Here is a 144,179-nt window from a genome sequence, read left to right on the forward strand (position 1 = left end):
TTCCTGGAGATGGTCTATCTGTTACTGTAGATCTACTTACTAAGAAAACACAGAGCAGTCTTGATTCTACCTATTCTATACAGGTTTTGCTAATACTTTATAAATCTTTATCCACAGCTAGTTGTTGAGTATGTGCTGCATGAAGTGTAATTTCTTTAAAGAGGAGAAAAGAGTTTAGCAAAGAGGCATTTGGTGATAACTGGTCTCCCCTTTGGACTGATTGCTGTTTTATGAATTTTTCGTTACTGCGTCATTACTGCTCTTTAAACCTTCTGCTTCATTTGTGTGTTTTTTTACAGCAGTATACTTTATTACTTACAGTATACTTCAACATTTGCTTTGAGTGTGAAGATTTTTGTTAGCTGCCTTGAGGCTAATGCAAAAGGCAGGATATACATTCCTAAAATAAATACATAAATAAAATTTGAAGTGCCATGAAGGTTAAATTCAATGTAAAGTGGATCCCACAATTAGTAACATTACCATACACTAAATGCCCTCTGGTTCACTAAGGGGGGAGGTAACATAACCTGAATGCCCTGTGGTTGCCACTTTTGTTTGCCATCTGGGGAGGTAACATAACCTGATGGCTTCTCTTTTTGAAACAGAGGTCATATTGCTGATTTTGTGTGGTGGGCTGTGCATGTGTGTTCATGTATTGTAGCCGAGTTGATAGTTTTTAGATTAGTATCTTCATGAAAATAGTATGGAATTGAAAGTGCTCAGTGTAGGTTTAAGACTGTAGGGTTGTTGTTTTACAGCCTTTTTCCACAGGAAGACTTAATGGGAAAATTCTAGGGATGTCAGAGAAATTCTCTCGAAAGTGAAATGGGCCCGAAATCAACCACATTTGGTTCGCTGAACCCTATTCTGGGACGGGGCGCCCATTGAGGGGAGGGAACTCATCAACCATTTATCCCGTGGATTCCCGCCTTCAGTTCACATGGGTCGTGCAGCCTCACTTGCTCCAAGCTAGACTCCAGAGTCCAGAGACAGACTAGAACAGGCGCTGCTGCTGCTCCGTCCCAGCTGCTGCAAGGAGGGTGTTTCTTTCTCTGCATCCCCGCATTCTACGGCACTGCAGTTCAACCTTTTTTCTTTTTTCTTTATTACAGTGAAGGTATGTTTACTTTACCTGAATGTGCCCTTATGCTTAGTGATTTTGGGGTGAGATGGAGGAGCAGGGGGAACAGTGTGGGAAGGCAAGGACTCCATCCCCCATCCTCCTGGGCTTTCCAGGATTAATCCATGTGCCTGCCTATGTATTTCTGAGTGGGTTGGGACGGGGGGGGGGGAACTGGCCTGGGGGGGGGGAAGCCATGCTTCAGGCGCCATTGCTATTGCTAGTCTGCAACAAGGCAAGGACTCCATCCCCCATCCTCCTGGGCTTTCCAGGATTCACCCATGTGCCTGCCTATGTATTTCTTTCTGGGGCGGGGGGAGGGGGGGAGCTGGAAGGATTCCATCCCCCATCCTCCTGGGCTTTCCAGGATTCACCCATGTGCCTGCCTATGTATTTCTTTCTGGGGCGGGGGGAGGGGGGGAGCTGGAAGGATTCCATCCCCCATCCTCCTGGGCATTGATGGACCACATCCTCCATCCTGGGCTTTTCAGCCTAGTCTGCTGTACAATATGCCCCTATTTAGTTAGCATTGAATGGCTGGATTGGAGGGTAACTACTTCCACACTGTACTATATCTGCGATTGTAGGCTGTTCACATGATTTCAGCTTTGCCACATGCATTTCTATCTCCTTCTGCCCAGAGACATGAACATGGAGAAAAGAGGAACCCGTGGTCAATCTGGCACTCAAAAGAGACGTGGACGCCCAGCAAGAACATACACCGCTGAGGTTGCATTTCAGCGGTATTTTAATAATGAGATGGAAGTGGAGGAAGCCCAAGGTGTGACCAGCAGCGACAGTGGCCCCAGCCCCAGTCCACCACGCACCCGTAAGCAGCGCACACCACCAATTTCCGCTACAGAAAGTGACACAGGTACAACCGGCCACAACTCCAGAGGAAGAGGAAGAAAGTTCTTGGATGGTGAGCGGAAGGGCAGTGTCTCCAAACTCAAAGCAGATGAAAATGTTCCCAAGGAGACTCTGCCGCGGCGGGATGAAAGTCAAGATATCTACCTCATTCCAAAGGATGAATCTGGTAAGACTCTGTCATCACAGGTGCTTGTGAATATCTGGATACAAATAAATATCTTTGAATATTTGAATAGTCCCTACATTAGCCTTCTGCAACCTGCAGCCTTCCAGATGTTTTGGGCTACAACTCCCAGCATTATTGACCATTGGTCATGCCGGCTGGGCCTGATGGGAGTTGAAGTCCAAAACCTTTGGAGAGGACCATTTGGGGAAGGGATCTTCTTCTTCAACACAACAAAACATACACGACTGTTTTACATTCATTCATATTCATTGCTGTGAACATATTTCATATTAATTAAATGTTACATGGTGCTCCAGTACTAATGAAAACCCCAAGTCTTTAAAAGAACTGCAATACTTTCTCAAACAATACACCTTTTCAGTGGGAAAACACTTCAGTGTTTTGTGCTTGCTTTGTTTCCAAAGCCATTCATCATAGTTTGCTGTCTTGTTTGGGCTTGATCTCTTTTAACTAGAGCTGCAATGTGAATTGATTAAGCAATTACATTTCTGAGGATGATTTTTAAAATGTTGCAGAAATCTGAGTCAGAGACTTATTTAGTCTCTTTACTCTGACCCCCGATATGGCTACTACAAAAAGAGGGCCTGACTAATCAGGCACTGCTCCCGGGGGACCACAAATGCACCCTGGAAAAAGGCAGTGGGATTTGCCAAGTACGTGCTCAGGTCAGGACCAGCCCTATTGTTAGGTAGCAGCGAGGTGTTATGGCACAGAACTGGGGGTGCTCCTCAGACTGCCTTGTAGCTCCTCAGCCAGCTTGTTGTCCTCTGGTGTGGTGGAAGAGGCTCTCCAATTGTCACTGTTCAAGTAAGATTCAGCTATCGCCCTATGTAGGATGGAGGGGTGCCATTTTACCCTTTGCCTCAGGAAGCAAAGCGCTTCGGGCCAGCCCTGTGGGTGATGAGTCCCACACAATGGTATAATAGAGCTGATGAAAGGAGTGGACCTTGCAAGGGAGCCAGATATCTCCTCCGCCATGCTTTTCGGACTTTCACCTGTGAGGACACGTTTAGATAACTCTCGTTGGGTTTCCAAGTCTGTACAGTACATTGTTTTTGCACCTAATGTGTTTTCTCAGTGCTCGCTAGTGCAGGAGTAGCTTACATCTGCACCTTGTGTCATGTTGATCGATTGCTATTCCTCCAAGCTATGTTTCATAGGTTGCTACAACTACACAGTTTTATTCTCTTGGCTATTACTCATGTGTAAAAGTCGCATTTCTCATGAAACTCTGCCTCTATCTATTTTGAATCTTTACAGAGACGCTCACAGCCATCCTCCCTGCATCAGACAGCGGAAGTGGGACAGGTGAACCAGGTCCACAGCTGCCTGCTGATGATCACCTCGTGGGCGGCGGCTCATGTGATTTTGAAAAAAAGGCCGGAGGACTTAGCGTCATCAGTGATCCGGACAGCGAAGATGATGAGGAGCTCTTCTATATCAATGATGTCCCTGCTGAGACTGGGTCGGACTCTGTTCTCCACTTCCAGCCTTCTGGGTTCTGTGGGAGCAATCCCAAACCTCAGGAACAAACGTCCCCTGCTAAGCACTGGTCAGCACCATCAACAACACCATCAACAACACCATCCACAGATGAGTGGAAACATGCAGCTCCAGATGCCACCTCATCTGGAACCGAAACCCCCATTCCCCAAAGAAGAAATGGTGGTGGCAGGGTGAGCTCCTATGTGTGGCGCTTCTTCAAATATGCAGAGAACGACCGCTATGTCGTGATGTGCGATATTTGTAGAAGCCGTGTGTGGCTAGGAAAAGAAGGGGGCTGTCCATGAGTGGGCACGTCTGCCATGAGGCGACACATGGAGGTGCATCATCCACTTCTTGTGCCCAAAGATAGCAACGGGAAGCCACAACCATCCAAAAAGAACAGTACCGCCTGTGCCTCATCTTCCAAAGACCTCACGCAAAGTGGTCTGGGTGGGAAGGGCACAGAAGGCAGCTTCGCTAAGAGGCAGGTCTCACTGGAGAAATGCCTTGCGATGACACAGAAATTACCCTCTGACAGCGCCCAGGCATGACTGTGGACCCACCTCCTGACAGTGGCCATTGCAGCACGTATGCTTCCCTTCTCTCTGATGGAAGATGAAGACTTTTTGACCTTCATTAAGAGCATCTGCCCTCAGTGGGATGTCCCCTCTGGTCACTACATTAGTGGCGTAGCCATTCCAGCCCTGGCTTCTGCAATCAGACGGGTACTCCAACAGGATTTGAAATGTGCAGTTGGAGGAAGTGTACATTTAACGAGTGACACATGGACAAGTAACCAAACAAAGTCTTATCTGTGTGTCACTGCGCAATGGGTATCCATCAGTGCGAGCAGCCGACTGAGTCGTAGAACAGCGACATTGTCCCTCACAATGCTCTCAGGGACACACACAGCGGAAAACATCAGCAGCAGCATCAGTGGTGTTGTTCAGTCCTGGTTGGCCCCCTTAAATCTAACAGTGGTCTGTGTAGCAACAGACAATGCCTCAAACTACCTAAAAGCAGCCCGCATTGCACGGCTAAACCACGTTCTGTGCATTGCGCACTGCTTGAACCTTGTGGTGTGTTCTGGATTGAGCAACGCCTCCCCTAAAATTGGCAAGCTACTTAAGGTGGCCCGATCCATTTGCACCCACTTCAGGCAGTCCTGCTCAGCAATGGAGGCAATCAGCGCCATCCAACGTAGCCGTGGCCTTCCAGAACACAAATTCATTTTGGATGTGTCCACACGCTGGAACAGCACATTGCATATGCTTCAGAGACTCTGTGAGCAGAGACCAGCTATAAATGACTACATCACTGAGAAACAACACCACTCCAAATTTTTTGTCACACCACATCAGTGACTCTGGATGCAAGACCTGGTGGACATTTTAAAAATTTTCGATAAATGCACAGCGGTACTGAGTGCAGACTGTGCCACACTGGGCCAAGTGCTACCTGTGCTGAGGATCATAGAAGGGGTGCTGAGAAAACACCATTCTGAGATTTGTGAGCGCACCAGTGCTGGAGGTAGTCAATTATTCCCCAATCCTGCAGTTAGGCTTGCAGAATTCCTTCTGCAGGAGCTGGGCACCAACAAACACATCACTTCAATCAGGGGGGACATGAAATACATTGCTGCTGCATTCCTTGAACCACGGTTCAGGGATAGCACAACAAGTGCGGAGCCTCCAAACGACAACCCTGACTTCCAAAGTGTAAAAAATTATATGACTGAGAAAGTCATGGAGTGCTTCCAGAGAGATGGGCTGGATGAGAAGGAGCTGGGTGAGGCTAGTAGGACTACTACCTCCCCTGAAGACAATATCTGCAGCAGTAGCACCATCACCAGCAGGAGGGGCAATGATGACGCCACAGCAGCTGCACCACCAACACAACAAACAGAGTCAGACACAGGGGCATCTTATCTCAAGTTCAGCTTTTACTCCTCAATGGCAGTGGAGTTTGGTGTAAGTGGGCACAGGCAGGGGGAATGTGCCAAAGCAGCCAGGAAAGCATCAGCCTATGATGTGGCTGTCTGGGAACTTGAAGGTTATTCAAGAGAGAGTTTCTCGGGAACACAGATCAGCCCAGAGAGTGATCCTCTCCTATACTGGGATACAAAACGTGGCGTTTGGCCACATCTGACCAAAGTCGCCATTTGGCATCTATCTTGCCCTCCCTCGAGTGTGGCCTCTGAAAGGCTTTTCTCCACCACTGGCAACATTGTCACTGCCCACCGAAGCAGACTCACGCCACAACATGTCTCCACCCTCGCCTTCATACGCTCCAACAGGGGATGGATTCCCAAGGAGCACCTCCCCCCACCACAACCAGCTGTCAGCAGCAGAGTAGAGCAGTCATCAAGTGACAAGGAGGACCCCTGGGATGATGACACTGCTGCTAATGTGAGCCAGAGTTCTGAGGGACAATGAGGCAGAATGATACAATTTGTGAGTGGTCACACTGAGGTGTCCCTCAGAACTTTGTTAGGGATGGTGGAGAATTTCTCCCTGAAACTTCGGGGGGCCGAGCGCCAATGTGTTCAGCCCCCCGAACAAAGTTCGGGGAGAAATTCTCCGCACCCCCCGCACCCCGCACCCCCCCGGGACGGGACTTACCTTTGCCGAATGTCCCTCCAGGCGGCGGGTCCGGCCGGCGGTTCGGCGGGTGTTCGTGTGGGGCAGGAGCGGCAGCCGGTCTTTTGACCGGCTGCCACCGCCGCCATTCCAATCAAAGAAAAAAAAAACACGCCCCCGTGATAGGCTACGTGACGATTAACGTAGCCTATCATGGCTCGATTTGCAAAGTCAGCCGTGATAGGCTACATAAATCATCATGTAGCCTATCACGGGTGACTTAAAAAAAAAAAAGCGCGTACGGATAATGGCGGCCCCCATAGGGAGCCGCCATTCCCGTTCCTTATTTGGTCGCTGTAGTCTACGTAAAGATTTACGTAGACTACGGTGAAAATAAGGGCAAAGCTATTTGCTCTATGTGAAAAGATCCCTCTGGTATGCGTCCAGTTTACATGTATGTGATATGCACCTACACGTAAAACAAAGCATACTTCATAGAATCGTAGATCCACAGAATCATAGGGTTGGAAGGGGCCTACAAAGCCATCGAGTCCAACCCCCTGCTCAATGCAGGTATCCAAGTCAGAGCATCCCTGGCAGATGGCTGTCCAGCCTCGTCTTGAATGCATTGATTCATAACATCAGGGATGCGGACTGGCCATCTCCCTATGAGGGAAGCTTACAGCAGCTGTTCTTGTTTGGCTGGGATTCTGGGGAGGCATTCTTGTTGCAGTTAACAGTAAGCAAACACAGAGATCATTGTGTACAATGATCTAGATTTAAGAAATTATATCTGTGGACTTTAACCAAGGAATTGTTACCTATTTTTTAGAAAGAACTTTATATACAAACAGAACAGATCAAAACAAAACACAGAAACAATTCAACAATTCAACAATTCAACAATTCAACAATTCAACAATTCAACAATTCAAAAACAACATTGGGCTGGCTGGCTGTGGCTGCAGGCCTCAGCTTGTAGTAGGAGGATGTCTTTCCCACTCCAGGGCCTCCACCCTTCTTTGAAGGTCGTCACCTGTGTGTAGAAAGAAAGAGAAGAATAAAGCACAATGGTAATATGCATCTTGCAGGCAGAGTTGTTAGCTCAGGTCAGGTGCCATTCTGTAGTACTACTTACAGGTCCTCCTGAGCATCCGGACGTCTCTTATCAGACGCGTCAGGATCACAAGAGGAGGGGCTTCATCTGTGGAAGAAGGGTGGCCTTCCTCCACAGATGCTGCTCCTCTCGCTGCTGGCTCTTCCTCCTCCTCCTCCTCTTCCTCTTCCTCCTCCTCCTCTTCCTCCTCCTCCTCCTCTGTCCTCTCCCTCTCCACGGCCCTCAGTGCCTCCTCCACCAGCAAGGCAAGATGCGCAGCTGTGGGATGTCACAGTAACAGAATGAATGCATTTATATATGTGGTGAGTGAACAAAACCACAGTCACTGATTGATCTGTCTATCACCATCCCCACTACGATAAGAACCACTGATTCTGTCCTCCCACCACAAGGTCTAATGATGAGGGGATAATTAGGGAGGCAGATTATACTGTACTGACAGTTTTGGTGTGATGGAGACTGTTGGACTTCTGTAAACATGCACAGGATTGCACTTCTAGTCACCCCACTTCTACATTTGCAATGCCATGGTATCTGTTCATTCTAGTGATGCATTGCATAAATGCCACCTTTTTTCCTAGCGCAAGGAACCCAAGGCGGCTCACATTAGCCTCTTCCTCTCCATTAATGCTGACAACAACAACACTGAGGTAGTAGGCTGGGGCTTTCTGACTGGGCCAAAGTCACCCAGCGAGCTTCCATGGCTGAGTGGACTATACCCAGATCTCCAAGGTCTCAGATGAACACTTGCTCATGAGTTGACTTGAGTGCCAATGTCTTGGTAGAAAGGTGGGGTGGGTGGGATGCAAAAATTCAGCAATCACTACATGAAGAAGGAAGACGACACCGAGAGGCTGGCCCTGTTGCTGCTGGGCTGGTGCCAGTCCCCCTGTGTGCACTGCAGAGACCGGCAGCAGCAGCATTTCCCTGGAAATGGACAGCGTGTCAGTGTGTAATATGAGTTGTAGTAGCCAGGCCCGCATAGTCCTATGCATGTGGTTGTACAGGGAAAAACAATGCAGTTCCCAGCATCCCTTCTTCAACCAGCCAAAGTGGCCGGAAGATGATGGGACCTTTTTCTGTCCAAGTTCAGCAAGCATAGGATTGCAGGCTAAATGTCAGGATTTGTTTGTTTCTGCATGAGACCACAAAGAGATAGCTTCATTTTCGGTACACATCCTTGTCTTCATATTTAGTTGAGCTTGATGATGGGATAACTATAACTTACCAGGCATATACCTCTGCAAAAATGGGGGCTGGCCTGCTTGGACCCACACTCTGCAGATGCGCCAGTAGTAGGCGGGGGGGTTGGACAGCGGTGCCCTCCGCTCAGCAGCAGTTATCCCCTCTCTGATGAAGGACTGCTTGAGTGCCTTCCATTTGGACCTCAGTTGTCCAACTGTGCGATGGTGGCCCGCTCGCTCCATCCTCCTCTTTATCTGGGCCCAATAAAGTTCATTGCGGCAGGAGGAGCTGCCAAACAGCACTGCCACCGCCTCACTGCGCTTAATGTTGATGAGGAGGGCCTTGGTCTCCTCATGGTCCCACCTCCTGCCACACACTGGTGCAGCCTTTTTGCAATTTGCACACAAACACACACACCAAGACAGCCACGTGCACAACCACCACTTAACTACACACACACAGAGACCAAACCGGACAAAAACACCACAATGCACAACTACACACACACACACACAGACCAGACAAAACCACAACAATGAACAAACAACAGGAAATCCAATAATAAGCAAGCACCACCACTAACACACCACCACACCACAGAACTCCACCCACAAATCCCCACGCAGACGCAAGCGCAAATGCAGACGACATTCAGGAAGTTAGCAGGAAGTTGACGACAGATTTTGCAGAAGCAGAGCTGCAGCCCCATTTTTTTTTATTGTGAGGCGGTTAGGTTAACAAGACCAGTAAACGTGAGGATCATCAAGCACAAATACACAGAAATTAATAAAATCACAGAACTTTTCCACTATTTTCATAATTATTTACGTATTTTTTGTCGTTGCTGCCCGAAATATGTTTCCTGCCTTCTATGTGCTCCCCCGCTGTCTTGTCCCAGAAATTAATAAAATCACAGTCCCAGAAATTAAGAAAATCACAGTCCCTGTCCCTGTCCAAGAAAACAAGACAGCAGGGGAGCGCACAGAAGGCGGGAAAGTGGGAAACATATTTCGGGCAGCAACAACAAAAAATACGTAAATAATTACGAAAATAGTGGAAAAGTTCTGGCCAAGGCAATCCAGAATGGCGAGAGTACAGTGGAAGCAATGGGGGGATTCCCCCCTACGGAGGAAATCCATAAGCAATCACAACGTAATATTTACAATTACGTTGTAATTGTTAATCTTTACGTAGACTACGGTGAAAATAAGGGCAGCGCAAATAGCGTTGTCCTTATTTTGGCCGTAGTCTATGTAAATCTTTACGTAGACTACAGGGGTCAAATAAGGAACGCAAGTGGCGGCGCCCCGTGGGCGCCGCCATTTGCGTACACGCTTTTTTTCCCCCCAAAGTCACCCATGATAGGCTACGTCTACGATTTACGTAGCCTATCATGGCCACGGGGTCTTTCTTTTTTTTTCCAAAGTCACCCGTGATAGGCTATGTAACGATTTACGTAGCCTATCACGGCCATGTGGTCTTTTCTTTCTTTCTTCTTTCTTTCTTTCTTTCTTTCTTTCTCTCTTTCTTTCTTTCTTTCTTTCTTTTTTTCGTAGTTCGTGGCAGGGGAGATGGGGCGCTTCTCCCCGGCCTGAATTTCAGCCGGGCGAGGCAGGAAGCCTCCCCCCCTTCGCCTGAACTTCGGGGGGAAAAGCGAAGTGCCTCCCCCCCACCGCGAAAAAAGCTGCGAGACCAGGTAAGTGACTTTTGTACATCCCTAGAAAATTCCAGCATTTATTTATTTATTTATTACATGTATGTCCTGATTTTTTCCTCTTGGAAAGAACCCAGGACAGCTTACATGGTCCCCTTCCTCTCCATTCTATTCTCACAACAACTCTGTAAGGTAGATTAGGCTGAGAGTCAGTGACTGTCCAAAGTCACCCAGTGTGCTGCATGGCAGAATGGGGACTAGAAGAACCTGGATCTCTTGAGTCCCAAACTGACACTCTGACCACTACACTACAGCAACCATTACTAAAAGGTAATTAGTATTGTTTTGTAGTATTTAGAGCATGTGTGTGCATGTGTGTGTGTGGGGGGGGGATGTGTGAACTCACCCTCGTCCAGGTTTCCCAGACTCCTGCCCAGACCCTGCCCCTGCTCGTCAGTCTCCAGACTGCACTCAAGCCCCTCCTACTCTCAGAAAGCAACCCGCACTCACCCCAGTGGCCTCATTGAGCTCCGAAGTCACCATTTCTAAAAAAAATAAAATGGTGATCACAAAAATGTGCATGTTTTTGTATGCTCAAAAATGCATATTTTTGCAAATGTGCATATTCTCATGTGTCAAATGTGCATTTTTGCAAAGGCACTCATTAGTGTGTGTACAAAAAATGTATTTTTGTAAAATATGCATTTTCATGCACACGCAAATATGCGCACATGCGAAAATTAGCATTAATGCATACACGAATATGCACATTCGCAAAATGCTTGTTTTTGTGTGCGTGCAAATTTGTGCATTTTTGCGATCACCATTTCATTTCTTAGGAAATGGCGACCATGAAAGTAGTTAGTTCTGTAGTAGTAGTAGCAGTAGTTAGTTGCTGTGCCATGTGCACAGGAGTCTGAGTTACGCCACATTGCAACCAGACTGCTCGCAACCAGACTGAGGTAAGTGGTGCCTGTTTGATTGCACAAATGCAAGGTGTTGTCATGAATCCTTTTAGAGGATTTTTGGGACTGGAATATCTGCTCCTGGTTAGTCACAGGAGTGTGCCATATTATTTTCTTCTCTCAGAGCAAAATAGGATTGTGGGGGTAGACTCACACCACGTGCTTTCTCTGCCAAATGCTTGCACAGATAAGCTGTTCCTAGGCTCACATTATTCATCACGCTGGATCAGTGTTCCTGCTAGCAGCCAAAGTGCATGGCCCCATCTCTATGTTGTAAATAGATGGAGGTGCTCCCCAGGGCTCTTCTGACTTTAAGTATACCAGTTTAAGTCCCAGTTTGCCATACAGTGGGCCTGCCTTTCCAGCCCTCGGGTTTCAGGAGGCCTGACTGACCTGTGCAATGTGGGAAGCAATAGGCTCAGGTGCTCCTACACATCTGCAATGTATCCAGTGCTCCCCAGCATCATGGGAGTTGTAGTTCCCATGAGCATCATGGCTCTGGATGGTCCTATGCATGTGTGAGGTTATTTAGTGCCTTTTAGCCTGATTCATGAACCTGCCCACTCCCAGTTGGCTGTCACTGGACAGCAGGGAGGACCTGATCCCTGCCATGCAAGGTGTGCAGAAGACACAAGGCACCTCAGTGCTCTGCATATGCTGGTGAAGTCCATGTTATGCTGTATATGAGAACTGCAACTCCCATAATGAGGCATGACCCTGGATGCATTGCACTATGTATGAGCTACCTGAACCTTTAAAAAAAATAAAAGCATAAACACGATCCCGGATTTGCTGCCATTTAAGCATTCATCTGTTAGAATCTAATGCAGCTATTCAATTTCAACAGATGTGTTTTACCCCCAACTTAATTTGCCATACTTTGTTCCTTGCAACCATACTTTGTTCCTCAATGCCACAAGAAGTAAAGGAGCTTTGTTCCTGAAACTTTTCCCCATCTCCTCTTAGTCCCATCAGAATGCCGTTTGCTTTCTAAATCTCTCATCATCCCTTTGGCAGTGTTCATCATATCGGAAATGAACAGAGATACCGTGGGAGTGATTCTAAATTGTCAGTGACTTGGCATTTGGCTTGTATAAGGTCCCTCCCCCATGCCACCGCTTCACTGCCTGTTTTGTAATTTAAATGTTACCAAAAAAATCCCAGCCATCCAAGTATGATAATGTTGCTTCAGAAGTTCTTAAAGAACTGGAAAAGACAGCTTTAGAAGGACTAGAAAGCCTCTTTTTGAGATGTCAACGTTATTGGGAGGTAAAATAGAATACAGCAGTGTGGCTTATACTTTTTGAAGTGGGACTTACCAATAAATATAGTCAACCTTTCAGGACCCACTTGTAAAGTAACTCCCCTTTGGAGTCTAAGAGAGCAATCCTATGCCCACCAGACGGTGTCTGCATGGGGGCAGGGGGAAGAATAGGATAGGGATGGCGGAGAATTTCTCCCCGAAACTTCGGGGGGCCGAGCGCCAACATGTTCAGCCCCCCGAACAAGTTTCGGGGAGAAATTCTCCACACACCCCTGCCCCCCGCACCGCCCCGGGACGGGACTTACCTTTGCCGAATGTCCCTCCTGGCGGCGGGTCCGGCTGGCGATTCAGCGGTTCAGAGGGTGTTCGTCCTTTTGACCGGCTGCCGCCGCCGCCGCCATTGCAATAAAAGAAAAAATAATGCCCCCGTGATAGGCTACGTGACGATTAACGTAGCCTATCATGGCTAGATTTGCAAAGTCAGCCATGATAGGCTACATCAATCATCACGTAGCCTATCACGGGTGACTTTAAAAAAAAAAAAAAAGAGCGCACATGGATAATGGCGGCCCGTTCCTTATTTGGTTGCTGTAGTCTACGTAAAGATTTACGTAGACTACAGCAACCAAATAAGGAACGCGAATGGCGGCTCCCTATGGGGGCCGCCATTAGCGTACGTGCTTTTTTTTTTTTAAGTCACCCGTGATAGGCTATGTGACGATTGACGTAGCCTATCACGGCTGACTTTGCAGATCTAGCCGTGATAGGCTACGTTAATCGTCACGTAGCCTATCACAGGGGCGTTGTGTTTTTTTTTTTTAAACTTTGGAGTTCGCGGCCGGGCAAGGCGGGAAGCCTCCTTCCCAGCCTGAATTTCGGCCGGGCGAGGCGGGAAGCCTCCCCCCCGGCCTGAACTTCGCAGGGGGAGCAGCGAAGCTCCTCCCCCCCCACCGCAAACAAGCTTCGAGGACAGGTAAGTCACTTTCATCCACCCCTAGAATAGGATAGTTCAGTTTCCTGGCTCTGACCTCAGAACCAGGAAACCACACTCCTTGCCCCCTCTCATCCCCCTCATAGCTGGCATGGAGAGAACTGTGCTGGCTATCTCTCTGCACTTGCCTTTGGCCCCACCCACCATTGGAATGTTCCCCTTGAAAATGTTGGTTCCTGCCAGCAGACCGCAGCTGATGGGAATAAATCACTGTCTGATAACAGGGTCGTAAACCTGTTGAAGGCTGAGAAAGGCGAAAGGAGGCTAGGGTGGGGAGCTTTGCCAGTTCAGTCATATCCAAGGTGATAGGACAACGAGAAGTCAGTTTTCCAGTCCAAAGTCCAAAACCCAGGGGAACACGAGCTGAGGTCCAGGTTCGGGGTCGAGCTGAGGCTGGCAAGATCCGCCGTGTGAAACCAACATTGTTCTCCAGCAGTCTTGTCCCTACCTGCTTCCTGCTTTTAACTGCCATGTCCTGAAGCAGCTGCATCCAGTCAGTCCTCCTGCCTCTGAGAGTCTTTCTGTCTTAAATGGACAGAGGCTTGTCTACATTGTTCTTTTACATGCAGCTGTCTTTGCTCTGCTGGGGTCAGTGGAACTTTGCCCTCTGAATCCTCTGGGGAGGCTGCAGCTGGACATGGAACATCCATAGGAGGGAGGGAGCTCAGGATCCTTCTGCATGAGTCCCTTCCCCTTGGGTCTGGAGCATACCATTCCCCTTTATTCTCAGAGGAGTTCGAGGGAGGCATGGCAGAAAGCTTCTCTTAAATGGTATCCAGCCCTTGGGCCGAAAAAGGTTCAGCACCCCAATGTTTAAAATGTAATAGATAACACGGAACATGTTTATATTTTATTGTCCATATTTCGTGTTAATATAGATGTATATAGGCAGTATGTATTTGGATAGAATTTGAGCATGGTGCACAGCTCCAGATTCAGTGGGTCGCCTTACAAATTTAACAGATCTTATTTCAGATTTGGCAATCCAACACTGTTGAAATGTGACAGATGAACAACATGCTCCATCTAATCTAGCCTGAGCAGCAGTGTTTGCTCAGCCCAGTTTGGCACTGTCCTGTTTCCTGAAAAGCACTTGGAGCTGAACATCATACCAGATAGATTTGGTGAGAGTGGTGGACCAATGGATTTCAGAGTTCAAATTTGTCAGGCTTGGCAGTGCACTGTTCAGATTTGGCAAACTGACACAGTTGAAAAGATGCTGTGTACTGAAGTCAGTAACAAGGATGTGCTTGCCTTAAACTGCACATGGTTTCAGTGGTATAATTCAACAACAGAACAGGAATGGGTGAGAAATTTGCTCTGTCACGTTTTTATTTTTGTATAATTTTACCCAATTCGCATCTCCTGAGCCTTTTAGTGAGCCAAGACAGAGTTGTTGCTCTGAAATCCATGTTTTTGCAACCATTCTGATACAGCTCATCTTGGGGCAAATGCACAAAAAATATGCATATTATGTGCACACAAAACAGCATTCCAGCAACATAAAGTATGGGAGGGTCAGGATGTGCACAAATGCAAACATTAATGTGAACATTATGAAAAATGCACACAAGCAAGTAGGAAGGGTAAAGCAGGGGCTTTGGAGTGAGGCCAGAAAAGTAGACGCTTCATATAGGCAGCAGGGTGAGGTTGAGCGAGTGGTCATATACTTGCAATTTAGGTGGAGTGGAGAGATGGGCGAGATGGGGAATGGTGGAAGTTGATGTGGGAGGTTCTGGGTAGGGATGGCAAAGAATTCTGCCACAGATTCCAGTGAGGCCAGATTCTTTAGAATCCGGGCCCCCGGAATCCGTGGCAGAACAGCCTCCCCCCACCCCCCCTCAGAGTCCCCCCGGGATGGAACTTACCTGGGGCAGATGCAACGGATGCGTCGGCAACAGTTCCGGCAGGGGCTCCGCCGGCTGGTCTCTTGGCCGGCTGTGTCCGGGATGCTGCGGCCGCCATTGGCGTCCTTGCAGCTGTGATAGGCTACATAAGTATTTACGTAGCCTATCATGGCTACCCCCAAAAAAAAACCAGTGTACGCAAATGGCGGTGGCTATGGCGGCTGCCATTTGCATTCCCTATTTTTCGCCATTCTAGCCTACGTAAATATTTACGTAGGCTAGAACAGCGAAAAATAGGGAATGCAAATGCTGTTTTTGCATATGCTGTTTTTTTGCATACCATTTGCATATGCTGTTTTTTTGGTTTTGGGGGGGTTAGCTGTGATAGGCTACGTAAATACTTACGTAGCCTATCATGGCAGCCTAGCTGGATGCAAATGGCGGCCACTACGGCGGCCGCCATTTGCATCTGCACCAGCCCGTCCGCAGCCAGAAATCCGCCTGCGGACGGCTCTGGCCAGCTGCTCCGCGGAGCTTCTGCGGAGCGAAGCTGGCCAGGCAAGATTCTGGGGGGGAGGACCAGATTGCCTCCCCCCCCATCGAGGATTCCGGGGGGAGGGACAGAGTGCGTCCCCCCCCACTGCGAAAAATTCCGCAAAAAGGTGAGTTTCGTACATCCCTAGTTCTGGGAGCTCATCATATAGCTGGGTGGATACAAATCAATAGTCTGCTACTATTGAGTCTGAATACAACTATGCTAAATGTTAAAAAGGAATCAGTGATCCTCTACTACAGGGATGCAGAACCTCAGGTCTGGGGGCCAAATCTGGCCCTCTGGGGTTCTCCAGATAGCCATGCCCCCTTACCCCTAACTCTCCACCCCCTTTCCCCTAACCATAGAATCATAGAACAGTAGGGTTGGAAAGGGCCTACAAAACCATCGAGTCCAATCCCCTGCTCAATGAAGGAATCCAAGTCAGAGCATCCCTGACAAGTGACTGTCCAGTGGTTTCCTGGCCTCCATGCAGTTCCCCCCACCATTATAAAAGGTTGAAAGGGCTCTCCTAAGGCTCAGTTACTGGCAACAAGTGTTTCAAGCTACAATATGCTGGTATTTGGGGTCCACTTACTTTTGCCTTTGGCCTCACCTACCCCTGGAATGTGGCCCCCAAGAGCTTCTCTGAAATTGAATTCCACTCTTGGGCTGAAAGAGGGTCAATGCCCCTGCCCTATCAGGCACATTGGATTCCAGACCAACTAATTTTAGTTATGACATAAGTCCTAATGAAACCAAAGGGGCAATTTAGTTATGATTCCTTTAAATCCCATTGCTTTCAATGGGACACAGTCTTGATTAACTTTAGCTTTTTCATTGCCAGGAAGCTTTTCTACATAAATGAAGAATCAGTTTGTTCATTGCTCAGTTGAAAGATAGGAAGTAACTATCAACTAGCAAGTATACATTTGGGCATTTCATGTCATGATTGAACAGAAGCTGTTCTGTTGAGTAACTACCAGCCATTTAGTTGTTTCTAAACAGAAAGCCATATAATATATGTGCTATGTTGTGAGGGTGGTTTACTTGATTTCATTTTAATATGTGTATGTTTAGAACCTTACTCTATTGTTGTTAAATGGACAAACTAAAGCTGTTACACATTGTTCTGAAAGGCATAATGCACAGCCCAGGCTCTTGTGACCTTCATATCTCTTCAGGTGTGTGTGTGTGTGTGTGTGTGTGTGTGTGTGTGCATGTTGGGGGGGCAGACTGCAGAGAAACAGGCTAGCTAGCAGCCTGGTGTTACAATTAATAGACCTTGCCACTCACAAAGAATTATTTCTCTGCATGCCTTTGTTCCTGTGTTGCTTTAGATTACAGCATTGTTCAATTGCTTATGTCACCTTACTCACTAAAATTCAGTAAGATGCTAAGCATATTTAGCCCTCTTCACTCATTTACATGTAACGGGGTCGTCACATGATTACTGGGGCCATGCCATGCAGTTTCCCTGGCTGTGCCCTGATGTCCGTATGTGAGATGTGGACATCTGCAGAGGGAGGGTTGATGCCGATAGATCTCAACACTCTAGGCTTTCTCCCTGCAGACTCACCCAGTTGTGGGGTGGTTGGAGTGTGGCCAGTGAAATCTGCACAGCCTTGCAGGGAGGGACAGCACAAGGCCACTCCTCAGTAATCATGTGAAGTATGGAGATTCTAGCCCAGGTGTCAGCAACCTGGTGCCCTCAAGATGTTGTTGGACTCCAAATCTCATCAGTCCAAGCCAGCATGGCCAAGGGCCAAGGATTATGGGAGCTGTAGTCCAAAACATCTGGAGGGCTCTGGGTTGCCTACCTCTGTTCTAGTCCTATTCAGAAGTTTCCCTCATCCACTGTACAAATGCATGAGATGTGAGCAGGTGTGCACCCAATAGCCCTACCCCCAATGCTGCAAGCACCAACCAGTCCTGTGCCCTGATGTCTAGGGTGGCCACTTGTCAATTGCCCAAAAAGAGGACATGCATCACCAAAAAAAGAGAAGAGGACAAAAGAGCACGCCGATTTGCACATGCTAATTTATATGTACAGGCGCACATTTAGAAATAATTATAATTTCAGTAGAAATACAGTCCATCCATCTCACCATAGTGGGAAGCCTGTGAGCAGGTGAGCTGCACGCCTCGCTCAGTCTGCTGTCCAGGTGCTGTTGATGGGCAACTTCCAGGCCCAGCTTGACTTGGGCCGGACAGCCTTTCACATAGAGGACAACTTCAAAGTAGAAGACAAGACAGTCTTCTGTTCTGACAGCCCTTCAAGTAGAGGACCGTTCTCTGTTAAAAAAGAAGGAAAAAAGGACACTTAGCCACCCTATCACTGACAGGCTAACAGAGCAAATGGAGCATGGTGCTCAGGCAAAGGGTCAAGTTGATTTGATATACACTGCCTGAAAGTTTACCTGTCTGGGGAAGGTGCTTCCAAACTGCTGTTTTGCTCTGTCTAGTTATTCTTCCATCCAGGCTTGTTGCCTGATCCTTCTTAGGAGGGCATAACCACCACCCTCTTACCACATTGCCTCCAGCATTTTACAAATAAGTTAGCAAAACACTAATAAAATAAAATCCTCAGCTAAGTCATCCCTTGCCCACTCCTGCTCCTTTGTGTCTCATCTGGGGTGTTGGGGCACTTTTAGCAGATGTGAGATCATCAAACCAACAACATTTTATATAACATCAGATAGAAACAAAGTGTTTTTTTAAGTTACTTCTTCCATTCTTTTATGTTGCTTATTGTTTATCCCATCAGTCTAATCCCACACATGCACAAATTAGAAAGAAAACAGTAGAATTAGCAACTTAAAAATAATACTGGCAATTAGTTGTTAATTACAGCATAAATTTCACCTAGTATATGTTCTTCTAACTTCACTGCATTTCAAAATACATTCATTTGTTTGAATAAGTAATAAAAATACTGTTTATCTTGCAGTTTGAAGTCTTGTTGTTTACTCTTGGCTATTTCTCACCACCCTCAGCTTTTTCTGTCTCTCTCTTGCCGCAGAAATGCTGTAAGAGCAAAAATAAATGCACACAATATGTAATCATTCTGATTCAAGTCTATAATCTATTAATTGCTCTCCAATGTTATATATAAAGATGAATATTATTTGTTGTTGTTATTGTTCAGTCGTTAAGTCGTGTCCGACTCTTCGTGACCCCATGGACCATAGCACGCCAGGCCTTCCTGTCCTCCGCTCTCTCCCGGACAGGAGTAATTTTGGCTAAATGAAATTCTGAATGATGGGGCTCTTGCAGCTCCATAGGCTTTGGTCAAAAGTGTTGGACTTCTATTAGCCCCAACCAGGATGATCAATGGTCAGGGATGATGGATTTGTAGTCCACAGGTTCCCCACACCTGCCTTAGAACAATACTGAAATAACTACCAATTGCTCCTATAAGGTGTTGCTGAGACATCAATTCCTTCTAAAATAATAATTCAGAGACCTCATTTCTAATATATTCTTACTTCAGCAAGGTTCTCTAGCTTAAAACTAGATGAAAAATATTTTCATCTTCCTGCCATCACCACCCTCCTCCTCTAGAATAGGAATATGTCTTACATTTCTCTTCCACAGTTCTACAGCCCCTGCTTATAATTATCATTACAGTCTGGACTGCTTTTGTCATCGGTAATAAATGAATGTCTTCATACATCATTTAATTAAAAGACTTTCCCTTGTTTATGGCATGCTTTTGGAGCTATTCTGTAGTGTATTTAGAGAAAACCAAGTGCTGGGTTAAAATTTCTCTTTGGAATAAGGCAGAGTTTCGCTATAGGGTCATATATAGAATTGCCCCTTTGAGTTCCCCTCTTCTCAAATCTTCTTTAAAATTGCTGTACACTAGTTGTTGTTGTTGTTGTTGTTCAGTCGTTCAGTCGTGTCCGACTCTTCGTGACCCCATGGACCATAGCACGCCAGGCCTTCCTGTCCTGCGCTCTCTCCCGGAGGGTGCTCAAGTTCATATTCATTGCATCCGTGATGCTATCTAGCCATCTCATCCTCTGCCGTCCCCTTCTCCTTTTGCCTTCAGTCTTTCCCAGCATCAGGGTCTTTTCCAGGGAGTTTTCTCTTCGCATTAGGTGGCCAAAATATTGGAGCTTCAGCTTCATTATCTGTCCTTCCAAAGAGCAGTCAGGGTTGATTTCCTTTAGGATGGACTGATTTGACCTCCTTGCAGTCCAGGGGACTCGTAAGAGTCTTCTCCAGCACCACAGTTCGAAAGCATCAATTCTTCGGCGCTCAGCCTTCCTTATAGTCCAGCTCTCACAGCCATACATTACTACTGGGAAAACCATAGCTTTGATTAGACGGACCTTTGTCGGCAAGGTGATGTCTCTGCTTCTTACTATGCTGTCTAGGTTTGCCATAGCTTTCCTCCCAAGGAGCAAGCGTCTTTTAATTTCATGGCTACAGTCACCGTCTGCGGTGATCTTGGAGCCCAAGAAAGTAAAATCTGTCACTGCTTCCATTTCTTCCCCTTCTATATGCCAGGAAGTGATAGGGCCAGATGCCATGATCTTAGTTTTTTTAATGTTGAGTTTCAAACCAGCTTTTGCACTCTCCTCTTTCACCCTCAACAAGAGGCTCTTGAGATCCTCTTCGCTTTCTGCCATTAGGGTGGTATCGTCTGCATATCGGAGGTTGTTGATAATTCTCCCGGCAATCTTAATTCCGATCTCTGATTCATCCAACCCGGCATTTCTCATGATGTACTCTGCATATAAGTTAAATAAGCAGGGTGACAATATGCAGCCTTGTCGTACTCCTTTCCCAATTTTGAACCACTCGGTTGTTCCATGTCTGGTTCTTACTGTTGCTTCTTGACCCTCGTACAGGTTTCTCAGGAGACAGGTAAGGTGGTCTGGTACTCCCATCACTTTAAGAATTTGCCACAGTTTGTTGTGATCCACACAATCAAAGGCTTTAGCGTAGTCAATGAAGCAGAAATAGACGTTTTTCTGGAATTCTCTTGCTTTCTCCATGATCCAGCGAATGTTGGCGATTTGATCTCTAGTTCCTCTGCCTCTTCGAAACCCAGCTTGTACTTCCGGTAGTTCTCGGTTCGCATACTGCTGAAGCCTAGCTTGTAGGATTTTGAGCATCACCTTGCTGGCATGTGAAATGAGCGCAATGGTGCGGTAGTTTGAACACTCTTTGGCGTTGCCCTTCTTTGGAATTGGAATGTAAACTGACCTTTTCCAGTCTTGTGGCCACTGTTGAGTGTTCCAGATTTGTTGGCATATTGAATGCAGCACTTTAACAGCATCATCTTTTAGGATTTTAAATAGCTCGGCTGGAATACTGTCATCTCCGCTAGCTTTGTTGTTACTAATGCTTCCTAAGGCCCACTTGACTTCACTCTCGAGGATGTCCGGCTCAAGTTCAGTGACCGCACTATCATGGCTATCAGGGACATTCAAATCTTTCCTGTATAGTTCTTCTGTGTATTCTTGCCACCTCTTCTTAATCTCATCTGCTTCTGTTAGGTCCCTGCCTTCTTTGTTCTTTATCATGCCCGTCTTTGCACAAAACGTTCCCTTGAGATCTCCAATTTTCTTGAAGAGATCTCTAGTCTTTCCCATTCTGTTGTTTTCCTCGATTTCTTTGCATTGTAGATCATCATAATCCATATAAATGCCAGGAGAAAGGCACAGTGAGAGCACAAAAGATGAAATGCTTTTTGAGAGAATAGCACTTAGTACTGAGATACATGGAGAAATGAATTAAAATTAGACTGATCCTAAGTAGTGGCACTGATGTTTGTAATGCTTCGTAATGCTTAGCCGATGTCTGTTCGTAATGCTTAGCCGATGACATCTAAACCAAGCATGCACAGATGTGTGCGCACACATGTGCGCATGCACACACACAGCTGTTATCTGGCTCAGAAGGACTAATGAACTCTTCAGCCCACCAGATGTTCAAAGGCAGCATGCACAGAATGTGCTTGTTAACCCCTTGTTTTGAGCAAAGCTCTCATTGATTGCTGTGAAACTCACATGAACTGTTTGAAATGAGCATGTAATTAACAAAACAAATACCATGTAGTGTGAATTAGGGCTGTGCAGGGACACCCCCCCCCCGATCCAACTCAAAAGCCACTTTGTGGCTTCCAAGGCAGGCCCGATCCAGCTTGGGCAGATTCAGAGGCCCCCCGACCCGCCTCGGCCCCAAACCCGAAGTGGGGTTTGGATGGCAAACCCCGCTTCGGGTCCTCCCATGCCCCCACAACCCCCCCCAGCTCCTTAAATGGGCCACCTCCTGCTCTGCCACCGCCACCATCACCTTCTCCATCGCCACGCCACCGCCTTCTCCATTGCACCACCGCTGCCTTCATCTTCTTCACCTTCACCGTCTTTGTCCTTTACACCGCCACAGCCGTCTGCTGCTGCTGCCGCCTTCACTGCTGCCGCCACCTCCTGAGGTCTGGACACGCGGCGACTGGTCTTCTTCCAGGGAGTCGCCACTTTTAAAGTGGCAAACTCCTGGCAGTTCCAGGAAATTGCCGTTTTAAAAATGGCAACTCCCTGCAAGAAGAGTCACCGTGCGTCCAGGCCTCAGGAGGTGGCGGCGGTGGCGGCGAAGGAGGAGAAGGCAGCGGCGTGGCAGCGAGGAGGTGGTGGCGGCAGCGGAGAAGGCAGCTCAGGTAAGGACCTGGAGGTGCCGAGGGGGCTGGGCCGGCGGGGGCAACGCTCCAAAGTGCACCGAGCGCTTTGGTGAGCCTCCGACCCACTCCAGGCCGCTTCATGCCCCCTCCTCTTTGCCTCGGAAGGGGCACAAAGTGACCCGACGCGGCCTGCTTCAATTTGGGATTCAGGCCTCAGGCTGAAGCGGTGCACAGCCCCAGTGTGAATGAAGGAATGGATATGAATCACATCTGTGAAGCATTCTGTTTGTGGATCTCCTTGGCAGGAACAATGTGCATAGTGTTGCTTACCCCTGGGGAATGCTGGGACTTGTGCTTCCCGTTTTTGGTAGGAAAAGGTGCTCCACATGGGGCTTGGAGTATGTTTGGAGCTTGTAGTGCTGCTGCTGCTAGTGCTCCCTTCACCTGCCAGAGGATGGTGCTTCAGCTTTGGGAAGCACTGGGAGGCAGAAGCAGTGGTTTGAGGGCTTGGTGAGAACAGAGCAGGCCTGAAGTAATTCCAACAGTTCTGATCCTAATCCTACTTTTGTCGATCTTGTTATGCTGTTAAACAGAACAATGTATTTATTTATTTATTTATTTATTTATTATACTAGAAATATGCCATGAAGAAAATAATGTGCTATAAATAATTATGTGCCATAAATAATGTGCATAATATAATGATAGCATCATATGGAAAATGTAAATACATAAAGGAAAGTAAATAAAATGTAAATACTATTGAAATCAAAGAGTAATAAAACAGGTATGATAAAATATAGCAGTAATTAATAGTAGCTGGGGAAATTAGGGGTGTACGAAACCCCGCTTACCTGGCTCCGCCGCGCTTCGCAGGTGGGGGGAGGCGCTCCGTCCCTCCCCGCAGAATCCTTGCTGGGGGGGGAGGCGCTCCCTGCCTCCCCCCCGAAATCCTGGCTGGCTGGCTTCACTCCGCGGCCAAGCCGCAGAGCCGCCAGCCGGCTTCAGCTGCCCGCAGCCAGACATCCGGCTGCTGGGCAGCCCTGCAGGGACGCAAATGGCAGCTGTCATAGCCACCGTCATTTGCGTCCCTGCAGTGAGCTGTGATAGGCTACGTAAATATTTATGTAGCCTATCACGGCAGGGGAAAAAAAAAACCAGCGTACGCAAATGGTGGTAGCTGCTGCCATTTGCGTACGCTGGGGTTCCCCCCCCCATTGTGATAGGCTATGTAAATACTTACGTAGCCTATCATGGCCTCTGCAGGGATGCAAATGGTGTCCCTGCAGTAGCTGTGATAGGCTACATAAGTATTTACGTAGCCTATCACAGCTGAAGAAGGAGGAAGCGAATGGCGGCCACAGGATGGCCGCCATTCACACAGCAGCGCAGACGGGAGCAGGTAAGTGCTCCGTTTTGCGTGCCTTTTGTGGGGTGGGGGCGGCGGGTACTTCATCCCGCGCGCCTTTCATGGGTTGGGGGGACAGGGGCTTCGTTCCTCGACAGGTTTCAGGGGGCTGAATGCACTGGCATTCAGCCTCACCAAGATCCATCATGAAATTCTCTGACATCCCTAGGGGAAATTATAAAAGTATGTAGAAGGATAATTTCCAAAATTGGAAGCATGTCATAGAAGACTTGTATTTATACAGCTGAAAACAGTTCAAACCAAATTCCCTGAACAAAGAGATGAAGGGAAAAAATCGGCAGGCAGGCAGAATCCTGAGAAAATTAGTCATGCTTAATTTCTATTGCTTAATGAAACTTAAGCACAAATAAGACCAGGATTAGCAAATGAAACAAGGTCAACAGTAGTAAACCAACCCTGCTTAAAGGGAACAGGGCATAAGTTAAAGGCATAAATTGTAGACACATGAAGGAAAGATCGTACTCTACTTAGGGATGTCAGAGAAATCAAGATTCAATAGATTCAAACGAGTTTGGATTTCTATGAATCCATGTTGTGGATTCCTCAGCACTCAGCAGACCTTTTTTTCTGTGTCACACAGATTCTGCGGACATGCAGACCCATTTTTCACTTGAGGAGGATTTATGCTAATCCTTATTAATTAATCTGCATTTGCGCATTTGTACAAGTGCACATTAACACTAATGTGAATTAGTCCAAGTACAACAAAAATCTTATATAAAAAAAATCAGATTCCATCAATGAGTGGACGACAGAATGAAAGACACTTGACAATCCATGAAACACAGACAGAATGAATTTTTTTATTTAAAAAAACCCCATGCATTCCTACCTTTATTGCCCTACAACCAATACACATTATTGTGCCATGGCATCCGTGGCTGAAGCAATCCCATTCCAGAATACTACAGTTTCAGTGATTTATTTCTCAACAATACGTGTATGCCACTTTTCAACCATAGCAGTTCTCAAAACAATTGTTTAATAATGAAATGAAATAAATGGTACTAATAGTAATTAGAAACTAAAAAGAAGGAATTTATTGTTATTAAAAATAACATTGGGGCAAGGTGCCATGATGAGAGCCACACATCACTCCTCCACTTCATTTGCCTGTGAGGATGGGAAGTATTGGGGTGGGGCGGGGGGAGCATTCAGCTACTTAATCCATCCACCCAGGCCTTTTAAAAGGGGATCTGAATGGGTGGGCAGGTGCAAGGGAGACAGGGCCAGCAGGTGATACAGGGGCAGCAGGGGGGGCTTCACAGCTCTATTTTGCATATAAGTCTATGGGCACATCCTGCCGATCACCATTTTTTTAAGCAACATGGTGATCGGCGCAGAGGCGAATAGGTCAGGTAAGCAGCCCTCAAGCTGGGCAGCTCCACAGAATCCTTGTGGAGTGGAGTCGCTCTGGAGGATTCCGGGGGGGGGAGGAATGGATCACCTCCCCCCCCCAGGTGGATTCCCCACTGGAATGGACAGTGGGGGATCCGTACATCCCTAGTAGACACCCATGATTGTATGGTGGTGACAGTAAGCTTCCTGATGTTCTGTTTTGTCTGACTGTTGGGAATGTCTACAGATTGCCCATTAAGGGGCTGTGGTGGCTTAGTGGTTAAGATGCTGAACTGCAGACCAGAAGGTCGGCAGGACAGCAGTTCGAGACCCGTGTGCTGTGTGACGGAGTGAGCTTCCTTCTTCAGTCCCAGCTTCTGCCAACCTAGCAGTTCGAAAGCAAGAAATTGCAAGTAGATAAATAGGTACCGCTTCAGCGGGAAAGGTAACAGCATTCCATGCACCTTGGTGTTCAGTCATGCCGGCCGCATGACCACGGAAGCGTCTTCAGACAGCACTGGCTCTTCGGCTTAGAAATGGAGATGAGCACCACACCCTAGAGTCGGACACGACTGGTTGGGGACACCTTTACCTTTACCTTTTTTTACAGATTGCCCATAGTTTGACAGAGCAAAGTAGTGATGTGTGACACACACACACACACACACACATACACATAATATTTGGGCCACTCATGAAAACTGATTTTATTGATTTAAATATTTATAAGCTATGTTACCTTGTCATGGTGCTGGAGCTTGAGCACCTCAATGATGTTGTGAGCTAAACCGTGAAGAGACACCCAAGATGGGAAGGTCATGGCAGAGAGGTCAGACTAAATACAATCCCTGGGGAAGGAAATGGCAACCCACCCCAGTATTCTTGCCATGAAAACTCAATGGATCAGTACAACCAGAGATATGTCAGTATACCATCAGAAGATGGGACTCCCAGGTTGGAAGATGGTCAAAAAGCTACTGGGGAGGAACAGAGGATAAGTTCAACTAGCCCCAGATGTGATGACGCAGCTAGCTCAAAGCTGAAAGGATGGCTAGCAGCCGATGGTGCTGGTGGTGAATGACGACTCCGATGTTTTAAAGATGAACACAACATAGGAACCTGGAATGTAAGATCTATGAGCCAGGGCAAGTTGGATGTGGTTATTGGGGAGATGTCAAGATTCAATATAGACATTTTGGGTGTCAGTGAACTGAAATGGACTGGAATGGGCCACTTCACATCAAATGACCACCAGATCTACTACTGTGGACAAGAGGACCACAGAAGAAATGGAGTAGCCTTCATAATTAATAATAAAGTAGCTAAAGCAGTGCTTGGATACAATCCAAAAAATGACAGAATGATCTCAATTCGAATTCAGGGTAAGCCATTTAACATCACAGTGATCCAAATATACGCCCCAACCACAGATGCTGAAGAAGCAGAAGTAGATCAGTTCTATGAGGATCTACAGCACCTACTGGATAGTACACCAAAAAGAGATGTTATTTTCATTACAGGAGACTGGAATGCTAAGGTGGGTAGTCAAACGACACCTGGAATTACAGGCAAGCATGGTCTGGGAGAACAAAATGAAGCAGGACATAGGCTGATAGAATTTTGCCAAGACAACTCACTCTGCATAACAAACACTCTCTTCCAACAACCTAAGAGATGACTTTATACATGGACTTCACCAGATGGTCGACACCGAAATCAGATTGACCACATCCTTTGTAGCCAAAGGTGGCAGAAATCTATGCAGTCAGTAAAAACAAGACCTGGAGCTGATTGTAGTTCAGATCACGAACTGCTTATTACACAATTTAGAATCAGACTAAAGAGAATAGGGAAGACCCACAGATCAGTGAGATATGAGCTCACGAATATTCCTCATGAATATGCAGTGGAGGTGAAGAATAGATTTAAGGGACTAGATTTAGTAGATAGGGTCCCGGAAGAACTATGGACAGAAGTTCGCAACATTGTTCAGGAGGCAGCAACAAAAAACGTCCCAAAGAAAAAGAAAACCAAGAAGGCAAGATGGCTGTCTGCTGAGACACTGGAAGTAGCCCAAGAAAGAAGGAAAGCAGAAGGCAAAAGTGATAGGGGGGATATGCCCAATTAAATGCAAAATTCCAGAGGTTAGCCAGAAGAGATAAGGAATTATTTTTAAACAAGCAATGCGTGGAAGCAGGAGAAGATAATAGAATAGGAAGGACAAGAGACCTCTTCCAGAAAATTAGAAACATTGGAGGTAAATTCCAGGCAAAAATGGGTATGATCTAAAACAAAGATGGCAAGGACCTAACAGAAGCAGAAGAGATCAAGAAAAGGTGGCAAGAATATACGGAAGATCTGTATAGGAAGGATAATAATATTGGGGATAGATTTGATGGTGTGGTCAGTGAGCTAGAGCCAGACATCCTGAAGAGTGAAGTTGAATGGGCCTTAAGAAGCATTGCTAATAACAAGGCAGCAGGAGATGATGGTATCCCAGCTGAACTGTTTAAAATCTTGTAAGATGATGCTGTCAAGGTGATGCATGCCATATGCCAGCAAATTTGGAAAACACAAGAATGGCCAACAGATTGGAAAAAATCAACCTATATCCCCATACCAAAAAAGGGAAGCACCAAAGAATGTTCAAACTATCGAACAGTGGCACTTATTTCACATGCCAGTAAGGTAATGCTCAAGATCTTGCAAGGTAGACTCCAGCAATTCATGGAACGAGAATTGCCAGATGTACAAGCTGGGTTTAGAAAAGGCAGAGGAACTAGAGACCAAATTGTCAATATCCGCTGGATAATGGAGAAAGCCAGGGAGTTTCAGAAAAAAACATATGTTTCTGTTTTATTGACTATTCTAAAGCCTTTGACTGTGTGGATCATAACAAATTGTGGCAAGTTCTTGGTGGTATGGGGATACCAAGTCATCTTGTCTGCCTCCTGAGGAATCCGTATAACCACCAAGTAGCAACGGTAAGAACAGACCACGGAACAACGGACTGGTTTAAGATTGGGAAAGGAGTACGGCAGGGTTGTATACTCTCACCCTACCTATTCAACCTGTATGCAGAACACATCATGCAATGTGCTGGGCTTGATGAAGCCAAGGCTGGAGTTAAAATCACTGGAAGAAACATTAACAATTTCAGACATGCAGATGATACCACTCTGATGTCTGAAAGTGAGGAGGAGCTGAGGAACCTCATGATGAAGGTGAAAGAAGAAAGTGCAAAAGCTGAGTTGCAGTCAAACCTCAAAAAAACCAAGATTATGGCAACCAGCTTGATTGATAACTGGCAAATAGAGGGAGAAAACTTGGAGGCAGTGACAGACTTTGTCTTTCTAGGCGCAAAGATTACTGCAGATGCTGACTGCAGCCAGGAAATCGGAAGACGTTTACTTCTTAGGAGGAGAGCAATGAAAAATCTTGATAAAAGAGTTAAGAGCAGAGACATCATACTTGCAACAAAGGTCCACATAGTTCAAGCAATGGTATTCCCCATAGTAACCTATGGCTGCGAGAGCGGGACCATAAGGAAGGCTGAGCAAAGGAAGATAGATGCTTTTGAACTGTGGTGCTGGAGGAAAATTCTGAGAGTGCCTTGGACTGCAAGAAGATCAAACCAGTCCATACTCCAGGAAATAAAGCCAGACCGTTCACTTGAGGGAATGATATTAAAGGCAAAACTGAAGTACTTTGGCCACATAGTGAGAAGACAGGATACCCTGGAGAAGATGCTGATGCTAGGGAAAGTGGAAGGCAAAAGGAAGAGGAGCCGACCAAAGGAAGGTGGATGGATGATATTCTGGAGGTGACGGGCTCGACCTTGGGGGAGCTGGGGGTGGTGATGGCCGACAGGAAGCTCTAGCGTGGGCTGGTCCATGAAGTCACAAAGAGTCGGAAGCAACTGACTGAATAAACAACAACAACCTATCTGGCCAAGTCCACCCAAGGTGGTGAACAAAACAGAAGCACAAAAATGCAATAATACAACAAAACTTTGAAATTAACATAAGAATCAAGAACACATTCAAATAGCCTTCAGCCAGCATTAGGGATGTTGGAGGAATCTGTACAGGGGGTGGAGCGTGCCAAACTTTCATCAGCTCAGCCCCCTGGACTTTGGCTCATTTCCCCACAAACTGGCCCAACATGATCTGCATTGAGTTGAGCCAACTCATGGATTTATCTGGGGTTTTTCAATTTACGGAAATAGAAATGTGCATAAATTGCATAATTTCCACAAATTCCATTCTCAATTTGAATAAATTAAATTTGCAGCCAAATTTGCATAAATCATAATTGCGCCCCACCAATTTGCACACATTTCTATTTACATAAATTAAAAAAAAACCTGGAAAACATTCTTGAAGTTCAGGAAAAGCCCCATGGATCAGCCCACAAATGCGAGCTGAGTCAGGTGCTTGCCAGGAGTCTGTCGAGTCCCAAAATGGCTGTATTCCACAGTGATGGACATCACTAACCAACATAAAAAAAAATCCCCAGGGCCACCAGCAATAAAATGGCAGCATGACCACTAAAACACAGATGAGCTTTTGAAAACTTGGGTTTTTTAATTTAAAAATATCCTGCAACTGCAGTGGGGGCAACTACACACCCCCTGGGTGGTAGTTCCATAAGTTAGGGGCCGCTATTGAGAAGCTTCCTTTGTGATTTCCCCCCAAGAGTTCTAAAGTGGCTTACAATGTTCCAGTACAAGTGTGTTCTCGTATGCAATGCAAGAAACAGGCAGCAGCAACAGATTGCCTAAGCTTCTCTTTGTCCTGCTCCATGAGTCCACTGCTACCCTCTGATTCAAAGGAATAGACTCAGATTTCTGCACTGGGCAGGGAAGCTCCATGGAGCATTCCCCAGTCAGCTCCTCACTCCCCAGTTCCTCACCACCCGAAAGAAGCCAGTGTCTATGAGAAAGGACACTGGCCCTTTAAGAAAACCAGGTGCAGTGCTTGGGGAGGTGGAGCTCCCAGGAGGACCCTCCTGGCCTGGCTATAAAACCCTTGCCGCTGCTCTAAGCCAGGGCTGGGGTAACTTGTCAGTACTTCAGCTCTGCTCTCCATGGTGCTGAACTCACTCCAAGACCTAGGCTGGTACCTATGGGGCTAAAACAAAACCTGTTCCAGGTGGGTCTTCCCCATCATTCCTCCTTGCCTGAGCCATCACCCAGGGCAGATGATGGAATCCCAGATGGAGCAGGATACAACCACACAGGGGTGAAAGTAGGAGAGAAGCTCGAAATGCATCCTCATTATGCAAGGGTGCTTGACCTGGAATAAAGATGATGATGATGAGCGGTGAGAATTCATATTACAACCCTGTTTGTGGACTTTGTCAGCTTCACTAGTTGCAAGCCTCGCCGTCCGCTACGCTATTTGCGTTCCCCTTATTTTCGCCATCTTAGTCTACGTAAATATTGACGTAGACTAAGACGTGCCAAAATAAGGAACGAAAATGGCGGCGGCCGTGGCAGCTGCCATTTGCGTAAGCGTGGTTTTTTTTTTAAGTCAGATGTGATAGACTATGTAAACATTTACGTAGCCTATCATGGCTGACTGCAGGGACGCAAACGGCAGTGGCTACGGCCGCCGCCATTTGCATCTCTGCTAGCCAGCGGCCAGATGTCCGGCTGCTGGCGGAGCTGGCGGGCGGCTCCGCAGAATCCATGCGGAGCACAGCCGGCCGGCCAGGATTCTGGGGGGGAGGCGCGGCGCACCTCTCCCCCGGCAAGGATTCCAGGGGGAGGGATGGAGCACCTCCCCCCCACCATCAACATAATCCACGAAAGGTAAGTGTCTTTTGTACATCCCTAATAAATACATAAGTTTTTTTTTTTTTTTTAATGAATTGTGCTCACCACCTTGTTTGTGGGTGTTCTTTTTCAATTGAAATCCTCTGTCTCCATTTACTTTCAGCCAAAACACTTCCTCCTCCTCGGGGCTTCCCAAAACAAGGCTGCCCTAGGTGTGCCTGAGCAATGCACTCTTTGTTTAAAGCAACGCTGTTGAAAGAAAGAAAGAAAGAAAGAAAGAAAGAAAGAAAGAAAGAAAGAACCTTTTAAAATGACCATGCCGGTCTGGAGCCCTGCACAAGTAGTATTCCCCCTGCTAGCTTTCTATCTCCACATCCAGCCTTGTTGGTGACATGGTGAGGCTAAAATGGAGAGGAGAACCAACTCTGTGCATGTTTATTCAGAAGTAGGTCTTACTGAGTTCAATGCAACTTACTCCTACACATGTCAGCACCCCACTTGCCCCCAGCTCAGCTTCATATTTCCACATCCATTAGCAAACCTCCTGTTAGTTATCTCACTGGGTGACTTTGGGCTGGACTCTAACCACGAGATCATACTTCTGTTATGAAACTCATGAAGAAAAAGAGACAGTATAATGAAAAGTTCTTTCTGAAGCAGTCGCACTTCACTTGTACAAATGCAGCATGAAGGGAAAGATCAGCAACCTTCTCTTTGTTTGAATGAAAAGCACACTCTGCACATGCTCAGGGAATGGACAAAATGAGGAATAAACATACCAGGGAATATGAAGAACTATATTCTTGCATTATGTGTGTGAGTTTGTGTGTGGGGAATCTCCCTCAATCCAGCTGTTCCCTGGAACCCCTTTCCCCCATTCACCTAAGTGTCTTCTGAGATAACTAACAGGAGGTCTGATAATGAACTGGATGTGGAAATACAAAGCTGAGCAGAGAGGAGAACCAACTCTGTGCATGTCTACTCAGAAGTAAGTCTTACTGAGTTCAATGCAACTTACTCCTATGCATGTCAGCACCCCACTTGCCCCCACCTCAGTTTTGTGATAATTTTACATGGCATGGTCCATGACCATGGACCATGACATGGTCATTTTAAAAGGTTCTTTCTTTCTTTCTTTCTTTCTTTCTTTCTTTCTTTCTTTCTTTCTTTCTTTCTTAACAGTGTGGCTTTAAACAAAGAGTGCATCGCTCAGGCACACCTAGGGCAGCCTTTGTTTGGGAAGCCCCGAGGAGGAGGAAGTGTTTTGGCTGAAAGTAATTACTGCATGTCTCAGGGCAGGGGAAAAAATACGTAAATATCTACGAAAAATAGCCTTTCTTACGGAAGTTATGGAGAATTATGGCTGTCAGTACGTATTTATCTTCGTAATTTTCAGAGCGGAAAAAAAGAGGAGAATTCCAGGGGCTTGCGAATGACGGTACGGAGCACTGGCCACAAACTGTGGAAGTCAAGCAGCACGGAAGGTACACAATTCATACATCCCTACCAGTTACACCTGAGAGCATGTTTGCGCATGCAGCCTAGTGGCCTTCTGGGTTTGAGCCCTCTGCTGCAGTGCAATGTTTCTTTTGGATTTATTAATAATAATTATTATTATTGTTATTTCTTACTGTTTATATCCTGGCTTTCCTCCAAAAATCTTGAGGTGGCATATATGGCTATCTCCCTGCCCCATTTTCCTCCTAACAGCTATGGATAGGGGAGAAATGTGGCGCTCACATGCAAATGCACCTGACCTTCACATTTGAAACCATACAGGAAAGGAAAATTGGTTATCCAGTGTAATTTGCACTTCTCTGAGTCGTGCAGTGGAGTTCTCCAATCAAAAAATATATGCCAAATATGTATATGAGGGGGAAATGCACACACAAAGGTATATGTCAGTGAAAATAGCATTCAAAAATTCACTGTTAGGAAAATGGGTTGCAAAAAGATGTATATTAGGCAAAATTGGGTACAGAAATGCATGTTTTTGGAGGAATTTGCACAAAAATGCATACTGATTGTAAAAAATTCTCGAAGTTTGGGATGAACTGAGCTTAAGAAACTGAGGAAAAGATAAATTGACAGATTCATCCATCACTATTAACAACTCTGTGAGTTAGGTTAGACGGTACTCCAAAATATTATCAATGAGAAGGGGTAATGAGAGAATTGGCTTTAGTGGTCATTAATCTTTAAATTCATGCCTAGAGGTCTTGAGGTATATGAGGTATACAAGTCAGCAAGTCAAATGAAGGTTCTTACCATTTCTGACTAAAGGATTCATCCCATCAGGGCCACCTAGAAATGTATGAGAATTCCATTTTTGCTCACAAAACATGCAAGCATCCCCTGTTTGAACCTCCAAACGCAAGTGCGATTGGAAGTACATGTCCTCCAAAACTGTCTGCAAATTGTCAGACATGTGCTCACATTTGTTTCATTCCCAGTTAGTTCTTCTGTAGACTGAATCAGCCCCACTTTAGTCCATGGAAGAAATTTGAGCAAATTTGGGGAGTTTTGTGCAAATTTCCCATTTGGTCGGTGCTCAGTTTGCACAAATGCAAATGGGACTCATGCATGAGAGGAGCAGCCAGAGAATCTCGAGTATTGCTCATTTACCCATCCCTTGGGTAGGGATGGGGGAGAATTTCTCCATGAAACTTCGGGGGGCCGAGTGCCAATGCATTTGGTCCTCCGAAGGTTCGGGGAGAAACGCAAATAGCGTTGCCCTTATTTTCGCCGTAGTCTACGTAAATCTTTACATAGACTACAGGGACCAAATAAGGAACGCGAATGGCGGCTCCCTATGGGGGCCGCCATTTGTGTACGCACTTTTTTTTTTTAAAAGTCACCCGTGATAGGCTACGTGACAATTAACATAGCCTATCACGGCTGACTTTGCAGATCTAGCCGTGATAGGCTACGTAAATTGTTACGTAGCCTATCACAGGGCTTTTTTTTTTTTTTTTTTTTTGAAGTTCACGGCCGGGGAGATGGGGCGCTTCTCCCCGGCCTGAATTTCAGCCGGGCGAGGCGGGAAGCCTCCCCCCCAGCCTGAATTTTGGCCAGGTGAGGTGGGAAGCCTCCCCCCCGGCCTGAACTTCGGGGGGAGAAGCGAAGCGCCTCCCCCCCACCGCGAAGCAAGCTGCGACCTGAAGTGACTTTCGTACATCCCTACCCTTGGGTTGTCAAGTAAAATGGGCATCATTATTCTTATGACTGAGCTAATTTCCTCCCACAAGATCTGTTGAACTACATATTTTATGTTAATAGTCCCACTGATTGGACTAAAACTTACAAATGTTTTGTAACTTTCACATTTCTTTGAAAAAAGAATCAGCCACACATTTCCAGACAGAAGTTAAAGCAGTCATCTGAAGTAAACTTTTGGGGCTTAAAGGAACTGGCAACAATCCAGAGCTTCATTGCATTTAAACAAAATGGTCTTGTTGAGATAACACAAGTCAAATGCATATTAGTCTTAATATAGTCTATCAAGCTAATGTGCCATACCTCTGAGAGTTGACATATTTCAGAACCTGGCTTGTATTTCTTGAACTGGTGAATGGGAAATGTAATAAGATTTGCATTTATTTTTAAGTTGCCTAGATACAGGATAATCAGCCATGAATTTATTCCATCACTAACAATTAACTACCATCTAGAGAGATACGGAATTTGTCATTAACTTTCATGTGGATAACACACACGCATGCCTTTTAAGAGCATTAAACTAAGTCAGGGAATAGTAACATTCCCAGTGTTTCATTAAGCAAAATTGGTGACATATATTTCTGTAATGCAGTCATGGGGACATTAGCTAAAGATATTCCTGAAATAATTCTCAAAATTGCAGGAGTGCTGAAGAATTAGACAGGTAGCATGCACAGATTCTCATGGCTTGGCTCCTATTTGCTTTTTTTGCTTGCGTATTTCTTCATATTAATGACAGTGTACTGTTGGGTGGTCTTCCAAGAACACGGCTGGTCCTACCATTAGGCAGAGTGAGGCAGTTGCCTCAAGAGGCAGATGCTGGGAGGTGGCAGCAAGGTGTTGGAGGAGAGAGCTGTGGGCCACACAGCATGACCAGCCCCATCTAAGCTAGCCTGATCCCTCCAGGTGTAGTGGAGGATGTTGTCCTGCTGCCAGTGTTGAAGAAGGATTCAACTGCCAGTCCAGTCGGCTTTTGTACATGGAAGGGGAGGGGGTGCCATCTTGTCCTTTGCCTCAGGTGGCAAAATGTCTAGGGCCAGTCCTGCCCAGGGACCAAGAAGAAGTGCTTAAAAACTATCAGCACAAATGCTTCAGCATGATGGAGAGTCTAGATGAGTCTTTTCTGTCCCTCAATCCCATAGCACCAGCAACACGCTGAAATGTTGGTGATAGGGGAGATCAGAGAGTGTTCTCTCCCAAGGTTTGCAAACTGTTTAGGGAACAAGAGCCAGCCTAGCCTTTTTTTGTTGCTGGTGCTGGTTTTGTCCAGCAAGCAAGACACAAGGTTGGTTCCCCTCCCCGCCTAAGCTTCTGCTGCTGCTGGTGGTGGTTTGAAAGCTGTGTACATTATGTGAAGAAACTGTGTGTGTGTGTGTGTGTGTGTGTGTGTGTGTGCTGGGCTTTGCCCCTACACCCACCAAACACTGCTGGGCACCACCCATTGCCTTTACCCAGAGATCCACCCCTTGGCACCAGAATACTTTATTTCAAGGAATTGGACATAAGCATATACAGTGGTACTTCATCATATTACCCAATCTGCATGGAAGGGAGTCACTTGTGCCTACTCCAGCACCACAAAAAGAGGACAGAGAGCTTGATACATGTATTTATTGGCTCTCTGTCACCCTAACACAGAAGAGTGATATCTTGTAGTAAAGTAGGCATATGTTCAGCAATATTAGGGTGCCATCATGATGATTTGTGAGATTAGGATGATGGAAGAACAGCTGGTCAACTTCCAACAACCCACCCCCACAGCATGTATTTGTTGGTGAGGTATGTCTCACAGCAATGACTCATCCTTGAGTCATCATTGATATTTCCGGGATCCTGTTAAATTCGTGGAGTTGCTTGCTGTCGTCTTGTGCTGATTCATACTAATCTGTTGCATCTCTGTGAGCCCTCAACGCTACTTGGATTGTGTCTTAACTGTGGTCTTCTTGCCCTCATTACAGGCAATGGTCTTCGTTGTGATAAGCTCGCTTAGACTGCTGTTTCAGGCATGCAATGATATGAGGAGGGCTCTGGATAGGGGTGAATGCTTCTTCCTTGTTCTCCTCAACCTCTCAGCGGCTTTCGATACCATTGACCACGGTATCCTCCTGGACTGCCTGGAGGGGTTGGGCATTGGGGACACCGTATTGCGGTGGTTCCGGTCCTTCCTCTCCAGCAGGTACCAGAGGGTAGCACTGGGAGAGGAGGTTTCGGACCCATGGCCACTTACTTGTGGGGTGCAACAGGGTTCCATCCTCTCCCTGATGCTATTTAACATCTATGTGAAGCCACTGGGGGCTATCATCAGGAGGTTTGGGATGCGATGTCATCAATATGCGGATGACACGCAGCTCTACCTCTCCATTAAATCTTCACCAAGGTTGGCCGTAGAATCCCTGTCTGAATGTCTGGAGATGGTGAGTGGCTGGATGGGGAGGAATAGGCTGAAGCTGAACCCTGACAAGACCGAGGTACTTTTGGTGGGAGACAAGAGGAGGCTGGGGGATGTTGACCTGGTGTTGAATGGGGTACGGCTACCCTTGAAAGACCAGGTCCGCAGCCTGGGGGTCATTTTTGACTCCCAGCTGTCCATGGAGGCTCAGGTGGCAGCTGTGAGCCGGACAGCGCTGTATCAACTCCATCTGATATGGTGGCTGCGCCCCTTCCTTCCCGACCATCTGCTCCCATCGGTAGTACATGCCCTGGTCTCCTCTCGGTTAGACTACTGTAATGTGCTCTACGTGGGGTTACCCTTGAAGATAGTTCGGAAACTGCAGCTGGTACAGAATGCGGTGGCTCGCCTGATTAAAGGCAGCCGCCGGCGAGATCACATCACTCCAGTGCTGAAGGAGTTGCACTGGTTACCAGTTGTTTTCCGGGCCAAATTCAAGGTGTTGGTTTTGACCTTTAAAACCCTATATGGTTCCGGCCCAGCCTATCTTAAGGAGCGCCTCCAGCAGCACCAGACAGGCCGCTTAACAAGATAAGCCTCGGATGGCCTTCTCTCTGTCCCATCAGCCAGGACAGCTAGACTGGTGGGGACGAGGGAGAGGGCCTTTTCTGTGGTAGCCCCCACTCTGTGGAACTCCCTCCCTAGGGAACTCCATCATGCCCCCTCTTTAATGAGCTTCCGTCGTGCATTAAAAATGCTGTTGTTCAGGCAGGCATTTGGGGTGGGTTAGGGTATTTTAGAACATGTTTTTATTGTAGAATTTTATTGTTTTAAACTGTTTTTATTGTATGTTGTACATCGCCCAGGGTGGCTGGGTGACCAGCCAGATGGGCGATTAATAAATTTAATAATAAAATTAATAAAAATGAATAAATGCTTTTAACCAGCAGAACACCACCGCTGCTTTGAAGTGGAATGGGGTGAATTTGTGAAATGTACTGCAATGAATTGCATAGTTATCCTAGGGATGGCGGAGAATTCCGCCACTGATTCCAGTGAGAATCCGTCCCCCTGGAATCTGTGGCGGAACGGCCTCCTGCCCCCGCCCCCCTGCGGAATCCCGGGACGGCACTCACCTGGGGCATCTCTGGCAGCGTGGCGGCGGCGGAGGGTGTGGTGGCGGCAGATGTGGCGGCGGCGGGGTGGTGGGGCGGCGGCAACAGGGTGGTGGTAGCAGGTGCGGTGGGGCGGCGGGTGCTGCAGCGGGGCAGCGGGTGCGGTGGGGCGGCAGCAACAGGGGTGGCGGCGGGGGCGGCCGGGCGGTGGCAGGGCGGTGGCAGGATGGTGGGGACGGGGGCGGGTGCTGCAGCGGGGCGGCGGTGGTGGGGTGGCGGCGGCAGGGGCGGTGGAGGTGGCAGCGGGTGCTGTGGCGGGGCGGCAGTGTGGCAGCAGGTGCAGCAGTGGCGGCTGATCTCCCAGCTGGCCACGGCAGGGCGCAGCTTATGCAAATGGCAGTGCCTACAGCAGCCGCCATTTGCGTTCGCTATTTTTTGCCATTCTAGCCTATGTAAATATTTACGTAGGCTAGAATGAGGAAAAATAGTGAATGCAAATGGCAGCCTGTGTAGCAGCCGCCATTTGCGTACGCATTTTTTTTTTTTACTTTGCCATGATAGGCTACGTAAATATTTAAGTACAGGGATCATGTAATCACAGTTAAGTACAGGGATCATGGTAGGGATGTCAGAGAATTTCTCCACGAACCTCGGGGAGGCCGAATGCCAACGCATTCGGCACCCCAAAATTGGTGGGGAAATTCTCCGACACCCCCCCACCCCCCCGGGATGGGACTTACCTCTGTCGAATGTCCCTCTCGGCGGCGGGTCCCAGCGGCGGTGCAGCGGCGGTGCGGCGGCGGCGGCCAGTCTTCAGACCGGCTGCCGCCGCCGCCATTTCCCAGTAAAGTTAAAAAAAACACAACGTGATGTAACAATTTACATAGCCTATCATGGCTAGATTTCCAAAGTCAGCTGTGATAGGCTACATAAATCTTTACATAGCCTATCACGGCTGACTTTAAAAACAAAACAAAAAAAGCACGTACACAAGCTATTTGCGTTACCCTTATTTTCGCTGTAGTCTACGTAAATCTTTACATAGGCTACCCGTGCCCAAATAAGGAACGCAAATGGCGCCGCCATTTGTGTACGCGCTATTTTTTTTTCAAATTCAGCCGTGATAGGCTACGTAAAGATTTACGTAGCCTATCACGGCTGACTTTGGAAATCTAGCCGTGATAGGCTATGTAAATCGTTACGTAGCCTATCACTTTTTTTTCATAACTTTTTTATTTTGCAGCTGGGGAGACGGGGCGCTCCCCCCCGGCCTGAATTTCGGCGGGGAGGGATGGGGCGCCTCCCCCCCACACCGAAAACAGCTGCGGGACCAGGTAAGGGACTTTCGTCCATCCTTAGATCATGGATGTCTGGCTGCGGGCAGAGGCAGCCAGCGGCTCCGCAGAATCCCCGCAGAGCGGAGCTGGCCGGGCAGGACTCCGGGGGGAGGAACGGAGCACCTCCCCCCCTCTACGAAGCAGATCCGCGAAATGGTAAGTGACTTTCATACATCCCTAAGTTATCCTATTATATGTTAGGTGAGAAATGATTACAAAATTAATAATCAATAAGGTTGCAGCTTTTACCAAGCAATCCTATACATGTCTACTCAGACATAAGCCCTATTGAATTATTGGGGCTTATTCCCAAGTACACAGCAGCCCTGTAGACTTCCAGAATTTGGTGGGTTTGAATGCTCTTTTTGTATCTGAGACTGACTAAGGAACCATAAAGAGTGTGGACTTTGCTGATATATTATCTAATAATTACAAATGCAGTTACTGGTGAGAAATGAAGAAAAATGAGTGGTGATTTATCCTTTCAATTCCACTTGTAATCTCAATCTCTCTCTCTCTCTCTCTCTCTCTCTCTCTCTCTCTCTCTCTCAGTTCAAAAGTTATAAGGAACAGAGATTTATGTTATCTAGAAATAATGTGACAGCTTTTTGAGGTCATACAGGTTTCTTTCCATTTTAGTGTGAACAGCTGAGCTGTTGGTCAGGCATAAGCCAGCACTAATCATCTCTGATCTTCAGTGTTCAGCCAATGCATATGTATAACAGATAACAGTGGTGGTCAACACTTTATGACTGCAGGTGTCTTCTGCAAGAAGTCATAATAAATAACAAGTATGAGGCCCAGTCTTCCATGTGTAGCTGAAAGGACTATATTGGAACCAGAATCTGCTTAGGAGAGAGAACTATAGGTGTTTTGTTGCCATGCTGCTTCCAGAGACTGAGGAAATGACACATCATTATCGGATCAGTTTTGATCTTCAGACTACCTGTAACCACGTACAGACTACCTGTACGTGGTGGACCAAGTTTGATAGTCTGCCCCCAGAGGATGATGAATCTGGATGGATTTTTTAGGTCTCTTGGGAATTTTCCTGATTGCTTAGCCCGTGGTCCTGCCGAGGTCATGGTCACTGCTAGGGATATCAGAGAAATCTGCAGTTATATCAAATGAGTTCAGATTTCTACGAATCTGACCCATGGATTCTACAGCAGACTGGCTTTTCCTAAGTTGCATAGATTCTGCAGGCATGTGTACTGTCGTTGTTTTTTTGTTTTGTTTTTACTTTCTGGAATTTTATGCAAATTTAGTCATAGAAAAATATGTATAATGAGAAAACACCAGCTGAAAAGTCACATTTCCCCCATAGGCTAAAGCATGGAAATGTACCAGGGGGAGGGGATTTGCACATGTTAGTAGGGATTTGAACATTTGTGCAAACCCAAATTTGTGCAAATTCAAGGACATTGAAAAAAATTCGCTCCCTGACAATCCGCAAAATGCAGATGGAATTCATTTTACAAAATCTGTACACCCTTAGTCACCGCTTGGAATGAGGAGATGACCTGGGCTATCAATGTGATTGCTCCCAAATGTCCTCAACCTAGTTGGAGAACTGTGTCAGCTCCTTGGTGTTCTGAGGAGCTGAGGACAAGAAACGACTGTGTTGATGGTTAGAGTGCTAATGGCGGAAAACTCATGATGAACACAATTCAACACAGGTAAGACTCCATTTGTGATCTTATTTTGTGGCAGTGATAGTGGCAAAGAAATCTTACTTCTCTGCCACCACTGCATCTGCCCAGTGTTGTCCAGTGGAGCTCTTTTTGGTAGATAAAGGCCTATTGGGTGTGAGCTTTTGGACACAACAACTCAAACCCTCAAAGGCCTACTGTGAGCAATTTGCTAGACTGCTTGGAGAACCGAGGCCTGCTACTTGCCCTTTAGATCCTTGTCCATCCGGGCCTGTGCAATCTGCCAGAAATCTGCTGGGTACTTTGACTTCTGAGGTGATTAATCAATGCCCCTTTGAGGGACAGCAAGGTTCCTGCAGCTTTGAAAGCAACAGTAGTGCAGCCCTTGTTGAAGAAACCAAATCTAGATCCTATTGTTTCAGATAACTACTACCCAGTATATAATTTGCCATTCATAGAATCATAGAATAGCAGGGTTGGAAGGGTCCTACAAGACCATCAAGTCCAACACCCCAACCCCATTCTTGGGCAAGGTGCTGGAGTGCAAAGTGGCCTCACCACTCCGAGCAGTGTTGGATGGTACTGAGTATTTAGATCCATTCCAATCAGGTTTCAGACCCAGTTATGGAACGGAAACAGCCTTGGTCACCCTGACTGATGAGTTATGCCAGGGAATGGATGGGGGGAGTGCAACCTGTTGGTTCTTCTGGACGTCTCAGCAGCTTTTGATACCATCGACCATGGTATCCTTCTAGACTGTTTATCTGGGTTGGGTTTGGGACGCACACTTTTAAAGTGGTTCCAGTCCTTTCTGGAGGAATAGTCTCAGAAGGTGGTGCTGGGGGACTTTTGTTCCACCCCATGGCCATTAGCCTGTGAGGTGCTGCAAGTTTCCATCCTGTCCCCCATACTTTTACACATCCATGTGTGAATCTGCTGGGGGAAATCACCAAGAATGTCATCAGTAGTGTCATCTGTATGTGGATGATACTCAGCTCTATCTCTCATTTCAATCTACACATTCCAGAGAGGCTGTCAAACTCATGAACCAGTGTCTGGAGGCTGTTTTGGGGTGGATGAGGGTAAACAAGCTGAAACTTAATCCAGACAAGATGGAGGTACTGTGGGTTGGGAAACCAACTATTCTGGATGGAGGTTTACAACTGGTCTGTGGTGGAGTAGCACTCCCCCTGAAAGACCAAGTGCATAGTGTGGGAGTCCTCCTGGACTCTACACTAATTGGGGAAGCTCAAGTGGCTGCAGTGTCCAGGAGTGTGTTTTAGCAGCTTAGGCTGGCCCTATCTGGAGAGGACAACCCTCACCTCAGTTATCCATGCACTAGTGAAGTCCTGGCTGGACTACTGTAATGTGTTGTACATGGTGCTTCCTTTGGAAACAGTTCAGAAAGTTCATGTGGTGCAAAATGCAGCCACCTGAGTATAGGTGGCAATGAGGCTATTCTGTAATATAACACCTATACTGTGCCAGCTGCACTGGTTGCTGGTATGTTTCTAAGTCCAGTTTGAAGTGCTGGTTTGGGCTTTTAAAGCCTTAAGTGGTTTGGGACCAAGTTGTTTGAAGGACTGCCCGTATCAGCCTGCCCACACTGTAAGATCAGAAAGACCTTCATTTGCAAACCTGTGAGAACAGTTAACTGGGTGATCACATCAGAGAGAGCCTTTTCCACAGTGGCCCCACACCTCTGGAATAAGTTGCCATCAGGGGTCCACCAGCCCCCATTATTGCAAGCTTTCAAGAAGGCCTTGAAAACACACTATTTTACTTTGGACTCCATAGTCTTATAGGCCCCTTCCAACCCTACTATTCTATGATTCTATAGCCTTCCCCTGATATGTTTGCTGTTGTTGCTGTTTTTATTGCTTTTTAAGACTGTATTTTTTTCCCTCTGTGTTTTATTATTTTACGCTGCCTTGGGAGGGCTTGTTCCCTGAAAGGTGGCCAAGACATATTTTAAATGAATAAATAAAATGCATCTTCTGAAAGACGCTTTCATGATTAATGTATACTTGGAAAGGAATAAAAAAAGAGCCCTGCTGTATCAAACCAAAGGCCTATCCAGTCCAGCATCCTGTTTCCCACAGTGGGCAACCAGCTGTCTTCATGTCCTGCTGGTGTACTTCCCAGAGGCAATAGCCCATTCCTGCTGTTGTTCCAGCAAGTGGTATTCATAGGCAAGTGGTATTCATAGGCAAACTGCTTCTGATAGTATGTAGCCATCATGACCAGCATCCCTGCTGGTAATAGTAGGCCAGTCATGATGCCTTCCTGGCCAGGAAATGGACTTTGGGGTCAATATTAGAGCTGTGCACAAATGGCCTCTCAAAATTCTCCAGCCTATTTGTGGACAGAGAAATTGGGGGGACAATTTCACCAAATTTATCCAAGGGGAGGAGAAATTCTCCAACAGTTTCTCAGAGATAGGGCTCACTCTTGGCAGGGGTGGTAGCACAGGTTCTTTCTTTTTTCCTAAGGGTTTTTTTTTTATTTTTTGCACTGCTTCTGGAGGTGGTAACAGCATCACCTGTGTTGAGGCTTCCACTTTTCTGAGGCAGAATTTTGAACATCTGTTTGGTTTTTGAGCTTACTTAATTACTGTGAGGTGGCCGAGGGTGCTGTGTGTGTTTTCTCCCTCTATTACACATCTTTGCTTTGCTCTGCAGCCTCCCAGGCCACCTGTATTTTCGGAACTGAAAAAAGCCCCATGGGAGGAATTGCCTCATGATGTCTTCCTCCTGATGGCTTTAACTGAAGTGTGGGAAGCTTAGGAGGCTGCCACAGAGATTATTATACAGTGACAGACAGGACACTCATATACACTCCTCAGCCACCTCATAACTAAGGTAAGCACTAGAACCCCAAACCCAACCCATAAGAATTTCTCTGAAATTTCTCCTCCTTTGAATTTGTATTCAAAAGCAATTTCTTTTCAATCAAATTGAATGAGAATGGTCAAAAAAATGTGGGAGAATTTTTCGGCACAGCGCAAGTCAATATACATTATATCCACAAAGGGCATATATCAAATAATGTGTCCATTCTAGTGCAATTTATAAAGTATTGTCAACAGTATCCACTTCATTGGCTGGGCATTTGTTCTGTATTTCAGTCACCATTACATTGTTAAGCATCTACATGCCCAATAGGCCTGTGTCAATTAAGGATTCCTACCCACATCAGATTGTTTATGTACTTTGCAGCCAAAGATGGAGAAGCTCTATACAGTCAGTAAAAACAAGACCTGGAGCTGACTGTGGCTCAGATCTAGGGATGTACGAATCACTTACCTGTTCCAATTGGGGCATCCACTGGGGAGGGAGGCACTCCATCCCTCCCCCCGGAATCCTCGATGGGGGGGAGGCAATCCAGTCCTCCCCCCCGGAATCATCAACGGCTGGCTGCACTCCGTGGCCAGGCCCGGAGCAGCCGGCCATGGCCGTCCACAGCCGGATTTCCGGCTGCGGATGGGCTGCTGCAGACACAAATGGCAGCCGCCATAGAGGCCGCCATTTGCATCCAGCCAGGCAGCTGTGATAGGCTATGTAAGAATTTACATAGGCTATCACGGCTAATCCCCCCCCCATAAATATTTACGTAGGCTAGAATGGTGAAAAATAGAGAACGCAAATGGCAGCTGCCGTGGCTGCCACCATTTCCGTACGCTGGGTTTTTTGGGGGGGTTAGCCGTGATAGGCTACGTAAATTCTTACGTAGCCTATCATGGCTTGAAGGACGGCAATGGCAGCCGCAGCAGCCCAGCCGCGGCCGGCCAGGTGACCAGCCACCGCCGCCACCGCCGCCACACCCACCGCCGCCACACCCACCGAATCCGCCACATCAGCCCCAGGTAAGTGCTGTCCCAGGGGATTCTGGGGGGGGCGGGGGGCAGGAGGCTCTACTGCCACGGATTCCGGGGGGCTGTATTCCTCACTGGAATCCATGGCAGAATTCTCCGCCATCCCTACTCAGATCATGAGCTTCTTGTTGCAAAATTTCAGCTTAAATTGAAGAACGTACGGAAAACCACTAAAGCATACAGGTATGACCTAAATCATATCCCTTATGAATACACAGTGGAGGTAGGGATGGCAGAGAATTTCTCCACGAATCTCCGGGAGGCCAAATGCCAACACATTCGGCCCCCCGATATTGGTGGGGAAATTCTCCGACACCCCCCTGCCCCCCCCGGGATGGGACTTATCTCGTGCGAATGTCCTCTTGGCAGCAGGTCCCGGCGGTGTTTCGGCGGCGTTTCGGCGGGGGCGGGGGCAGCAGCCAGTCTTCCGACCGGCTGCCACCACCACCATTTCCCAGTAAAGTTAAAAAAAAAAAAAACATGATAGGCTACGTAAACATTTACATAGCCTATCATGGCTGGTTTAAAAAAAAACCACACACGACGTGATAGGCTACGTAAATCTTTACATAGCCTACCATGGCTGGGTGGGTTTTAAAAAAAACAACGCATGTGCACATGGCGGTGGCTATGGCCGCTGCCATTTGCGTTCCTTATTTTTGTCCGTCTTAGTCTACGTAAATATTTACGTAGACTATGACGGCGAAAATAAAGGGGAACGCAAATAGCGTAGCGGGCGCTATTTGCGTCCCTTTTTGATTTGCCATTTTAGCCTACGTAAAGATTTACGTAGGCTAAAATGGTGAATCAAAAAGGGACGCAAATAGCGCCCGCTACGCTATTTGCGTTCCCCTTTATTTTCGCCGTAATAGTCTACGTACTTATTTACGTAGATTCAGATGGCCAAAACTAAGGAATGCAAATGGCGGCGGCCATAGTAGCCGCCGCCATTTGCCTACGCGGTTTCCCCCCCCCCCTCCAGAGCCCTCTGCGGCTGGAAATCCGGCTGTGGATGGCTCTGGGCTAGGATGGTCCTGGCTGGCTGCTCCGCGGAGCTGCCACAGAGCACAGCCGGCCATCGAGGATTCCGGGGGGGAGGAACGGATCACCTCCCCCCCGTCAAGGATTCCGGGGGGAGGGACGGAACGCCTCCCCCCTACCGTCAACATAATCTGTGAAAGGTAAGTCACTTTCGTACATCCCTAGAAGCTGGAAACCAGTTCCATGTGATGCTTTTCCCACTGTAATGCAGGCCACTGGTTGTCACGGCTTCTTCCATCTGTCAGGGTGAGTTTCGATGCCCGCAGCTGCACCCACTCCCTGTGGTTAGCTGGCCTTGCTGTGCAAATTTTCTTCATCGGGTGGAATAACCATATGATGACTCAGGGGGTGACGTGAAGAAAAGGAAAAAAAATAATGTGGATGGTAACATGTTGACCAGCCCTGACTCCATTTTTGAGAGACGCACATGTTTGTACCATTTCCTGTAAGGAATTCAGTAGCTGAAGTGAGACTCTCCCATGGGTTGACTGTGGTCCACCTCTAGGATCACCCCTCACCAGCAGGTGCAGGCAATCTTTGTGGGCCTGTGGGCACATCTGGAAAGGTGAGAAAATGTTCTGAGCACTACCATGAAATGGCTGCCATGGGAGGTGCAGCTGGTGACAATGGTTAGTCATGGAGCTGAGAGGCATTAATTGGAAATCAAGATGGCAGCTGCTGGAGGCTCTCACTTAGCTTTGAAGTCATCCCAGCTGCTGGTAAGACAATGTGTTATTAAAAAAAAAAGAAAAAAAAAGTGGGAGGGATAGGACATCTTGCTAGGAGCCAAGAAAGTTGTCCTGGGGTGCATTGGTGCATGCCGGTGCCACGTTGCTGACCCCTGCCCTACAGGTGGTACATAGCAGATATTTTACCCCAAGGTAATACCAGTTGATCCTGGGTTTTAATACCCAGAAAACAAACAAAAAAAAAAGTGTGCAAACACCAAACAGATAAGGCAGTCTCTGTTTATAATAGTGACATAACATTGTTTTACAAATTTATGTGTTTTTCTGTGTGAATGTATGAGCATAAAATATTTCATCTGGTCTATCATCCCTGACTCAACAGCCTTCACACAGTGAAGGACAGGTGCATAGGGATGGACAGACTAAACCCAGTCCTCCTCGTGCCACTCGCCAGACCCCCGCCAACCAGCCACCCCTTTTCACCATGCTGCATGACCCTCTGGATAGTGCCTGGCAAGTGGTGTGTGGCTGCCCATTTCCTCAGCAAGCTGCCATTTTGCATAAAAATGGAGGCCTGTTCTCTTACATAAAGGGCTGTTTACACAAATGGTGGCTGTAAAGCGGCCATTCATGCAAGATTACAGGTGTAAATGGTCCATTTATGCCTGTATTCTTGTGTAAATGGCTGCTTTATGGCCACCATTTGCATAAAAGGCCCTTTACATAAAAGAATAAGCCACCTTTTCTTCTTCTTCTTCTTCTTCTTCTTCTTCTTCTTCTTCTTCTTCTTCTTCTTCTTCTTCTTCTTCTTCTTCATGGTGGCTTGGTGGACCAGAGGGGATCACTGTGCTTGCCCAACTTGGCGCTCACCAGGTCCGGCAAGCTCAGAGGTCAGAGGACTGGAGTCCGGGAGGCAAAGCAGGGTGGAGTCCAAATTCCACCCCCCTCTCGGACTCCCAAGATATCATTATGGGTGCACACCCCTCCCCATCACATGCACAAAGTAGCATGTGACACAACAGCTCCACATGCAAATTTACACATGAGAAAGCCAGATTTGTATAATCTCCCCTCCTTTTTGAGAGGGCAAAATAACCCAACTCATGTGGCCATGTGCAAGAGTCCACATGGGACTAGGGATGTCAGAGAATTCCGCCACAGTCTGAAATGGGATCGAATTCCCTTCAGTCCATGCCACGGAATCCTCTGTGGAACGGCACCACGAGGTCCTGCGGAGCCAGCAGTCATGCAGCTTTTTTCATCATCCACAAAGAGTCGCGGAATTTTTGTAAATAAAAGCGCAGTGTAGTATATTCCGATAATAAATATGTAAGTTTTTTTAAAAAAAAATGAATTGTGCTCACCGCCTTGTTTGTGGGTGTTCTTTTTAAATTGAAATCCTCTATCTCTGTTCACTTTCAGCCAAAACACTTCTTCCCAGGGGCTTCCCAAAAGAAGGCTGTCTTAGGTGTACCTGAGCGATAAACTCTTTGTTTAAAGCAACGCTGTTTTAATGAAAGAAAAAGCCTTTTAAAATGACCATGCCGGACTCCTGGAGCAGCATGGTCATTTTAAAAGGTTTTTTCTTTCTTTATGTGCGAATGAGAAAATTGCACAAACCAAGCAGCGATCAAATGGGAGATTTGTATAAGTTCCCCCAAATTTCAGCAAATATCCACCATAGAGTAAAGCGGGGCTGATTGGAGAAAATTTCTGCAAATTAGGACATTTAAGCAAATTAGGACACTTGTAGGGATGTACGAAAGTCATTTACCTTTCCGCGGATTATGTTGATGGTGGGGGGTGAGGCGTTCCGTCCCTCCTCCCGGAATCCTCGACAGGGGGGGAGGTGATCCGTTCCTCCCCCCCAGAATCCTCCATGGGTGGCTGTGCTCCGTGGCAGCTCCGCGGAGCAGCCGGCCAGGCCCAGCCAAGCCAGAGCCATCCGCAGCCAGATTTCCAGCCGCGGAGGGCTCTGAGGAAAAAAAAAAAAAACACGTCCGCAAATGGCGGCAGCTACAGCCACCGCCATTTGCGTTCCTTATTTTTGGCCATCTTAAACTACATAAATATTTACGTAGACTATGACGACGACAATAAAGGGGAACGCAAATAGCGTAGCGGGCACTATTTGCATCCCTTTTTGATTCACCGTTTCAGCCTATGTAAATATTTACGTAGGCTAAAACGGCGAATCAAAAAGGGACGCAAATAGCGCCCACTACGCTATTTGCATTCCCCTTTATTTTCCCCATCATAGTCTACGTAAATATTTACGTAGTTTAAGATGGCCAAAAATAAGGAACGCAAATGGCGGCAGCCATAGCCACAGCCATTTGCGTATGCGGTTGTTGTTGTTGTTTTTAAACCCAGCCATGATAGGCTATGTAAATCTTTACATAGCCTATCACAGGGTTTTTTTTGTTGTTTTTTTACAAGACTGCAAATGGCGGTGGTGGCAGCCGGTCGGAAGACCAGCTGCCGCAGCCGCCCAGATGATCCGCCCCAGGTAAGTCTCGTCTCGGGGGGGATCCGTGGGGGGGCAGGCCATTCCCCCACAGAGTTCGGGGGGCCGAATGCACTGGCATTCGGCCTCACCGAGTTCCATGGCGGAATTCTCTGACATCCCTAGACACTTGTGCAAATTGTACTGGGATTCAGGAATGAGATAAATGCAAGCATGCGTTTGACAATTTATGAATGTTTTCAGTGGACATGTGCTCATGCTCACATTCAGAGCTTTGAACAGGGCATGCTTTCAGGTTTCGTGAGCAGAAATGAAATTCTCATACATCCCTATGTGTCAATCTTTAAAAAAACTGTAAATAGTGGGTGCTAGGTAGGTGCACCTATCAGGTTCAGAACCATTGGGAGGGTGTTAACCCTTTCCTTTCATGCTCCAACCCTATGAGAAGCATTCATGGCACATGGGTACAGAGTAGGGATGTACAAACCCCCCAATGTCTGGTCCAGGGGGTCCACGGTGGGGCAATTTGGGCCGCTTGGGGCCCTGCAGATTCCTCCAGAGCCCTGCCGCATCTGCCAGAGTTGGCAGAGGGCTCTCCAGCTTTCTAAAAAATGTGTTATGCTAATGGCAGCTGCCATTAGCCTATTGCAGAGAAATTACAGCCATAAATGGCATATTTAACGCCATTTGCAGCTGTAAACCGCTTACTTTTACCTAAATTGCAGCCGTTTATGGCTGTATTTAGATAAGAGCAAGTGCTTTATGGCTGCAAATGTCATACAATATGCCATTTATGGCTGTAACTTTCCTGTGATAAGCTAATGGCAGCTTCCATTAGCCTATCATGTTTTTTAGAAAGCTGGAGAGCTGCCCTGGGGGAACTCTTTTGGATGGCGAAGTGAATGCAGCCAGTCCGCTGCAGATTCCAGAGGTCAGATGCTTTGGAATCTGGTCTCATTTGAGTCCATGGCGGATTTCTCCAGCATCCTTAGTACAGAGTATGTGTGTTTTTGTGTCTCACAACCCTGAGGCTGGATAAAGAGAGGCCCACGCACAGCAATCATGGAACAGCCCTGTGTTTAACAATCACTAGCACTTTAAGTTAGAAGGAGACCCATAAATAGTTATATTCCAACAGTGGGTGTGGGGAGGACTTGTGTAGAGGCACTTTTGAAACTCACAATGGGCAACCAGGACTAGCAATATCAGAGAAATCTGATAGGTAGACCTCAAAAAGCTTTTGTCATCTCAGCCCCCCAGATTCCATTCTGACTTCTGCCAACTGGCCCGACTCAGTGCACAACCAGTCAGATCAGCTGATGGAATCTCCATAATGGGGGGGCATTAAAAAATCACACAAATGTTGGCTGTAAATTGCACAGATTTCATAATTTGCACAAATTTGTGGAATTTACGGCCAAAATATGCATAAATAATGCAGGTTTGCGCAATTTGGGGCCATGTTTTGTGCAAATCTCTATTTGCACAAATTATGGCCAAGGCGCACAGACCCTCAAGTGTAAAAGTCCTCCGAACTCAAGGAAACCATGCAGCTCGGCTCACAAAAGCAAGTCGGGTGCACAGCAGAAATCCGAAGTACCAAAAAACATCCAGATTTTCCAGCAACAGACATCCCTAACCAGGCCAGTGACTAAATCAAAGCCTGATAAAAGGCACAAATTTGATTTTCAAACCAAGAATGGCTTCCAGTCCTTCAAACAAGTTTAGGGAATAACTTGTCCTAAGTTCTAATTATCTGATTAGAAGACCCTTACTTGCACATTTAGGTTGAGGGGGAGGTGGCTTAGATTCAAAGTGGGCAGCAGAAATGTTAATGCTGCTGCCCTGGCTTGCCCTGGCTTATGTTTCTTTATCTTTAAACCAAACTTGGACTAGACAGACCTTCAAATGCGACTCCTTCGAATAGAGGCCCTCTGTGGGCCTACAAAGAAAAGATGGCATTCTGTAAAGTAGGACATATAGCCACCATAGTACAATGCCACTACAAACTTCTTCCAAGAGACACACCAATAAATTAAGTTTTGCATGGGAACTGCACATATTTGTAGGGCAATTGAAGTTTTAATAAGGTCATTAGTTCACATAATTGTTTAAGACAGCATGGTATGAATACCATTAAAAAGGGGACATCATAGTACATATTCCTAATGCTTGAGAGGGGCAAACACAATAAAAACTGAAGTTAAGGAAGTCTCTATGAAACAACAAAACAGCACAAAAATAAAATTAAAGTAATTAATTTTGAGACTTTTAATGGATAGCATGAAAATATCTCTTTGGAGTAAAGTGTATTACAGAAAGTGTCTCATTAAGCTGGATAAATTGCAGCATTATGTGACCATGGTTTAATAATGCGATTTTCTCTCTCTACTTTTTATTAGAGATAATATTTTTGAGCCATATGCCATTAAAGAAAATTAAGTCCATATCTCCAGGAACACTCAATTTAAAATCCAAAAATAACATATATCCTCCTATCAGGATTTCAAGAAATACATAGTTTTTGTTGGTTTCTTGATGTTTTTTAAAGGAGAGAGGGGCAAATATTGCTACATGGACCCTTTTGGAAAACTGATGCATATTGGTGAGTAAGGATCTGGTGCCTTAAGTTGATGTTTTTGTGTGCGTATTTTGTTAAAGCTATTTCACCAGCAAATACTAGGGCCTAGTGCATGAGGGGGAGAAGAGGGGATGCACCCCTTCCCTCCACTACATGTATCATGTGTGAGGCAGATGTTCTCCATAGAGGACCAATTCACACAGAGGGTGGGGTGGATTGCAATAGCCAAGCTTATGTCCACATGGCAGCACCGCATGCAACATACTATGTTCCTGGGAGAGAGAAAGAGTGTGCTTCCCCTTCCTCTATGCACAGGTGATCATCACCAGCCCAATAAAACCAAATTGGTTTGGGGTTTGAGCTTTGAGCTAAGCTTCTTTCTGCTTCTGTTGACAGATGGCGCTTTTGGTGAACTTATTTTGTTCTCAGTTTTAAATTGTGGTCTTTTAATTATTTTGCGGGGATTTAAAATTGCATAAGTGTTTATCTTGATATTATTGTAAGCCTCCAAGGTGGCCAAAAGTCAGGGTACAAATACCTTGATAAAGAAAATACTGATACAAAAATGAGAGTGCAATCCAATGCATGTTTAAACAGAAAAAAGCCCAGAACTCCCAGCATTCCCCAGCCAGCATGTCTGTCTAAACTAGGGATGTACAGATTGCGTAAAATCTATTCCACCTGTGTTTTGCAGATTATAAGGTGCCTTTTGTCCCACGGTCTGCCCATTGTTGGAAGTGGATTTTTTTTCTGTTCCTGGATTTGCACAAATGCACATTTGTGCAAATTTGCCCTTGTGAAAATGCACAAATTCCCCCAAAATGTGCACCCCCCACCCAAAAATGTGCATTTTCACACTTTAGCCTATGACAGTGATTCTCTACTGGTGGTCCATGGGCCACTGGTGGTCCACGGTGACTTTTCCAGTGGTCCACACGAATATATAACTGTATAAAATTAACTATAGATACCATTGTCAGAGAAAGTTTGTGAGTATCTATATACAGTTCAAATAAAAATGTTCTAGACTTGGTGTTTATACAACTCAACCTTCTTTACAGGAGGAAAACAGCACAATAAGACCCATTAATTATATTTGTACACTTTCATATAACAGAAGCGCCGCTTAACGGCTGGGCCACAACTAAAAACTTGTTTTTGGTGGGAAGGTGGCAGTGACCTGTCTAGAAATGTGTGGTTTGCAAGTGTAGATTGCTCTATCATGCTGAGTGGTTATCATGTCATTTGTTCTGTCCTGCTGAACATGCTGTTTTAGTTTATTTATAATTTCTGTTGTAAAATGTAAGTTTGCACATGATTTTCAACTTTATGTTTGTTAGTTTATTACACACTTTTCTATTTCGTTTGTGGGGGTTTTGTATGGGGATTTCACATCTGTTGAATTTATCAGGTTGGTGTGATTTTGCAACCCAAGATGTGTACAAGCAGTCAACCATAGAAAAATTTTGAGCCAGCATGACAAGGAATTATCCAAATCTGTCAGCACACGCAGTCAGATTTCTTTTGTCATTTGCATCAACATATGCGTGTGAGATGGGATTTTTGGGTTGGTCACCTGTTAAGTCCAAACAGAGGAATCAACTCGCAGTGGAAAGTGATATTTGTTGTGCATTAAGGAAGGCTGAGCGCCGAAGAATTGATGCTTTCGAACTGTGGTGCTGGAGAAGACTCTTACGAGTCCCCTGGACTGCAAGGAGGTCAAATCAGTCCATCCTAAAGGAAATCAACCCTGACTGCTCATTGGAAGGACAGATAATGAAGCTGAAGCTCCAATATTTTGGCCACCTAATGCGAAGAGAAAACTCCCTGGAAAAGACCCTGATGCTGGGAAAGACTGAAGGCAAAAGGAGAAGGGGACGGCAGAGGATGAGATGGCTAGATAGCATCACGGATGCAATGAATATGAACTTGAGCACGCTCCGGGAGAGAGCACAGGACAGGAAGACCTGGCGTGCTATGGTCCATGGGGTCACGAAGAGTCGGACACGACTGAACGACTGAACAACAACAAATCAAGTACCACTCCAGACACTCAAAAGCTTGTCAGTGAGAAGAGAACATCTACATCTAATAAATTAATAAATTTCAAACCAAAATGTGTCTACTCTTTTTAATCATGTAACCACCACCACAACAACAACAACTAAAAAGGAGGACCACAAAAATGTTTTGATTGGCCTTGTGCCCATGGACTGAAACAGGTTGAGAACCACTGGCATATAGGGAAATACACATTTTTGGTTGGGTGTGTGCGTGCATGTGTGTGTGTATAAAGACAAAATTTGTGTGACATCAGGAAAGTCAGAAAAACTGTCCACACGTCTGTTGAGCGAGTCTGCCCAACAGGGGAAAAGCCCGTCTGCTGTGGAACCTGCCAGTCAGATTCATCAAAATCCAAACTCATTTGATTCTGTTGTGGATTTTTCTGACATCCCCAGTCTAAACATTCATAGGATTGCACCCTGAATGTATGACCCTGGACTTATAATTCTATGTGTGGTGAGGCACCATAGCGTAGTGATGCTTCAGGATCTTGTTTGCTCCATATTTCAAAGTGAACCACTCTGATCTGCACTTCCTGGATGAGCATTCAGTTTTCCTTCAGATTTTGCACTTTTCCATTTTGCAATGCAGTTCTCAGATCAAAAACCATATACCAAAATGCACAGAAACATACATATTTTAGGATAAAATATATTTAGTAATGTATCACCACAGATGGTGACTGTAGCCATGAAATTAAAAGATGCTTGCTCCTGGGGAGGAAAGCTATGGCAAACCTAGACAGCATAGTAAGAAGCAGAGACATCACCTTGCCGACAAAGGTCCGCATAATCAAAGCTATGGTTTTCCAAGTAGCAATGTATGGCTGTGAGAGCTGGACTATAAGGAAGGCTGAGCGCCGAAGAATCGATGCTTTCGACCTGTGGTGCTGGAGAAGACTCTTACAAGTCCCCTGGACTACAAGGAGGTCAGATCAGTCCATCATAAAGGAAATCAACCCTGACTGCTCATTGGAAGGACAGATACTGAAGCTGAAGCTCAAATATTTTGGCCACCTAATGCGAAGAGGAAACTTCCTGGAAAAGACCCTGATGCTGAGAAAGATTGAAGGCAAAAGGAGAAAGGGACGGCAGAGGATGAGATGGCTAGATAGCATCACCAATGCAATGAATATGGACTTGGGCACACTCCGGGAGAGAGCAGAGGACAGGAAGGCCTGACGTGCTATGGTCCATGGGGTCACGAAAAGTCGGACACGACCGAATGACTGAACAACAACAACTCTGAGAGAAAATACATTTAGAATTGTGCATTTTTTTCTGGACATATATTCAAAAATATGTACTTAAATATGAATTTCCATGCAGATTTTTTAAAAAAACAACAAATTGCAGATCGATATAGAAATGGGCATGGAGTGGATTTATGAATGAATGCATCCAAACTGACATGGACAGTATATGGCCTGATCTGTCCATCCCTAGGAGTGTACAAACCCCACTTACCTGGGTCCGCTGGGGGGTCCGCAGGGTGGGGGAGGCAATCCGGTTCTCCCCCCAGAATCCTCCCTGGCCAGCTCTGCTCCACGGAGAGTCCACAGAGCCACCGGCCAGGGCCAGCTGCTGCCGGATTTCTGGCCACAGCCAGTCATTGTCAGCAAATGGCATCCGGCATAGCGGACGCCATTTGCGTCCTGTACTTTACCGTGATAGGCTATGTAAATTTGTACTAGCCTATCACGTTAAAGAGCAGGGACACTAATGGCGTAGCGGACGCCATTTGCGTCCGCAATCCAGCGATACAGCCATGGTGGCCGTATTGCTGGGTCTTCGGAGCCGGCGGCAGGGAAGATCCACCGGCGAGGACTTTGTGCTGGAAGACAAGGTAGGAGATCCGATCCTCCATGGACTTTGGGGGGCTGGATTCAATAGAATCCAGCCTTATTGGAGTCCGTGGAGGATTTATCCAACATCCCTATCCATCCCTGCCATACCACTTAGAGCTCTGCAGCATTCCCCTGCTCCAGTCAACCTGATTAGAAGTAAACTTGGACAGGCAAGAAGGGGAAGGGAAATTCCAGAGGTGTAAATGTTCAGCCCCACACTTGGAAAGCGCAGGGATGGAGGTTAGATTAGGGATGTATGGATTGTGTAAAATCTGTTTCACGTGTTTTTTACGTATTGTCAAGCACCTTTCATTCTGTCATCCATGCGTTGATGGAATTGGATTTTCTCGTTTCCAAATTTGTACAAATGTACAGTTGGGAAATTTCACATCTGCAAAAATGTGCAAATTCCCCTGTAATGTGGATGTTCATGCTTTAGCCTATAGGGGAAATGTGCATTTTGGGCTGTTTTTTTTTAATTTTGCATATTTTTCTATGACAAAATTTGCACAAAATTTGGGGAAGTTAGAAAACCGGTCTGCAAGTCTGCAGAATCTGCCCAACAGGGGGAAAGGTTAGTCTGCTGCAGAATCTGCAGGTTGGATTCATGGAAATCCAAACTCACTGGGTTCGACTGCAGATTTCTCCAACTTCCCTCAGTTGGGTGCAGATCAGGAAAGAGCAGAGCAGAACTTGGCAACCCCCAACTCTCAAGGAGGCTACACTGTGGAGTGGGGATTTTGGAGAAATCTGCAATGGTTTTAAATTAGATTGGATTTCTATGAATCTGACCCACAGATTCTGGAGCACACTGGCTTCTTCCAAGTCATGCAGCTTCTGTTGACTTGCAGACTGGTTTTTCACTTGGGGGGGAGGATTTGTGCTTATTTGAAAATCTGGTTAACACAATCCAATTCCATCAATGAGTGGAACAGAAGATACCTGATAATCTACAAAACAGAGGCAGGAGGGATTTAGCAAGATCCCTACATCCCTACTGTGGAGAGCAGTTTGCAATACACAGCATGGCACGCAGCAGGCCTCCTCCTGGCTACCAGAGAGGAGAGCAAGTGGGTATTGTACTTACCAGCAAGGGGAAGGATTTTGCACACAGGCAGCTACAGCCCTTTGCCCAACTCAGGATTAGGGAGATGCTCATCTGGTATGTATCTTGAGTGGCTGAGGAAATTGCTGGACTAAGGTGGTATCCTCTTTGGCCAGAAGAAAGACAGGAAATATGAATGTGCACAACGTTTCAGGGAAGGCCGTCAGTGGTGCCAATTGATTGTACAAAACATTGCACCGTCCAAAGAAGATGAATGGCGTTGAGTAGGGGTGTACAAAACCCCGCTTACCTGGCTCTGCTGGGTTCCGCAGGTGGGGGGAGGTGATCCGTTCCTCCCCCTGGAATCCTCGATGGGGGGGGGAGGTGATCCATTCCTCCCCCTTGGAATCCTGCCCGGCTGGATCCGCTCCGTGGCCAGGCCACAGAGCCACCGACCAGGCCAACCCATGACAGGGCCTCCAGCCACTACCGGGCTGGTGCGGACGCAAATGGCAACCTGAGTAGGGGATGCCATTTGCGTCCCTATGGTAGCCCGTGATAGGCTACGTAAATATTTACGTAGCCTATCACGGGCTACCATAGGGACGCAAATGGCGTCCCCTACTCAGGACGCTATTTGCATCCGCACCAGCCCAGCAGCAGCCGGAGCTGCCGCCTCCGTCGCCACCGCTGGAGCCGAAGCCACAGCCGGAGCCACAGCCAGGTAGGGTCCATTTTGCGTGGCTTTCACGGGGTGGAGGGGCAGGGGGCTCCGTTCCGCCATGGATTCCGGGGGGCCAAATTCACTGGAATTCGGCTCCCCTGGGATCCGTGGTGGAATTCTCTAGCATCCCTAGCATTGAGCAGCTGTATGGCATTGGGGTATAAAAGTGCTTTCTTGCATGCTTAAGGCTTCCCAGGCTTTCATCCCGTCATATGCTGCTGAGAACTAGGAGCTGTGTGGAGGCTCACTGCTTCTGGGTTTACTTATTATCCCACTACCTTTCATCAAAAAAGTTGTATTTTTTAAATCGGCCTTTTAGGGCACAATCCTATGGCTGCTAGTCAGTGGCTAGATGGCGATGGGATATGTAGGTTCCCTGAGACCTGACTTCCACCCCCTAAGAGGAGCATGGAGCAGTGACAATAGGGCGTTCCTGGGGGCAAGATGGGGCTGGGAGGGCAGACGTGCCTTTCCAACACTTCCTATCCGCCATCCAGCGTCCGTCCCCCCTGCTCCAACTTCTCACAGCTAGACAGCTGAAATCAGCTGTCTAGCCGTGAATGCAGGGTGGCTGAAGTGCGGAGGGGACAATCCCCTCCACGCTGGCTGTTCCTGCCCTCCATTGGATAGGCAGTCACCTCCAAGTTTAGTGGCGGCTACCTATCCCAATAGGATTGTGCTCTCATTTATCTAGTCCCACTGCCGCCATAAAATGTGAACCTTTTTATTCACTTGTTATCCTTTTCCTTTACAATAGCTGCATAGAGGTGTAGGACAAAACAGACCAGAGAGTCATATTTCTAAGTAAAACAAATATTGAATATATTTATTTTTAAAATTAATTTAACTATATTGGAATATGTCTATTTCACTGTAAGGTGTATTATAAAGCTTAATATCACTATTAGTTATTGTACGTTACTGTTTTCCTACCAAACTCCACCCCAGTTACTCACAGACTGGTTCAGAGGGCTTTACCTAGTAAAATGACTAACTTGGATGATTCATTTTGGATTCTTCTTATGTGGCAAAAATGCTATCAAATCCCAAATGAGACTATGCACTTTTCTGCAATGCTGCAACTTTTTAGTTTTCATATTATTATTCCAAAGTTCTTAGGAAGTATTTTTGTATATCTAATTCCTATGATTTTTAAGCTTTTATTTTTAAAACTGTTTTTAATGTTCTTGTCTTTCTTGTTTCAGGGTTTTATTGTTCAAAGTTGTTCTACACTGCCGTGATGGCTCTTTAGCAGATAATAATAATAAATAAGTGTGTGCGTGCATGCGTGAATAATACTGGCAGTTCTCCCTCTGGTTGGAGTTCATTGCACTCAGGTACTTCTCTGGCTTCTTGCAGAGCATCACCTGCATTCTTCAATCTGGTCCAGCAACTATTATTCCCTGAGCCCCACTGCAACCTGCTATCACTCAGGCCTCAGCTTCCTCCTGAAGGCTGTCTCCGGGATCTTCTACTCCTTCTTTCCAGACCTTCCCCAGAAATTTCCTCAAATTATTTCAGCCCCTGGGTTGGTTGGTTCTTGAGTCTCCTTTCAGCTCTTAGCCTCTGCTGCTGCTGTGCTCCTCTCTAGGCTCTTTTCAAGCTTATCTCAGCCACCTCTGGACTTATTCCTTAGTCCTGTATTCTTTGTCATGGTCCCCCAGGACTGCCTGACTGCTTGGCAGTCAGACTGCTTGACTGCCTGATTCTTAGCCAGCGCTGAATCTGTCCTTACATTCCCTTCTGCCAGGAACCTCCAGCCAATCAGCTCATTTGGGGTGGAATTCCCTCTCTCTTGTTGGTCTCTAAGAGTGGGCCAAGAGATTTAAATGGAATGTTCACAAACGGACAAGTTGTAAACCGACCACTTTGGGACAGTGCTATTCCCATATAAAAATGCAGGAACCTCACTTGACATAGCCACCTCCTTGGTCACCATGAACAACAGTCACAGTTTATCTGTCAGTCACTTAGCAAACTGCCAGTCAAACCTTTACACTTCTTCTCTGGCACTAGCCAGCAGTAAAAGATGCAGTCTCGCCCCGCCCTATCCCCCGGTTAACCATCCACATCACAGTCCCTGCCCATAACATAAAACATTATTTCACTTTCCCTTCAGGTACATGCAGGTTCTTTCATTTGCCCACTGCTGATAGTTTTGAGATCAGATCGGTGTCTGAGATCTATGAAAGATAGAAAGACTAACAACAGAGTATTACAAATATACTTTAAGCTAAACGTTTCGACTTCTGCCCTCATCAGTAGCTGTGATGAGCTGAAACGTTTACCTTAAAACGTTTACAGCTGAAACGTTTACCTTAAAATATATTTTTAATACTCTGTTGTTAGTCTTTCTATCTTTCTCATACAGTTTAACCTAAGACTGGCTGCATCCACAGTGGACTCAGAACCTCTTGTTGCTTTGCTGTTGTGCCACTTTACACACACCCCTCTCTCTATATGTATATATATAGAGAGTGAATACACTAGACCCCCCCCCCCCCCAACTGAATCTCAATCATTCAGATTCTGGTCATCTTCACATGTTTCTTTGAATCTTGAGACCTGTGGGAATAGAGGGGAGGAGAAAGCCCAGAAGCTTTCTTCACCTGGCTCTGTTTTGCAACAGAACCATTCTAAAACTGAATATGTTAGTGTCACTTGTGCTAGAAATGGGGGAGAAGTTCAGTCAGTTCACATTTCAAGGGAATTTACCTAATTTTGCACTTCCAACCCACTATATGAACTGAAATTCAGTTATACTTTGAAATGTGCACTATTTCTCTAATTAATTAGTTCTCTAAGTGTACAAAATGTGTATGTTAGGGAAAATAAAATTAAAAACGCATTATATTAGGGAAACTGCTTCCCCAAAATGTTCATATAAATTAAAAATATCCATATATCAAAGTTTGGTATGAACTGAACTTAAGCTGGGAAAAATGTGAACTTGAGAGGAACCAAAATTGATAGATTTGTCCATTCCTAACTTGTGCTGCATGAAATATGAGAATGGCTTTTTATTTTTAACTTTTGCCAGGGAGAAAGCCGATCTAAATGCCTCAAGCCTTGAAGTTCAAGGGCAGTGACTGAAAGGTTGCTGCTTCTCATAGAGAGAGATGATGATCAAACATATTAACAAAACCTTAAGGGCTGCCACATCTGACCAACTGACATATACTGGTTGTTTCAACTTGTTCTCCAGGATCACTGCCTCTGCATGGTGAGCTGTACATTTGAAGTGACCTGCTGGATGAAGGAACCTGTTGTCACCAAGCCACAGTGAGCCCATGTTTATGTGCATTTGCAATGGAATGGCAACACTAAACTTCTAGAGCAGCCTCCCCCAACCTGGTACCCTCCAGATGTTTTGGAATTCCACTCCCATCTTGGACTCCTAGCATGGACTGTGGTTGTGGTCTAAACATCTGGGTGGCACCCGGTTGGGGGAGGCTGCTGTAGAACAGCTTTCTAGAACAGATTCCTGCTCTAGAACACCTCTACAGCATGCAGCTGGCAGCAGCCACAAGACAGAGGGATTCATGAACATCCAAACTCATTTGGTTTCATGGTGGATTTCTCTGACATCCCTAGTTACCAGCACCTGCACAAACACCCCTCAGAAACTGAACATTTGGAAGATCCTGAGGAAGGACCTGAACCCCGAAGAATGACAACTAGATTGGAGCCAAAACTTATCAGAAGACCTTTTTTTTCCTCAGAAAAGAATTCTCTCCAAATTTTCTTCACCATTATTTTTTGTATTGGTTGTATTCCCATCCCCACCCCACCCAATGCCCGGGAACGATGCTAGGTATGGGGTATTCTGGAGGATGCAAAATAGGGGGCAGGCTGCCAACACAGTTGATGCAATTGCCACTTCCAGTGGCGCTGCAAAAAAAAAAGAAAACCTGTGGGGGAAAAAAATAAAGAGCCTGTGCTACAACACTTACCAATGATGAGCCCTACCTGTGAGAAATTGTTGGAGAATTTCTCTTCCCCCTGGAGAAATTCCATTAAATCGCCCCCCCCCCATATATCTGCTCAGAAATAGAGTGGAGAATTTCATGAAGTCATTTGCACGCACTGTTGTACTAAGTACCTCAATTAATTATTATCCCACATAAACCGCCTACTTGTATGTAAATAATACTTCTGTTTAGGTGAGTGTCTCATTTTCTTGATGCTATCTTTCAAGGGCCAATTAAATAGACTAGGGATGGATGGACTCACGTGGCCAATGGGCACTTGCCGAGCCCCCCCCCCCCCGCCGTGTGTTGAACAATCCCCTGGACGGCTCAGTGACTGCCTGGCAAGTGCCTGGACCACTAGGCCCCTTAGCAAGTCATCATTCTGCATAAAAATGGCAGCTTGGGTTTTCCCATAAAAGTAATGTCACATACTTGGCAGCCATAAGGGGCCATTTACACAACAGCACAGGTGTAAATGAGCCTGTAATGTTGTGTAAATGGCCCCTCTACATCTGCCATTTTTTCAACATTACTTTTACAGAGAAACCCAAGCCACCATTTTTATGTAAAATGGCAGCTTGCTAAGGGGACGTAATTAGACCATTTACACCTGCAATTTAGTGTAAATGGCCTTATTTACAGCCAGTGTTTTGTGCAAAATGGCCATTTATGTAAAAAGCTTATTCATGATTTTAAGCAAAATGGTGGCTAGTAGGTAAGCCATGTGCTGCTTGCCAGGTGCCCACAACTCAGGCTGTGTGTCGGGCAGGGTGGGGGCAGCTGGCAGGGGTCCAGTGAGTGGCATGCAAGGTGACGGTGGGTGAATTCAGCCATGCCTAGTGGTGTTCCAAAAATCTTGGCAATTGAGAAAATTGCTTGTTCAATGTTCACCCATCTCTAGGTCTGGGTGATTTTGCTGGATGAATTCTAAATGACATGGAAAGGGTTGATAAGATAAAGTATGGAACCCTTCTTCTGTGACTACCTTAGAACATCACATCCAATGAAAAATAGAACATTCTTCAATTGAGTGACTTGGAGTAAACGTTTTCTCTTTCGGGATCTTTGAACATCAGGCAGTTTGGCCACCCATTTTCCTTCTGATTATCCTATGGAATGCAAAGGTATAAAATAAGTACTATTTACTTACTTACTTACTTACTTACTTGTTTGTTTGTTTGTTTGTTTATTTCTATACCATCTAATAGCCAAAGCTCTCTGGGCGGTTCACAAAAATTAAAGCCACAAGGTGCAGCATAAGACAATATAAAACATGAAAGTTTAAAACCACTGTGAAAAGCAAAAGGAAGAGAAAGCTTACACCATACTTTGTAATACACATAGTAGATGAAATAGAACATCACATGCTAAATGATTCAGACTTTTCAAAGCAGCCGGTACTGAAGTGCTGCATTTAAAGTGGTTGGAATAAATATCTTCTGCATCAAAATGTCTTGGAAAATCTTTTGATGGAAAAGAAAATCTTTCCACATTTCCATACTGATTCTTCACATAAATAAAGTTCATTGCATGTGTCAAGTAAGGGTTGTATTCCACTAGCACAAAGGTTCTACCCTGTGCAGAAACTCTGTTTTTATCCTTGGATGAGTGTCCAGTCTGGTACTTTGATTCTGCTTGTGCAAGCTGTCGTAGAAGCTGCTGCACAAGGCACCGTACAGTGCATGGCACAAGCCATTGCGCAATCTGCTACACAAGCCTTTTCACAATCTGTTCCACAAATCATTGCACAAGGAGTTCCACATTCGAAAAGTTGCAGAAGGCAATGCACAGCTGACTAGGTTTTGCTTGCACTAGTTGTACTATTTCCGAATGCCAATGCTTGGACGTTTTCTGCTAGCATAACATTGGATATAATCCAGGACTAGCAAAACTCGCACAAGCAACACCTAGCCTAATGAGCCAATAATGCCTTGTGCAATGCCTTGTGCAACGATTTGTGGAACAGCTTGTGCAATGTTTTGTAAATCAGCTTGTGCAACATGTTGTGAAACAACTTGTGAAAGTATTGAATTTGACACTTGCACAAGAATACAAACAGGGTTCCTGCAAGGAGAGGAAGCTTTGCACTAGCAGAATTGCACCACTGGATACAATCCCAAGTAACCTAGCCTGAATGAGACCAAGGTAGCTACCTCAATACAAACAGAGGTTTGTGCCATGCAAGCATACCACCCTATTGCATGTTGTTTGGGACAGAGCATGACCACTCTACCCCACTCAGCATTAAAGCTCCTAAAATTTGATAAGCAAGAAGATAGGTCAGTCAACAGGTATTAACCATGATGGTAGCTAAATTGGAACCTCCATATGCAAAGCCAGTGTCTTGAAGATGTCTGGTTTTAGCAGAATGCTGAGTCAGGTGGAATGTGATCTGATCTTCCAAAGCAATATTTATGTTCTTGTGCAGGGCAACATGTGCCATGAGACCAAGTCTCAAAATGCTGCAGAAGACATCAGAACACCATGGCTGAAGAGTAGGGACAGAGATGTACCAGACAAAGGACTAGCACTGCCATTCTGGCATCACATTGTATGTGAGAGAGGTGCAGGATCTCAAAAATACAAGCACTAATTTTAATGATAAATTTTCTCAGGGCTGCATGACTTTATCATGAGTATTGGTGAAGCATACAAACCTTTAGCCCACTGCATACGTTCATGATGTGGTGTGGCTACTGTAACCTCTAGGTGCCATGTTATACTTGTAATGTATTTTATGCATGCACATCATATGTGGCTCACCCATCAAGTATGTACTTCCCATGCCAGCAGCACAGCTCCATCATGGCACTGCTGTTGAAAGCATTCCTGTGATCAGGGTAACCTATGTGATATGTGCTGTGCATACATGTGGTGCATCCCCAATGCTACCTGGAAGCTAAGCAGGTTTTCAACTGCAGCCGTGACACGTTTTTAATATATTAATCCAGCCTTCATCACCATCTAAAGTGAGATAATGTAGCAAAGCCATCAAACACTAAAAATGAGAGAGAGCCAAAGAACTGACATGCTCCGTATTTAATTCTTGTTCCAGATTTTATTGAAAGTTCATATAATTATTACCAACTTGCTAGGCCAAAAAAATCTGAGATTGCTGGTTGAAGAGATGCCAGGTTTGCTAATGGAAGCCTTGCCAGAAGCGATAAATGTGTCTGAGTCCTCAACATAAAGACTGTGGTGAAATTCTTAAAAACCCAGCACCACCTTTTACTGCAGCTCCATGCAAAAACAAATAAATAGGCTTCAAGGAAATAAATATCAGCATTGGGTTTCAGGAATATCCTAGGGAAGGATGTTATATAGACCTGCAGTAGCACAGCTGTAGTGAACATGAACAATGTTGGATTGCATCACCGATGCTGAATCCATATTGAATGCAATGTAACATCTTATGAATGCAAGCACAGTGCTCTAACACAGCTAAAGCTTTTCAGTGAGTGGACTTTCGAACAGTGGGGAGAGAGCAGTACTCTGTCACAAGCTTTACAAGAGAAGGTAGATGGAAACGAAACTGGACATCTGCATGATTTTCCCAAAAGGGAAAGAAAAAAATGAGCAGAATTCTATGCAAAAAGGATATCTGCCCACAGGAGGCACTGGTGGGCTAGCAATAACTTTATGGGAACAGCCTAGGCTCCCCTGTCATGAAGGAAAGTTTCTAATGTATTTCAATTTACACTCAGTCTGTGCATGCAAGTGCCCACTCAACATGTTCTAATTTCTAATTTCTAATTCCCTCTGGCAGATCCTCAGATGGTATAAATCAACATAGCTCTAATATAATTGTTAGCTACATAGAGCCACTTGGATTTGCAACAGACAGAACAGAACCATGATGCCAGTACTGTATTTAAATTCAGATTTCTATTCAGGTTTTTTTAGCCAGTGCTTATGATGTCTGTGAGGAGAAGTATGTCTGTGTGTGTGTGTGTGTGTGTGTGTGAGAGAGAGAGAGAGAGAGTGAGAGACAGAGAGAGAGAGACAGAGAGAGAGAGACAGACAGACAGACAGACAGAGACAGACAGAGAGAGAGAAGGGGGAGAGGAGAGGAGGGAAAGAGGAGATTAATTACTTATATAATGGCTCACACATAGGAAGAAAATAAAACATGAGAAGACAATGGCTAGAAAGAAGGGCAGCCACCATTTGGGGTGGGGGGGGGAAATGATTGGTAACTGATGCTCCCAAAATTCTTCTCCTTCACATTTTCACCAGATTTTGGAGTTCGAAATTACCTGGTCTTGTTTCTGAAAGGAAAAGAAGCATAAAAATATCCACCATTGTTCCATTCTTTTTTTCTTCCCAAAATTTTGTACAGAGTGTTATGTGTGTACAGTTTGCCACAGCTTTCAATACTGTCTGTTAATGTTTCCCTGCTTCAGTGTGCATTGATACAACACCACACACAAGCAATTTTGTTATTGAGTCAACTGTTAGTCAAGATACTTTTTGTGTTGTGTTTTACCAGTGTACAAGGGTTCATGTGTGAATATACAAAATGTACCAGTGTGCAAGAGTACATGGGTGAATACACAAAAAGAATCTTGATGTGATCTTATTATGCGACCATTGAGACTGCATTTTTGCAGTGTTTTACCCATGTGCATCTATGCACTGGGATCATTGCGTGCGGTGAGAAGGATGCAAATGTATGGAACGAACTAAAAGCTGTGCCAAACTGAGAATACTCCAATTCCTGCATTAATTTTATAAATTCCCCTATTTAAATGAATTCAGGAGGAGTGGAATACAGGGCAGAGTGAACCCACAGAACAATAAAGGATTGTAACAGGGGAAATCCACTCTATCCTATTATTATCGCCAGTGGGACCTTTGAGAAAACATGTTTAGGATTGCCTTAAGGCTGCAGTCCTATGCACCAGGGGTGGCCCGGTGGTCCTCCAGAGGTTGCTGAACTCCCATTTGCCCCAACCAGCATGGCCAATGTTCAGGAATGTTGAGTGTTGTAGTCCAGCAACATCTGGAGAGCTATGGGTTGCCCAGCCCTGTTATACACACCTACCTGGAGTACACCCCATTGAACTTAGTGGGGCTTGCTTCTGAGTAGACATGTATAAGATGACAATATGGATCTATGAAATTTATGATGTCACTGGGAGCAAAAAAAACACCTGCAACAAACTGAACTAATGAGAAGGCAGTGAACGATAGGAACATAACAAGAACTGGGTGGATTTCAATAAAGCTAATGACTTTACTACAGGAATCCATTGTTTAAAGCTAGGAGAGTTGAACTGTTGATGGAATTTCACCCATTCATCTGGAGTAATTTCAGAAGGATCATTTAAAATCACTCTGGGTTAACCTTTGTGTAACTAAACAATACTCCTATGCAGCTGTATCTTTTTCTTTCTTTTTTACTTTGTAGTCAAGGTTTAGGCCTCTCATTAGCTTCTCATTCAAGGCTGCTTTGCTTGCTTACAGTCTTTTGTCTACTTTTAGATGCTGGTTAAGCAAAATCCTGTGAATTAATTACTGGCATAATCACGTAGAGTTTGTTAAATTATTCTTGTTTCCATGATTGATGGTGAACAACTCAGCAGTTGTACCACTCAGTGATTTACCTGGCTCCAAGTTTTCTTTTTATCCCACCTGTTTCAAGAAACATCCACTACCAGATTACCAGTAGGGCATGGGTCTGAGTCCTCACCTCATATGCTGCAAAATTTGATTTATTCTTTTCTTTTTAATTTGCTCTCTATGGGGTGGCTCCTTGTTTGCTTAGGTTTCTAGACTTGCAATGTACTCCTCCCAGGAACTATGAGGTGACTGATTAGGGTTCATTGGACTCTTCAGTCAACTAGGTGCTAGGTGCCAATGGCAATACTTAGGTTTTATCTGAATCCCTGTTCAAGGAAGTTGACCTATTGGCTGGAGATATCACAAATGTTATTCTCCCAATGTTAATATCTTCTACAGTTCAATCATTCAACCTCTGGCTTTTTTGACCACTATAAAGATCTGGTATACTGGATGCATACCAGTATTTTGTTGAATGTAATGTAATGTAATGTAATCTCTCTCTCTCTCTCTCTCTCTGTGTGTGTGTATGTATATATATATATTTATTATATTATATTATATTATATTATATTATATTATATTATATTTCTATACTGCCCCATAGTCAAAGCTCTCTGGGCAGTTTACAAAAGTTAAAACATTAAAATACAAGATACAAAGTTTAAAAACCATATACATAAAAACATGCAGACCATATATACAAACAACATACAGCTAAAAACAACTTTGAACTGAAAACATTTTTTAAAAAACAACCAACAATAAAACTAGATAGATAGCACACACCACACATATATAATGTAATATAGTATATAATCTCTAATTACTGGTGAGACTGCTCTTATTAGATCTCCCCAGAAAGAGGACTACTGACATCTCAGTCCGCATGTCATTAAAACTAGATCTGTGTTCATCTAAAATATCTCCATCAGTTCTGTTACTGCAAGTCATTTGATCTTATTCAGCTCACAAAAAACTGACTGGTTGTAAAGTACAATATCACCACAACCAAAACCAAATGTACATACAAAATGTCATCTTCCTGTTTTTTAGGTGATAACAAGAATTCTTCAGTCATCAAAGCACCACAAATGCCAAACAGTTGTGTTTTTTCTAAGCATGATCAGGCTTTCTATAGCTCAGCTTCTCCTTCACAGCCCAGGGACAGAACCTTCTGTGCTTGGGTCATGAAGGAGAAGCTACAGAAGGGCTCTTGGGGATTAATATATCTGCTTGGCATTTGAAGTGCTTTGATGATTGGAAGAATTCTTGTTATCACCTAATGAATAGAAGATTTGGACTTGGTAACAATGCATTCAAAGTTCAACAAAAGGAATGTTTCCCAAGGCTTTAGAATCTTATCACACATAGAATTGAAAAAGACTGTGTGTGGTCAAAACAGAATTCTACCAGCACTCTGTAGTACATTGGCATAAAGGCTTACAATTTTGTATTGTTACTTAGGCTTTTGGAGATGCTGGTATTGAGGGCAAAGTACAGCCACAGCAAGAGATAAGCATGTGCAGCTCAACAAATTTGGCAAATGTGTTTCTGAAGGGATTCATGCTGTTTCCTACAGCAAAGTGATTTTCAAATGGAAAATGCCATCTTGTGTGAAGCAGCCCTGAAGGGCCAATGCTTTATGATGATGACTTGAAGCTTCCATGATGAACAAGAATCATGAAGTAAATAGTTTGTGCTATAGAAATGAATGGCAGCATCATATACCTAGCAAGCGAATGGGGCCAGTTCCTACACTTGCTCACCTGTTGATGCTGGAGGAGAGGCCATTCACACCATTCCCCCATGCAGAAAGGGTGAGCTGTGCCATCGTGGCTCCACATATTTACATCTCTGTGTGTCAGCCTCACTCACTTGATCCTTGCAGAAGATCTAAAAGGTAAAATGTGGTTAAAATATTATTGTTAAAATGTAATGTTAATGTAAACTCAAAATGAGTTTTGAAAGGCAGTCCTCACTTATAAACAACAGTAACAATGAGAGGTGAAATGATCAGCTCTAACTGAAGCTTAACTACTGCTTTGTATACTAAGTTTCCTTTGGGCCACCTATAGCTGTCAGTTGTTACCAAAGAAGCTCTTATTATGACCTTAGTGCTTCAGAAGTCAGAACTCATATATTAGACAAGAGAATGCAAAAGGTCCAGTTCTGATAGGTTTATGAATATGATTCTAGTCACTCTCATTGGCTAATAGCCAATGAATTGGCAGATATTGAGGAATTGTAGGTCATTGGGCAGAGTGTCCTGACTGAAACTGTATAAAAGAAGCAAGTCCAAACTGCCAGGGTCAGTTGGAGCAGTACGGTCTGGTGGTTATGGGGATAGTAGGGATGTACGAAAGTTCCGCCACGGATCTCAGGGAGGCCGAATGCCAGCGCATTCGGCCCCCCGAAATCGGTGGCGGAATGGCCCGCCCCCCTGCCCCACCAGGATGGGACTTACCTGGGGCGGATCTTCCTGGCGGCAGCGGCTCCGGCGGCGGCTCCGGTGGTGGTTCGGCGGCGGCGACTGTGGCGGCCGGTCTTCTGAGCGGCTGCCGCCGCCGCCATTTCCAGGTGTTTTTTTTTAAAAAAAGTGATAGGCTACGTAAAGATTTATATAGCCTATCATGGCTAGATTTTTAAAAAACACCGTGATAGGCTACATAAATGTTTATGTAGCCTATCACGGCTGATTTAAAAAAACAACAACACGCGTACGCTAGGAGTGGACGAAAGTCCCTTACCTTTCGCCGAAGCTTGTTCACGGTGGGAGGGAGGCACTTCACTGCTCCCCCTGCGAAGTTCAGGCTGGGGGGGGAGGCTTCCCACCTCACCCCGGCCGAAATTCAGGCCAGGGGGGAGGCTTCCCGCCTCGCCCCGGCCAAAATTCAGTCCGGGGAGGAGGCTTCCTGCCTCGCCCGGCCGCGAACTCGAAAGTTTAAAAAAACAAAACAAATGCCCCCGTGATAGGCTACGTGACGATTAATGCAGCCTATCACGGCTAGATCTGCAAAGTCAGCCGTGATAGGCTACGTTAATCGTCACGTAGCCTATCACGGGTGACTTTAAAAAAAAAAAGCGTGTACGCTAATGGTGGCCCCCATAGGGAGCCACCATTCCTGTTCCTTATTTGGTCGCTGTGGTCTACGTAAATCTTTACGTAGACTACAGCGACTAAATAAGGAACGCGAATGGCGGCTCCCTACGGGGGCCGCCATTATCCGTACGCGCTTTTTTTTTTTTTAAGTCACCCATGATAGGCTATGTGACAATTGACGTAGCCTATCTAGCTGTGATAGGCTACGTTAATCGTCACGTAGCCTATCAAGGGGGCGTGTTTTTTTTTTCTTTTCTTGGAATGGCGGCGGCGGCAGCCGGTCAAAAGACCGGCTGCCGCTCCCGCCCCGCACGAACAGCTCCCGAACCGCCGGCCAGACCCGCCGCCGGGAGGGACATTCGGCAAAGGTAAGTCCGGTCCCGGGGGGGGGGTACGGGGTGCGGGGGGGTGCGGAGGATTTCTCCCCGAAACTTGTTCGGGGGGCCAAACACGTTGGCGCTCAGCCCCCCGAAGTTTCGGGGAGAAATTCTCCGCCATCCCTAGCGTACACAAATGGCAGCGCTCATGGGCACCGCCATTTCCGTTCCTTATTTTGGCATGTCTTAGTCTATGTAAATGTTTACGTAGACTAAGACGTGCCAAAATAAGGAACACAAATGGCGGCACCCATGGACGCTGCCATTTCCGTACGCGTGTTGTTGTTGTTGTTGTTGTTTTAATCAGCCGTGATAGGCTATGTAAACATTTACGTAGCCTATCACGGCTGACTGCAGGGATGCAAATGGCAGCGGCTACGTAGATAGCGTTGCCCTTATTTTCGCCGTAGTCTACGTAAAGATTTACGTAGACTACAGCGACCAAATAAGGAACGCGAATGGCGGCTCCCTATGGGGGCCGCCAGTAGCATACACGCTTTTTTTTTTCTTTTAAGTCACCCGTGATAGGCTATGTGATGATTAACGTAGCCTATCATGGCTGACTTTGCAGATCTAGCCGTGATAGGCTACGTTAATCGTCACGTAGCCTATCATGGGGGCGTTTTTTTTTAAAAAAAAAACTTTCGAGTTCGCGGCCGAGCGAGGCGGGAAGCCTCCTCCCCGGCCTGAATTTCGGCCGGGGCGAGGCGGGAAGCCTCCCCCCCCCGGCCTAAATTTCGGCCGGGATGAGGTGGGAAGCCTCCCCCCCGGCCTGAACTTCGCGGGGCCTGAACTTCGCAGCGAAGCGCCTCCCCCCCACCGAGAACAAGCTTCGATGAAAGGTAAGTGACTTTCGTCCACCCCTAATTTGCGTACGCGCTTTTTTTTTTTAAGTCACCCATGATAGGCTACGTGACGATTTACGTAGCCTATCATGGCTGACTTTGCAAATCTAGCCGTGATAGGCTACGTTAATTGTCACGTAGCCTATCACAGGGGCGGTTTTTTTTTTTTTACTTTTCTTGGAATGGTGGCAGCGGCAGCCGGTCAAAAGACTGGCTGCCGCCCCTGCCCCTGTCAAAGCCCTGCCGAACCGCCGCTGCGACCCGCCACCGGGAGCGACATTCGGGAAAAGTAAGTCCCATCCCGGGGGGGACGGGGGGCGGGGGGGCGGAGAATTTCTCCCCGAAACTACTTCGGGGGGCCGAATACATTGGCACTCGGCCCCCCGAAGTTTCGGGGAGAAATTCTCCCCCATCCCTACACATCCCTACCTATCAAGCTTCACCTCAGTTAACACACAGGCCTGTCAATGAAGGCTTGATATGCAGCCTTCCTTCTGGTAAGGTTTGGCTACCACTGGAGACCTTTACTGTAGTTTACCAGCATTCCCTTGAAGTTTTTAATCTGATCCGGGAGCTTCAGACCTCCACCAGTAGTTGTGGAGCTTCAGCTGTCCCCAAAGGCTGTTCCTGGAGACTTCCTCACTGTATGTGGTGGCCTTCTTCTGGCCTGTTTTCAGCTTGACTTCCCAGTCCACCTTCAGCTGCAGTGTTCTCCAGCCTCAGCCTCTCCTGAAAATGCTCCACTTCTCCTGACAAACTCCCTGTCCCCCAGATGTTTCTTCCTGGCTCCTTATATTTGCTCCAGTCAGAACTAAGGATGGACGGACTCACCCCCATCTATCCTCACCTGTAACATAAATTTAGGGATGTCAGAGAATTTCTCCACGAATCTCGGGGAGGCCGAATGCCAGCGCATTCAGCCCCCCAAAATTGGTGGAGAAACGGTCTGCCACCTCCCTGCCCCCCCCAGGATGGGACGTACCTTGGTTGAATGTCCCTGGCGGTGGCAGCATCTCCGGCGGCGGTGTGGCGGCAGTGCGGAGGAGGCGGCTGGTCTTCCAACCGGCTGCCGCCACCGCCATTTCCAAGTTAAAAACAAAAACAAGCAAATGTGATAGGCTATGTAAAGATTTATGTAGCCTATCATGGCTAGATTTTTAAAAAACACCATGATAGGCTACTTAAATGTTTCCATAGCCTATCACGGCTGACTTTGAAAGGAAAAAAAAAGCGCATACACAAATGGCGGCGCCCATGGGCGCCGCCATTTGCGTTCCTTATTTTGGCATGTGTAGTCTACGTAAACATTTACGTAGACTATGGCGAAAATAAGGGCAACACAAATAGCGTTGCCCTTATTTTCGCCGTAGTCTATGTAAATGTTTACGTAGACTACACGTGCCAAAATAAGGAACGCAAATGGTGGCGCCCATGGGTGCCGCCATTTGCGTACGTGCTTTTTTTTTCAAAGTCAGCCATGATAGGCTATGTAAACATTTACGTAGCCTATCACGGCTGACTGCAGGGATGCAAACGGCGGCGGCTACAGCCGCCGCCATTTGCGTCCCGGCAGGACTAGAGGATTCGCGGCCGGAGGGACGGGGCGCCTCCCCCTTGGCCAGAATTTTGGTGGGGAGGGACGGGGTGCCTCCCCCCTGCCAGAATTTTGGGGGGAGGGACGGATTGCCTCCCCCCCACCGCGAAGCAAGTTTTGGGATCAGGTAAGTGACTTTCGTCCATCCCTAGAATATTGCATAAATGGTCCCTTTACAGCCACCTTTTACATAACATTACATTTCCAGAAAACCTCGAGCCACCATTTTTACGCATAATGGTGGGTCGCTAAGGGGACAGGTGGCCACTGGGCACTTCAGTACTGCGTAGCACTCAGTGAGCAGGCCCAGTAAGCCCTTGGCAGTGCAGTAAGCTGAGTCTGGGAGGCCAAGCAGAGGAGAGTCCACTGGACTCCCCCCCATCTCAGATTCCCACAACATTTCTAGTCAGAACCCTCTGGCCAATTAGCTTTGGTATGACCAACATTCTATCACACCACCTCTGTTCAAACTCAGAACCAATCACATGATACCAATTCCAACCCATCCATACTATATATAAGCCCAAAACTCAGCTTCATATTCCCCTCTCAATGGTAACAGTAACAGCAATGGCCACTCCACCAGCACACCATGCTTACAAGGTATTTCTCCTCTGGCTCAAGTCTCCAAGAAAAGACATACATTTTCTTCTTGAGCTGTTAATCCCTTCAGCCCTGGTTTTAAACATGATACATATAAACTTTTTTATCTGACAAAAATCAGTTTCTTCACAGGTAGTATGAATGGGAAGAATTATGGAATGTATCACTTTGAACTGCAGGTGGGATGTCATATTTTTTAAATGTTTCCCCATAGCTAACAAAAAACAAAACAAAACAAACCTCCTAGTGGGTAGTAGAGAGCAGAGAGAGAGAGCGGGGCTTACCCTCTTCTTGATGTGCTAGATTAATATATGCAGGGGCATTTGGAGTTGTTGTTTTTTAAATGTGTGGGAGTATTAAAAAACATGGCAGACACCCACCACCACCTGCAATCTTCTACCTCACCTGCAGTCTGCCACCTCATTCTTGGCATCATGGAACCAGTCTTTGACAGAACAATATGCTTCTCTTATGGAGTTGTTACTTTCTTCCTTTTAAGCATCAGAACACTGGGGGCTGTCATGTACTGGAGATGTTGTTACGACAACCTACTACTACAGCAGAATTTTGCTTGAAAAGCTGATAAGCCAAGGACATTGTTAAGCCATGAGCTTTTGACATCCTATGGAAATGTTTTGTTCCTCAGAACAAAAATGGACAGTAGTCACTATTTCAGTAAGGAGTCATGAGGAACAACCTCCTTTCTCATCCACACACTGAATTATTTCAAATTATCTCCCCCTCCCCCAATTTTTTTTTCAAAACACTCTCCAGTTTCATAACACACAAAAGTTCTTATTTTTAGAAACCCTGATAGAAAGCAACGTTGCTTCTTGCTGAACAGTGATGAGATTTCTTTACATTCTCTTTCTTGGTTTCCAATGTGGCCTCTTTTTAAGATTGAAAAAGCCCAGCTGGTGGCAAGATGATAACATGACACATTTCCTCAGGCAAGGAGTTACTCTTGTACTTTGATAGACTGGGCTCTTTCTCCTTCTTGGGGCAGAGGCAGGGAAAGGCAAAAGGGTGAGCCCAAATCCCAACCCATTCCAGACTTGACTGCCTGTTAGTAGGGATGAAGAAATTCATTCAGTTTGCATTGTAATGCGAACTTACCTAATTTTGCACTTTCAAATCACTAGGAGAACTGATACTCAGTTATCGTCACGCTCAGTTTTCTGATGCCGCATGGCAAGTTGACACAGATCACTGTACACAAAAACAAACCTCTTTATTGCAATAGATCGAGTTACACAGACAAGCTTCCCAGAGTTTCGGGGCAGAGCTCACAGCATTTATCATCCCCAATAAATCAAATAGCCTATGCAAAAGCTATTGGCAGCTTTTGGTCAAGGGACAACAATCCCATGGCTGGAATTCGTACAGAGTCATCATCACAGCAATAATAGCAAGTCAGAGTTACAAAAGTCACAGCAGACAAGAATTCAGGATTCACAATAAATCCAGGCAAGGAAGTATTCTGAGCAATGAAGACGTTGTTCTCAGGAAAAGGCTCTTCAGTCTGTACACCAGTGAAATACAGGAGAGGAGCTGCTAAGGCCCCCCTTCTGGTGATCTATCTTGACAGGGAAATGTGACCCATAAGCAGGCACTATGTCGAAGAGATTGTTTCTGTTTGGCCCTCTTTATTTGACATCTTAACCTGAGCGACACCCTGGAAGCCACCTCCCCTGCAGAATCTTCCTCCTGCTCAGTTCCCACAGAAGATTTCTCAAACTGTAAATCAGAGGTCTCATTCAAGAACGTCTCTTGCATCTGTGGCTGAAAGAAAGTAGCATTCTCCTTCAGCCTGCTATCAGAGGGGAAGCCAGGCAGAGCCATACTTTCAGACTAGGTTGTGCCGAGCAGGGAAATCTGGCCCTCGTGGGGCTCAATGGATTTCCTCGGAGCCCCTAGCTTGGCTTGTGTTCATGAGCCAAGCTGCAGGCTTCCAGCTGGAACTCACAGATTTCCACTTTTTTTCCCCATGTAGAAATGGCAAGATACGAAAATTGCAATTGTTTTTTAAAGCCAGGAAAATAAATAAATAACGCTGCAGCTGCTGCACACAACTTTCCCTCTCTCCCTGCCGGTGCCAACACCAGCGGCAGGGAGAGTGGGAGAGCCGTGCACAGCGGTGCTGATAGTGGTGGTGGCAGGAAGGGAGGCCGTCGCTGCTGCTATCGCTGCCACTGTGTGCAGTTCTTGCTTTCCCTGCCAGGCACTGGCAGAGAGAACGAGAGCATTGCACACAGCAGTGGCAGCAGGAATTGAGGGCAGTGCCACGGTTCCCCTCCCTGCCTGCTGCTGCTGTCACTGCCGCAGCTGTGCGCAACTTCCTTGCTCTCCCTGGCGGGTACCACCAAGAAGAGTGAGAAAGGTAGGCACAGCTGTGCTGGTAGGAAAGGAGGGTAATGCCATGGGCTCCTTACTTCCCTGCAGCCACCACTGCCACTATCGCCGCCACTGTGCACAACTCTCCCGCAATCCCTGAAGGCACCAGCAGGGAAAGGGGGGATTGGGCAAAGTGGCTGCAATGGTGGTGGTGGCAGCAGCGGATGTCCATGAGCTGGTCTGACTCACACAGTTCTGGCTGGGCCAGCCCGCAGACTGGCAAGTCTAAGTCCAGGGTGCCAAGCTGCAGAAAACGTGGTAGATTTCACCCCCCTGATGGAATCCTCCGACATCCCTATTTCAGACCCCAAGCTTCCCACGACTGTACTGGATTCTAATTCATCCTGGTCTGGTTCCGAACTGGACCCTGGTTGCAAAGTTGTAGGGCCCACAGTGGTGCTCGGGCCAGCCAGGCCCGACAGTTACCCTTCAAAATCCACATTTCTCTGAATTTTGCAATGGAGTTCTCTGCTCAAAAAATGTGTACAAAATGCATATCTTAGGGGAAATTATCTAGAAAAAATACATCATACTAGGAAAATTGCTTGAAAAAACTGTATATAAGGTGAAATGCATAAAACTGCATGGATTAGAAATGTGCACAACAATGTTTATGACTGTTCATGTGAAGTTTTATTTAAAAAAAAAGATCTCAGCAATCGAGACAAAACCAAACAAGACTGGAAAAATGAGGAATGGAGAGAAGGTGAGACTGATAGATCCATTCCTCCCTGTCAGGAAAATTGTGGGAGGAAGGGAGTCTTTAAAGGAACTAGGAATGTTTCCAAATCATGAAAAAAAAATCAAAGAAAAGTGGTTTGCTATTTTAAATAAATGTTCCTTGGACCTCATGCTTCTAGAAATTGTAACCTCTAAGGAAGAGGTTAACAAACTTAATCTAGAGGTAAAACACACTAAAGAGAAATTAAAGGCAAGAAAAAACCTTTGTGGACCAGTGTGAAAGATTTGACAGGGAGCTACAGAAGCAATATCAAGAATTGAAAGAGTCCAAATTTCATAAATTCCAGAAGGATCTCAGGGACTATGAGGAAAATAAGGTCTATAGTTGGTGTAAACGTGACAGGCCCACAGAGGTCAGTCAGTCTCCTTGGATAGAACTATAGATACTAAGAAGTGGATAGGATACTGATGGATTGGAATGGGACTCCATTGATGGTTCCTTGTCAGAGTCCTCTGCTCCAGATCTGACAGATCTTTTTTAGCATCAAATCAAGCAAGAGGCTATCGAAAGAGGTGCAGACCAACAGAAAACAGAACAACATACAGAAGGAAAACTCTGAAAATCTAACAGTAGTTAACTTGTCTAGTAGACAAAGGTCTAGCTGAACTTAAGGTACTCCAGGAAGGATTTCCCTTTGTTCCCACACCTAGACATAATTCCTTCACACTGATGGTAGAACTTCTAGCAGATTTTTTTCCGGGAAGAGAATATGGGAGGTCAGTCCATATTGCCATTCAGACCCAAATTGACATTTAACCCGGTTTTTCAAAATCCTTAGATAGAGAAGTACATAAAATTTAAAGGAAAAAAAATCCAACTTCTCCGTGGTAAAATTTGACCAGGGAAGAAAATGTGGCACTTCAGAATTTGAATAAATATCAAATATCATCTTCAAGCTGGAGAATAAAGGGGGTGCACTGGTGATTATGGATAAGGATGCTAAAGAGGCCCATAGACAATTAGAGAATGAAAAACATTATAAGAAATGTAGGGTAAATCCTACTGATAAGATTAAGAGGGATATTGTGAATATATTGGAAGAGGGGGTGATAGGAGGCCAGATTTCAAAATCTATTTCTGATTTTTTGTTGTTGGAAACAGAAGGAAGAGTCCCTCAATTTTATCTTCTACCTAAGATGCATAAGAATACCTTTTCAGTACCAGGCCACCCAATTATTTCAGAATGTGGCTCCATATTGGACCGGCTATCTACTTTTGTGGATTATTTTCTCAAACCATTTCTTCTATTGATTAGTTCCCATATAAGGGATGCTATGCATTTCTTACAGTATATTAATGAGACCAATCTAGAGGGGCAAGAAGTTTGGCTAGTCAATATGGATATAGCAGCATCTCTTATTTGTTCTTTAGCAGAAAAACGTGTCTCAAGAAAAATTTCTTTCAGTTTGAGGATCAATTCTACTGGCAAATTTCAGGCATGGCCATGAAGGGCAAATTTGCCCAGAGCTAGCAAATTTGTACATGGACCAACGGGAACAGCAACATATTATTTCGGCCAACAATGAATTTTCCAATCACATTGTTGTGTAAAAAAAGGTTTCTGGATGAGATATTTATCACTTGGAGGGGATCAGTAGAAAAAATGAGGGATTTTGGAAATTATGTTAATAGTCCGCAGGAGACCATTCAATTTGTGGTGAACTATCACCAAAGTAGGATTAACTTCCTAGATGTGGAGGTGAGAATAAAGGATAATAGAATCCAAACAGATGTATACAGAAAAGTGATAGATGTCAGTTCTTTTTTGTCTTATGATAGTTTCCATCCTGACTATCTGAAAAGGAATGTACCATATTCCCAGCTGATCAGATTACATAGAAATTGTAGTTGTGAGGGATTTCTGCATACAGGCTAACATCCTCCATGAACAACTCAAACATAGGGGCTATCCCCCCCCCCAGATTATTGAAACAAGCATTTTAGAAAGCAAAGGGTTTGGACAGAAGGATGCTATTAGAACCTAAGCAACATCATCCCAATCAGGAAAGGTTCATAGTACCCCTGACCTATGATGGGTATACAGTAGGGCTGTGAATGGACCCCCTGCTTCACTTCAGATGCTGCTTCAGACCTTCCAAATCAGACCTGCTTTGACTCAGACCAATTGGGACCCCCTCCACTTTGACTTGGTTCCAGATTCAAAGTGAGATTCGGATATCCGGATCACTCGGTTTGAGAGTTTTCCCATTGACTTGCATGGGAAAACACAAATGGCCATAACTTTTTCCATTTTCATGATAAATGCATGATACACAGAGGCCTGTCTGCCAACATAGAGGGGATCCCACCTGCCAAATTTCGGACAGTTTGGCCCAGCACTTTTTTTGCTAGGTGCAGCTGCAATTTGTTTGTCCCCCCCCCCAAACAAAAACTCTCAAAGCAAAGAGCTATACTTCTCAGCCCCATGCCTCCTCCTCCTCCTCTGCTATCAAGGACTGCTAGCCATCTCCTCCTCGTGAGTAGGAGACAGCTAGCAAGTGGCAGGGTTGTGCTGTGCTGATGGTCAGCTGTCCTTGACAGCCGACTGAGGAGGAGGAGGAGGAGCCCTCTGCTGCTAGGTGTCTCCTACTCATGAGGAGGAGATAGCAAGCGAGCAGCGGGGGGCCACGCCTCCTCCTCCTCCTGCCTAGGCAATTATATAGAATCATATAGAATAGTAGGGTTGGAAGGGGCCTATAAGAGCACCGAGTCCAACCCCCTGCTCAATGCAGGAATCCAAGTCAGAGCATCCCTGACAAATGGCTGTCCAGCCTCATCTTGAAGGCCTCCAGTGTGGGAGAGCCCACCACCTCCCCAGGTAATTGGTTCCATTGTCGTATTGCTCTGACACTCAAGACATTTTGTGCAAACGTAGACATATGTATATGCAAAAAGTGCTGTGAATCACCTATATACTCAAGATCCATGACGCTTTTCGCATATAAGTCTATCTGCACATAGACTTCCAGTTGCTGTGGTTTTTTTAAAAAAAAACATTGCAATCGTGGGGGACCGAGTAAGCTGAGCAGGGGCTGGGGGGAAGGCATCCAGAGAACCTGGACAGGGGTGAGTTCTCAGATCCCTAAGTGACACCACCAGAATGATCTCTGTCTAGGGATGGCGGAGAATTTCTCCCCGAAACTTCGGGGGGCCGAGCGCCAACGTGTTCGGCCCCCCGAACAAGTTTCGGGGAGAAATCCTCCGCCCCCCCCGCCCCCCGGCCCCCCCGGGATGGGACTTACCTTCCCTGAATGTCCCTCCCGGCGGCGGGTCCGGCTGGCGGTTCGTCCGGTGTTCGAGCGGGGCGGGAGCGGCAGCCGGTCTTTCGACCGGCTGCCGCCCCCGCCATTGCAATGAAAGAAAAAAAAACAAACACGTCCCCTGATAGGCTACGTGACGATTCACGTAGCCTATCACGGCAAGATTTGCAAAGTCAGCCGTGATAGGCTACGTGAATCGTCACGTAGCCTATCACGGGTGACTTTAAAAAAAAAAAAGCGCGTACGCGAATGGCGGCCCCCATAGGGAGCTGCCATTCCCCTTCCTTATTTGGTTGCTGTAGTCTATGTCAATGTTTACGTAGACTGCGGCGAAAATAAGGGCAACGCTATTTGCGTTGCCCTTATTTTCGCCGTAGTCTACGTAAACATTTACGTAGACTACAGCAACTAAATAAGGAACGCGAATGGCGGCTCCCTATGGGGGCTGCCATTCGCGTACGCGCTTTTTTTTTTTTTTTTTAAGTCACCCGTGATAGGCTACGTGACGATTCACGTAGCCTATCACGGCTGACTTTCCAGATCTAGCTGTGATAGGCTACGTGAATTGTCACGTAGCCTATCAGGGGACGTTGTTGTTGTTGTTTTTTTACTTTCGTGTTCGCGGCCGGGCGAGGCGGGAAGCCTCCTCCCCGGCCTGAATTTCGGCTGGGCGAGGCGGGAAGCCTCCCCCCCCGGCCTGAACTTCGCGGGGGGAGCAGCGAAGCACTCCCCTCCACCGCGAACAAGCTGCGAGAAAAGGTAAGTGACTTTCATCCACCCCTATCTCTGTCTCTGAAATGCAGCCATTTTTCTCCAGTTATTCAGTCTTCCCCCCTCCTCCACCACTGTCTCTGATTGGAGATTGCTGAGTTACATTCAGCCCAGATTTGGCAACTAGAGTTGTCATTTGCCAAAATGCCCTCCCTCCCTCCTCCTCCACCTCCTCCTCCTCCCTTCCCCCCTCCGACCTCCTCAACCCCTTGCTGAACTTTTTCAAGTTGAACTTGATACTTTTGGTGCCAGGCTGCCTGGGTAACTCAGAACGAATCACCAAGTCAGACAAGGCGCTTTGTATACAAGCCGCTTCACTTCAGGGCAACTCGTTGCTATTCTGCTCTACCTCATATCATGAGGAGGCACCTCCAAAGCAGCCCACTTCAAGTTGTTATTCAGGCTTCAGACCAAAGCAGTGCACAGCCCTAGTATACAGCACAAATTAGAACTACTATCTGTAAATACTGGCATCTATTGGCAGAAATTCCATAATGCAGAGACAAACCAGTGTTTGCATACAATCAGGCACGCAACTTGAGAGATGTTTTACAGTAATTTAAAGGCCTCTACCCATGGTAACTTCTCATATATAGAGATGGTGATAAGGTTACTGGAAAGTGGAAACTATCTATGTGGCCATTGTAGTGTGTGAGACAACTGCATTAAAGGTAAGTCATTTAAGAATCCTTCTGGTGAAAGATACCGTTATATTAAGGAATTTGTAAATTGCAACACCAAAGGGGTCATTTACACTATTCAATGTCCTTGTAATGTGATATATGTTGGGATGACCACCAGAGCTTTCAGAATAAGAATCTGTGAGCTTAACAGCTGCATCCACAGCAGAAGATTACAGGCCCATATGGTGAAACGTTTCATTGACATGGGACATGATGAAAATGGTTTGAAGTTCGGGATTATTGAAAAGGTTCAAGGCTGTGGAACCAGGCCACACCATCTACTTACAAGAAAGGAAACTTTCTGGATATAAGGACTGTGTTGCCTTATGGGCTTAATGAGGAACTCAGTTGGATGCCATATTTGTAATTTCCTCTGTGCTGGTATTCTGATTAGCTCCATCCTATATTTGCCATTGTTTTATTCTATTACTTGCTTCTTGTATTTTAGCAATATTGTTTTTCTGATTGTAATTTTAGGATTATTTTATTTGACTATGTAAAGCAGTTGTTTTCTTTGTACCTTACATGGGTTTTAAGATCTTTTTGGCTTCCTGGACATATGTATGTGGCTTTAAAATTTCTTAGGTTCCTTGACTTTGGGAGTAACGCATCCCACATTAGATAATTATGGGTACTCTCCCTTTGCCAAAATGATAAAACACCTGCACTGAGCCTTGATTAAGGCCTTTATTTACTAACCCAGATTACAATAGTCGATGACTACTCACAGCGTCCAAGCTGCATGGTGGAGTTGGACGTAGTGCTGAAAGTATGTTCTTTCTTGAAATAGAGCTGGATACAATCTTGCTCAGTATACATTGATGGAAGAAATTTATCTTCTCAGGTAAGAAAGTTTTAAGGATTTCTACCTGGTGCATTGCTCCTTTTGTTGTAAGGGATTGTTCTTATTCTGGTGTAATATCCTGGGAATTTCTATCAGGCATTTTGCCTTGTTATGTTTTAGGTACAGGAGGAAATGTTTATACTCCCCTATTCAGCTGACATACATACATACTGCTTGGTGAGAAGCCAATAATCCTAGTAGTTTAGAAATGGTTGGTGAATAATGCCTTTTCTTATTTTTGAATTATTTTATTAATTGAGTCAGTGGCAATATTTTAGATTTAAACCTGTTTATTGTTGTTTTATAGGCTTTATGTAGAATCTCTGCAATTTTGAGATCTTAGATGTAATTAGGGGTGTATGGAACATACTCACCAGTCTGCTGGGGGAGTCCGTGGGGGGGAGGCAATCCGTCCCTCCCCCCGGAATCCTCCTCAGCTGGCTCTGCTCCACGGTGAGTCCGCAGAGCTTCCGGCCAGGGCCACCCGCAGCTGGACTTTCTTCTGTGGCCAGGCTGTGGCCACAAATGGCATCTGGCATAGGGGATGCCATTTGCGTCCCTGCCCTTGGCTGTGGTTGGCTACATAAATATTTATGTAACCTATCACGGCCAAGGGCAGGGACGCAAATGGCGTCCCCTATGCCAGAAGCCATTTTGTTCTGCAGCCCGGCAGTGGATGGCTGCGGAACGAAGACCCGGACTAGCCGCTGCCAGGTAGGATCCGTCCCCAGGGGGATTTCAGGGGTGGTGGCGGGGGGGTAATCCCTTCTGCCATGGACTCCGGGGGAGTCATTGGAGTCTGTGGTAGATTTCTTCACCATCCCTAGTTGTAATTGGTGATTATATGGGCTGTAATTTGTGTTTATTTTTCCCACTGATGAAGACTGTCTTGGTCGAAACGTATTTGGGACTGGGGCATTGCAGAACTTTTATAGCCCGGTATAGATACCAATTATAATATGTACGTAGGGAATATCTGAGGACTGTTTATAGATCTTTTTAACCTTGTTTGTAACATTTTATTAAAAACTTGTTTTTAATTGTATATGATAATTGTTGGTATATTTTACACACCTGGATATCTATATCTATATCTATATCTATATCTATATCTATCTATCTATCTATCTATCTATCTATCTATATCTATATCTATCTATCTATATATAGAGAGAGAGGGAGAGAGAGAGAGAGAGAGTGTTTCCTATAACCTATATTGTCTGGTGGCCTTTTTGTGTGGTTTAGGATATTACCTTTTCTGCAACCATTGCCCAGTGGATGTCAAGGCCCCCGAGCCTTAGAGGTTCCACTAGCACTGACCCCTGACCAGCTGTTACTGAGAAGTAGCAGCCAGCCACCTCCTCTGGCAGTATAATTTGGGATCCCTGGGAAGTGCAGCCCCCCTCTGTGCATCCCTCCGCTGGGCTGTACCACCACCCTTCCTCCTTCTTGCTTCCTCCCCTTCCGACCCAGACTCAGAAAGAAGTCACCACCGTGCGCATGCCCAAGTGGGCAAGTGAAGGACCACTGCGAGGAATATCGGATTCCTATTACTCCCCTGCTCCATCCCTCAAAATGATGCTGCAGCAAGGATTGGGCCCAATGGATACTTAATGTTAATGTTAATGTTATGGTGATTCACATGCAGGAGGGTGAGGGCAGGCAAGGGAGTGGAGGGAACTGGTCCACCGTTGGCTCACCCACATGGCCAGGTGAGCAGCAACAGCAGTGCAAGGGACAGCTACTGCTACCCACCCTCTCCCTCCATGCACTTGTGAGGCCTGGGCCCACTGGGCCCATACTCACTGTTATAGCACTCAGGAGGAGAGTGCAAGCAGAGGCAGCAGCTTATTTCCACCAGCATTCATTGGCACCTCTCCCTTGGTGGGGAGTGGAAGAAGTAAGAAGGAGGAGTGAAGAGAGGATTGGAGCGAGGAGCCACCAACGACACATTCCCAAGAGTCCTCAAAATCTAGTACCAGCCCTGGGATGTCAGGGTTGTTTTAGTTGCTTGAAAATGCTGTAATTTATACGTGTATTACATTTTCTTTATAATTTGGTGTAGCAATAGCTTTTTCCTCATGTTGTCATTACTTGTTACTCACCGTGAACCCAGGTGGATAAGGGTATTGCCGTTTCTGACATATACAGATTATCATCAGTTTCTATCCTCCTTGACATGTTTTTGTAAAATAATAATTATGTTTTTTGTCATATTATTGATTCCCCAGATTATAAGTATGCATTTAAGTGCCAGCAGTTCCCTTGTATTGACATACCACTACCAGGCATAATTCATGTGGAGAACCACAAGACATTGACACCATGTACCTGGTGAGGAGAAGTTCTTGACCTCTTTGGATACTACCATGTGGCAGCCAATGGCAGTTTCGCTCCCAAGGTGAATTTCAGGGAGATTTTTTTTGTCAGGACAACGGTGGGGAGGGAGGGTGAACCCCCCCTTCCTGTGTGCTGCAATCCTGATCCTGGAGTAAAATCCAATGTTAGTCTTACGTACAGTAGACCCATTGAAATGAATGGGACTTGTCCATTAGGGCACAATCCTGTGCATATTTAGACAGAAAAAACTAGGAGTTGTTAGGGATGTTGGAGAAATTCGAGACAGATTAAAATGAGCTTGGATTTCTAAGAATCCGACCTGTGGAATCTACTGAGGAGCACCCCCTCAGGCCGCATGAAGTCCGTGGACTTTCAGATGATTTTGTTACTTTCCTGAAATTTACACATCTAAATTAGGGCTGTGCACTGCACGAAGTGGCCCGGAGCAGGTCGGGGGCTTGTTGTGCTTCGGCCCCTGACCCAGCCCCCCTGGCACCTCTAGATCCTTACCCGAGCTGCCTTCTCCTCGCTGTGCCACCACCTCTGCTGCCCTGCCTCCTCCTGAGGCCTGGACACACAGAGACTCTTCTTCCAGGGAGTTGCCATTTTCTGGAAGTTCCATTTCCTGGAAGTTCCAGGAAGTTCCATTTTAAAAATGGTGGATCCCTGAAAGAAGAGTCACCGTTCATCCAGGCCTCAGGAGGTGGCAGAGGCAGCGAAGACAGCAACAGCAGGTGGCACTGAAGGGGGCGCAACGGAGAAGGCGGTGGCAGCAGAGGAGGCAGTGGCCCAGGTAAGGAGCTGGGAGGGGTGAAGGGAATCTGGTTCAGGGCCAAGGTGGGTTCCCCGCCCCTGAATCTTTCCGAGTCTGATCGGGCCTGCCTCAGAAGCCACAGAGCAGGTTCCAAGTCAGATCGGGGGGTCCTTGAACAGCCCTAATATAAATCCATAGGAAAAAATTATGCAAGTTTCTGCTGAGGAAATGTTGAATGGAATAGGGGACAATACACTGAATGTTACATACTGAGGTAAATCATGTAAATACTTATGTAAATACTCATGTAAATATTTACATAAATATTTACATATTTTTCTGCATGACGAAAAAAATATTTGCATCTGTCTCTGGACTGAGGATGGAATGAAAGGCACCTGACAGTCCATGAAACACAGATGGGGTGCATTTTACACAGTCCATACATCCCTAGGAGTTCTGGACTTCTTTCTGTCTAAGCATGCATAGGGTTGCACCCTTAGTCCTATGTAGAGTAAACCCATTGAAATGGATGGGCCTTAAGTAGGTCATGGACTAAAAATGAATTTAACCCCTCACCTTTTCCTATTTTTAAAGGAAAAACACACACATTAAATGCAGTCACACAGGTAATGGACTGTCTGTTTTGACCCTTAGACTGTAAACTCGCTTGGGACAAGGACCTGTCTTTTTAAAAAATTATGTCACTCTCTAAAGTGCCATGTAGCTTCAAAGGTGTTATACGAAGAACAGCAAGTATGGTACTATGTGTTATTTATTTGCATGTGGCATTTCATCAGAGAACAACTAATGACAGTAATTTTGAGAACTATGGAAGCCAATGTACCTCTCTTTTTCCATTATAAGAAATAATCACGATAGGTCTGTCACTGACGACCATGACTGTCAATTATGAAAGTAAAAGTTCAAAACCCAGGTTGTAATACCTGACATAACTGAGTGCTCATCCCTGATTTTCAGCAAGCATATAGTCAATGTAATATACAGGAGGGGAAGGAGATGACTACCCTGCATTAAAAAAATACAACATAAAAAAATAAAATGAATGCTACAAGTGTGAAGTGAAAATGATTTGTGTATGTTCTTTCCAAGTAAAATATGTTTTAATTTTTCCATCTGCATTGCTGCAGTGATTTGAAAGCCAGATCACGTCTCCCCAGTAGCATTATTACAAAACTGGAATTAAGGCTCAGCCTACTCAATCTATCCATATCGTAAAGCAATCAAGAAAACGCTGATGGTGGTTGAACGCTTGATAGTTTGTCAGGCTTTATGAACTAATGGAGTGTAGATCATCAATAATTATGTTAACAATGGATTTATCATATTATTTTTAAACAAAAGAATGGTGTAAGGAATATGCCAGAATGACTGATTCTTAGAGAACCATACAGCCCCCCTCCCCTTGTGTGTGTTGAAATTTCTGAGGGGTGAAATTTCCTCAGTTATGGGAAATGACTTATATGTGATTTTAAACAAAGTATAATTCACTGAATATTTCACTGAGGCAGCTCTGCCTAATTGCTATTCCTTGCTTGAAAACACCCTGAATAACATTTCTCTCTCTCTCTCTCTCTCTCTCTCTCCACTTTAATGGTGACCAGGTGGTGGTCTTTAGGTCAAACTCAGCATATAGAGGACAGCTTCATGGGGACCGCTAATATATACTCCTTCTTGACTCTATACCAAATGGGAGAAAATTACGGCCTGTAAGCAGCCCACTGCCTAATTTTAAGTGGCCTGTGGCATCCCCCCAGGTGATCATCTGTGGGGAAAAAGAGGACATGGCCGCAAAGTCCCACTGATCTGCAACCACCTTTTCCCCATTGCTCGGCTGTTCCCCACTGTTCAGCTGAGTAGGGGGAGATTTCCATTAGGGTTGCAGGGAGAATGGGAGGTTTAAACCTCCCCCCATGACCCTAATTAAAATTGCCCCCACACACTGCCCAGCTGATTAGCAGGAAATAGTTGAGCAATTGGGGAAGAGGGGTATTGTTGCAAAGTAAAGCTGAACAGTGGGACTCCTCAGCACCCCCCTCCCGCTAATCCACCGTTTCCCCACCAATCAGCTGATTGGCAGGTAACAGCTGAGCAATGGGGAAAAGGCATTCCTGTCCACGTGGAAAGCGGGTGGCAGGATGAGGTCTGCACCTTCAAAAGGTGCCCCTTTTGTGGGAAGTGTGTGTCTCTGTGTGTGTCTATATGTGTGTGTGTGTGTGTGTGTATATATGTATATATATATATGTGTGTGTGTGTGTGTGTGTGTGTGTGTGTAGGCATGCATGCATATGCATGCACAGATTTTATTAAATCCATTCCATCTGTGTTTCATGAATTGTCAGCCATCTTTCACTCCATCATCCACTCATTGCTGGAATCAGATTTCTCTCAATTTCCTGAACTTATGTGCACATTTGAAAGTGTGCATTTGCATAAATATGCACTTCCAAAATGTGCATTTGCACAAATGTGCAAATCCCCCCCCCCATCCTGCATTTTCATCGTTCAGTCTATGTTTTCGGTTTATTTTCCCCCATATTTTTGTATGACTACATTTGTGTACAGTTTCAGAATTGTTTTTTGTTTGTTTTTTAACTGCAAGTCAGCAGAATTCATGCAATTTGAGGAAAAGAAAACTGTCTTTGGGTCAGATTATTTACTTATTTATTACATTTTTATACCACCCAATAGCTGAAGCTCTCAGGGTGGTTCCCAACAATTGAAACCATAAAATACAAGACAAATCAAATATAAACAATAACATTTAATATAAAAGTTTAGAAGTTTAAAACTGCAATATAAAAATAGAAATAATAACCAAACAGAAGCTAGCAGCAGTGCAAAAATTTAAAATACAATACCAGACATAAAACAAAGTAAAAACTAAAATGCCTGGGTGAACAAAAAGGTCTTCACCTGGCACCAAAATGAGTAAAATGTAGGCACCAGACAAATCTTTCTGGGAATCTCATTCCACAACCCAGGTGCCACAGCAGAAAAGGCTCTCTTCTTAGTATCCCCTCTCTCCTCACTTCTTTTGGTGGGGGCTCCCAGAGAAGGACTGCTGAAGCTGATCTTATGATCCAGGCAGGTATATTAAGGATTCATAGAAATTTGAACCTGTTGTGGATTTCTCCATCTGTGTTTTGTAGATTGTCAGACAGAGTTCACACTCCCTATGTGAGTCTGAATTGACAAGTGGTTTGGGTGTGGATAGAGCGGGGAGTGGTGTGTGCCTGCTTGGGTGAGAAAGAGTGTGTGATCGTGTGTGATGCTGATTATCTTGAGTTAAGATAATCACCATAACGCATTCTGTCTCACTTTCTTTCCCTCTTAAAATTCTTGTGAGAGAACATGAGAGAGAAACAGCATGGTGTGGTGATGAACTTGAGGGTGAAAGAGTGTGGGGTGGCTCTGGCCCTGCCCCCCACTGGCATGCATCCCCTGACAGATTAATTCTGAGGGAAAGTTGCCCTCAAGTGGAAAAAAACTCCACACTCATCCGACGTCCAGGGGGTGAGCAGAAAGCAGATCTCCGGATGTTTTGGACTTCACCTCCTAGCATTCCTGGCCATTAGCCATGCTGACAGGGGCTTCTGAGGGTTGGAGTCCAAAAGTACATCTGGAGGTCTTCCTGCTGTCCACCCCTGCTGTATGCAATTCCCTCTAGCTTGTTTGCCTTCCTCCACCGCCCACCTGCATTCCTCAGAAGCCTTGTGCAGACTAAATTGGTACACTCATGGTGAAGAGTCAGGACTAGTTCCACTGACTCTGCCCCTCAGTGGGCCCAACGGGCATTTCAAGGCCTCATCTGCACAAGAGTCTATCTATGGACGCTCTAGGTGCATGATTTTGAGAAAGCAAAAATGGAGGGCACGGAATAAAGTGGTCCCAAAAATGCCACCTCAGTTTCATGGGGCCATTCTAAGGATGACAAACTGTGGGGGCATTTTCATGGATGTTCTCTAGGACTAGAAGAAATTCATAGACATTTTTCTTTGTCTACATCCTCCACCACACATACATTGTATGCAGTTAGAATGCCTGCACTGGGCTGATGTATATCTCCATCTGCAACAAGTGAGTCAAAACACTAGATTTTAATATTAGTGCTATATTTATTGTGACATATGGACATTCTTCATGAAGAACTGCTTTAGAAGCTATTCTTATTTTCTTCAGACCATACAATGAAAATAGAATACTTGCTATATGAAAACAGGGGAGTAAGCGATCTCTGCAGGACTGAAACTGAGGTTAAGAGTAGGGATGCCCATCACTGGGAAATCCAGTCCTCTCTGGGATCACCAGACTTCCAGGTTTGCAGGACTCAGCTTGCTGAGCCACACAGTTTCCCCAAGTTCCAGGAACATTTTACACAATTGCGGGGGGGGGGGGCAGTTGTCTTGGTCATAATTTGTGCAAATAGAGATTTGCACAATTACAGGCACAAATTGCACAATTTTGCATAATTTGCTCAAATTATGTCCATAAATGGCATAATTTGAGCAAATTGCTGCTGTAATTTGCACAAATCACAAAATTTACATACATAATTTGTGCAAATTGCACCATTTATGGCCATAATCTGTGCAAATGTCTTTTTACATACACACACTATGGAAATTCTGCCAGCTGGCCCAACTCATTGTGCACTGAGTTGGGCCAGCTGGTAGAAGATGGAACAGAGTCGGGGGGAGACAGGGGCTGAGCCAATGAAAACTCATTGAGTTCTACCACCCAACTGGATTCTTCTGACATCCTTAGTTAAGAGCATCGGAACCATGTGCAAAGGCAAAAATAAGAGTAAATTGTGTAAGTATGCATATGGTTGATATAGAACTATACTTACATTTGATATGATAGTCTGATTTATTTGTATTGCATTAGCAGTGGCTCCCTTGCCTTCCAACTTTCATTAGGTCAAAAATAGTTTATAGTATATCTACAGCTGTTGTTTTTTAATGTAGATTTGAACCACTTATCATCCACTGTATCACTTCACTTTGATCAAGCTATCCCATCCCGTCCAACAGCTCTGCAAATTTTTCTTGGAGATTAGGAATGATGTTTCCTGATTATGTTCTCTTACTTTTCTTGTATCACTTATATAATCTATAATTCCAAAGTTTAAACATGAACCAGAGGTATTGTCTTGTATTGCTATTCCCTGAGCATGTGCTGCTATCCCCTGAGGGTACAGTCCTACTGGATTTCTGCCTCCTAGATGAAAGCCTCTGATATTGGAGGCTTCCAAGAATACTGGGCCCTGTCAGGCTGCTACCAGGAGGGTGGGAGGAGTGATGGAGGAGATTTTTACCTCTTCTTCCTCCTTTTCAATATTTTCCATTAGACAGACGTCTAAACCCATCTAATGGAGTTGTGCTTCTGGAGGTTGGGTCAGGTCTAGAGAAGTAAATCCTCACCTCTCTTCCTCTCTCCCCTCCCCACCCACTAGCACCCCCTTTTCCTCTCCCCATGCTTGTCTGAGGTGATGACACTGACCTCAGAAGAGGAGCTACCATGGAGCTTTCTGGGGCTGCTTGAGTGTATGTGGGGGTGTGGGGGTGAAGATCCAATGGCAAGGGGTCATAGCTCTGTCTATGTTCATTTTAGGATAGTACGGCCTTAATTTTTGTGTCTGTATGTGCTAATCAGTTTCAGCCAAAAGGGTAATAGTTTATGGGACAATCCTATGAATATCTACTTAGAAGTATGTCCTACATTGAATTCAGTGTGGATTGTTCTCAGTGCAGTGTATTTAGGATTGCAGCTTTAGAGGCCAAATGTTTAGTTAGAATATAGTGGTCAGGAAGTTATACTTAGGAGCAGGAGATTATAAAGTTCAACAGAAGTTCATAGGGTGGGGCGAAGCAATTAAACTCAGGAAATGGAAACTTGTTGTTGTTCAGTTGTTCAGTCGTGTCTGACTCTTTGTGACCCCATGGACCATAGCACGCCAGGCCTTCCTGTCCTGCGCTCTCTCCCGGAGCGTGCTCAAGTCCATATTCATTGCATCAGTGATGCTATCTAGCCATCTCATCCTCTGCCGTACCCTTCTCCTTTTACCTTCAGTCTTTCCCAGCATCATGGTCTTTTCCAGAGAGTTTTCTCTTCGCATTAGGTGGCCAAAATATTTGAGCTTGCTTTTCGCTTCCCTTCTTTCCTCAACTACTTGTAAAGCCTCATCAGACAGCCACTTTGCTTTCTTGCATTTCTTTTTCTTTGGGATGGAAATGGAAACTTAATTTGCAGAAATAAATAAGAAACTGCCCTCCTGATTGGTTGGAGTAGGGGCTGGAGCTAAAACTAATTTTAGAAGATATATGCCAGGAACAGAAAGGCAGAGTGTCAGAGAAGCAGAAAGAAGGATTGGGGTGTGGAAAGAAGGATGGAAGGAAGCCTAAAGTCCTTCAGGAAAAAAGAGTCAGAGCTGCTTGGAGAACTAATTGAGAGATCTGGACCAGAGACAGTCCCTTAAGGGACTTGGATAAAATAGGGACACCCTCTAGTTAGGCTAGCTGGATGCTTTTATCCCTGGTTGTTTTATTATCCTTCTGCTCACATAGGGTTTTTTTTAGGGATGTCAGAGAATTTCGCCACGAATCTCGGAGAGGCCAAATGCCAGCACATTCGGCCCCCTGAACTTGGTGGCGAAACAGTCTGCCCCCCGCCCCCCCCCCCAGGACTGGACTTACCTTGGGCGAATCCTCCTGGTGGCAGCGGCTCTGGCGGCGGTTCAGCGGCAGTGGCTGCGGCGGCCGGTCTTCCGACCGGCTGCCGCTGCCGCCATTTCCAGTAAAACAACAACAACAACAACAAAATGTGATAGGCTACGTAAAGATTTACATAGCCTATCATGGCTAGATTTTTTTAAAATACCGTGATAGGCTACATAAACCTTTACGTAGCTTATCACGGCTGAGTGAAAACAAAAAACAAAAAAACGCGTGTACACAAATGGTGGCACCCATGGGCGCCACCATTTGCGTTCCTTATTTTGGCACATCTTGTCTACGTAAACATTTACATAGACTACGGCGAAAATAAGGGGAACGCAAATAGCGTAGACGCTACGCTATTTGCATTCCCCTTATTTTTGCTGTAGTCTACGTAAATGTTTACATAGACTAGATGTGCCAAAATAAGGAACGCAAATGGCGGCGCCTTTGGGCGCCGCCATTTGCGTGTGTGCGGTTGTTGTTGTTGTTTTTTCACTCAGCCGTGATAGGCTATGTAAACATTTATACGGCCAGGATTCGGGAGTGGAGGGACGGAGCGCCTCCCCCCCGGCCAGAATTTTGGGGGGGAGGGACGGAGCGCCTCCCCCCCCGGCCAGAATTTCAGGGGGGGAGGGACGGAGCTCCTCCCCCCCACCGCGAATCAAATTTCGATACAGATAAGAGACTTTCGTACATCCCTAGACTTTTTTTGTCTTGTTTATGAGTATCCATTCAGATTTTAGAACTTTTTCCTATTAACATTTTTCTTCAGTAAAATTGTGAATATTGTAATTAGAAACTTTGTGGTTCCTTTTCTTTTTTGGGTTACCCACCCCACATCTAATACCCAATCCACACATTACCTAAAGTAGATACCTGTGTCCCAGAGAGTTTTAAGACTGGTCTGGCAAATGGCAGCCAGACAAATATAGATAGATAGATAGATAGATAGATAGATAGATGTATGTGAATAGCTTTTGGAGACAATTGTTGTCTGAAAAGCAGGATAAAAATGCAGTAAATAATAATTAAAAAAGATTTCCACTTGACGGCAATGGAAAGGGCCACAGGAGAGGAGCAGGAAGGATTCTGGGTGTACAATTTAGCCTGTTTCCCTTCCACTCATGGAACAAGGCATTGCCGGTCTGTGCTACACTCCAAATTGTTTAACAATGGCACCAATTAAATGAGTCACATCCTCAGCTATACTGCTAAAATGAAGAACGTTGGGTGAGAGATTTTTCTAAAAGTCACATAAAGCTACAGGTTTGTGTAAAAAGCTTGCTTGATCAACTAGATCATTCCTAGACCTACTGTATTTCTAGTCATGTGGTAAATGTGGATTAGCTGGCAAGCTGCAAAACAAAGAGGTAGAACAGTACATGTGGCTGGATAGGGAAGGCAGAATACCAGGCCTGAGGTTTAACTGAAAAGTAGTTGTATTTTGGGAACAAGCCATGTGTTTGAAAGGTCAGGGTAGGAGCTTGAATGGAGTATGATGGGACACAAGGTATCAGAATGGGAGCAAAATGAAGTTGGGTGCAGAAGGAGTAGGAGGAGTAAGACAAAGAGGCCATCAAGAAAGATAGCCAGTGAGAGGTGGCTGGATGTAACTGAGATAGTAGGCATTTCTACCTAATGCAGTGCTTATGCCTTGGCTTACATACTGGATGACTTTGTACTCTGTGAACAGCTGATGGAAAATAGAAATCATGCTAATTCACAATGCTGGTACTGCCTTGTCTTGCACAATGGCATTTAACTTTGTTCTAAAATATCTATCGACCCGCAGCTACACATGAATGATTTGCTCATTAGAGTACGGTACATGTAGCCTTTTCAGCAAATGGTAGCCCAAGATGGTCACAGGCCTTCTCTGCAGGGAGGCCAATGTATTTAGAGAGGACGTTGGTCTGGCATCATGCCTCCAGAAAAAAATTAAAATGCACATCCCCACAGCTGAGGTGACCAGACACAGTCGGGAAGTCAAAAGGGCATGCAAATTAATTCTACCACTGCTCCACACATATATCATTTGAAATGTTTTGTTCTGGCCTACAACTGTGGATAGTTGTCAGTGGGAAACAGATGGGCTCAGCAAAGAGAATGCGTTCAGCGATTATCATCTATCCCACGGGGAGAGGAGTGGGGGAAGATAAAGAACTACTCTGGTTGCATGGCATTCTTTACAAAGAAGGAAAATGCCAAATCACACATTGCCTCCCATTGAGGATGGGCTTACAAGTGCACAAAAATCATTAAAACATTAAGCAACAATTCTGATTGCTTGAAAACTACCCAATAATCATAAAATGTGCTAAGTTAAAGCACCCTCTCCTTTAATACATCAATAAATGCAAAGGAAAGATGAACATCAGGTGGTACAAAGTCTATTCCAAACCCATATTTTGTCCCATATTTTATGAAGTTATTTATGTTCTCCTGAAAGAAAACTTTAATATGAATCTACAGATAAAATATGAATCAACATAAAAAAAATCTTAATATGAATCCACATATAAAAACACAGTACTCATGCACAATCTGTTCTTTAATTCTGCCTTAGGGCTGACCTAGATGTAACATTATTCACATCTCTTTAGCCCTTGCATGGCTGGGGGTGGGGGGTGGGGGTAATAAATAGCTGGTGCCAGAAAGTTTAAGCTGGATTGGGGTCATGGTGGTGTGTGTGTGTGTGGGGGGAGTCTTTAAAGCTTTGTCCCTGGCATGGTCCCAATCTGAATTGGGTTTCATTGCACTTGTGATTTGCAATGGAAGGGAAATTCCCATTAATGCCAAGGCAAGCTTTCCTCCCATTGCAAATAGCAGGTACCAGGGTGGGGGTGGGGACACAATTTAGATCAGGATCATGCCAGGCCAAAGGATTAATCCCCCACCCCATGCCATGGTCATGATCTGGTTCCTGCACACCCCACACTGGCTATTTTTTCTAGTGCTGTGCCGAAAATTTATCCCACATTTTTTCAATCATTCTCACTCAGTTCAATAGAAAAGAAATTGTTTTCAAAAAGAAAGTCAAAGGAGGAGACATTTCAGAGAAATCCTCATGGGTTGGGTTTGGGGTTCTTCTGCTCACCTCACTTATGGGGTGGCTGAGCAGTATGCATGACTGTCCTGTCTGTTATTGTAAGGTAAGCCCTGTGGCAGCCTATAGCCTCCTCAGTTTCCCACACTTCAGTTAAAGCCATCATGAGGAAGACATCATGAGGCAATTCCCCTCATGGCCTTTTTCCAATCCAGAAAGTGCAGGTAGCCTGGGAGACTGTGTAACAATGGAAAGATGTGTAATAGAGAGGGAAAGCACACACAGCACCCTCGGCCACCTTGCAGAGATTAGGTAGGCTCAAAAATACCACCAAAAGAAATTCAAAATTCTGCCTCACAGAAGTGGAAGCGTCAACACAGTTGATGCTGTTGCCACCTACAGCAGCAGTGCAATAAACCAAAACCCCTCCAGAAAAAAGAAAGAAGCTGTGCTACAACCCCTGCCAATAGTGAGCCCTGTCTGTGAGAAACTGTTAGAGAAATTGTCCCCCCAATTTCTCTGCCCACAAATAGGCTGGAGAATTTTTGAGAGGTCATTTGTGTACAGCTCTAATTCTTTTTTAAAATCTATATGCAAGGGCTAAAGTTTTTAATCACGGTGGATCTGGTTTGGCCCTTACTATTCTTGGATACTCATACCAGGACTCAAAGAGAAACCAAATATGAGAAAATGACACTAATAGAGCAATCCTGTGGCCACTGGTCAGTGGCTAGATAGCCATAGGACAAGTCAGTTTCCAGGAACCGACCTTGGAGCCCGTGCTCTGAGGTTGGTTCCCAGAGAACCAACCTTCCCCCGCTCCCACGCTGCCAGCTCTGCATGGCCCTATGTTCCACGCCTGGAAGAGGAGTGCAGAGCAGTGAAAATGGGGCGTTCTGGGGCAGGGAAGGCGGAAACGCTGGTACGATGCATCCTATGTGTCGTCTGGCAGCCGCCTCCGTGCTCTGCTTTCCCATGGCTAGACAGCCAAAATCGGCTGTCTAGCTGCAAATGCAGGGTAGCTAAAGCACAGAGGGGACAATCCCCTCCATGCTTCTCCTACCCTGCTTTGGATAGGCAGTCGCCTCCGAGTTCAGAGGTGGATGCCTATCCTCATAGGAGTGCACCCGTAATTTACTGGAAAATGCCCAACTGGAGGACTTAAGCACTCTCCCACACATCCAGCTTATGCCAATCCCATCTAAAATAACAGTATGATGGAGGAGCTTTGTGTGGGATACTAACTAACCTCCGAAGTCCTAATACTGGTGCACTGGAATCCTGAGAAGTGTAATCTGGCTGGTTTTCTCAAGAACTTGCTCGTGAGTCAGTATATTGCAAGGTTTATTGCACAGTTTTCATTTTTTTTAAAAAGAAACCTTCATCTGCCAGCCCTAGTATATTGAACTTTGTTGATCTGCTCACAGCGTTTAACCAGGAACAATGAGCTGTTAAAAACTATTAGCATCATTTGATTTGTTTACATTTTTATTCCTTTCAGACACCACCTCCTTTGCAGCCATGGGGAAGCCTGCTCAGCCTTGGAACTGTGGGGTGTGGGAAGGGAGAGGTTAACTGTTTTTCTCCCTGCTACAGCCCTGGTGAAAATACACTCTCTAAGCTGCTATTTGCATTTCAAGAGAAATCTGTGTTGCTGCCAATGGGAGCTTTCCTTGAAATGCAAAGAGCAACTTTGGAAAAGAGAGTTCTGTCAGGACCACAGCAGGGAAAGAAAGTTAAATTATCCCTTCCCTTCATCCAGGGGCTGCTTAGATTTCCCTGTGGCTTCCATTTGCATAACAAAAAATGTGCACATTATTTTTGCCTGCATGCAATAAACATCATGTCTAGTTTGGCCCTCAGTTTCTGTTAGGGATGTCCGTAGGGATGGACGGAAGTCCCTTACCTGATCCCGACGCTTGCTTCACGGTGGGGGGGAGGCGCTCCGTCCCTCCCCCCAAAATTCTGGCCGGGGGGGAGGCGCCCCGTCCCTCCCTGTCAAAATTTGGGCCAGGGGGGAGGTGCCCCATCCCTCCAGCCGAGAAACCTTATCTCCTGCAGGGACGGAAATGGCGGCGGCCATAGCCGCCGCCGTTTGCGTCCCTGCAGTCAGCCATGATAGGCTACATAAATGTTTACGTAGCCTATCACAGCTGACTTTGAAAAAAAAATGCTCGTACGCAAATGGCGGCGCCATGGGTGCCGCCATTTGCATTCCTTATTTTGGCAAGTGTAGAAGGAATTTGCGTTTCCTTATTTTGGCACCGTGAATCAAGTAAACATTTACATAGACTACGGCGAAAATAAGGGCAACGCTCTGCATTGAGAGTAGCCCAACTCTCTGCAGATTGAGTCAGGCCAACTGGCAGAAATCGGAATGGAGTCTGAGGGGCCAAGGTGACAAAAGCTCATCGAACTCCAGCCCCCAGCTGCATTCCTCCAACACCCCTAGTTTCTGTCCACACAACATGCATTCTGGTTCCCAGTTACATTATTTCTTCTAAGCTAGGGAAGGGGGAGAAATTTGTTCAGTTTGCATTTTAATGTGAACTCACCTAATTTCACACATTAAAACCACTATGTATTTATTTATTACATTCCTGTACCGCCCAATAGCCAATAGGGAGGTTCACAACAATTAAAAACTTGAAATGCAAGATAATAAAACAAAATATAAAAGTTTAACAGTTTAAAACTACAGTACAAAACCAAAATAAGACCTAGCAGCAGTGCAAAGATTTAAAACACAGTAATGTATCTTTCATATATATATATATATATATATATATATATGTATATGTATATGTGGGATGTCAGAGAATTTCTCCACGAATCTCGGGGAGGCCGAATGCCAGAGCATTTCGCCCCCCGAAATTCGTGGCGAAATGGTCTGCCCCCCCACCCCCCCGGGACGGGACTTACCTTGTGCGAATGTCCCTGGTGGCGGCAGCTCCGGTGGCGGCGGCGGTGGCGGCCTGTCTTCCGACCGGCTGCCGCCGCTGCCATGTCCAAGTTAAAAAAAAAAAAGTGATAGGCTACATAAAGATTTACATAGCCTATCACGGCTAGATTTTTAAAAAACACCGTGATAGGCTACGTAAATGTTTACATAGCCTATCACGCCTGACTTTGAAAGAAAAAAAAAAGCGCATACGCAAATGGTGGTGCCCATGGGCGCCGCCATTTGCATTCCTTATTTTGGCACATGTAGTCTACGTAAACATTTACGTAGACTACGGCAAAAATAAGGGGAATGCTTATTTGCGTACTCACGGTTGTTGTTGGTTTTTTTTCACTCAACCGTGCTAGGCTACGTAAACATTTACATAGCCAATCACGGCTGAATGCAGGGACGCAAATGGCAGTGGCTACGGCCGCCGCCATTTGCGTCCCGGCAGGACAGGATTCACGGCGGGAGGGACGGGGCGCCTCCCCCCAGGCCAGAATTTCGGGGGGGAGGGACAGGGCGCCTCCCCCCCGGCCAGAATTTCAGGGGGGAGGGACGGAGTCCCTCCCCCCCACCATGAATCAATCGGTTTCAGGTAAGGGACTTTCGTACATCCCTAATGTATATATATATAATTCAAAGTCAGTAGTTTGTCATCCCTTTTTGACTGCCTTCCTGTTGACCGATTCTCATGAAACACATTTCATTGGAAAGCTCTTGACAAGCAGATTCCATGAATAACAAGAGTTTTCACTTTAATTCAAAGTCAGGAGTTTATGCTTGCAAAGCTTTTTTTTTTAAGAATTAGGCTACCTTCTATAACAATGTACTATAAAGTTTTATTTTTAATATCAAAAACATGTCAAGTGTAATTAAACAAACATAATTAATTGCAAATTGGAGCACAATGAAATATGAACACAAAAAAAGTTTCTGTACATCTTTTTAAACAGAGGTGCAGGCCAAAATACAATGATATGCCAGTTAGGGATGGCAGAGAATTCCACCACGGACTCCAGTGAGGCTGGATTCCAGCCCCCCGGAGTCCGTGGCGGAATGGCCTCCCCCCCCCCGCCACCATGCAGAATCCCCCCATGATGGACGTACCTGGTGGCTGATGCAGCGGCGGCGGCTCCAGCCACTGCTGGGCTGCTGCAGCAGCAAATGGCGGCCATTGTAGCAGTTGCCATTTGCATCCCCACACTAGCCCGTGATAGGCTACATATATATTTACATAGCCTATCACAGCTAAAGCAGGGACACAAGTGGCGTCCCCTATGCCATTTGCATTCCCGCTTTAGCTGTGATAGGCTACGTAAATATTTACGTAGCCTATCATGGGCTACTGTAGGGATGCAAATGGCGTCCCCTATGCAGGATGTCATTTGCATCTGCAGCAGCCCGGCAGTTGTCCCAGCCGGCAGCTCCGCAGACTGGCCATGGAGCGGAGCCAGCAAGGCAGGATTCTGGGGGGGAGGAATGGATCGCCTCCCCCCCCATCGAGGATTCAGGGGGGTGGAACGGATCGCTTCCCCCCACCTGCAGACCCCAGTGGAGCCAGGTAAGTTGAGTTTCGTACACCCCTAATGCCAGTAACATACGGCCTGTAAACAAATCATGAAGCAATTAAGAGACACTACAGTTAAAAGTAATGCAGTCAAAGTTTAGTTATTGCTCAGAAAGGAAGTCTCTGGCTGTTAATTTTAACAAAATAACATTTAAAATTCTCTGTACACCTTTATAAACACAGATGCTGGCCAAAGTACAACGATATGCCAGTAACATACAGCCTGTAAACAAATCATGAAAGGATCCATGTTGCCATGAGTTGTGTGTGCTCATTGGCAAACCTCAAGATTCAAGTTGTTGATGGACCATAACAAGGATGTTACAGTGGCCACTCTGGAGTTTACACCAAGAACATTGTCTTTAAGGAAGTTCTATAAAGATAAAGGGGAAGGAGCGTGGGGGAAGGAGGACCAGCCAGCAGCTGCACCAGGTGGATCCTGAGTAGGGATGTACGAAAGTCACTTACCTTTTCGCAGCTTGGCTTCGCGGTGGGGGGGAGGAGCTTCGCTTTCCCCCCCAAAGTTCAGGCAAAGGGGGGGAGGCTTCCCGCCTCACCCAGCCGAAATTCAGGCCGGGGGGGAGGCTTCCCGCCTCGCCCGGCCAAAATTCAGACCGGGGAAAAGCGCCCCGTCTCCCCGGCCGCGAACCAAAAAGTAAAAAAAAAAAGACCCCGTGATAGGCTACGTGACGATTTACGTAGCCTATCACAGCTAGATTTCCAAAGTCAGCCATGATAGGCTACGTAAATCGTCACGAAGCCTATCACGGGTGACTTTGAAAAAAAAAAAAAGCGCGTACGCAAATGGTGGCGGCCCATGGGCACCACCATTTGCGTTCCTTATTTTGGCACGTCTAGTCTACGTAAAGATTTACGTAGACTATGGCAAAAATAAGGGCAACGCAAACCCGGGGGGCGGGCGGGGGGCGGGCGGAGAATTTCACCACCAATTTCGGGGGCTGAATGCATTGGCATTCGGCCTCCCAGAGATTCGTGGAGAAATTCTCCGCCATCCCTACTGCAGTGGTTCCGCTCCTACTTGGATGGCCAATTCCAGAAGGTGGTGCTGGGGGATTATTGCTCTGTGCCATGGCAATTGTGCCATGTGGTTCCACAGGGCTCTATTTTATCCCCCATGCTGTTTAACATCTACATGAAACTGCTGGGGGAGGTTATCCGGAGGTGTGGGCTGAGGTGCCATCAATATGCGGATGACACCCAGCTCTACCTCTCTTTCTCATCAAAACCAGGTGAGGCAGTGGCTGTTCTGAACCAGTGCCTGGGCACGGTAATGGACTGGATGAGGGCCAATAAACTGAAACTCAATCCAGACAAGATGGAGGTATTGTTAGTGGGTGGTTCATTTGCCCAGCTAGGTGATATTCAACCTGTTCTGGAGGGGGTTGCACTCCCCCTAAAGGATCACATTCATAGTTTGGGGGTGCTCTTGGATCCAGAACTGTCACTTGAGCCACAGGTGAACTCAGTGGCACGGAACACTTTTTATCAGCTTAGGCTGGTATACCAACTACACCCTGATCTGGACAGAGATAGCCCAGCTACAGTTATCCATGCTCTGATAACTTCTTGTCTGGATTACTGCAATGCGTTATACGTGGGGCTGCCTTTGAAAACGGTCCAGAAACTTCAGCTGGTCCAAAATAGGGCAGCAAGATTGTTAACAGGGACTGGCCTGCGAGCTCATATTACGCCAGTACTTTTTCAGCTGCACTGGCTGCCAGTCCATTTCTGGGCCTGATTCAAAGTGCTGGTGTTAACATTCAAAGCCTTTAATGGCTTGGGGCCAGGTTACCTGAAGGATCGCCTCCTCCCATATGTGCCTGCCCGGACCTTAAGATCATTGTCAGCGGCCCTCCTCCATGACCCCCTGCCACAGGATGTGAGGCAGGTGGGTACTAGGAATAGGGCCTTTTCTGCTGCGGCAACATGGCTGTGCAATGAGCTCCCTACTGAGGTTCGCCTGGCACCTACATTGTATTCCTTTCGGCACCAGGTGAAGACCTTTTTATTTTCCCAGGCATTTTAGCATTTTAGCTTTCTAAATTTTTAGCTTTGCTGTTTTAAATCTGTATTTTAAACTCCTGCACTGCTGCTAGGTTTTATTGTGGTTGTATTGTTATATTGTGGTTTTAATGTTCTATATATTTTAAATTGTTTTATTGTGTGTTGTTTGGTTTTAATTTTTGTGAACCGTCCAGAGAGCTTCGGCTATTGGGCAGTATAGAAATGAAATGAATAAATAAATAAATAAATGATGTTGCACTTTGAATGTTTCAGTGAACGCAGTTTGGTAAGTTAAACCTTTTGTTAGATTTGATTTTTCTCCACCAACTGTGTTCATGGCTAAGCAACTGTTTTAAAAACAACAGATACTTAAAAACTAAAATGCAGGGCCACCCAAGGTGGACAGGTCATGGCGGAGAGTTCTGACAAAATGTGGTCCACTGGAGAAGGAAATGGCAACCCACTCCAGTATTCTTGCCAAGAAAACCCCATGGAGCGTATCACAAGGCTAAAAGATATGACGCCGGAAGATGAGCCCCTCAGGTCGGAAGGTGTCCAATATACTACTGGGGAAGAGCAGAGGGAATTTCCAAGTAGCGCCAGAAAGAATGAAGCAGCTGGGCCAAAGCCAAAAGGACACTCAGCTGTGGATGTATCTGGAGGTGAAAAGAAAGTCCGATGGTATAAAGAACAATATTGTTTAGGAACCCGGAATGTAATATCAATGAATCCAGGTAAGCTGGAGGTGGTCAAACGTGAGATGGCAAGACTGAACATCGACATCTTGGGAATCAGCAAACTAAAATGGGCATTCCCTTATTTTCACCGTAAGCTAGGCTTCAGCACCATGTGAACCGAGAACTACCGGAAGTACAAAGTGGGTTTTGAAGAGGCAGAGGAACTAGAGATTAAATCACCAACATTCGCTGGATCATGGAGAAAGCAAGAGAATTCCAGAAATACGTCTATTTCTGCTTCATTGACTATGCTAAAGCCTTTGACTGTGTGGAGCACAACAAACTGTGGCAAATTCTTAAAGAGATGGGAGTACCAGACCACCTTACCTGTCTCCTGAGAAACCTGTACGAGGGTCAAGAAGCAACAGTAAGAACTGGACATGGAATAACCTGTTGGTTCAAAATTGGGAAAGGAGTAAGACAAGGCTGTATATTTTCACCCTGCTTAATTAATTTATACACAGAGTACATCATGAGGAATGCCAGGTTGCATGAGTCACAGGTCGGAATTAAGATTGCCGGGAGAATTATCAACAACCTCAGATACGCAGATGATACCACCGTAATGGCAGAAAGTGAAGAGGCTCTAAAGAGCCTCTTGTTGAGGGTGAAAGAGGAGAGTGCAAAAGCTGGTTTGAAACTCAACATTAAAAAAACTAAGATCATGGCATCTGGCCCCATCACTTCCAGGCATATAGAAGGGGAAGAAATGGAAGCAGTGACTAGGGATGTACGAAAATCACTTACCTTTCGAGGATTATGCTGATGGTGGGGGGGAGGCATTCCGTCCCTCCCCCCGGAATCATCGCCGGGGGGGAGGCGCTCCGTTCCTCCCCCCCCCCCAGAATCCTGGCCAGCCAGCTGTGCTCTACAGCGATTCTGCCGAGCCACCAGCCAGCTCTGCCAGCAGCTGGACGTCCAGCCACTGGCTAGCAGGGACGCAAATGGCGGCGGCCATAGCAGCCGCCGTTTGCGTCCCTGCAGTCAGCTGTGATAGGCTACGTAAATGTTTACATAGCCTATCACGGCTGATTTTTAAAAAAACAACAACGCGCATACGTAAATGGCGGCAGCCATGGCCGCCACAATTTGCGTTCCTTATTTTGGCACGTCTTAGTCTACGTAAACGTTTACGTAGACTAAGACAGCGAAAATAAGGGGAACACAAATAGCGTAGCGTCTACGCTATTTGCGTTCCCCTTATTTTCGCCATCTTAGTCTACGTAAATGTTTACGTAGACTAAGACGTACCAAAATAAGGAATGCAAATGGCGGCGGCCATGGCCGCCACCATTTGCGTACGCGCGTTTTTGTTTTTTGTTTTAAGTCAGCCATGGTAGGCTATGTAAACATTTACGTAGCCTATCACTGTGTTTTTTTTAAATCTAGCCGTGATAGGCTACGTAAATCTTTACGTAGCCTACCATGTTTTTTTTTTAACCTGGAAATGGCGGCGGCAGCTGGTTGGAAGACCGGCCGCCGCAGCCGCCACCGGATCTGCCGCTGCAAGGAAGATCCGCCCAAGGTAAGGCCCGTCCCAGGGGGGGGGCAGGCCATTCTGCCACCGATTTCGGGGGGCCGAATGCGCTGGCATTCGGCCTCCCCGAGATCCGTGGCGAAACTTTCATACATCCCTAGCAGTGACAGATTTTATTTTCTTGGGCTCCAAGATCACTGCAGACGGTGACTGTAGCCATGAAAGTAAAAGGTGCTTGCTCCTTGGGAGGAAAGCTATGGCAAACCTAGACAGCATAGTAAGAAGCAGAGACATCACCTTGCCAACAAAGGTTTGCATAATCAAAGCTATGGTTTTCCCAGTAGCAACATATGGCTGTGAGAGCTGGACTATGAGGAAGGCTGAGCACCGAAGAATTGATGCTTTCGAACTGTGGTGCTGGAAAAGACTCTTACAAGTCCCCTGAACTGCAAGGAGGTCCAATCAGTCAATCCTAAAGGAAATCAACCCTGACTGCTCATTGGAAGGACAGATACTGAAGCTGAAGCTAAAATATTTTGGCCACCTAATGCGAAGAGAAAACTCCCTGGAAAAGACCCTGATGCTGGGAAAGATTGAAGGCAAAAGGAGAAGGGGACGGCAGAGGATGAGATGGCTAGATAGCATCACTGATGCAATGAATATGAACTTGAGCACGCTTCGGGAGAGAGTGGAGGACAGGAAGGCCTGGTGTGCTATGGTCCATGGGGTCATGAAGAGTCAGACACGACTTAACGACTGAACAACAACAACTAGTGTACAAAGCCCTAAACAACTTCAGACCAGGATACCTGAGAGAGCACCTTCTTCTTTACCAATCTGCCTGGTCACTGAGGTCATTGGAGGGCTTGGTCCTGATGGTTCCATGTGGGCCTATGGCCCACTCCACCAGGAAAAGAGCCTTGAAGGTGGTGGCTCCTTTGCTGTGGAATTCCCTGCCTTTGGAGGTCAGGCAAGTGCCAACACTGTGTTGCTTTCAGCGCATCCTGAAAACGTTGTTATTCCGAGAGGCTTTCCCCGATTGACCAGCCGCAGTTTACTATGTTCAGTATATGTTCTTTTAAAATGTTTTAATTGTTTTAATTATGGGGTTTTATTCTTTTATCTTGCTGTTCACTGCTCCGAAATCTTTGATATGCAGTGGTATATAAATATTATAAATAAATAAACAAACAAATAAGGAAAATTGCTTGCAAAAATGTGCATATTAGGAAAAAAGCATGCTAATATGTATGTATTAGGAGAAATGTGCACAAACATGCTTATGGATTTTCATGCAAGCTTTTAAAAAAATCTCAGTGGTCAAGATGAATCGAACCTAAGAATGGAAAAATGAGAAAGTAAGAGAAACTGAAGTCGACAAATTTTCTAGGGCTGTGCACTGCTTCGGTCCGAGGCCTGAAGCCGAAGTTGAAGCAGGCCACTTTGGACCACTTTGGGACCCTTCTGTGGCGAAGCAGAAGGGGCACGAAGCAACCTGAATTGGGCCAGGTGTTCTCTGAAGTGCTTTGGTGTGCTTCGGAGCTTTGGCACCCTGGCCCAGCCATGCCTAGGGATGTACGGAAAGCCTACCTTTTGTTCTGGTGGGGGGCCCACAGGGGGGGAGTCGATCCATTCCTCCCCCCCGAATCCTACAGAGGGGCTCTGCATCTGCTGGATTCCATGGAGCCGCACTCCAGCTCCGTACCACAGCCGATACTAGGGTTGGCGGAGAATTTCTCCCCGAAACTTCGGGGGGCCGAGCGCCAATGTGTTCGGCCCCCCAAACAAGTTTCGGGGAGAAATCCTCTGAACCCCCCCCGCACCCCGCACCCCCCCCCGGGACGGGACTTACCTTCGCCGAATGTCCCTCCCGGCGGCGGGTCCGGCCGGCGGTTCGGCGGGTGTTCAAGCGGGGCGGGAGCGGCAGCCAGTCTTTCGACCGGCTGCCGCCGCCGCCATTGCAATAAAAGAAGAAAAAAAATGCCCCCTGATAGGCTACGTGACGACTGACGTAGCCTATCACGGCTGACTTTGCAGATCTAGCTGTGATAGGCTACGTTAATCGTCACGTAGCCTATCAGGGGGCGTTTTTTTTTTTTTAACTTTCGCGTTCGCGGCCGGGCAAGGCGGGAAGCCTCCCCCCCCGGCCTGAACTTCGCGGGGGGAACAGCGAAGTGCCTCCCCCCCACCGTGAACGTCCGTCAAGGACAGGTAAGGGACTTCCGTCCACCCCTAGCCAATACGGCAACAGCGGCCGCCATTACCGTTTCGCTTGGAGAAAGACAGCCACAAATGGCATAGTGGACATGACTTGCAGCCATAAAGCCCTGAGTTTTACCTAATCGCAGCTGTTTACGGCTCTATTTATGTAGAACTCAGGGCTTTACGGCTGCAAGTGGCATCCACTATGCCATTTGCTGCTGTCTTTCTCCAAGCGAAATGGTAATGGCGGCCACCGTTGCCGTATCGCTGAGGATCCGGAGCAGGAGTGCCGGTCCGCAGGGGATCCTCGGGAGGTGGAGGTGAGTGGTGCCATTCCGCTGCAGATTCTGGAGGCGGGATTCCAAAGAATCCGGCCTCGTTTGAATCCGCGGCAGAATTCTCTGCCATCCCTAGCCATGCCAGCACCTCCAGCTCTTTACCTAAGCCATCACTGCCATCGCCACTGCCACCGCCATCACCACCGCCACCGCCTCTGGCACCTCTGCCTCCACTGCCACTGCAGCTGCCATCACTCCTGCCACTGCCACCCCTGCTGCCGCCTGCTGCCTCTGCCACCCGCCACCACCTGCTGCTACCTGTAGCCACCAGCTCCTGAGCCCTGGACACGGGCTGGCTCTTGTTGCAGGCAGTCGCTATTTTTAAAATGGCCACTCCAGGAATTTTTAAACAACAATTTAAATTGACAGAATTTTAAATTTTTAAATTTTAAATTTACCCTCCCTGCGACAAGGGCCGGTGCACGTCCAGGTTTCAGGCCCTGGTGGCAGCGACAGTAGCAGTGGAGGTGGCAGCGGAGGAGGAGGCATCCCAGGGAAGGAGATGGTGGTTTGCATGTGGGCGTCGGGGTGGCAGCGAAGCAGCTTCCTGCTTCAGGCTTGGGGCCAAGTCAGGTCGCAGGGGGCCTGAATCAGCCCAAGCCAAATCAGGCCCACCTCAGAAGCCACAAAGCAGCTTCTGAGTCAGATTGGGGGTCCATGCACAGCCCTAAAATTTTCCCATCCCTGCATTTAGCCAATATGTCGATCTTTTTTTTCTATTCCATTCAAGAAAATGGCCTTCACCCTTCTTGACAGGTACAGTTTTAATCTTTGTTGTTAACCTTTGGAGGGGAGGGATATAAATATTTAAAATAATCTTTCCATTTGAGTTTCATGGAGAGATGGAGGTGAGCCATAGATGCAACATGAAATCTTCCTACACTGAAGTAAATGGTAAAGCGCTCATGTTCCTTGATGATGATTCCCCCCTCTCTGGGATCGCAACATGTACCTGATTAACAAAAATTCACATACAATCTTATCCCCCCCCCCGACATTAAAAGCCTGCATGCCACTCTTTCCAGACCTCCTTATTTACTGACGTCGTATCTGTTGCTTATGAATGGAAGTTTTCTGCCATTTATTCTTCCCATTACCTCATCTGTCAGCTGAATTGGCTAAGCCAGAGCAATCCATTCGACAGGATCTGTGTTACATTCTGTATTCTCTTTCTATATCCCTTTGCTGGATGGAGTCCTATGGAATCAAAAGCAAGGTAAGGAAAAGAACACACATTCATGTTCTACTGCTTTTGGTATGGCTGCTGAACAGAACATTTTCCTCCTTTAGTTTTCTCTGAGTAACAAAGAAATACTTCCCCCTCAGCTTAAAGATCTGTGAAGTGGCATCATCACTAAGAACCTTGAGGAAGAAAAGCAGTAATGGGGTCAATTACAGGAAAGAGTTTAATAAACACTAGGGTTTACATAGACCCTATTAAACGGCTGAAAAATGTTTAAATCTAGCTGTGAATCTAAATCTAGCTGCCAATCTGAAAAATTCAAAATTAATGTTTCTTTTTAATTCTTTGTTGCTTAAAGTTTTATAATAATTGTACCAGACAGACAATGACATTTTTCACTTGTTGGAGCCAGGGGTAATAAGGAAAAGGTCATAGAAGTACCGGGAGAACAAATTTAAGAAGAAACTAAACTCTCAGAACCTGCATACATGCAAATAGTGATTGGCATGATCCCGTGGATAACCAAGTGATGAATTCATAATCCAATTGATTAGGAGTACCATTCAAAATAGAGGGCAATACCAACATACAATGTTTGGAGGCAAAAGCTATGCAAGCAAATTACTAACGTAATTACTAACAGTGGCTCTCAGACTGAGAGACAGTGTGGTGTAGTGGCTAGAGTGTTGGAGTAAGAGTAAGGAGATCCAGGTTCTAGTCCCCACATGGCCATGGAAGGTCACTGAGAGACTTTGGGCCAGTCACAGACTCTCAGCAAAACCTACCCTAGAGGGTTGTTGTTGTGAGATAAAATGGAGAAGAGGGGAATTATGTAGGCCACCTTGGGTTCCTTAAGGAAGAAAGAAGGTAGGATATAAACGTAATAAATAAATGAAAATAAATAAATAAATGACATACAATTTGGACATGTTAAATTTGCATGCCCGGTTTGTGTTATCCGAAAGGTGCTTTGTCTCTATAATTAAGAGGATTTGTTCTTGTATGTGTAGCTCAGATTTCTAGAATCATAATTATAAGAATTAGATAGGGGCGCTGAACCTCCTTCTGCCTGAGGGCACAATTCATTTTCAGAGAAGGCCTTGAGGGCTGCTTTCCAGTTGTGGGTGGGCCTGGAGGAAAGTGGGACCAAAGGCAAAAGGGGCAAAGCCAGAAGAAGAAGAAGAAGAAGAAGAAGAAGAAGAAGAAGAAGAAGAAGAAGAAGAAGTTTAAAGCTCTTACTGCCAGTGCCTGAGCCTTAGAATGTCAACCTTTTAGAAGGTGGGGGGACTGCACAAGTTGGGAAACCACCAAATTTCAGCAGTCAGGGGAAGTGAGGTGGTGCCAGGGGAAGGGGGCATGGCCATCTGAGGAACCCTGGAGGGCCTGGTTTGGCCCTCAGATTGGCTGGATTTGGCCCATAGGCCTGATTTTCGACGCTCCTGAAATAGATGGATAGAATGAGAGGAGAAGCTCAACCCAGACATGGTGGGGAATTGATTTGTCAGGACATGCCATGCCATGCAGTAGATCCAGGGACAGTCTCAGACCTCTTGGACTATGATGATGAGACCATACTGTGATTTCTTCTAGGGGAAGGAGGGGATGGGAATTTTCCTTCCATGAACTTAAATTCACCTCCTAGGATCTAAACCATGGTCTTTAGTGGGTATTTTTTTATGCGGTGCCATTCTATACCTTTGAAGTTGGGCATTTCAGAATCTGTAGCGTGCTCAGCTGTAAGGCAGGTAATACGTAAGTTATTCTGAAGGGTTGTTCTTTTTTTTTATTGACCATTACATATGTAACCCAGTTCCAACCTATTCTTCCCCCATCGTTTAAATTTTAGCTTCTTCTCTGGGAGAATAAGCTGTCAAATATTTTTGCTTCATTTTCATGCTGTCATCTCCATTATATGTCTCCTATTTCCATTATATTTTGGAATATAAAAGACTAAGGATGGACGAAATTCCCTTACCTGGTCTCACAGCTTGCTTTGTGGTGGGGGGGAGGCACTCCGGTTCTTCCCCCAAAATTCTTGGCGGGGAGGAGGCGCCCCGCCCCTCCCGGCTGAAATTCAGGCTGGGGGGAGGCGCCCCATCCCTCGCCGCTGAAATTCAGGCCGGGGGGGAGCGCCCCGTCTCCGCGGCCATGAAATAAAAAAAGTAAAGTTAAAAAAAAAAAGTGATAGGCTACTTAACAATTTACATAGCCTATCATGGCTAGATTTTCAAAGTCAGCCATGATAGGCTACGTATATCGTTACGTAGCCTATCACGGCTGACTTTGGGGGGGGGAAGCACGTACGCAAATGGCGGCGCCCATGGGCGCCACCATTTGCGTTCCTTATTTGGGCACGGGTAGTCTACGTAAAGATTTACGTAGACTACAGCGAAAATCAGGGCAATGCAATAGCTTCAAAGGGATGATTCAATATATATGGGGTAAAAATACTCTTTTGATCCAGAAATGACCTTGCCAATTTTAAAGACCTTCCCTCCATGTCTTTCTCCCCTTTCGTCTTTCTTGCATGCATTGGACTAGGCTGATAGCATTTAAAAAACAACACACATGCTGCTTTGGAAAAGAAGAGAATCCAACTACTTCAGTTCCCATCAGACATGACTGGGTTGGTTGATGTGCCTTGAAAAACCAAACAAGCCATTTAGTATCTTCTTCCAATATTCCTTAACTAGAAAAATTACAAATGATGCGTTAAAATTATCACCAACAACTATACTCCTGGGTGATGTTAAAGACCAGATCCCTGGAGACTCTGTGGTGATGGTGAGTTAAATGTTAATAGCTGCAAGGATTCTTTTTGCAAATGTTTAGCAAATGCCACATATACCGTCCATTGCACAGTGGAAAAAGAAGCTTTGGAACATCATGATGATGAATGTAATAACAACCTATAAGCTGTTCTGGGAGGGAAGAGTGGACTCTACTCAGACATTTTGTTATAGCCGGAGCCCATTCATTAAGTATTGGAATAGGCTTAGACCATGAGATTTATCAGCTTTAGATATGTTATATATGTGTTACACTGACGTACTGTAATTGGGGAGAATGATTGCATCTGGAAACTATATATATATATTTAAAACCCAAATGAGCATTAACAACCAGCAAGTTCTGCTGCCTACTACTTTTTGTGTCTGACACAGAAAGTCAAGCTGGCTGGCTTCTTCCTCCAGCTTGAGCTAAGCTGAGCTATCTGAGCTAAGCTGCTGAGTGAACACTGCATGAACTAGCAAGGCAGTGGCCAAATTAAGCCTGTGTTGGATAGAGGATATGGAATCCTGGGAAATAGGTAGTCACCTGTTTTAGGGTACATTTCTAGACTGCCAGGTTCTACAATAAGAATCAAGTGGAAAAGCTTGACTGAACCATTGTAGGTTGCAGGTAGGACTGTGTGCTTATAAGTCCCTCTCCTGCAAAACAAAGCAAAACAGAAACAGAAACAGAAACAGAAACAAAAACAAAACAAAGCTTTCTGCAGATAGAAAACTAGAAATCTAGGCTAAAGTTTCCCCTGACATCTAGTTTTCTATGTGCACCAGGTTCTTACATGGGGGAAGTCTTTGTTCATGCAATGCACACACACACACACTGATGTTCCAGTCCAGAAAAATAATTAAAACTTTATTCTGCTGATTGTATAAATGACCATGGCTGTAAGAGAGAAGGAAGCACCACTCAAATATCCCCAAGCAGCAACCCTAATAAACAGTTTGGGTGCCTTTTGTGCAGCTAAATGGCTAGGGTAGGGTTCTCACTTCTAAGTGGGCATTGAGTAGATATGTAACCAAAGTCACATATGCAAAAGCATTTTCTTTTCCTGAGAGACAAGACAATAACATCCCAACGTCAAAGCTTCATAGTGTTGCAGATGTAAAATAAACAGACCGGAATCAATCCAAGCATAAAAAGTCAAGATGGGCTCAGCACATATCTTTCTGCATAGACAGCAGGCACTCTACCAAGACATTCAGAGCCTTCATAGTTAGTTGGACAAGGCCAACTAGCAGCGCCAGGTTTGAGGATATGTACCAGCCTCAACATGGGCTCTCTTCCAAGAAGAAAGTAAACAGTGACAAGGCTTTGATTGTTTCATCTCTGTTTCTGTGCTGTGATGGATAGAGTTGTAATCATCTCTGCTTGGCCTGAGACAATAAAAAGTACTATAGCTAACATAGAGTTTCTTTGGTTAAAGCTGTTGTACTGAAGGGTGTGCTTATATGAGACTTCTGTATTGTTTGAGCCTGTGAATTAAAAGAAAAAGACTAAACCCCATGAGCACACAGGAAAAACAGATAGATAGATAGATAGATAGATAGATAGATAGATAGATAGATAATGATTTTCCACAGCAGAAGTTGGACATTAGAAGTTGCAATACATCAAAGGAAGAAATGAAAGTAATCCATTTAGTATCTGCGACAACAGTCTTAGCCAAAAGGATAATATACCACATTTTGTAACTTAGAGGAGAGAGAGGAAAACGCAGTTACAAAATCAAAGACTGGATTCCTTCCTCCTTTGTTATGGCACAGTCTTTGCTTTTGAGTTGATTATATCTCTAGAAAATAAAAGACAGGAACCAACGATGACACACATGCACACTTCTCAAGAAGCCTGAGAAATTATCTAATCTTTTAATGTATTTGTCCTATTCCAGATAGACTGAACACCTTCAGGGTGCTGGGAAAGGGCTATGGGGAACCAGCTTGGATCATGGGCAAGTGGACACAGGTAGCAGGATAAAGGCATCAAGGATTAGGGAGCTAGTGCCTTGTAAGTGAGAGTGTGTTTTCAGGCAGCACGTCTGGACCACTGTTTTTTTCAGCACCAGTGAAAAAGAGCTCCTGTCGAAACTAGGGATTTCTCTGACAAAGATCAGAGCTCAGATGAATTCTGAGTTGACCATGCCTGCTGACCACCTAATCCACACCCTTCAGCTGTGAGCTTGGAGAATTCTTAAGGGATCAGAGCCCTGACTCACAGCTGTGGACTCCAGCCTCTCCAGGGGACAGGTGCAACTTTTGTCTTCTCAGTTGTCCATGGAGATGCAGCCAGTGTACTCATCACTCAGGGTGTAGCTGTAGTTTGCACCTGGGCAGACATGGACCATAGGAATGTGTAGAGAAGTGATCTGATCCAACTTTGCTCACAGGCAGTCCTTTGTTTATAGGCAACCGTTGCTCATAGGAAGTTTCTATGCTGTATTTGCCCCCATCAGCTTGATTTTAATTTACCATAGAAAAGGAAGTGAAGGTAGGCAGAATGGACCATGCCATGTAATACTTAATGATAAACTGTGATATTGTGTAATAAGGCTAGCAGGATGACAGCATTTCAGTCTAGATATAACTGGGCCTTGGTAAGAGGGCCTTGACTCCCTGCTGGTATCACCCAAGGGCTTACCTCTGGTTGTTCACTGGTCATACTGCCATTCACTGCTGGGCACTGCAAATAGGAATGAATGGCTGAATCCTGACAGCTGAGGAGTTTGTCCATCCATGGATACAAAGTCTTCAGTGTTAGCTAAAAGTATTGAAAATGTAATGCTGGCGCCAATCTGATATTAAATCTTAAACCAAGTCCTTTGATGGTGCAGTTGCTTAGAATAGATTGGCCTTGTGTTCTTGTTCCTACTTTTCCTTTTCTTCTGCTAAGCAAACACAGCTAGATGTTGATTACAGCCCTTATCATTTCCCCCCTTGTATCGCATATGAAAGGCAGACTGTCATCTTAACTGTAATTTATAAAGCATTATGTAATTTACTGCTACAGTGAACATGCAGAAAGCTCTTTTTTCCCTTCTTTTTTTTAAACTGAACTTTGGGATGATTGAGTTTTAGACTAATTAGCTGAAGCTTTTTCCTCCTCCTCCCCCAATCATTTTGTTGAAGATACATTTTCCAAGTTGTTGGGGGGTTTTTAAGCTATTGGTCGATTAACTATAGGTCATTCCCTTTGTAAGCACAAGTCTGTTCATCATATTTTATATAGTCGTTCATGAAATGGCACATTTTTGGTTGTGGTGGTGACTCATGCACTTTTCATATTATGCGGTGAGGCTATAAATAAAATATACTGAACAATTTCTTTTGATTAACAAAAAGGAGTCATTTAGTGACAGTGATAGTGTTGACAGCTTGCATTGCTTAATAAATGCAGTGTTGCAGTGATTTGTTGTTGTAGTGATTTGTTGTTGCAGTGCACAATAATCGTTTTAATTAATTAGTCTCATTATTCTAGAAGTTTACAAACTTGCACATACAAAATTGGATTTCTGAGGCACAACTAGGCTGCTCTGAACAATATTTTTTGGAACTTTAGGACTGTGTAATGGTCACACATTGGAGAGAGATTATGTTCCCCTGCGGGGTGAAGGCCTTATCAGTGAGGGGTTGGTCAAAAATGTCTAACTGAGGGGCAAAAGAAAACTTAACAGGAAGTCAAGCATTTTAGCATTCCCCCCCCCCCCGGCATTTTTCTTTTTAATTTTTTTTAATGACCTAATGCTACCATATCTTTTTGATGAGCTAATTATATCTAGCAGTCTATCTGTGAACTGTCTGAGCCGCTGAGATGTCAAGGAATATTCACAAATGCTCTAACTTCCAAGGAAGAAAATGTTGACATGATTGTAACTGGTCAGAAGTAGAAAATCCATTTGTCCAATGGGAAGAGAGGGTAGCAGAGACTGATAATCCTGCAGAAGGAGAAAGGCTGAGCTAGAAAGATTAATTGAAAGTGGACCCAAGATGCGGGGCAGCTGAGGGAAGGGAGACAGGGGGCATGATGGTTGAAGCAAGGGATTACTAGAGAGTAGGCAGAGAAGCAGGGGCATGAGGGAAGGATGAGTGGAGGAGGGAGGCAGGCACATCCCTCATTCCAAATACTAGAAACAGGAAAAGCTGCAGGCTGTGAAGAGAGATGGGTGGATAAGGGGGGGAGAGAGAGAGAGAGAGAGAGAGAGAGATGTAGACTGCTGCCATAGAGTTAGCAACTCAAGGATGATAAAGAGATTCATGGTGGGTGGAGCTGAGTTTCACTGCTGAGTTTAAGTAACAGGCTGAACATTTGGCTGTAGATCTCCAGTACAAATTTATATAGCTGGAGGATGCATGTATCACTTTGGAACTGAGCCAAAACGGGGGTCAATTTCATGAAAATCTTCGATAGCATCAAAAAGGTCCCCTTCTTTCAGGGATTTGTTTCAGTGGCTACTGTGACAGGGCTCCAAAATTGTTCACTGTGAAAGTGATCCTTGTCATCTAGGACTATTCATATAACCAGAATCAGAAACATGGCCTACACTCTAAATGGTGTGTTGCGGGGGACCATTTCATGTTAACACATGGCCAAATCTGCCTGGCCATGTAACATCATCTTTTTCGGTATGTGATCCTCTGATACATAATTGGATGAGATCACTCAAGGGAGAATGAAAAGGGAGGAAATGGGGTGGATCCAGAGTTCCATGAGTGGACTTCTGTACATGGAACAGGATGCTCACAGGTCTTTGATCCCCCTCTCCCTGCAGCTCTGTGTACCCCCAAAAATCTGTGCTAGAGGGTTGGGAGATCCTCCAGAATAGTTTGGGAGGTGGGCCGGTGGACTGTAGGGGGAAGGAGAAAATGGCCATAAAAAAAAATACCCTGCCAGTTCTGTTCTCAGAAGTCTTCCTCCTTGCATGAGTTTCCTTCCATGATCCAACCTATTATGATCCAACCCATTATGCCAGCAACAAAGGGGGAAAACACTAACAGTGGACAATTGCCAATAGCCATGAAAGGGGTAGGATTAAGCAGGGGTTTCCCCCCTTCAATCATTACTTTTGAAGTGAAAGGTGAACTCGGGGAACATTAAACTCAGCTCTATAAAAATCAATAGGAACTCTCTCATATAAGAAACTTTTTCATCCATGGGTGTATGTTCCTGTTGTTGAGATGGGTGAATGAATTAGCATAACTTATATTCAGCTGTTGGCAGCAGCACAATTGTGCTGCCAGGATCCAAAATGGAGGCTACATATTTAATAGATCTAGAAATAGTTTTTCTTGTCAAAGTTTTTTGCAAGGCTGATTTCAAACTGTGCTCTACAGGCAACCTGGATTTAATAGGTGAGCAAGAAAATCCCGTCCTAATAACTTTTGACTTTGCCTGAGGTGGTTAATTATTAGCAAAGAGCTATGTCTATGATTAGGAAGATAGTAGTGTATCATTATTAATGTCACATTATGAAGGCTGTATTAGTAGCTAATTTGATTAACAGACAATGTATCCTCAAATTTGTTTATAATAAGTCTTAATAATGTGTTTAACAAACCCTGAAAATTAATTTCTGTTAAGTGGTGTTATTTTTTTTACTAAGTACTTGTTTTATTTTTTTATTTTTTTTTAAATCATCTTATTATTTCAATATTGACTTTTATGGAGTAGGGTTGTACCTTAACAATTGCCAAGTGGTTACAACATAGTTATCATATACACCCAGAAATTATGGTTTTATCGAATATGTGACTACAGCAAATGTGCTGAAAAATGGATTGACAAGAAGGAAATATAGTTCTGCTGGGCCAAACAAAGGATTGTGTGGAGAGGGTAAAATTGACAAGGAGATTTACAAGGTGGGAATATGCCTCTTTGGGGCTACATAGTAGACAGATAGATCACATGACTTGTGTTCATGCGTTCTTATGCAAGATCGCCAATAAAAAGAACTATTTTAACAAAATACAACCCCGTTCACACAGATTTCAAGATCACCCCCTGCACCAAATTCAATTCGCTCAAATTGCCACCATAAAATCCCCCAGAGAATCTGTGTATTGGACTGACTCAGTACAGATCAAGTCGATGCCAGTGGGAGTGGGGGGTGGGGATGGAACAAAATTCACCAGGGCCAAACTGGAAAAATCCATTGAGTTTTCACTGCCCCAAAACAGAATTCTCATACATCCCTAAGATTCGCCTACATTTAAGTTGTTTTTTAGTCTCTGGTTCTTTTTGTCCTGAATAGGTTGAATTTGGATAAATTCTTATCAAAACCAAACTGAAACACAATTCTCACCCTTCCCTAAGCAGTGGTAGTCCACTGGTTAAAGCTAAGGAAATTTAGATTAGCAGAGTTGCTGTCTAACAGGGAGCACAATAAGATATATATTGTCCCATCAATAGTCAGGCTCCAACTAAACAGCTTAATAGGTGATGTAGCTGCCCCACCACTTCCTTATGTTCCATCAAGGCCTAGTTGAATGTACTTCTCCACCTCATGAGTAGAGCTGAGGTCTAGGGATGTACGAAAGTCACTTACCTGGTCTCGCAGCTTGCTTCGCGGTGGGGGGGAGGCACTTCGCTTCTCCCCCCAAAGTTCAAGCCGGGGGGGAGGCTTCCCGCCTTGCCCGGCCGAAATTCAAGCCGGGGAGAAGCGCCCCATCTCCCCGGCCGCGAACTTCAAAAGAAAAAAAAAAGCCCCGTGATAGGCTACGTAACGATTTACGTAGCCTATCACGGCTAGATCTGCAAAGTCACATAGTCTAAAGTCTAAAGTCTAAAGTCACGTAGTCTAAAGTCACGTTAATCGTCACGTAGTCTATCACGGGTGACTTTAAAAAAAAAAAAACGCGTACGCAAATGGCGGCCCCGATAGGGAGCCGCCATTCATGTTCCCTATTTGGTCCCTGTAGTCTACGTAAAGATTTACGTAGACTACGGCAAAAATAAGGGCAACGCTATTAAATGCCCTTATTAAAGTCACCCGTGATAGACTACGTGACGATTAACGTAGCCTATCACGGCTGACTTCACAGATCTAGCCGTGATAGGCTACGTTAATCGTTACGTAGCCTATCACAGGGGCATTTTTGTTTTTTTTACTTTTCTTGAAATGGCGGCGGTAGCAGCCGGTCGAAAGACCGGCTGCCGCCCCCACCCCTGATGAAGACCTGCCGAACCGCCGCTGGGACCCGCCGCCGGGAGCGACATTCGTGAAAGGTAAGTCCCATCCCGGGGGGTGGCGGGGGGGTGGCGGGGGTGTGGCGGAGAATTTCTCCCCGAACCTTTGGAGGACCGAATGCGTTAGCACTCGCCCCCCCGAAGTTTCGGGGAGAAATTCTCCCCCATCCCTACTGAGGTCTCTCTGACATGCTGCTGGAAGGAGACTGGATATCTATAGGGGTGGACGAAAGTCCCTATAGGGGTGGACGAAAGGACGCGAAGTTCAGGCCGGGGAGGAGGCTTCCCGCCTCGCCCGGCGGCGATCGCAGAAGTTTGGTTTTTTAAAAAAAAAACGCCCCCTGATAGGCTACGTGACGATTAACGTAGCCTATCACGGCTAGATCTGCAAAGTCGGCCGTGATAGGCTACGTCAATCGTCACGTAGCCTAACACGGGTGACTTTAAAAAAAAAAAAAAGCGCGTACGCTAATGGCAGCCCCCATAGGGAGCCACCATTCACGTTCCTTATTTAGTCGCTGTAGTCTACGTAAATGTTTACGTAGACTACGGCAAAAATAAGGGCAACGCAAATAGCGTTGCCCTTATTTTTGCCGTAGTCTATGTAAATCTTTACGTAGACTACAGTGACCAAATAAGGAACGGGAATGGCGGCTCCCTATGGGGGCCGCCATTATCCGTACACACTTTTTTTTTTTTTTAAGTCACCCGTGATAGGCTACGTGACGATTGACATAGCCTATCACGGCTGACTTTGCAAATCTAGCCGTGATAGGCTACGTTAATCGTTACGTAGCCTATCAGGGGGCGTTTTTTTTTTCTTTTATTGCAATGGCGGCGGCGGCAGCCGGTCGAAAGACCGACTGCCACTCCCGCCCCGCTCGAACACCCGCCGAACCGCCAGCCGGACCCGCCGCCGGGAGGGACATTCAGCGAAGGTAAGTCCCATCCCGGGGGGGGGGTGCAGGGGGCGGGGGGGGTTCGGAGGATTTCTCCCTGAAACTTGTTCGGGGGGCCGAACACATTGGCGCTCGGCCCCCCAAAGTTTCGGGGAGAAATTCTCCGCCAACCCTAGATATCTAGCTCTCAGCCTCTGTCCAGCCATACCACCACCTTTGTTCCTCATGGGGATGTCAGAGAAATCCACAACAGAATCAAATGAGTTTGGATTTCTATGAACCTGACCTGTGAATTCTGCGGCAGACTGGCTTTTCTCAAGTCACATTGATTCCACAGACCGGAGGACTTTTTTTTTTTTACTTTCCAGAATTTTACACACATGTAGTAATAGAAAAATACATTTAAAAAACGGGCTAAAATGCACATTTCCTGCCTAGGTTAAAGTATGAAAATGCACATTGGGGTGTGTGTATGTGTGCGTGCACATTTTCACAAGTTCAAATTTGCACAAATGAGAATTTGCGCACATTCAAGAAATGGGATGGGATCCAATTCTGTCAGTAAGGGGACAATGGAAAAAAAGGCACCAGGTAATCTGTGAAACGCAGATGGAATGGATTTTACAGAATCTGTACATCTCTAGTTCCTGGGCCCTGAAGGTGATCCTGATGGGCCTGGAGACCAGTCAGGATGCTTCAGTTCCTGCAACACCACGGCCTCCTCAAGGCAACCATCCCCTTGTGTGGCAATCTCAAGAGGGCTATCAGCATCCATCAGCTTCTCTTGGCCCATTGAAGCAGTAGATCCAGCACTAGGCTCCCCCTCCTTTGAGGTCTCATCCAGTTTCAGGTTGGTCCTGCTAGGAAGATGGTGGACCACGACATATTCGAACTGCAGTAATTGAAATACTCTTTTTTCTCATTAGCATAGTTTTGTAAGTTTAATTAGAGCTTATATCCTGTGCAATCTTACCTGGGAGTAAGCCCCACTGAACATAGTGGAACATACCTTTGAATAAACATGTCTATGTATCCATTCACATGTCCCATACGTGACTAGCATCTAGAGTCCTACACTGCAGTATAGGGGAAACAGTTGATGTAATTCATTGCAGTGCATTATTCCATCAGTGCTGCTGGACACAGCTGAACTTGCTTGTTAGATGGGAAGTCAATTTGTTTGCAAGAGTGGCGCCTCTAGCTCACCCAGAATCTCAGGATGTCAATATCTCAATTGCTTTAGCCCAGGTATCAGTAAGACATGTGAAAGAAGCCTGTATGCTTTCCTTTGTCGGTACTGCTAAGAAAACTAAGGGTCATCAAGATTCTGTATAGCACTTCGTCTGTCAGTAGCTTAACTTTTGGGACACACAAGGACAACGAACAGTGAGTGCCTAATAAATTTTGAGAATACCATTTTGAGAATACATTTTCAGACTACCATTTTGAGAATACCGTTAACATGGTACATAATTCCTAATACATTTTGAGAATACATGTTGAGAATACCATTTTGACAATACATCTTGAGAATACCACTGATCTGGTGTGTAAAATCTAATACATTTTGAGAGTGACATTTTGAGAATACATTTTGAGAATACCATTTAATATATTTTAAGAATACTCTTTTGAGAATACCTTTCCTTTGTCAGTACTGCTAAGAAAACTAAGGGTCATCAAGATTCTGTATAGCGCTACCTCTGTCAGTAGCTTAGCTTTCGGGACACACAAGGACAATGAACAGTGGGTGCCCAATAAATTTTGAGAACACCATTTTGAGAATACATTTTCAGACTACCATTCTGAGAATACCATTAACTTGGTAGGTAATACATTTTGAGAATACCCTTTTGGAATACATGTTGAGAATACCACTTTGACAATACATCTTGAGAATACTACTTATCTGGTGTGTAATATCTAATACATTTTGAGAATGCCATTTCAAGAATACATTTTGAGAATACCATTTAATATATTTTGAGAATACTCTTTTGAGAATATCTTTCCTTTGTCGGTACTGCTAAGAAAACTGAAGGTCATGAAGATTCTGTATAGCACTACCTCTGTCAGTAGCTTAGCATTTGGGACACACAAGGACAATGAACAGAGTCCCTAACAGAGCCTTGACAAGGGACAACCTGTTCTGAGAAAAAGTTCTGATTGTCATGCTAGTGCTGAAAGCTGAGACCAGGAGGGTCTTATCAGCATTTGGAAAACATGGCCATCCACCTGATTAGGGAGGTGCGCTGCCTTCAGTAAAAGCCAGTCCCTTAGTGGAGATGGCATTTTTGGGACAAAGCTCACATAGTCCTGAGCTTGTGATCACGTTCGCAAAATGTGTTTACTAGGAAAACGCGCTTTTTAACAAATATGTGTTTTGGAAAAACAATATTTATTTCCATGCTTTAGTCAATGGTGGGAGATGTACACATCTGGGTGCATGCTTTAAAAAAAAAGAAAAAAAGCTCACATTCGGGAAGGGGAATGAGGCAGACCAAGCTTTCTGGTGGAAGCTGAAAAACCTCAACAAACCCGAGCCTCGCCGATTCTCCCACCCCTAGTAATGGCTGACTGCACTGCAGCAGCGCACGCCGCACACTAGGGATGTATGAAAGTGACTTACCTTTCGCGGATTATGTTGATGGTGGGGGGGAGGCGTTCCGTCCCTCCCCCAGGAATCCTCGAAAAGCTGGCTGTGCTCCACAGCAGCTCCGCGGAGCAGCTGGCCAGGCCCGGCCCGGCCAGAGCCGTCTGCAGCCAGATTTCCGGCCGCGGAGGGCTATGGGTAAAAAAAAACAACACGTGCGCAAATGGCAGCGGCTACAGCCGCCGCCATTTGCGTTCCTTCTTTTTACTAGGGATGTACGAAAGTCATTTACCTTTTGACAAAATGTGATTCGAGGTGGGGGGAGGTGCTGCGCCCAGGGGAGCCGCCATTTGCGTACGCGCGGTTGTTGTTGTTTTTTTATTCAGCCATGATAGGCTACGTAAACATTTACATAGCCTATCACGGTTTTTTTTAAAAAATCAAGCCGTGATAGGCTACGTAAATCTTTACGTAGCCTATCACGTTTGTTTGTTTGTTTGTTTGTTTTTACTGGAAATGGCGGCGGCAGCAGCCGGTCGGAAGACTGGCTGCCACAGCTGCCGAACCGCCGCCGAACCGCCGCCGAACCGCCGCCGGAGCCGCCGCTGCCAGGGAGATTCGCCCAAGGTAAGTCCCGTCCCGGGGGGGGCAGACCATTTCACCACCGATTTCGGGGGGCTGAATGCGCTGGCATTCGGCCTCCCCGAGATTCGTGGTGAAATTCTCTGGCATCCCTACTTTTTACCGTCTTAATCTACGTAAATATTTATGTAGACTATGACGGTGAAAATCAAGGGGAACGCAAATAGCGTAGCGGGTGCCATTTGCGTCCCCTTTTGATTCCCCGTTTTAGCCTATGTAAAGATTTACGTAGGCTAAAACAGTGAATCACAAGGGGATGCAAATGACGCCCTCTACACTATTTGTGTTCCCCTTGATTTTTGCCGTCATAGTCTACATAAATATTTACGTAGATTAAGACGGTAAAAAGAAGGAACGCAAATGGCGGTGGCCGTAGCCGCCGCCATTTGCGTACGCTTTTTTTTTTAAACCCACCCCCAACCATGATCACGTCTTTTTTTTTTTTTTCACAAGGCTGGAAATGGTGGTGGCGGCAGCTGGTCGGAAGACCGGCCATCACCGCTGTCTTCACCGGAGCTGCTGCCGGAGCCGCTGCCTCCCGGAAGATCCACCCCAGGTGAGTCTTGTCCCGGGGGGGATCCGCAGGGGGGGCGGAGCGGTGTCTGGCCATTCCAACACGGAGTTTGGAGGGCCGAATGCACTGGCATTCGGCCTCACCAAGATCCGTGGCGGAATTCTCTGACATCCCTTCCGCACGCACATTTGTGCACAGGCACTAGTAGGAACATGGGATGCTTCAGCCTCATGCTGATTTCTCTGCACACCGGCACCTGTGCTCTCAGGATGATGCATTTTGCCCTTGCGCATCTGGCTCTCCTTCGTGTATGTTAATCCTAAATTCTGTGGTTCAATTTTGTTTTGGTTTAAAAATCCAACCCTGGAGTTATCAGGCACAGGAATAAAAGCCCAGGGATTTTATTAGAAATGCGTCATACAAATGACAATGAAACTGAAACAGTTATTGCTCATTTGTTGTAGGAAGATTGCATTGTACCGTTCTGCTTAATGAACAGCTCTGCCTACAATTCTGTGGTCTTCACCTAAAGAGACTGTGTAATAATAAGGCATCTTGGCAATAACAATTCGAATAAAATCAGAACCACTTCCGTTAGCAGCACCTATATGTGATTTGCACTGTTTCTAATGTTACTGTTTTATTAATTTTTGCGAGTGCAAGCAGTGGCTGATTTTTCTAAAAGAGAAATATTTCCAATGTGATTTTTGTTGCACAGAATGAATTCAGTGTATTGGCTTGGATGCTGACTTTCCTTCTGTGCATGGAACAGATTCACATTCAGAGAGCAGGGCTTTCCTGCCTGCCTCTTTGCTCTGCAACCCCCGTTGCCTCCTCAAAAATCTGCTCCTGAGAGGAGGTGGGCCCTGGGGACTGGTATGGAATGTGGTGCAGAGGGGTCCAGGCAGAGCAGGTGGAAATTCTGCCCTTTCACATGAACAGAGGAGCAGCTGAGGATTCAAGCACTGTTTATCATTTATTTGGGCAGGTATGAGCAGCATTGGCTAGGCATGGATTTTCATTCCCCTCTGCAGGGTGGTTCATGCCTAATATTAATCCAGGGCTAGTATTGCTTAATTGTAAGACAGGCCCTGCCCCCAATTCATGTGTGGAGATTGTCATAGCCCAGCTCTGCCACTTGGTGCATTGTGCAAGCAGCTGACAATAAAACATACTTTGTGAATTAGTTCTGCAATTGGAGGATGCAAGCTGTGACATTCTCATTTAAATACCAAGTGCACCGACTGTGGCCTGTACTCTAAGCTAGAGGTGGGCAACCTTTTTGCCCCCAAAGGATGCATGCAGCAGTAGGTCGGGGTCCATGTACCAGTGGGCACAGCCAGAGCCAGAGGTGGGTGGGGCTTGGACTAGCATGGGGACCGCCAGAGCCAGCCTCCCCATCGCCACGCATACACACATGTGCTCATGTGCACACACACACCCTCACGTATAGTCACATACACACAGACACACACACAGAGCCACACAGAAATACTCTCATTCAGACACACACAGAGACACACACACACTCACTCACACAGAGACTCACACCATCACACACACACATACCTCAAATACAGTCACACACACCATCGCACACACACACACCTCAAACACAGTCACACACACCATCACACACAGTCACACACACCATCACACACACACACACACACACCCTCAAACACAGTCACACACACCATCACACACATACACCATCACACACACAGTCACACATACACCTTCCCATACAATCACACACACAGTGCCATCCCTGCATTCACATACAAAGTCACATACATCCCTCACATACTCTGTCTCTGCCCTCCCCCCACATCACACACAGATGGGGAGGACTGGTGTGTGGACAGGGAGGGGTTAATCTTCTCCTTCTTGTGCACTGCCCTCTCCATGAATCTTGCTTTTTGGCAGGCTGCTGAGAGCACAACATTCAAGGAGAGAACAGTGCATGGGAATGTGCGCTGTCCTCCTCTTCACAGTTGCGCTCCCCGCAGCCTTCCAAAGAGCTGTTTGATGGGGTTTGGGGAGCCCGATATTCATGGGGGAATGTAGCAGTGAGGGGATTCAGAGGGGGCTTGGGGACCCATGAGGTTCCACACTGAAGGCCTCTGAGGGCTGCATGTGGCCCACGGGCTGCAGATTGCCCACATGTGCTCTATGCACAAAGAACCCAGGGAATGTCCAGCAGATTTGCAGATTGGGCACATTGATGGCATCTGGCCAGTGTGGCTCATCACCTCCTTCTGTTGCCTGTCACCAGTTAACCCTTCCCTCTCTTTGCTACTCTTTATTAAACCCTTACTCCACCCACAGTCCAACCCTCAACTTGTTCGTGTGCCAGATGCACCACCGCATGAGTCTAGGGTTGTCCATCATGGGGAAATCTGGCCCTTTGGTTGCCTGCCTGACAGAGCCTTGCGATAGACTCAGTTTGCCCTGTATAGGTGGGCCAAGCCGCAATAAAGTTCCTGAAACTTTGCCAGGTTTTATTGCGCACACCAGCAGCGGGCAGTGGCAGCAAGAGTCCCCGCTACCACGCACACCATTTTGCACAAAAAACCCTCTGCCGTGGTGTGCGACTGGCTCATTCTCCCCCTCCCAGATCCCAAGAGGGGGAGAAGGAGCCAGTTGCGTGCAGTGGCTGGGTTGCTGTGTGCAAAATGGAGGAGAAGAGGGGAATGGCACTCCCACTCCTCCTCCATTTTGTGCACAGTGGAGCCTCAATGTGTGCAAGTCTTTTGTTCTCACTCCTGACTTTTTTTCTGCCTAAACATGCATAAGATTGCGCCCTTAAAATATCTGAGGGCAGAATCCAATGGGGTGCTTGTACTCCCACTGATTGTTTTGTGCCCCACAGATTCTGTTGCACAAACAGTGGGTCCCATCAATTCTATTGCACAAGTGAGACCCAGCACTTGTGCAACAGAGATATAACACTTCTCAGAGGAAGCCCCCCCCCAAGTGGAAATGCTCGTTTCTGGACTGGGGCAGGATGCGGAGGAGCTCCCTTATGTGAGCTCCGCTAATGTGCCCCCTTCCAGTAATGAGTGATTTCCCTTGTTGCCCCTGGAAGTGCTAAATCCCAGTTCCATGGGGATGGGTGCTGCTTGCAGATGCTACCTGGCAGGGTGCAAGAGAATCGGGAGAGGCGTCAGCATCCTCTTGGTTTCTGCCCTGAATCTACCCGGCAACACACAGCATTCCCTTCCCAGAAATGTGCCCCCATTTTAACACAAGTTAAAATAAATCAAATATAATTGTTCCAATAACAGATGTCTAAATGTGGGAGTATTTCAGCTTTTATTGTATATGTGTATATAAGCGAGTACATGTGTGTATGTTTGTGCATGTGTGTTTTGAGGAGAAGAGGGGGACACTGACTCATAAGGAAATGTTCTTTCTTGGGATTTTCAGATATTCACCAGTACAAACCAATGGCTTGTTTCCTTGTAAACTACTAGAAGAAGCTAGGGACAGGATCCCAAGGTCCACATGAGTAGTTCCAGATGCTTAAAGGGCTTTGGATTTGTTTTTCTTATAGCGACATTCCCCTTTGGCACTTAGCACACAGCTTTGGAAAAAACAAAGGGAACGTCAGAATCAATCTATGACATAGCACGTACTCGGTGGCACAGATAAATTTCTTTATTATGAACCATCCATTCTAGTACAGTCACAGCATTTCTGCCCCTGTGTCAGTTCGCATTAAAGTTTCTCCCAGCGTTTGCGTAGTGCCCAAGCAAGAATACAAATCACTTGGAGAAGATAAGCACTATTATGCGAGTTAGGAATATAGCTGGGCAGATGTCAACCCAGATTTCAAAATGCAATAGCCCGTCTTTTAAAGTCCAATTTATTTACACAGATAATTGATTGTCCAATTATAAAGTCAGTTATTCATGTAATTATCCAATCATTTGTTTAAGAATTTGTCTTACTATAACTGAATTCCCAATTACAAACTATTCTCTGTTGTTATTTTGCATTAACATTGGTAATAGCCAATCGCATGGCTGCTCTTGCCACTAGGCAGGGTGAGGCAGATGCGGCTGCTGCTGCTGATTTGAGGTGTCATGGAAGGGCAGCAAATTGTTATTTATTTATGTTGCTATTAGTATATTTTACCCCCAGAGAGAGGAAAAGGCACTTGTGTGGGAGGGTAGCCTTTGGTGCCAAGACAACATGGCTGGCTACGAGTACAATGCGATTTTACTTGGGGACAGCAGGGGTTGTTATTGGCTTCTCTGCCTCAGGGCAGGCTACAAAATATCTTGGGCCGGCATGGCCAGTCATGTTCAATTACAAGATAGCCCTGCTTCACCCAAGCTTCTAAATTGTTTGAGGGACCCTTGAGGTAGTACTGAAAGCAGCATGGTAGCTGTGGCAGGGTACAATTCCTGTAGTGTTGGAAGATTAGGATAGGGTGACCATGTGTCTTCTTTTACAGAGGGCATTACTCTATTTGAAGGGCCAAAAGAGGACTGTCCTGTATTTTGAAGGTCTCCTCTATACGAAGTCCAGTCCAAGCCCAGTTTAAAGATAAAGCATCATCAGAAGGGAGTGTCCAGAGGCCTTGCGATTGCCCATCAACAGCACCTGGATGACAGACTGAACAAAGCACACAGGTCACCTAGTCACAGTCTTCCACATTATGCTGGGATGTATTATATTTCTATTTAAATTATAGTACTTATTGCTGAATCAGCATCTATAAATACAAACCTGCATATGTAAATCCTATGCAAATTGGTGTCATCTTTTGTGCTCTTTTTTGGTGATTCACAAGTTGCCACACTAGACTATGGCCACATGGGAGGAGCCCATCACGTGTCTCCTTCCCATGCCAGGGATGCCACATTTCCTGGAAGACCCCACATTTGGCCATTTTATCTCTAGGAAAATAAAATAAAGATGATGGTTAAATAAAACACATGCTGACAGGAGATGTACTTTCTCAAAAATATAAAAATATATTTATTTTATATCAGCCTGTTTCTTGGGCTTAACTTCATAAGCAGGGCTGGTGCCAGTGTCTGGCAGTGGCAGGGGCCCACCATTGCAGCCTACCCTGGGCCCCCTCTGAGCAGCACTGGTCAGTCTAGCTGCCATTTTAATCTCTCACAATGCCACCAGCATAGCATCATTCTGGGTTATTGTGGGGATTTTAAATAGTGTAAATAGTGTGGCACTGCTTGGATCACTGCTGCTTCTGCCTGTCGCGACTACCACCAGGGGGACCCCACTGAGGTCCCTTTGTCCCAGGGCCCTCTCAAGCCTGGAGCTGGCCCTGTTCTCAGGTGTAGTGGGGAAAGGTTTTATACTCATATACGGAATTCAATATATCAAGTAAACTTGATATATGGCCAGAGATCCACTGTAAAAAAAAATATCAGGATTTACCACAGGACTGCAGACCCTCAGACCTGGGAACCAAATCCTGCTCTCCTGGGGGCCCAATCCAGTCCTATGGAGTTCCCCAGGTGGCCATTAGAGATGCTGGAGAAATTTGAGGTGGACTAAAATGAGGATTTCTAAGAATACAACCCGCAGAATCCTTTGCAGAACGACCCCCTCAGGCCTCACAGAGTCCGTGGACTTTGGATGTTTGTTTGTTTTAACTTTCCTGAAATTTATGCATATTTATTCATTGGAAAATGTGCAAGTTTCTGCTGAGGAAAAGTTGAATAGAATGGGGGACAATTATGTAAATTGTTGTGAAACCTCTCATGTAATTATTTGCGTATTTTTACGCAAGACAAAAAAAAGTTATTTGCATCCATCTATGAACAGACAATGGAACAAAAGGCAACTGACAATCCACGAAACACAAACACAGCAGCTTTCACACGGTCCATAGATTCCCAGGTGGCCATGCCCCCTTCCCCTGGCCCCTCCCCTTTCCCCTGACCACCCATCATGTGGTAGTTTCCCGGCTTTTGTGCCATGCTTTCCTCATTCTAAAACGTTAAAATGCCTCCCCTAAGGCTCGGTTAGTGGCAGTAGGACTTTTATGTTAAATATGCTGGTATTTTTGGCTCCACCCCTTGTGCCTTTGGCCTCACCTGCTTTTGCCTTCAGCTCCACCCGCCTGTGGAATGCAGCCCCCAATGAGCATCTCCGGAATGGAATTTGTCCCTCAGGCTTAAAGAGGTTCAACACCCCAGCTTGACCAGCATGAAAAGCCCACCTTATGGAACATCTGTGTCAAACATCCTGGGAGGGTAAGAGAAATGATGAGATTTGCCTCAGTTGCTGCTGAATTTTTCCCAAAGCAAAAATGCAATATTAAGTTGGAGGTACCTCCCTAGATAAATAAGTGATGAATTCTGAGCAAAGCAAAAACAAAAAAGACTAATGGCATTCCTCAAGGGAGTTCTTTTCTATGACCCCTTATCTTTTACCCAGTTTCCTTATAAGGAAAAGACAGTTGATAACCTTCCAACTGATAAAACATCTCTTGTCCATTTATATATGGCATCTAGAAAGCTTCTAATACAGTAGATTTTGCTTGCCTACTTGCTCTGTTGCCGCATTAACGTCAACCCCCCCCATAAGCACCATCCCTTACCCCTTAAACTCTAAACTCCCCATACCCCATATGGTAAAAGGTAAAGGTGTCCCCAACCAGTCGTGTCCGACTCTAGGGTGCGGTGCTCATCCCGTTTCTAAGCCGAAGAGCCAGCGCTGTCCGAAGACGCTTCCGTGGTCATGTGGCCGGCATGACTGAACACCGAGGTGCACGGAACGCTGTTACCTTTCCCGCCGAGGCGGTACCTATTTATCTACTTGCAATTTCTTGCTTTCGAACTGCTAGGTTGGCAGAAACCCCATATGGTACCCAAATGCAAATTGCAAGGCCCTAGAAAAATCCTTACAGTTGGGCTTGTCACAGCATCCAGGGGCCAATTTCCCACCCTCCCCCAATACTGAAATTGCTGCCAAATTGATGCTGAATTTCATGCGGCTTGTTTTAGTGCAAAACCGTGTTTCTGAAAACCCGAGGGATCATGAATTTGCATTGAAACAAGACACATGCTCCCCACATCTGAAAGTGGAAATGTGGCATTTTTGCTACCGCTGCTGCTGCCACTGCAACACCAAAATTTGTTAGCAAGTTGGCACTGGAGGCAATGACTTAGAGGTTGATGGGGACTTCAAAAAAGGTTGGAGGTGCATGCAGTCTGCAGGCCATGTGTTGCCCACCTGTGCTTTAGATGGCAATGTGTATTACTGACTTCAAAAAGTAGTAAACCAGCCCTTCTGTGGTTGGGGACCCTCCTACTCATCCTGCAGAGTGAAGTCCTTCACTTCTGCCCCAAATTCCTGCACTGATGACACCAGTGCTGCCAGATAGGAGAAGATCGGAGAAATTCTGAAGGAGGTGAACAGAGTTTTGGTATGATTAGCAAAATTTCTCTGAGGGGTTCCATACGTACATCCCTAGAAATATTGTACAATATATTTTACAAACTGGATTTCCTGGAAACTCTGATATTTATTCAAAGAGCAGCATGATCACAAAAGTAGCCTGTGTCGCATACATTTTTACAAACTAAAAATGTGCATATTTTAAAAGCCCTCGAATACACTCAAGAGTGTGGAATTCCCTTACTAGACAGCTCACTGACTTCTCTCTAAAATATGACTGCAACATGGGCTGGGGCTTTGGGTTTATTCTTAATCTAATATATGGGTGATTTTAGACTCCATATTTGTCTATATCTGGCACACTGTAATCTCACTTTGCAGTAATTTCCTAGATAACAATTATTATTCACCTTAACCTTAGGGAGCGACTGCAGTGTCTAAGGCAGCATAATTGAGAAATGTCTTTCTAAGGACAGGCAGTGTAGCCAGTAGGTTAATAGCACTAAAATGTAATGTGTACCACTGGAAAAAGTGCTGGGGAAACTGTTTGCTGATCAGTGACAGGAAAAGGCTGGAAAATTCACTCATCATCCTTAGGGGTATTATATAGTTTTCTTTTGCAGCAGGTTTTTAAAAAAATATTGTTTAGGGTAAATAGCAGGGGAAATGTGGACTTTTTTTTCAGTTTGAAAAAAGGCCATTCATAAAACATGCAAATTCTAAAAACAGACTAGGGATATGTGAATCAGCAAAACATGAATCAGCAAAAAGCATCTCCAAATTGCATGTCAAAGCTTGTTCTGACTCATGTCTGTATCACATTGTCAGCTTTCTTCTTCTTCTTCTTCTTCTTCTTCTTGTGTGGATTTTCATGTAGAGTTCTCCAAATGCATGGAGATGTATGTATTTCTCTCCCATTGATTAAAGTGTGTTTGTGCACATTTTTTAGAGTATGATTTTAATGCACATTTTTCAAAGCATGCATTTTTGAATGCATTGTTTTCTTTTGTGAATCACACTGCTACCTTGGAAATGTATGGATTTTGACTGCAGATTGCATTCAGCTCCAGGTTCAATTTGGGGAGGTGCAAACTGGGTAAATTCTGATCAAAAACAAACTGAAATAAATTTCTCATACTTTCCTAAAACAAACACACTTGATTAAAGAGGACGAGTTTCTACAGTCAGCAGGGATAACGTGTTTTCTGGACTCAGTGGCAGCTCCAGGTTTTAGAGGGGTCTTGGGGAAGACACCCTGAATGGGCCCCCTCTCTCAGTGGTCTAGTTTCTCGCTGCCATGGTCACCAGGTGCTATTGCTCCTCATCCTCTTTTTCTTCATGGCTACCACTTGCTTGCTTGACAGCCAGACAGCCAATGAACAAGTAGGAAGTGACATCTACTGCCCCTCCTTTGCACCATCACCACCACCACCATTGTCTGGGCTGGAGTGAGAAGCAGAGGATCAAGCAGTTTGCAGTGGTGAAGAGGAGGAGCAAGCCCAGTGTCGATGGGTCCCTGCTGGGGTTCAGGCCCTGAGCAGGTGCCCAACCATGCCTAAACTTGATGCTGGCCCTGCCTGGACTGTACCATTCCCAACTGTAGATGGGGGGATTTGTGTGTTTGAATGCCCCACCACTAAAAACTCACTCTGCACATAGAAAAGCAGCATGAACGGTTCCACCTAGTAAGGGAGGGTTTTGTTTTCCATGGAGGAACAGGCAAACATGTAATGCTCTACCAAGATTTACTGGTTAAATCCACTGATTGTACAAGTGCCTCCAAGTTGAACTGACCTTCCTCTTCTCCTCTTTGCAAAGTACAGTCAGGATTATATTGCTTTTTTCTTATACATGCCTACTCAGAAATAAGTCCCCTTGAACTCAGTGGGGCTTACTCCAAGTAAGTTGGTATATGGATTGCAGCCTTAAGCAGCTTTTTAATATTGTGTGTATCAAAAATATACTGCAATATTTCTATATTCATCATAACCAAAACTATAAATACTCTATAGTCCCTATTATGGAGTTACATTTAAAAAACCTGCAACCAAATGCCAAGCAGAAAACAGAGAGACTCAGTGATTTCTGCTCAGTATCATGAAATAGAAAATCAATCAATGGTAGTCTACTGAAGTTCAACCAAGTCTGTTCCAGTAAAGTAAGAAAAGCTTTCCACATTCCTTATCCTCAGTCTGCCATATTCCATATTTTCTATATGCTTGCCAATAGGGCACAATCCTATGGCGATAGGCAGCTGCCTCCAACCTCAGAGGCGACCACCTATCCAATGCAGAGCAGGAGAAACACGGAGGGGATCATTCCTTTCACGCTTCTCTTGCCCTGCAATTGCGGCTAGACAGCCAATTTCGGCTGTCTAGCCTAGGGATGGCGGAGAATTCCGCCATGGATTTCAGTGAGGCCAAATGCACTGGCATTCGGCCCCCTGAAATCCGTGTCCGAACGGCCTGCCACCCCCCGCGGATTCCCCCCGGGATGAAGCTTACCTGGGGCGGATGTTCCGGACAGCGGCAGCTCTGGCGGCAGCTCCTTCGACCGGCTGCCACGGCCGCCATTTTCATCCTGGTCTTTGCCGTGATAGGCTGCGTAAGTATTTACATAGCCTATCACAGCAAGCCAAGCAAAAAAAAAAAACAGCGTACACAAATGGCAGCAGCTACGGCAGCTGCCATTTGCGTTCCCTATTTTTCGCTGTTTTAGCGTACGTAAATATTTACGTAGGCTAAAAAGGCGGGGGGGAAAGGAACGCAAATAGCGCCAACTATACTATTTGAGTTCCCCATTTTTCGCCGTTCTAGCCTACGTAAATATTTACGTAGGCTAAAAAGGCGAATAAAAAAGGAATGCAAATAACGCCCACTACGCTATTTGCGTTCCCCTTTTTTTCTCCATAATAGTCTACGTAAATATTTACATAGACTAAAACAGCGAAAAATAAGGAACACAAATGGCAGCCACCATAGCCGCTGCCATGTGTGTACGCCATTTTGTTGTTGTTGTTGTTGTTGTTGTTGTTGTTGTTGTTGTTTTTCACCCAGATGTGATAGGCTACGTAAGTCTTTACATAGCCTATCACGTCTGGGTAAAAAAAAAAGACCAGATTGCAAATGGCAGCTGCGGCAGCTAGGGATGGCGGAGAATTTCTCCCCGAAACTTCGGGGGGCCAAGCGCCAACGTGTTCGGCCCCCCTAACAAGTTTCGGGGAGAAATTCTCCACACACACCCCGCACCCCCCCCCCGGGACGGGACTTACCTTTGCCGAATGTCCCTCCCGGCGGCGGGTCCAGACGGTGGTTCGGCGGGTCTTCGTCAGGGGCGGGGGAGCAGCCGATCTTTCGACCGGCTGCCGCTGCCGCCATTGCAATAAAAGAAAAAAAAAAAAGCCCCCCGTGATAGGCTACGTGACGATTAACGTAGCCTATCACGGCTAGATTTGCAAAGTCAGCCGTGATAGGCTATGTAAATCGTCACTTAGCCTATCACGGGTGACTTAAAAAAAAAAAAAAAAGCGCGTATGGATAATGGCGGCCCCCATAGGGAGCCGCCATTCCCGTTCCTTATTTGGTCGCTGTAGTCTATGTAAATGTTTACGTAGACTACGGTGAAAATAAGGGCAACGCTATTTGCGTTGCCCTTATTTTCGACGTAGTCTATGTAAACATTTACGTAGACTACAGCGACCAAATAAGGAACGCGAATGGCGGCTCCCTATGGGGGCCGCCATTTGCGTATGTGCTTTTTTTTTAAAAGTCACCCGTGATAGGCTACGTGGCGATTTACATAGCCTATCATGGCAGAGTTTGCAGATCTAGCCGTGATAGGCTACGTTAATCGTCACGTAGCCTATCACGGGGGCGTTTTGTTTTGTTTTTTAACTGTTTAGTTTGCGGCCGGACGAGGCGAGGCGCCTCCTCCCCGGCCTGAATTTCGGCCGGGCGAGGCGGGAAGCCTCCCCCCCAGCCTGAACTTTGGCTGGGCGAGGCAGGCAGCCTCCCCCCCCCGGCCTGAACTTGGCGGGGGGAGCAACGAAGCGCCTCCCCCCCACCACGGGAAATCTTCGAGGACAGGTAAGTGACTTTCGTCCACCCCTAGCGGCAGCTGGTCGAAAGACCAGCTGCCGCCTGCCGCCGCCTCTAAAGCCGCCGCTGGAGCCGCCACTGTCCTGAACATCTGCCCTAGGTAAGTCTCGTCCCAGGGGAGATCCGCAGGGGGGCGGGGGGGCAGGCTGTTCCACCACGAATTTCGTGGGGCCGAATGCCAGTGCATTTGGCCTCACTGAAATCTGTGGTGGAATTCTCCGCCATCCCTAACACAAATCCATTTTTATCTCAAATCTCCTTTCATTCCCTACATTTAGTGGCATTCATTCTGATTTTTGAATATTGATTTTGCATCCTGCAGCTTCGCAATATTTTCTGTTTCACCCAAGTGTCTTATCCTGCCCAAATGGGTCCAGCAACCTCCAACCCCCCCCCCATCTGCATCCCCAAACCCAGCTCGGTGAATCTGCACCCCCTGTACCGCATGAAAGGCCGGGACTTACAGGAGCCGCCTGGTCTCCATGCAAGCATCCATTTTAGCACAAGATGGGGACTCTATATCTTTCATAGAACTACTGTTGCACACAGTGGTGGCCATAAAGGGTCATTGCAGCCATATTAGAGGCCTCTAATATGGTTGAATTGGCCCCTAACAGCCACCATTGTTTGCTGAAGTAGATCTATGAAAAATGCAGTTTCCTCATCTTGTGCTAAAATGAGGCTCGCATGGAGACTGAGTCTGCAGCCAAACAAACAGATGCCCAAGCCACTGCTGACCCCCACCCCGATGGCCCCATTGACTCACCTAGAGGCGCTTACTGGGTCAGATAAGTAGCGAGGGTTTGGAGGGCAAAGTACGGGGCAGGCGGGGTTCCGGCTATCCCTAAGTCTCACCTGTTTTGTGTTTTGTGACCAGCCACACCACCATGGCAGCCATTTTATGAATGGGCACCCCCCCTCCACATAGCAGCCATTTCTGAGAGCACCTATGACACTCTCAAAATTCCCATTGTGGCCATTGAACCAAAAAGGTGGAGAATCTCTAGCTGATGGCATGGACCTCATCAAACCAACTGAACTACCAGCATCAGCTCCTGACGCCTTGTTTCAGGATGCAATAAACAAGAATTATTGCTTTTTGAATATGGTCACTTTCTGTATAGCATGGCTTAATTAGAGTAAATTTTTGAAGACCTTTTCATATAAAAAGGATGAACTGACTTGCACAAGCATTTTCAGCTTGTTGGAGTTTTCAGTCAAAAAATTAAGATGGGGGAAAACCCTTTAAAAGGGTAATTAAGGGTCCAATCCTATGTATGTTTAGACAGAGAGAAATCCTACAATTCCCACCATTCCCCAGCCAGCATGGCTGGATGAGGAATGCTGGGAGATGTAGGACCTTTTTCTGTCGAAACATGCATAGAATTGTGCCCTAATTTATCATAATTTGTGCAGCTTCTTGATAGATAATGACAGAGAGTAATAACTGCATCTGCTAACAAATCCCATGGCAATATTTAATAATCGTGGCACTGAGGGAGGCTAAACAAAAAGGCAGACTAATGATCAAGAGATGCTAACAGTTCACCACAGAGGAAGTGTGTGTGCCTAGTAAGCCAAAATAAAGCTATTTTTACAGTAACAGAGGTAAGGAGAGTTATAATGTCTTATGTAAAGATAATACTGACAAGAGCAGATAAAAACCAGCAAGCTAAGCCAAAGGTTTTGTGTCCAAGACAGGCAGAATTTCAAGAGTATAATATTAAAGGTTTTGGCAGATCAGGGTCCAGACTTTTTGTTTACTGCACATCTGTAAGGGATCACAAATCAGTTGGACAGAGTAATCCTATGGAGGCAAAAGAAAGTGAGGAAGCAAGGTTGAGGAACTTCCATTTCCAGTGCCCTGTCAGCTTGCACCAGCAGGGTGAAAGGTCCCCCGCCCCCTTTTTTCCTTCTTGTTTGACTATTTTCAGCTGCTTTTAAAATTTATTTATTTAACTTTTCCCTTCCTTTAGGGATGTATGAGAATTCCATTTTTGCTCGCAAAACATGTGAGCACGCCCCATTCGAAGCCCCGAATGCGATCACGAGCGCAAGCACCTGTCCACTGTAAATGATCGCAAATTGCTAGAGATGTGCTCATATTTGATTTGTGCAAATTTTGCAGTTTGGTTTTTCACAAATGTCTAGGGATGGGGGAGAATTTCTCCCCGAAACTTCAGGGGGCCAAGTGCCAATGTATTCGGCCCCCCAAAGTAGTTTCGGGGAGAAATTCTCCGCACCCCCCCTGCACCCCGCACCCCCCCGGGATGGGACTTACCTTTCCCGAATGTCGCTCCCGGTGGCGGGTCGCAGCGGTGGTTCAGCAGGGCTTCGACAGGGGCAGGGGCGGCAGCCGGTCTTTCGACTGGCTGCCGCCGCCGCCATTCCAAGAAAAGTAAAAAAAAAAATGCCCCCATGATAGGCTACGTGACGATTAACATAGCCTATCACAGCTAGATTTGCAAAGTCAGCCGTGATAGGCTACGTAAATCATCACGTAGCCTATCACGGGTGACTTAAAAAAAAAAAGCGCATACGGCTAATGGCGGCCCCCATAGGGAGCCGCCATTCGCGTTCCTTATTTGGTTGCTGTAGTCTACGTAAAGATTACATAGACTACGGCGAAAATAAGGGCAACGCTATTTGCATTGCCCTTATTTTCGACGTAGTCTACGTAAAGATTTACGTAGACTACAGCGACCAAATAAGGAACGCGAATGGCGGCTCCCTATGGGGGCCGCCATTTGCGTACGCACTTTTTTTTTTTTAAAGTCACCCGTGATAGGCTACATGATGATTAACGTAGCCTATCACGGCTGACTTTGCAGATCTAGCTGTGATAGGCTACGTAAATCGTCACGTAGCCTATCACGGGGGCATTTTGGTTTTTTTTTTACTTTTTATTTCGCGGCCGGGCGAGGCGCCTCCTCCCCAGCCTGAATTTCGGCTGGGCGAGGCGGGAAGCCTCCCCCCCCGGCCTGAACTTCGGGGGGAGCAGCGAAGCACCTCCCCCCCACCACAAAGCAAGCTGCAAGACCAGGTAAGTGACTTTCGTGCACCCCTACAAATGTCCCTGTAGGCTGAATCAGCCCTGTTTGAGTCTATGGAGGAAAGTTGCCCAAATTAGGGAAGTTGTGCAAATTGGGGAAATTTGTGCAAATGTCACATTTGCTTGCTTCCTGATTTGCACAATTTTCCAATTTGCGCAGATTGAGCAGTGATCAGACAGGAATCAGGCACCAGGTGACTGGCAAGACAATGTTCAGAGAATCCTAGTAATCTGAAGCATTGCTAATTCACCCATCCCTGCCTTCCAATGCTTCTAGAGGGAGGGAAATGAATTACAGCAGTTCTAGGGCTTACCTAGTTCTTCTCGTGTTCTGGGTGTATAGGAGGGGCATGGGAGGGGAGCTTTAGACCTTGAGGATACACAATATCCCCCAGGACACACCCAGAATGACTCCTTTTTTGTTTTCTCTAACATTGGAGTTCTGACATCAAAGAAGCACCAGCTGTGGACCTTTCCACAGCCTCACAGAGGAGGCTCACAAAGTTGGGTCTTCCTTTCCAAGAGTGGACTAATGATGGACAAACTTGTCCATTTTGGTTTCTCTCAGTTCCTCATGTTTCCAGTCTTAAGTTCAGTTCATCCCAAAGTTTGAGCATTTCTTTAAATTTCTGCATGAAAATTCATGCACATGTTTATCTGCATGTCTCCTAATACATGCATTTTTGTATGCCACGTTGCTTAGCATACACATTTTTGCAAGCCATTTCCCTAATATGACGCATTTTTTAACATTATTTTCACCAGTATACACATTTTTGCAGACACTTTCCCCAGATATGTGCTTTTTTATACCCACATTTAGATGGGAGAATTCTATCACAAAACTGTTGAAGTGCAATGTTGAAGGATAATTGTATTGCAATTCACAGATTGATTTGAAAGTGAATTTCTCTCTCAGCCCTCAAGTTGACCTTTCTCTCCACCCTTGGAGGGGACATCTGAAAAAGCCTATGGTCCCTGGGATGCCCTGCCTGGGATCTTAGGATGGCAGCCTAAAAGAGCCTTAGCAAAATGTTTCTTTTTTGCTACTCCTTACAATATTGATTGTGTTATTGCTTAAATAAAGCATACTAAAAAGCTTGCAAAGTTCCTACATCAGGGATCTAAACATATTTCCCAAACTTAGGAGCCAGCTTATTTTTCCAGGAGTCATCTTGGATGGAGAGATCGAGATGAGAATTTGTAGTCAGAGGAAAGATTATGTCCTTATTGGTATCTTCTGACCTCCTCCCTCTCTCCTCTTCCTCTGCACATGATCACAATCACTTTTTTTATTACCTCTACTTCATATCATCTAGAACTGAGCCCTAATATTGAAAGAGGTTATGGATAGGTTTGGACTGAATGTCTGACTGTTCTGATTTTCAGGACTAAAGTAATGTTTGGGGGGGGGAGAATATTTTTTCCCACATGTGAATGTTCCTCCCCTTTTGAAGCTGCTCACTGAGGCCCCTAGCTTGAGAATGATTTCTTTTCCTTGTTATGACTTCTTCCTCTTTCTTAGAGTGATCCCAGCCAACCAGGGATCATGTCATGCATCATGATGATGACATAATGCTAGGTACCTGGTGTCACTGAGGGCAAAAAAGGTCTTTTAGAGTGAGGGCAAAGTTTTCTGAATAGGGGTGGACATTTTCTTTGCTGACTTTGGTCTGCCATTAAAAGACAGCTAATTGTAGATTACTTACTTTATTATTTTCTTACCACCAGGGGATGCCATTTGGATTTTCTGCCTCGGAAAAAGTGCAGATCAAATCCATCAGTCCCAGGCCAGAAGTCTGATATGGTAGATTCGATTACTGACTTCTAAATTATGTTTTCTAAGGGACTCAGTCTGGTGTGCACTGAATCCATATTTGCTTCATTGCTCATTAGCTTTTATCCCTGCTTCTTTCATTCCCATGAGATGCTTTAACAAAATAACTGAGAAAAAACCTGAGATGTTAAAATTTCAGTTGCTTTAATGATGTTTTAGTTGGTTTTATTTTTCATAAGTTATCTGTGCAGTACTTTGTCAGCATAATGTACGTCTTGGCTATTAAATATATATAATAAGCAGAACAAATTATAAAATAAAGAAGCCTTATTTTTAGCCTTCCACCTAGTTGGCGTTCTAATGAGAGCTCTCCAGGGACCTCATAACATCTGCAGAACAGAGATGTATTTAAGAATATTGGTCTATGGAGGTCATTCAGTAATTTTGATAGGATCAGAGAAATAGTGAAGCTCTGACTGATTGGAGGGGGGGTGCGTGTGTGTGTGTGTGTGTGTGTGTGTGTGTGAAGCCAAAGCTAAAGATGGGGAAAGAGGAAGCAAGAAGGGATTTCTGTTTTGGTTATTAACAAAAAGCAGTATTAACAGCCACAGGAATATAGAGAATAAGCAACCTGTTGAGTCTTATACCCATGACTGTTCCAGGAATGTTGGGATTAGATTTGCCACTGACAGGTAAAACGACACTTGATATCATGTAGCCCTGCTAAGTGCAGGGGCCTTTTGACATATAGCCAGTGTGGGGGCCCCAGTCCAGATTTAGGTCTTCGTATGAGGGTAGAGGGCTTTCACTCTTTGTCCTCCACTGTGGGCCTGATCAGCAAACAGATGTGACTGGGGGGGGGGAGCAAATCACAGGCACAAAGGCTGGGGGGAAGATTTGGATTAGGCCCACAATTGTGGGCAATGGGTTAAAGCTCTCTACCACCACCACCACCACCACCACCCACCCCATTCTAGGGTCCCAATCCAGATTAGTCTTATACACACACACACACACACACACACACACAATGGCTATTTGCCGCCACCACCCCCTTCAATCCTGCACTTAAGGGTGAGCTGTGTGACTAATGACACATGTACTTTTGTCATGCATTTCACATAAAGCAGGGATAGTCAACTGGCAGCCAGAAGTGTGGCCCCGTGGCAATTTTATTTGGTCCTTCGTGGCCCTGTCCCCCATCCTCCCACACACAAAAAAAAGTCTTACAAAATTTGTAAGGAACAGAGAATCCAATCTTATATCTCCTTTGGGTTTTTGAAATGTATAAATGTATACATTTGTAGGTAAACCTGGGCTGTAGAATTGTGACACCTTTAGGACTCGATGGTGTTATCTTTACTATGAAATTGACCAGTTCCACCAACTGGACCACTGCCAATAGAGCAGCACCTGAGAATATAGGCGTGCGCTATCTCTGAGCTGAAGGAAAATTCTGAGGCAAAATTGTAAGTTCCTATTTTGACAAAAATGCCCTGACCCCAGCTCCAGCTTGTCTGACAAAAGGGGGGGGGTGTTGCTGGTGGGTGGGGAGAGAAGGGGTGGCTCTCTGCCATTGGGTACACCCCAGTGGTACCACCAGGCAGGGGAGGGGCTGGCAGAGCCCTTTTAAGCTCTGCGCCCCTCCCAACAGGAGCTCTCTTGCTCTCGTGGCTCCTTCCCACCCTCCCTTAAGCAGTGTGGGTTTACTACCGGTTGCCCTTTTGGGAGCCATGTAGGAATTTTTGGCTCACAGTTCAATTGTGAGTCTTTTTGCCTACTTCACACTGTTATTGGGGTAGGGTGCATCCAGTAGGTGAATGAGGTCTAATCTCTCATAGGTCACATTCCAGTTAGTGGCTAGGACAGGCAAAAGCAGAAAGAGATTAGGGATGGTGTGCATGCAGAGGCACCTTATGGTGACAGGTGATGCCTGCGGCCCCCCAAATGGGTTGTGCAGCTTGGCGGGGGGATAAGGGTTGCCTAGGAGACCAACCCTACTCACTCAACCAGGTGTTGTGCGGCACCAGGAGGGGGTGACAGGGGAAGGTCTACCTCCCCCAGAAGGGGCAGTCCGGAGGGGTGGCGAGATCGACACCACCCCTCAGGCTAAGTGTGTTTTCACCCAAGAAATGCCAGTTAGTCGCTAGCACAGTCAGGTGCCTGCCCTAGGTACCCCTTTGCAGATATTTCAATAAAATGTGGCCCAGTTTTCAACCCAAGCCTTGTTGTCTGTCTCTTTAACTCATCTCCGCTCGCAAAAGAGAGCTTTAATAAAGTGAATGTGTATGAAGCTCTAGCTGGGAAAAGTCTCAGGAAGTCTTGTTCACACTGGGTGAATAGGGATGTTGTGAGAGTCCATGGGCCGTGGAGTCCAACAGACTCCCACTTGCCCTCCATCCCAAACCCTGCTTGCCAAACTGTGGGGCACTCCCGGACCCACTCAGTGAGCGCCCCATGGCTCAGCGAGTTCCTGACAGCTGCCCCAGCCTCCTAGTGAATGGAGCATTCATGCCTGTAATTTTGCAAAAATGGGCCCTTTATGGCTGCCAATTATGCAACATTACCTACCCAGAAGCACCCAAACCACCATTGTTGCACACAATGGCACTCACTAGGAGGTCAGGGCCCCCCGCAGCTTCATTGGGCACTCGCCAGGCCGTGATGAAGCTCACACAGTGCTGTGGGTGGCAGCAGCAGCTCAGAAAGCACCCAATGAAGCCTGGTGCGGGTGAGTCCATCCATCCCTAATGGAGGGGGGGGGAGAGAACTTTTGCAAACTCTTTCACTGAATTTAATGGACTGGGTCTATGGAAGCAGAGAAGGGGTGTATTGGGGGTGGGCCCTTGCCTCTCACGTCTGACATATATGGCTGAAAATGCAGAAGAAGGAGAAAAAAAATGAGATATGGATCTTCTCCACTGTTAAAATGGACTGACATTTAGGAGATTTCTGGTTATCTCATCATTCATTGATCTGAGGGACTCAACTAGGTATGTGACCCAGGAGGTTGGTGATCTCCCATGGCAATTGTTAGTGTTTTGTTTTGTTTTTAAAATTCAAAGCATCCACATGGGGCTTCTAATTGGTGTGGAGCAGCAACATGAAGAGGGAAGATGTTTTAACCCTTTCCTCCTGTGTCATTTCCTTAATGTTCATCCCTTTCCCCACTCCCTCTGCTGCCAAAGCTGCTATTGGCTCCACTGGGAAATGGTGCCGGAGGAAAGGGTTGAGCTCTTCCTCCCCAAGCTTGTTTTCCTTGATCAGATTTCATTTGCAGGTTCATGCAACTGTTTTGCATTTTTAAATTGAATACCCACAGGAGATCCCTATCACAGATTGGGGATCCTTATCACAGGTCTCTCATGTCACATCTACTTCAGCCCTGAAAGAGCAAAATAAAAGCAGCATCTTGCATGCACCAGAACTGAGGCTGACACAGCTTTAGAAGAGGATTAGACAACTTGTTTTATTGTGAGCTCTTTGGTTTTAATTTTTGTGAACAGCCCAGAGAGCTTCGGCTATTGGGCAGTATAGAAATGAAATAAATAAAATAAATACAAACAAACAAACAAACAAACAAACTTCATGGTGGATAAGGCTTATCAGTGGCTGGCTCAGGGATGTATGAGAACTTTTTCTCAGTTTGTTTTTGATCAGGATTTTTCCCAGTTCACACCTTCCGCACCAAACAAAGACTCAGACTCAATCTACAGTTGAAGCCCATACATTTCTGAGCTTGTGGCGTGGTTCGTGGACCAAACAAAATGCATTCTACAGCATGCGTACATTTGAAGCATTGGCAAAAATACCCTTTGATCAATGGGAGAAGAATGTGTAAATTTCAAAGATGTGCACAACTGATGCATACATTTTAAAAATGCACACACAAATATGTGTGAATTTTCATTTGAAAAGGAAAAAAAAAGATTGCAATCTGATATGGATAGGGATGGCAGATAATTCCGCCACAGATCTTGGTGAGGCCGAATGCCAGTGCATTCGGCCCTCCAAAATCTGTGGCAGAACGGCCTGCCACCCCCTGACCCCCCGCAGATCCCCCCCGGGATGAGACTTACCTGGGGCAGATCTTCCGGGCGGCAGCGGCTCCAGCGGCTGGTCTTCCGACCGGCCTCCGCTGCCGCCATTTGCAGTCTTGTAAAAAAACAAACAAACGATGTGATAGACTACGAAAGTTTTTACGTAGCCTAAAATGTCTGGGTAAAAAAAAAAAAGCGTACACAAATGGCGGCAGCTACAGTCGCTGCCATTTGCGTTCCTTATTTTGGGCCGTCTTAGTCTACGTAAATAATTATGTAGACTAAGACAGCGAAAATAAGGGAAATGCAAATAGCGTCTGCTACACTATTTGCATTCCCCTTATTTTCTCTGTCTTAGTCTACATAAATATTTACGTAGATTAAAACGGCAAAAATAAGGAACGCAAATGGCGGCAGCCATAGCCACCGCCATTTGCATACGTGGGTTTTTTTTTCCCCCAGAGCTCTTCGCAGCCGGAATGGCTCTGCGGATGGCTCTGGCCTGGCTGGGCCTGGCCGGCTGCTCCGCGGAGCTGCCGCGGAGCACAGCCGGCTGCGGAGGATTCCGGGGGGGAGGAATGGATCGCCTCCCCCCCGTCCAGGATTCCAGGGGGAGGGACGGAACGCCTCCCCCCCACACCATCAACATAATCCACGAAAGGTAAGTGACTTTTGTACATCCCTAGATATGGACTTGAGTTGGAGCCAGTGTCAAGATGGAATTTGGAGAACTTCGTCAAGCTCGAGTTTTGCTGATTCACACGTCCCTAGGCTGGCTACTTGTAGGGATGGGGGAGAATTTCTCCCCGAAACTTCGGGGGGCCGAGTGCCAACGTATTCGGCCCCCCGAAGTAGTTTCGGGGAGAAATTCTCCACTCACACCCCGTCCCCCCCCCCCCGGGATGGGACTTACCTTTCCCAAATGTCGCTCCCGGTGGCGGGTTGCAGTGGCAGTTCGGCAGGGCTTCGACAGGGGCAGGGGCAGCAGCCGGTCTTTCGACCGGCTGCCGCCGCCGCCATTCCAAGAAAAGTAAAAAAAAAAAAACGCCCCCGTGATAGGCTACGTGACGACTAACGTAGCCTATCATGGCTAGATTTGCAAAGTCAGCCGTGATAGGCTACGTCAATCCTCACGTAGCCTATCATGGGTGACTTAAAAAAAAAAAGCGCGTACGGCTAATGGCGCCCCCCACAGGGAGCTGCCATTCGCATTCCTTATTTGGTCGCTGTAGTCTACATAAAGATTACGTAGACTACGGCAAAAATAAGGGCAACGCTATTTGCGTTGCCCTTATTTTCACCATAGTCTACGTAAAGATTTACGTAGACTACAGCGACCAAATAAGGAACGCGAATGGCAGCTCCCTATGGGGGCCGCCATTAGCGTACGCGCTTTTTTTTTTTTTAAAGTCACCCGTGATAGGCTACGTGACGATTAACGTAGCCTATCATGGCTGACTTTGCAGATCTAGCCATGATAGGCTATGTAAATCGTCACGTAGCCTATCACGGGGGCGTTTTTTTAAAAACTTTTTATTTCGCAGCCGGGCGAGGCGCCTCCTCCCCGGCCTGAATTTCGGCTGGGCGAGGCGGGAAGCCTTCCCCTCCGGCCTGAACTTTGGGGGGAGCAGCGAAGCACCTCCACCCCACCGCAAAGCAAACTGCGAGACCAGGTAAGTGACTTTCGTGCACCCCTAGCTACTTGTCATGGTTAGGGACTGATGAGAATTCTATTTGGTCTTTTAATATATTTATTAAAATGTGGCAAGATTATATATATATATATATATATGTGTGTGTGTGTGTGTGTGTGTGTGTGTGATAGATATAGATAGATAGATAGATAGATAGATAGATGATAGATAGATAGATAGATAGATAGATAGATAGATAGATAGATAGATAGATAGATATGAACTTGCCAATATTCACAATTTTCTTCATGAACAGGATGGAAAGAACTTGCAATTTAAAAAAGAAACATGTTGGAGAAACTGAAACTGACAGATTCATCCATCTAGTCAGAATAACTATGTATACGTTTCACGGATTGTCAGGCACCTGACAGGTGCATTTTTTCCACCAT

General features: G+C 45.8%; 1 pseudogene; it reads left to right on the forward strand.

Annotated features, from left to right (window-relative positions):
• The first annotated feature begins 55,171 nt into the window (after positions 1-55,171).
• Positions 55,172-104,447, forward strand: LOC146350678 (uncharacterized; annotated as a pseudogene).
• Positions 104,448-144,179: the final 39,732 nt, after the last annotated feature.

This window comes from Heloderma suspectum, chromosome 3 (genome assembly GCF_057233095.1).
Source record: "Heloderma suspectum isolate Gila_16-S chromosome 3, 16-S_ref, whole genome shotgun sequence".
In the NCBI taxonomy this organism is placed as follows: domain Eukaryota; kingdom Metazoa; phylum Chordata; class Lepidosauria; order Squamata; family Helodermatidae; genus Heloderma; species Heloderma suspectum.